The sequence below is a fragment of the Chionomys nivalis genome, chromosome 24 (assembly GCF_950005125.1).
Source record: "Chionomys nivalis chromosome 24, mChiNiv1.1, whole genome shotgun sequence".
Classification (NCBI taxonomy): Eukaryota; Metazoa; Chordata; class Mammalia; order Rodentia; family Cricetidae; genus Chionomys; species Chionomys nivalis.
Genome location: NC_080109.1, coordinates 19,609,362 through 19,731,257, shown reverse-complemented (window position 1 = coordinate 19,731,257; position 121,896 = coordinate 19,609,362). Strand labels below are relative to the sequence as shown.

At 40.7% G+C, this 121,896-nt stretch overlaps 3 protein-coding genes across 4 annotated transcripts; 1 reads left to right on the top strand and 2 right to left on the bottom strand.

The window, feature by feature from the left end:
* Positions 1-461: 461 nt before the first annotated feature.
* Ankub1 (ankyrin repeat and ubiquitin domain containing 1) lies at positions 462-23,203 on the bottom strand. The gene is made up of 6 exons (XM_057757228.1): positions 23,114-23,203; positions 21,309-21,452; positions 11,305-11,521; positions 5,934-6,048; positions 3,488-4,420; positions 462-1,411 (listed from the first exon to the last, which is right to left on the bottom strand). Exons 1-6 carry the CDS (start codon positions 23,201-23,203, stop codon positions 1,282-1,284), a joined length of 1,629 nt encoding a protein of 542 aa, XP_057613211.1. The 3' UTR covers positions 462-1,281.
* A 4,945-nt stretch (positions 23,204-28,148) lies between these two features.
* On the top strand, positions 28,149-108,784 carry Rnf13 (ring finger protein 13). Of its 2 annotated transcripts, XM_057757250.1 has the most exons (11): positions 28,149-28,294; positions 43,666-43,810; positions 54,632-54,757; positions 58,531-58,611; positions 65,168-65,293; positions 78,371-78,458; positions 83,470-83,560; positions 87,694-87,799; positions 97,283-97,376; positions 106,610-106,690; positions 107,153-108,784. In XM_057757250.1, exons 3-11 carry the CDS (start codon positions 54,644-54,646, stop codon positions 107,512-107,514), a joined length of 1,143 nt encoding a protein of 380 aa, XP_057613233.1. In that variant the 5' UTR covers positions 28,149-28,294; positions 43,666-43,810; positions 54,632-54,643; the 3' UTR covers positions 107,515-108,784. The 2 variants fall into 2 exon arrangements, with proteins under 2 accessions (XP_057613233.1, XP_057613234.1); XM_057757251.1 differs by lacking the exon at positions 43,666-43,810 and having other exon boundaries at positions 28,150-28,294.
* A 4,414-nt stretch (positions 108,785-113,198) lies between these two features.
* On the bottom strand, positions 113,199-119,554 carry Pfn2 (profilin 2). The gene is made up of 3 exons (XM_057757095.1): positions 118,834-119,554; positions 116,668-116,860; positions 113,199-114,818 (listed from the first exon to the last, which is right to left on the bottom strand). The coding sequence occupies exons 1-3, from the start codon at positions 118,963-118,965 to the stop codon at positions 114,721-114,723; spliced, it is 423 nt and encodes a 140-aa protein (XP_057613078.1). The 5' UTR covers positions 118,966-119,554; the 3' UTR covers positions 113,199-114,720.
* Between the last annotated feature and the right edge of the window lie 2,342 nt (positions 119,555-121,896).

The following is a 121,896-nucleotide window of genomic DNA, read 5'->3' as shown; positions in this document are numbered from 1 at the left end:
AAAAAATACAGTAAAGATTATAGCTCCATTCCTGTATCCTCCTTAGTTTCCCAGCCCCCCAGGCATCTTCTGGTGTCAGCTTTTGTTTGTTTGCTTTCCTGTGAGTTCTTTATGAGACTGGGCTGGGAGGGGGGTACTGAAAATTTGATATCAGAACAGTACCGCCCTTTAAAGCATTGTCCACTAAGGGTTTAAATGCCATTTGGACATCTGTATTCCTGATGGCTAACCTGGGGCATCCACTTGACGGGGTCCGGAACTGACAGCGAGATAAGACTACGAGATAACAGGTTGTGAGGAGTTATCTGGAAAAAGGCTAGCCCTTGCGAATGTAGGTGAGGGGTTATCTGGACAAAAACTAGCCCCTGAGAAAGAGGGTGAGGGGGTTATCTGGATAGAGGTGAACCCCTGATGTGTATGAGGGTTTTGTTTCGGTTATTCGAAAGTGGGTAGATCCACATCACATGGCATCTTCTAATAGCAGCTGTCTCAGTCTCTGCTCTATGGCTGTGAAGAGACACATGACCAAGGTGACTCTTATGAAAGAAAACATTTAATTGGGGCTGGCTTACAGTTTCAGAGGTTTAGTCTGTTATCATCATGGTGGGGAGCATGGTAGCCTGCAGACAGGTGCTGGAGTAGCAGCTGATCCACAGGCAGAGAGATGGGGCCTAGCATGGGCTTCTGAAACATCAAAACACATCTCCAGTGAACTACTTCCTCAAAAAAAACAAAAAACCAAAAACCTAAGGATTCAAATATATGAGCCTGTGGGGGGAGGCATTCTTATTCAAAACACCACAACAGTCACAAGTAAGGTGTCCCAGGGGAAAGCTTTGCTTCTTGCCTGCTTGCCCTTGTGCCTCAATTTCCCCTGTTGTTGTTGCTGCTGCCTTTCTTCCCTGACAGAAAAATCCATTTTATTCTGGCTGCTGATATGAAGACCAGGCATCCTTCCCGCCTTGGCACCAGGTTGGAACGGTGGAACTGTCCATCCTCCTGGATCAAGCAGGCACCAGTTTCATCAGTGTGAAGGGAGCTGCTGTTGGACCATCCAAACATCTGTGAGCCAACCTCATAAACCCTTCCAATACATAGTCATTTTGGGTTCTGCTCCTCTAGAGAACGTTGAATAGTACAGTGTCTAAGAAAGCTTGCTGTAAAGCATTCAACACCCGGCTGAAGCCATGTAGCACTAGAATTGTAGTTTGATATGTTGACGTTAGAAATGGAGACTCTATTTGACCATATCATGCTCCAATCCAGGGCTTATGTGACTTTTCAAAGCAAAATTTCTGGAAGGTTTTCACACTTTTCTGGACCTCCTTGGACAGTCAGGTTAGAAATGCTCTTTTTGGCCAGGACCTTTGCTATTTCTAATTGTTGGAGCCATCGCTTCTCCTTAAAGGCGCTACAAGAAAAACAAAGAACAAAAAATAAAAAGACACAATTCACAACCTCTTCCCTGCCCATTGCTGAATATTGAAGGTGATTTTATTATTTTATTTTTTTAATCTTTTTGTTTGTTTGTTTGTTTGTATTTTCAAGACAGGGTTTCTCTGTAGCTTTGGAGCCTGTCCTGGAACTAGCTCTTGTAGACCAGGCTGGCCTCGAACTCACAGAGATCCGCCTGCCTCTGCCTCCTGAGTGCTGGGATTAAAGGCATACACCACCGCTTGGCTGACGGTGATTTCATTGCTGCTTAGTTCGCTTGTCACATAGGCATGGGGGGAAATATAAACTATGGGTCTTTCTAAAGCCAAGGTCTTACAATGAGGCAGGAAGGATATTCTCTCTAAAAAGTGCTAGAACTTTACAAACTGCCACTAGAAACTGAAAACCACACAAGTTTGTGGGGAATTTTCTGGGTTATAACAACATTTTTTTGTGTGTGTGTTGGGCTTACTTCTTGCTTTATCTCAGTGGTTATGTCTTTCTGAACCCTCTAACTGGGTTAACCCATCGATACTGGCCATAGAATTAACTCTTAAACCTAGAAACAGTCACTCCGAGTTGTTAGTTTTTCTAACAGGGAGCCATGTGGTGGATGAGAGATCGAGATGGATAGGCAAGCCATTCAGAGTGAGGTTGGATATTTATTCAGGGAAGGGGAAAGGGGAGAGGGAAGGAGGAAGAGGAGAGAGAGAGAGAGAGAGAGAGAGAGAGAGAGAGAGAGAGAGAGAGAGAGAGAGAGAACAGAGAGGAGGAAAAGGGGGAAGTAGGGAAAAGGGAGAGAGCTGGAAGGGGAAGGGCTCAGACTGGAAGAGGAAGACCTGCTTGCCTCGGAGGTGGATGGAGGAGGGAGTGGGTGGGGCTTGTCTCTAAAAGGGACAGGATAGACCACTACAAATATGTTGAGCAAAACAACCAGGTGGAGGAAGTAAAGAACAGAATAACTCTTGAGTAAGAATAATGGTTGTCTCTGGAAGGACTTGCTGTCATTTTTTTCAAAACACTTCTACACAAGTGGAAACAGAATCTGCCTTGATGTTCACAAAATTGATCAACATAATGTCTTTCTGCTGAACTAGTGTCTCTACGTTAGAGCAGATGCAAAGAAAACATAGAAAGTGAAGTCTTTTAACTGGACTCTGTCAGAAAGAGGCTACGATCATAGACATGTGTGACCACATAAGATCTGCTGACTAGTTTTTTAATTCTTAATTTTTTAAAAATTCTCATAAAATTGGGTTCTAAATTTTGAATTTTACAGCCTAAATTACTCTCCCAACTAGGTGGCAGCAAGTTAGGAGGAAACCAAACCAAACCAGTATGGAAAGGAAAGCAAACCGACGAAGTCCTGTTTTAAATTGCCTTCTCATGATGCTGAGCAAGAAAGAAAAAAGAAAAAAGAAAAAAAAAAAAACCACAGTCATGTGTCTGCACTTCTCTAACCCAGGCACCCAGCTGAATCAGAAATGATTTAATGGGAAGGTTTTATTTTCAGTTATGGATGTGAATGTTCCTGAAAGCCCTCTTGATACACTTCTGTGTCCTCCAACTGTGATAGTCTATCCCCTTAAACGTCAATGCCAATGCTACCGTTCTACCTAGGACAGATCTCTCTCCTGTGAATCCTGTCCCATAAGCCTCCTTATTTGTTTTCAATTTATTCTTTTTTGTCCCTTCTACTTTAATGGCTATTCAGTCTTTGGGGCAGTTTTGATGACAGCCTCCCCTATTTCAGTTTCTTTGTCCCGTGTCCCTTCCTGGGAGCTCAAGGACTGGCTGATAGCACCAGTTGAGTTTTTCCACAGATTTGAGGATGAAATGAGATCCTTTTAGTCCCTGTCTCTCAAGTGCTGGGATTAGAGAGAGGCAAGTGTCACCAGACTCTGCGAGACAAAGTCCTTGATGCTAAGTAAATAAGTAAGCGTTAAAACAACTTGTGTTACTCAGAATGCTGCAGTAGGGCTTCGCGAACATTTCCCTGTCCCAGACCTGCCTTAGCAAACATGCCCTTGCTTGTTTAAAGAGTAAACATTACCTTGCCACAGCTAAGCAGTAGATGGCGTTCTCTCTCGGAGTCCTTCCACTGTGCTCTGAGAAAGATGCGCAGAAGGATCTTAGCAAACGCTTGGCACCGGGCGGAGCGCAGTGGAGCATTCGGTGGGGATAATCCACTCTGGAGACTGGGGGAAGCGGGATCTGGGGGAGATAGGCATTTCTTATGTACTTTTCTTTTCTCCCATTTGGGGCAGTTTTATTTTGCTGGCTTTCTTGTTGATGACGTTGTGGTTCTGAGGACGTATTTGTTTTTACTAAGGATGGGAGTGTGATTTGTTTTCCGGTGTCCCTTTGTGAACTTAGTAAAGAATCGACGGGTTTCCTGCTTGATTGTTGCTTGCAAAGTTGTAGTTTACTCCGAGTGCTTTGCCAGTTCTTGTCTCCAGCCTTGTGCCAGCTCTTGGAAGTCATTTTTGGCTTAGTAAACCCATCCACCACCACGGTGTCTCCAACTTTTGCCCCAGAGATTCTTGCTCTGCCAAGCTGGCTTTTCTGGCCCCTATGACTCTGAGCTCTGAGAATCCACTCTTTTATTTTAATATAAATCCTCATCGGAACTGAAAGTTTTAGAAAAGAAACTGTGGACCACATTTTATTCAGTAAATATAATACACAGGCTTCATGCTGGCGTTTCGCTGCAATGGCCAGGGGCGTTCGCCCGGCTGCATTTTTACATTCAAGGCACAGGACATCGCAGTTGACAAAGGCCTTCAGAATTAGCAGTTGGCCGGCTTCTGCAGCTGCGTGAATAGGGCAGTCAGAGACGTCCGCGTGAAGGGCTTCGTGGCACCAGGCTCGATAAGGGTGAACACCAACCGCCTCGTGTGGCTGCGCGCCCTGCTTCAGAGCCCATTCAGTGAGTTCAGTGTGTCCGTGAAAGGCAGCGATGTACAGGGCTACCCTTTTCTGGTACCTGAATGAGTGCAACAAGTTTGGCAGAAAGGGTTAGTAAGTCAGCAAACAGACAGCAATCAATATTCCTTACGATGCTCATTTATAATGATATTTTATTTATGTTTACTCATTTAACTGTGAGCATAGTTTAGAGGGGTTGGGATGTTGGGTACCGTGGGTAAAACTTCCTGGTGAACCCGTAACTCGGCGCTGTGAGGGCAGAGGTACAATTGCTAGGACTTGCTGCCCGCTGGCCTGCACCGGAGAGAGACCTTGTCTCAAAAGAACACGCTAGAAAGTGATAGAGCGAGACACCTGACATCTGCCTCTGACTTTCATGCATGAGCTCACACACGTGCGCATGCATGCCCAGAATGTACAACACCACACACACACACACATTCACACACACACACACACACACACACACACACAATCAGTTTAGGTCTTGTGAGACAGGGTCTCCCATAGACCACACTGGTCTTGGAGCCACTAGGTAGTTAAAGCTGGCCTTGAACTCCTGATTCTCCCTATCTTCTTGACAGTTGGTGCTGTGGGCATGTGCTACCATACATGAGCTATAGCCTTGTACCTTACCACCCCCGCCACTCCCAATATCTTGCCCAAACTTGAAAGATAAGTCAAACATACATCTTTGAAATCTCAGTTTCCTCACATGAAGCATGTCTACCATGAAATTATTGCACATATGAAGGATAAAACATAAACGCAGTACAGTGCTTGGTCACAGGCAGTATGCTCACTAACACAGTATGAAAAGTGACCCAGGTATTTCTTTGCATTTAGAATATGAAACAGGATCGCAACAGAAGCTGATGGGAAAGTTAAGACTATTTCACGGTTGGTTGCAAGAACTAATTCCTGGCTGTCATTTTATGGAGCCCTTAGAGCGCCTAGCGGTGTCTGCATTTGGTAAAACATGTTCAAATCACCCACAAGAGGGCACTGTTCTAAAACACCTGCCCACTAACAGTTAATTCAACTTTGGGAAGCTGCTGGCTGTAGTAACGCAGTAAAATAGCCACCAGCTTCTCCAAGCCAGCCTTGGTCAACAGTCCCAGACACACATCACCCTTCACGGAAAGCAAAAGAGGGAACTATTGATCCAGCGAGAGGACAGCTTTTTATTCTGATCTCACTAAACTCTTTCATTCATGCAGAATGAGATTCATGTCAGAGGCACGAGAGAGAGTGCAGCTTGGTACCCTGTGTGAGCTGTCCTGATGGTCACTGTATGTTAAGGGCTGACTAGAGACAGTGGCAGGTAACCAAATCAGTTCTTAATAAGGCTTCTAAAGGAAAAGCCTGACTCTTGTCATTTCTAAACTCTAATACAACCAGACTTTGAAATTGAATACCAGCTTATGATTTGAGGACAATATCTGTTGTTCAACCCTGGCATCCAATGAAGAAACCAGTTGCAGTCATATCTTAATGTCAGGGTCAAGGTTGAATGGAGGCTTAGAACAAAGGGACTTAAATCCATCTAACACCTGCTTTGGTTCTCGTACTTGAGTACTGGTCCTTCTTTTGATAAGAATCGCTGGACTTTAGGCTTTTGCCCGAGAAGACATCCCATGAGAAATTCCTTCCATCCATCCCAGACATCCAAACGAAGTGTTCTGCCTGTGGATTGAGAGAGATGATTTACGGTCCAGTCTGTCACTGTGGCTCAGCAATGGATTAAGCTTTAATGATTGCTTTCTCCAAACACAGCGAGAGCTTAGTGAAATGAAGCCTTGAAGTCGGGAGGCAGGGATGGATGCCATTTTCCTTCAGGCCTCTATTGACCGGGGAAAGCTCTTTAACACACTCGGTTTGGGTGAACAGGTTTATCAAATGTGTATACACACCAGGCATTTACTTATAATCCATCATAAAGGATTTATTTTGGGAGCCAACGAGATGACTCAGTGAGTAAAGGTGCTGGATGCCAAGCCTGCCTCCCTCAGTCTGATCCCGGGACCCACATGGTGGAAGGAAAGAACTGACTCCCCCAAGTTAGTCTCTGACCTCCACATGTATTTTGGCACTAAATAAATAAATAAATGTTTAAAAAATATCTGAGACTGGAAAGATGACTCAGTGGTAGAGTGCATATTGCTCTTGCAGGGGATCTGGGATATGAAGTGGCTCACAACCACTTGTAATTCTAGATCCAGGGGTTCTGACCCTTCCTTGTGCATCAGCACTCATGTGCATGTAACCATCCCCCTCCAAACAGACACACAGACAGACACGTGACACACAGACACACACAGAGTTTAAAATAAATGTTTAAAATATTTTAATTGAAAACATTCTTTGATATATATATATATAATTTTATCATTTATAAAAGACTAAAGAAAAATTGCACACTGGTGAGATGGATATACTTGTTTACTTTGACAGAAGATATTAAATCTTGGGGCTAGAGAGATGGCTCAGTGGTTAAGAACACTTTTGACCCTTACAAAGGACCTGAATTTGGTTCCCAGCACCTATATGGTGGCTCGTAATGGCCTGTAACTCCAGCTTCAAGGGATCTGATCAAGTACTGACAACCTCTTCTGACCTTTGTGGACACACACACACACACACATGTAAGTTATGTTTTGTTGTTGTTTGTTTCTCAAGACATGATTTCTCTGTGTAGTCCTGGCTGTCTTGGAACTTGCTCTGTAGACCAGGCTGCCCTTGAACGCAGAGATCTGCCTGCCTCTGCCTCCCAAGCACTGGGGTTAAAGGCATGCGCCACCATCACCCGACTGATAAATATTTTTTTTTAAAAGGAATTAACTCTTGGCTGAGATATAAAATATCTTCAATATTTTTCAGAACTAACTGATATTTTAACTTTCTAATTGTCACCGCCGAGAGTGTGGCTTCACATAACTATATAGCACAGATGCCGAAGGATGTTTAGTGCCATTTCAGAATGTTGGAAGTTCTGTCCTTAATCTCAAGCCAAAATTCCTTAAACAGTGTGCATGTGCAGGTGCATATGCGTGGAGCCTAGAAGTCATTGTTGAGGGTCTTTATTTATTATGTATGTTATTTTTAGAAATTTTATGTGCGTTGGTGTTTTGCCTGCATGATGTGGAATATTCCTTTACACTGTGGGACAATATTTCACTGTCATTGATTTAATAAAAAAACTAAATGGCCAATAGCTAGGTAGGACTTTGGGGACAGAGAGAATGCTGGGAAGAAGAAGGATGGAATCCCGAGGAGTTGCCAGCCAGACACAGAGGAAGCAGGAAAGCATCATGGGCAGAGTAAAGGTAATAAGGCCACATGGCAGAAAGTAAACTAATAGAAACGGGTTACTTTAAGTTAGAAGAGATAGTTAGAAACAAGCCTAAGCTATCGGTCAAGCTTTCATAATTAGTAAGAAGTCTCCATGTGGTTATGTGGGAGCTGGCAGGCAGACCAGAAAAAAATGCCTACACCTGCATGTCTGTTGAAGGTGTCAGATTTTGGAGTTAAAGACAGTTGTTAGCTGCCCTGGAGGTGCTAGGATTTGAACCTAGGTACTCTTAAATGTTGAGTCATATCTCCAGCCCCCCCCCCCCGCCCATACTAGGGTCTTTTAAAATTTACTTTCAACTTTTTTGTTCAGACAGGGCTTCTCTGAAGCTTTGGAGCCTGTCCTGGAACTAGCTCTTATAGACCAGGCTAGGCTAGTCTCGAGCTCACAGAGATCCACCTGCCTCTGACTCCCTAATGCTGGGATTAAAGGTGTGAGCCACCACCACCTGGCATCTACCTTATTTTTAGAGACAGGATCAGCAATTCAACCAGACAAACTGGCCAGCAAACTCCACACAGCTTCTGTCTGTGCCCACTAAAGCTGGGGCTATAGGCATGCTCCATTGCACCTTGGCTTCTCTGTGGGTAGTGGAGCTCAAACCTGGGTCCTCCAGTTTGCAAGGCAAGCACTTTGTCAACTGAGCCATGTCCCCGACTCCCCATTTAGTTTTTTTTTTCCACTTGGAGGTGGAGGCAGTCACTCTCTCTCTGTAGCTCTGGTCAGCTTGACACTTGCCACACAGACCAGCGTGACCTTGGATTTGTGGTGATCCTCCTGTCTTTGCTTCCTAAGTGCTAGAATTAATAAGCACGTACCACCATGGTTGGCTCATTTAGCTGAGCTTCCCCGTGTTGTCAGGGAAATCCTCTCGGTTTATAGTCTCTTATTTTCAGCCTCTCCTAGGGATTAGCATGTTCACAAACCTATAGCTTGATTATTTTCTCCTGGCCTGGAAGCCTAGAATGCCTTCCATTCCTCCTCTCAGACCATTTACAGTTCTGAATCTCACATGCTCCAGGCCACATTCTCCTGAACAACACCTTGTGATCCCATCAGCCTGTACTGCTCTGGTTTGTTGGATTATAATTGAGGATGCGGCCATGGCTCATTTTTTCTCCTTTACTGTAACTGCCCGGCGGGCAGAGGCAGCTTTCGGAGTAGGTATGTATGCTGACTCATTGAGGAACTTCAACCTTTGGTTTTTCTACCTGGACTTGATTGCATTTCCAAAATGTTATTGTCCACTCCTTTGGGAGAGTGATTCATAGTTCGCTTTCAGATAGCAGCAAGGGTGAGAATGCTGTTCAGCATTCCTCTAGGTAAAGCGAGGAGGGCGGCTTCCTAGGGAATGCTGGTGACCCCTTAGGAACGGTAAGAAGCAGATCAGAGTTACCCCAACCCCATACTTTCTTTTTGAGCCTTTCCTCCAATGCCCTGTGTTCTCCAGGTAGCCAGGAGATCTACCTAAACGGTTCCTGGGCTCTCGATTTTGTATCTGAAATCCTCTCTCTCACCCCCACCCCAATCTTATCCCTTCAAATATTTATTTTAAGGGGTTCTTTTCTACATACCATAAATGAACCATTCAGAAACTTTGCTTTTTTTTTTTTTTAATCTGTGAAAGGTGGGTTTGGATGAAGTAATTTTTAAATTCTTCCCAGCTTTAAAATGTCATAATCCAAGAAGTATGCAAGTGAATGAACGTTCTCCAGAAATCATTCGAGTTTTGTTTCCTCTTTTGATCTTTAATTAAAGCATGAGATTATCCAACATCTTCACTTTCTCTGATCAAAAATGGAGACAATAATTGGATATCAAAGTTTTCGATGCTCAGCTCCAAACGAAATGGAAACAGATTGCTAAGCGAAAGAAGAGCCTGGGGAAATATCAGTCAGTGTAGATTTAGCAGTGACAAAAAGCAAAACTATTTAGCTCATGCACGCATACAGAGCCCTGTGTGTTTGTTAAGGGAACTCAAAGTCTCGCAGCAAATATTTTAGCACACTCCCACTGGGGGCGGATGGGTCTTCAGTAAGTACCCAGTCACCTTTCTTTTTTTTTTTTTTTTTTTGGTTTTTCGAGACAGGGTTTCTCTGTGGTTTTGGAGCCTGTCCTGGAACTAGCTCTTGTAGACCAGGCTGGTCTCGAACTCACAGAGATCCGCCTGCCTCTGCCTCCCGAGTGCTGGGATTAAAGGCGTGCGCCACCACTGCCCGGCCCCAGTCACCTTTCGACAAGGTCTGAGTCACTTTCTAGTCTACGAAAGGTAGATCTAGTTCATTTTCTCGTTGATGTTTGGCCAAGAAGATGTGGCCTGACTCTATCGTATTGAAGGAGAGGCTGTGATCTTTCTGTCGGTGGATTCCAGTCCACTAGTGCAGCTTTTCATCTTGCGCAGCACTGCTCTTGAGAAGCTTGTTCTAACAAAACTGGCAACAGTTAAAGATGAGATCATGCAAAGCGAGTTCTGCCACGTGCAGTAAAGCAAAAGGAAACCTAAGCTCATCTGTGCTTGAAATACACTTAGAAGATGAAAATGTTATCACTTGAGTTTTGTCCTTCCACCCCGAGGATATTAGCAAAATACTGCTTTAAGAATTAGCAGAAGAAAGCTGGAGAGACGGCTCAGCAGCTAAGAGCATGATGCTGCTCTTTCAGAGGACCTGGAGTTCAGTTCCCAGCACTTACAGTAAGCGGCTCATAACCACATGCAAGTCCAGCTCCGGGGGACCTGACTCCTTCACTGGCCTCCAAAGGTACCTGTACACATGTACACATACATGTGTTTGCTGTGGAATGATCCGTCTGTACACTGTGAAGATGTGTTGCTCCCTTGCCGATGGCAAGGCAGGACCTTTGGGGGCAGAGAGAAACGCTGGCGAGAAGAGGGGCCGAGTGCCAGGGTCAGGAGGAGACACCGTGAAACGCCATGAGAGACAGAGCGAGCAGGATGGGAAGGGTGTAGACGGGGTAAAGAGTCTTGCGGCAGCACATGGATTAATAGAAATGGGTTAGTGTAAGGTATAAGAGCTAGCTAAGAACAAGCCTAAGCTGTCAGTGGAGCATTTATAATTAATACCAAGTCTCTGTGTGGTCATTTGGGAGCAGCTGGCGGTTCTAATGAAAAACCCATCTACACATATTCTACACACACACACACACACACACACACACATTTTTAAATTAAATATAGGAATAAGCAGAGCTCTGAGATCTTTGTTTCTTACTCTATAGACCCAGATGAAAGAACAAAGTATTGATAATTTACACCTGAGCAGTGTGCCTACTGAGGTTTCAATTTGCAACAGCTCCATTTGTTGTGATTTAATTCGTGATTTTAAATCTTGATAACAAGTATAAAAAGATTATAGGAATAACTCCTTGGCCTCCTGGCCCTAAAAGCACTCCATGTATGTCTTTTTATACTTCTTATTGTTAAACCACACAAGGCATTAACTATTTTAGGGTAACTAAAAGACAGTCTGCATATAAAAAGCTGCTTTCCATTTTCTCCTGAAAAACTGTAAAATCTGGTATCAGAGAACTTTGGTTGCAAAGTGGCTGACGTGAAACATGGTGGGCAGTACCGATATCAGTGCAGTAGTCCCTGAGGGCGTTGCAATCATACATCTCCAGTCCCTCTGGTGTCCGCAGACAGTAGACACTCACGGGGAAGCCACACCTCAAAGTTACCAGCCTTCTCAGGTCGGACACCTTTTTATCCAGAATAGACACACTCTCCATCATTGGCATCATCTCCTGGGTCACAGCATTAAACACATACAGGGTAGGCTTGTCTTCTTTCTGCGGGGAGAGGAGAGGGGACACTCACTGTCTGAAGCTTGTGTTAGGGACACTGGAGTCTGAGCACCTCTGCCTCTCATGACGTGTGTGTGTGTGTGTGTGTGTGTGTGTGTGTGCAAGTGTGTGTGTGCATACTACGCTGTGTTTAAGGCAGAGAGGCTGTGGACTAGCAATCTTTGTTTGTTTGTTCCTTTTATTTTAGAGACCAATAGGAAAGTAGAACTGAGACATCCAAAGAGAAAATGGAAAGTTTGGGGGAATGTTAGCCCTGAGCAAGCCGGGGAAGGGGCGGGGAAGACGAATACCTTCCTCCAGTCTAGAGAAGTGAAACTGGTTTTACTTCCTCTTCGGTGGCCGCAGGACTGTGACATTTTTCTGCAGTGGCTGCTGTTAGCTGGGCACATGCAAGTGCATGACACTGCCTCAGAATATCTCCATCGTGGAAACTTCCTTGAAGCGAATACCTGGCTTCCAGGTCTTTCCTGCACCCTTCAGGCAATCCAGCCACTTACCACATCTTGCATGTAGTCATAGGACTTTGGGAGGTAGAGGCAGGAAGATCAGGAGTTCAAGACCAGCCTCATCCACATGGAAAGTTTTCTATATAACTGTCTCAGAGGACAGAAACCAAGTCAAAGCTAAATTCTTTTCCGGTTCCTCCTGGAGCCTGTTCCTGCTACAAGCTTATAGGATGTTCACTCCCCCCCCCCTTCCCAGATAGCATTGCCATAAATATAATCAATAAACAGCATTGCCATAATATAATCATATAAACATTTCATAAAAATTCTTGGAGGAATGATGCTACTCATGAAACACGTGTTTCCAATGTTTTGATGGAGGACCCGTTTCAGAGACTTAAATTAGTAGAGCCAATTCAGTCTCTCTTCTGTTACACACGAAGCCAGGCCAACAAGCTGAGATGCCGCCTGTGGCCAGTGTGCTGGGTGTTCTGAGTGTAGGTTGTAAAAATCTCACTCCAGGATGCTTCTGCCACCCTTTGGCTCCTTCAGGTGGGTGTCTGCCAAACTTATCTCTGAAATATTTATAGACAGGCAGAAATTACTGTAAAAAGGTAATTGAAAGGCAGTGGAGAGGGACTGGAAAGATGGCTCAGTGGTTAAGAGCACTTACTGCTTTTCGAGAGGACCCAAGTTCAATTCCCAGCACCCACATCAGCACGCCAGGCAGGTCACAACTGCCTGTCAATCCAGTTCTGGGGCTTTGATGCCCTCCTTTGGTCTCTGTTGGCACCCACGTGTGTGTGTGTATCTGTGTGTGTATAGACACATATATACATACATTTTTGGAAGGTAGTAGAGAAAGGAAAATTATAATTTATACAACAGTGGTCTCTTATTTATTTAGAGCCTCCTGATTTCTCTTTAGCTCTCTCATTTATCTTTATCAATAAACACAAACAAACAACAAATGAAAAACAAATAAACAGATAACACACAAGCAGAATGTAGAGGCTTAAGTTGATCTTAACAATTAGCTAGGTTGAGCTCAACAGCAAACCACTACATATCATGTTAGATACGTGTGATTAAAAGCATGTCAGAATATATATTATCCTATAATTGTAAAGAAAAAGGTCTCTAGTCTGTACATACAACTAGGTAATTCTGGAGCAAGTCCTAATGAAGGTGAGCTGAAAAAAATAGCTGGCAGCTTTAGATGGAAATCAGAAGTGACAGGGAAAAAATGCTGTCTATGAAGCTGGATTCTTAGGTCTCCAGAAACATCTTAAAGTCTGCTTGTTTGTTTATAACTTCTTTATTGACTCTTTGGGAGTTTCACATCATGCACCTCCGATCCCCCCATATCCTCCTTACATCCCTACTACACACCCCTACATAAGGAAACAAAACAAAGTGAGCAAGCAATCGAACAAAAGCAAAAACAAAATCAAAACTAACAACAACAACAACAACAACAACAAAAAAAAAACCCTATTTTCCACCCAAAAGGCTGTGATCAAATGTGCTTGATAGCCTGGTGACCTTTGTGCTATCTGTGTGGCTGAGACCACACTGAATCTCCCCAGATCCTTACAAACTTGCCAATCTACAGAACCTATCTTTCTGGACGGTGTCACGTGGAGTCAATCTAGAGAACCCATCTTTATGGGAGATATCATTATGAATTTTACCAAGAGTTTTGATGTGGTATGTCTTCAGCTTTATTGTGCACATGGGATTGAGTTATTTACTACCAGAAAAATTTCACTAAATTGTGCTGTGCTTAAATACGCCTAAAATAAACTACCTAGGAACAGACTCTCAAAGTCTGAACACCTGCGACTTGAATGGAATTACCTACCCTCTTGCCTCCTGCAGTCAGAGTCCACAGGTGTCAATTAATGGCAACTCGCTAATGAAATGCTACACTAGAAAGCATCATAAAATAAGGCATCCCTCTGTAAGATAAGACATCTATGGACCAACAGGATGGCCATGTAGGGTAATAACACTTACCACCAATTTTGATGACCTAGTTCGATACCAGAGATGGGAGGAGAAAACAGCTCCCTCAAGCTGTCTTCTGACCTCCTCATGCACATTATAGCAAGTGCATATACAAAAATACATAAATAAGCAACTTTTTAAAAAGAGATAGGGTGCCCGTGAAAGAAGGCATCTCTCTGCATTCGTACGTGATATTACTCCCCAAACATTCTGAATTAAGACAGGTTGTTTAGTTATATCCAAGTACGTCAGATGCTGTTAGAGAAACAGCACCATAAATAACTCATAGTTGGGCACATGTAAGATTAAAATTTTCCCTTTGGAAATAAAAACACAAGCAAACAAATATACCATGTTAGAGGACAAACTCAAAATAGTCTACTCTTCAGTACAAATAAATGTAGCCTATTTCAAGAGCATAATTCTCTTTTTGTTTCAAAAAGTAGATGCAAATCCACTGAAAATAATGAGAAGGAAAAGTTTTTATTAAAAAGGACAGTGCAAATTGAGGTTGACGTAAATCTGAATTCTGCTAAAACTTTGCCTCAAAAATTTGCAGACACCAATTAACAGAAATATACCCTACCTGTTCCAGACTGAACAAAAGGGGAAGTAATATCTAGTTTTTTTAAATGGGGTGAATCCCACTTGAGAAATCAAATGAACTTCTCCTTTTGTACAGCAGCTGTCCAGGAAAAGGAGTGCATGGAAACGGAGCTAACTCAGTTCTGTAACTTTGTTATGGCCCCATGTCCATGACACAGAAAGGTATTCTATGGGCTACCAAAAGGGAAGAGTAAAAAAAACCACAAAACCTTTGATCTACAATCTGCTCTGCCTGCAAAATATGCTAGGTCATGGTGGCATAAACCCACAAACCTTGTGGGAGTAGCCAAGTGATGTCTGATTTGACTTAAGGTCCACTCTATGAGAAAGAACTTGACACTGCTTGGGTGGCCAAGAACCAGAGTCTAGATAGCTCAGAAATCTAGGATAAAGCCAAATACTGTTGTGCGACAATCTCTCTGTATACTGTGAAGAGTTGTCACTCAGATTGGTTTAATAAAAAGTTGAATGACCAATAGCCAGGCAGGATTTTCAGGGCAGAGAGGATGCTGGGAGGAAGAAGGGAAGAGATGCAGAGAGTAGCCCGTCAGAGATGGGGGATGCAGGAAAGCAACATGGACAGTACAGAGTAAAAGTAATAAAGCCATGAGGCAAAAGGTAAATTAATAGAAATGGGTTCATTTAAGTTGTAAGAGCTGGTTAGAAACAAGCCTAAGCTATTGGCCAGTTTTTATAATTAATAATAAGTCTCCATGTCATTATTGGAGAGCCAGCAGCATTACTGATGAAAGGTCTGACTACAAAATACTTCTGTCCTAAAAAGAAAAAAGTAACAATAAAATGATTCCTAATGATATTCTGCAATACTCATAGATCAGTGCCTTATTCAACCATCGTTAGAGATGCTTTCTCTTGCAGCAGATGGAAATAATTACAGAGATCTACAGGCAGACTTTATGCAAGCTAGGGAAGGGGAGACCTTGGAACACACATCTCTAAATGAGATGTCACCATCAAATCCCTCCCCTCAGAGCTCAGGGAGCCCTGCAGAAGGGATACAGAGGAGTGGGAGAGACAGAGATGACAGAGAACACAAGAATAACAAGGCCCTCTAAAACGTCTGCGTAAAGCTCATACCAACTCAGAGACTGACTCAGAATCACTGGGCCTGCATGGGTCTTCACCAGGTCCTTTGACTATAGCTTTCAGTTTGGTATTTTTATGGGACTCCTGAGTGGGTAAATGAAAGGGATCTCTGATTCTTGTGCCTTCTCTTTTAATTTACGATGGACTTGTTTTTGTCCAATTTTAACATGATGCGTTTTGTTTTATCTTATTGCATTTTGTTAAAAAAAGGAAACAGCAGACATTGGGATTGTCCTAGTGATAGCAATTCTGATGCATCCCTGTCCTGGTCACAAGGCTGCCAGCATACCTAGTGCCTAAGACCTAAGCAATGGCCGTACAGATACACTCAGCTGTTGAGAGCTTGCAGAGAACCTGAGATTGGTTCCCAACACCCACATGGCAGCTCTCAACCACCTAGAACTGTAGCAACAGGGGTCTGATGTCTTCTTTTCTTCAACCCCTCCCATATATGTGTGTGTGTATGAAAATATTCAAAAATAAAAAAAAAGTTTGAATCTAGGGTTGGCATCTCAGAACAAGCTCTCTGGTCCTGTTTAGATGCCATTTCTGGCTATGTGACTTCAGATCCTCACTTTCTATTCTTTCTCAAGAGATTGTCCTCTACCTGGTAGCATTGGATATGTCTTTTTCCATTTAAGTTATCTGTGGTCTTTTTCTACTGCTTTTATAAGTATGGTGTCGGAGAATGAGAAAAATCTAACATTGCCTCAAGGTTAGAGAGGGATGGGAATGCTATGCAGAGGGAGGGAATCGGGTCCTGAGAGCATCACAGAGCCCTGCACTGAAGCGTGGACAGTGATCGTATTATCTTTTATACTTGGCCCTTCAAGACTATGTCTACAGGAATAGTGGGAAATAGACTATTTTAAAATGTATTTAACAGTAGATCAGCTAAATATTTGCCTAAGATCTTATCACACAAGCAATTTTTCATAACCTACACAAAAATATAAGCACAATAAAAAGCAACTACATTGATTTTGTTTTATGACATATGTCTATGGGTACATGTTTAAAAAGAAGAATTGCTGACTTGATAAACTTTTGAACTCAGCTAGAGTTTCTGGCTTTTATCACATTCATAGCTTATGCTAAAGTAAGTTAAAGGCTTTAGCTCTCCTGGATTCTCAGAACTGACTTACACATAGCACTATAATTCAATGTTACAGAACAAGGACTTTACTTGAATTTGTATATATTTAGTTATGTAGTAAAGTAATAACATGTTTGGAAAGCAGTCTTTGGTTGCCTTAGATCAAATGTATGTTGGAATCTTTTTCAATGGAGATTTTTTTTATTATTGTAAGTACATTTTTGGCAGCTTTTATATCCATATAGTAAACACTGTGGATTTCAGGAATAGCCTATTTAATCATCTAACTGAAACAGGAACTGACATTTATGCAATTCTTTCTTCTTTAGATTAAAGACACACTATATTCCTTCTTAAAGTTTTGATAATGAACTGTAGGTGTAACTCCAATGGACAGAATGAAGAAGAAAATCAGTAAAATGCCCACAAAATGTGAGAATTTCTAATGAAACCCTGTATTGATCAGCATGCTAATCATAACCACGTTCTGTCTCAACTCTCTCCAATAAACTATTTGCCACCATTAGTCTATTCCTTGCATTGTAATTTTGAACCCATAAAAATATTAGAGTTCAGTGTAGAGCTTGCAGCATTTGCATGGGTGTTGATGTATTGGCAGTACTTGTGAAATGTTTTTGTCAGCATAACTGACAATATAGACTGCTCTTAGGGATGGAAGCTAGAGCCAGAGCTGGGAGACTTTACTATATATTTTCTTTTGTAGGTTTTTTGTTTGTTTGTTTGTTTTGTTTTGTTTTGTTTTTCGAGACAGGGTTTCTCTGTGGCTTTGGAGCCTGTCCTGGAACTAGCTCTTGTAGACCAGGTTGGTCTCGAACTCACAGAGTGTTGAAATAGGAGTGGCGGGCTAAGTTCCTGGCACCTGGCCACCTGCATGGCTAGCTTTATACCCGAAATAATTACACGGAAACTGTATTCTTCTAAACACTGCCTGGCCCATTAGTTTTAACTTTTTTTTAATATTTATTTATTTATTATGTATACAATATTATGTCTGTGTGTATGTCTGCAGGCCAGAAGAGGGCACCAGACCCCATTACAGATGGTTGTGAGCCACCATGTGGTTGCTGGGAATTGAACTCAGGACCTTTGGAAGAGCAGGCAATGCTCTTAACCTCTGAGCCATCTCTCCAGTCCTAGTTTTAACTTCTTATTGGCTAGCTCTTACATATTGATCTAACCTCTGTTGAAGGAGCTGCGGGCCACATTCCTGCCGCCCGGCTCCTGGCCACCAGCTAGCTTATGCCCCGAAATAATTACACGGAGACACGGAAACTGTATTCTTTTGAACACTGCTTGACCCATTAGTTTTAACCTCTTATTGGCTAGCTCTTACATATTGATCTAACCCATTTCTGATATTCTGTGTAGCCCCACAAGGTGGCTTACCAGGGAGATCTTAACCTGCGTCTGTGTCCGGTGGGAGAATCATGGCGACTCACTGAATCTGCTTCTTTCTCCCAGCATTCTGTTCTGTTTACTCCACCTACCTAAGGGTTGGCCTATCAAATGGGCCTAGGCAGTTTCTTTATTAATTAACCAATGAAAGCAACAGATTAGAAAGAAATCACTCCCACATCAACAGAGATTCACCTGCCTCTGCCTCCCAAGTGCTGGGATTAAAGGCATGTGCCACCACGGCCCGGCCCTTTTGTAGCTTTTGAATTGAGAACCATGGACATATATTCACTAGTTGAAAATAGATGAAATTTAAGTTCTTAATAATAAAGACCAAGGCAGTCCTTAGTTAAATAAAAACACTCTTAATACATTCTATATGTCCAGCTATTAAATCCCCCTTGCCAGTTCAAATGTTAGAATTGAACTGAGTCTAAGCTAGCAAACAGTTAAAAGAAAAGAAAAAAAAGCATAACAAAACAAAACAAAAAGCCCAAAACTTGGGGCTAGAGAGGGCTTGGTGGTTCAGAGCACTGGCTGGTCTTCCAGGGGACCCATGTTTGAATTTTGAGTTTCATTACCCAAACAGAAGTTCAAAACCATCTCTAAATCTAGTTCCATGGGCTCTGACAGCCTCTTCTGACCTCCAAAGGCACCTGGCACACATGTGATACACAGAAATACACTCTGGAAAAATGCCTACACACATGCAACAATAAATAAATAAAAATCTGGACTCTTATCATCACTAGGCAGCGCACGGAGATTGTAGGGAGGCGATCTGTGTAGCTGTGCAGTGCCTGAACATGGTATAGGAACCCACATGAAGTCATGAGGAGAAGAGGGCTCTAGCAGCACACGCTCGTAACCCTAACATCTTGACTCAAAAGTCTGAGGCCAGCCTGGGATACATAGCAAGACCCTGTCAGAGAAAGAAAAGAAAAGAAATATAATTTGGTTTGCTTTAAAAGTATTTTCTGGGTATTAGAGAGAGAAAATTGGAGACTTCACAGTCATCTTAATTTCATTTTTTGGTAGTTAAACACTCTTTAAAATATAAGGAATATGTAAATAATAAATGCTCAGGAAACATCAAAATTATATAAATGGAGTAATACAATCTTTAGCATTTTGTGACATGTCTTTAGTACTTAATAAAGAAGAATATCTTTTAAAACATCTTAGTTAATTGTGTAAGCATATTAAGAATTAATTTTGAGCCGGGCAGTGGTGGCACATGTCTTTAATCCCAGCACTCGGGAGACAGAGACAGGTGGATCTCTGTGAGTTCAAGGCCAGCCTGGTTTACAAGAGCTAGTTCCAGGACAGGCTCCAAAGCTACAGAGAAACCCTGTCTCAAAAAACCCCCCCAAAAAAAAAAGAAAAAAAAAAACCAAAAAAAAAAATTAATTTTGAGCATCATAAAAATTTTTACTGCTAAGTAGGAAAAGATAAGTGTCACATTTTAAGGGGATGAGAACTCATGCTTTCAGGGGTTGGAAATGAGTGTAAGATACTATTTCTACCCCGCATAAACAACAGCTCTTAATTGGGTCACTTGCCCCACTAAAAACTAATTTCAAATTAGAGATATTGAGCCCAGGAAATCCCAAAGTACATGGTTTTGTATATTTTAGAGCTAGGATTCTATAAAGTTCTTAATGAAAGCTGAGCCCAGGATCCCCAGTTATGTGCCATGAATTAAGGGCACCCTACAAATGGGAAATACATTTCTCCTGCACATACGCCTAGTTCTGAAGGCTGCTTTGTACTTGGATATAGACACTGTCCTAGGGTTTCTACTGTGATGAAACACAGTGGCCAAGAACAACTTGGGGTGGAAAGAGTTTGTTTCAGCTTATCCTTTCACATCTCAGTCCACCACTGAAGGACGTCAGGGCAGGAACTGAAGCAGGGCAGGAACCTGGAGGCAGGAGCTGATGCAGTGGCTATGGAAGAACACTGTTCAGCCCGTGTGTGGCACCACCCCCTGTGGGATGGATCCCTCATCAATCGTCAATCAAGAACATGTCCCACAGGCTTGCCCACAGCCTAGTCTGGTAGGGATGTTTCCTTAATTGAGGCTTCCTCTTTCCAGATAATTCTAGCTAATGTCAAGTTGTCATAAAACTAGCCAGCACATTCTTCCTGTTACTGAGAAATTTCTCTTTGTCATGCCGCTGTCCCCAATTCTTATGACCAGGGAAGTGACCTCATCTGTCTTACTGTACAGACATACTAGAGCCATCCATTAGACTCTGATTTACGATGAGTCCTGTATGGTGTGATGAGGCAGATGGCAAAGGGATGAGGTGAGAAAGAGAGACGGAACAGACGGGACAGAGGGAATGCTGTGTCCATATCTTACTACCCTTAGCAGGCATGAAGCATGCAGAAGACCATGAGTACCAATGGAAAAGAGGAGAATGTAAGACAAGAAGGGCTGGGGAGATGGGTCAGTGTTAAGAGTGAGTACCATTCCTGCAGAGAACTTAAGTTTGGTTCTCAGAACTCATGCCTGGCAGCTCACAACTGTCCATAACTCTATCTCTGGGGCAATCCAGTGGCTCTGGCCTCCCATGGCACCTGGCCTCATGTGATACATACACATACATAAAAGTAAATCTTGAGGAGCTGGAAAGATGGCACAGGGGTCAATAGAAGGTACTGCTCTTACAGATGGCCTGAGTTTGGTTCCCAGAACCCATATCCAGTGGCTTACAATCACCTGTAGCTCTAACATCAGGGTATCCAACAGCCTTTTCGGGCCTCCTCAAGCACCATCTGTGCACTCAAACACATAGGATAAAGTAAATAAATCTAAATTCTAAAAAAAAAAAACTTTAAAAAATGGGTAAAAAAGAAAGCAATATTTATTTTATTCTTTTTGGTAGGATCTTGTTATATAGCCCAAACTACCCTCAATGATGATCCTCCTGCCTCTGCCTCAGAAGCACTGGGAGTATAGGTATGCATCAGCCACACCAGCCTATGCAAAGCTTTTTCTACATTGTGAAACTACTTAGTTGAGCCATCCACAACTTATCTCAAAACGTGAGAGACATCTCGAGCAAACGTTATTCTATCATACCTTAACGAAGCATTTGAGAGTTGCGCAGAAAGATATCCCAACATCTGACAGCCTCCAGTTGTTCCTTAGGGCAGCTCCGGCGTACATCAGCTCTAAATACCACCTGCCTTGTTGGTCTTCAGAAAGAGGAATGTGGAAATAATCCTTAAAGGGCAACAACCGCTTATGAAAACAGCCCGTCTCTTTATTAGCAGACCAAGAATACAGTGCTCCCCTCCCCCCTTCCTTTCATCTTTCCCTCTTTCCCTCCCTCCCTCCTTCTCTCCCTTCTCCTTCCCTCCCTTCCCAATGGTGTTATGATTATTTTAGAAGAAATGGAAGGAAGATTGGATAGGGCTCTTGACTTGGACCCTATTGCTCCCCCAAAGCTTATAAATAAGATTTTAGTTGGGGGAAAAAAAAAACCTGAACCTTCATTTTAAATTTTTTATTTTATGTGTGTGAGTGCTTTGCTCGCATGTATATCTGTGTACCACATGTGTGCCTGGAGCCCAGAAATGCTAGAAGAGGGCACTGGAGCGCCTGGAACTGGAATTACAGATGATAGTGAGTTGCCATGTGAGTCCTGGGAATTGAACTCAGGTCCTCTGACAAAACCGCCATTGCTCTTCACCACTGAACCATCTCTCCAGTTGCTACTGCTTTGTTTTTGTTAACTCTAAGTGAATTTGAGATCCTAGCATCCAGAGTGCTAGGATTATAAGCACGCAGCACCATGCCTTCTGTGGTATCTTTTTATATTATGTGTTTTATGCATTTAACAACATTCTGAGAGGGAGTTAATCTGCTTTATCAAACTCCCAACAGATCCATGATGCATAGTGGATACTATCTCCTGTACTAGATCCAGACTGCAATAATCTCCCCACTATTAGCAATCATACTCAATATAGCTGGCTGTGGTGGCACACATCTTTATTCCCAGCACTCAGTAGGCAGAGGCAGGCACTCTGAGTTTGAGGTCAGCTTGGTCTACAGTCAGAGGTACACAGTGAGGCCCCATTTTGTAAAACAAAGCAAAGCACAAAAGAAATACTCCTTAGGGCTGGAGAGATGGCTCAGTGGTTAAGAGCATTGCCTGCTCTTCCAAAGGTCCTGAGTTCAATTCCCAGCAACCACATGGTGGCTCACAACCATCTGTAAAGAGGTCTGGCGCCCTCTTCTGGCCTTCAGGTATACAGACAGAATATTGTATACATAATAAATAAATATTTGAAAAAAAAAAAAAGAAATACTCCTTAATGAATGAGAATGACCACCTCTAAATTAAACTTTTCATGACTGTCTCTTATTCTGGCAGTGTTGCTGTGGGTAGAATGCCCTCTCTGCACCTCAGCTTCCTCTGAATACAAAAGAAAACAGAAGCCCATAAGTTCACTGTCTTCTCTATCTCCTGAATCCTTTGGTTTCTCATATCTGCTTGCTCCCCGAACAAGGTGTTTATTTGTCAGACAGCTGGCACTCTTCTTGCATGTATTAAAGCTAGTGTTGCACTTTCTACTTTTATGAACAATTGCAATAAACTATCTGGTCCAGGCACAACCCATGAACTTAGTAAAGTGAAGTGAAACTTGACAACTCCTCCAATCCCAGAGTTTACTGACTCAGTGTGTTTTCTTATCTAAGATCTCCAAATGTACCAGATTCTTATCAATATAGTATGCAAACAAATAGGGATATTTTCCTAAACCTCCTTGTTCCTTGTGCTAGAAATGGATCCGATAGGGTCTCTATCCTGCACATTTTAAACTGTAAGGCATAATGAAACTCCAACCCATTTTAGTGACCCCTGACTAAATACATACCTTTACCATCTGCTTGATGGCTTCCACAGATTCGTGTGCAGAAACATCAAACGCCTCAAAAGATCCTTCAAAAGCCACAAAAATCCTCATCATGCATTTAACTTCTCAAAAGTGGGACAAACGAAACAAAACAAAAATCTTGTTTTCAGAGATAGCTGGAAAAATTTCCAGTTCTCAGAAATTGATGGCCAGAGGCAGCTGTCACTGTCTGTTCTCCATGACGATGGAAAGAATGCAAAGAGACACACTCGCCATATCCCAGTACGGGACGACACAGACAGTGAGTGGCTCTGTAGGAGGAAATGTTTCTCTCAGAAGACGGTCCCAACTGCCACCTTGTTCTCAGATTACAGAAACCAGAACGCAGACAATGGCTGAGGCAAGTGTGAGCAAGCTTCTGACACGCAATGCAAAGATCCTACACACAAGTTGCACTTTGGTAATGGAGTTGCCATCCCCTGAGTCTTGAATTTACATTTACTCGAGGAGAGCTGGTGAAAGAACCCATAAGAATACAGCCTGCATTGGGGCGCACTGGCGTGCGGCTAAGCGGATGGAGTTGACCTTGCTGAATGAGATGGCCTTGAAAATCCTCTGCAAATGTGTGCTGCTTGGAGGCGTTCTAGTTTCCATAACAACTTTGTGTACTTGCTCTCGGGCAGTGTGTCTAATGCTGCCATGGGGTCCAGAACAATACCCACTCACACCAAGAAAACGAATGTGGCTTTCCCTTCCCATCACTGAAAGCAGGGGTTAGAGATGAGTTCCAAACATGTTTGTATTATGCTAAATAAACCTTGCTTATTACAGCCTGGGCCTCTCTGGTGGTCTCTCTCAGGGGGTCGTAATCTGGGCACAGCATGTGCTTTGAGGTCTCATATGCTTAAGCTATGCCCAGTCTTCTTTGCTGCCTGTGGATCAAGACGTAGACTTCTCAGCTCCTTCTCCAGCACCAAGTCTGCCTACATGCCACTGTGCTTCCCACCACAAAGATAATGGACTAAACCTGTGAACTGTAAGCCAACCTCAATACTTTATAAAAGTTGCCATGCTCATGGTGCCTCTTGCAGCAATAGAAACACGAAGATGTCAGACACAGATGACGCTAGGTTTCCAAGAAAGGCACACACCCTACCCATGATCTCTCCTTTGGTGCTCTGCTCAGTGTCTGCTTGTTGCACGGAGTCTCTGGACTACAGTGGCAGCCAATGAGTCACCCTTTAGGAACGTGCATCTAGAAGCTCTGGGCTACTTAGCTCCACAGAGTGGGTCATAAGGGACTCTGCGTGAATTCAATGTTCAAATCCTCTTGTGGCTCCATAGGCTGATATGGTTTCTGTTGGTGTAGGCCCAGGATGGGCAGTCAGAGAGTGATGGCACCCCTGAAGGGTCCTTGGAAGACTCCATATGTCCTAGGGATAAGAGGTGGGGGACGATGGGAATGGCTTCCTCCACCTGGAAGACTTGTACCCACTGTGACTCTGGTGCCTGGATGTGTCTGCTTTCCCATCTGTCCACTTCAGGCACTCTGTGTGATCTGCACTCTCTGAGCTTTTTGACACTCCACTGTTACACGTATCCTCTGTTTCATGTCCTATGTAAACCTCCGTGAACGGCAGGGATGCTGACTGTCCGGCACTCTATGTGTGCAAGATGCTGTGCCTTCACCCTGTTACAGCTAGGAGTCACAACAGCAAAATCCCCCCATGTGTGTGCTCCGCCAGCACAACTGCCCACTACTGGCTACTTATCCCCTTAACTATCCAACTCACCCTTTGGGAACCAAAGCCAAGTTCTCCCAATCTTCCCACACCAAACCCAAAACCTGTGACAGACCATTCCTCTCATCATCTGGCAAGATCTTCCCCAATTATTATTATTATTATTTTTTTTTTGATTTTTCGAGACAGGGTTTCTCTGTGGCTTTGGAGCCTGTCCTGGAACTACTCTGTAGACCAGGCTGGTCTCGAACTCACAGAGATCCGCCTGCCTCTGCCTCCCGAGTGCTGGGATTAAAGGCGTGCGCCACCATTGCCCGGCTCCCAATTATTCATGTTTCTCAAATATCTCAACTTCAAAACCTACCTAAACATCCCCCGAAAAGACTATTCTGATGTAATGGAAGCCTCTCAATTTGTATTCTCTCCGACACAACCAGACCCACCTTTCAGATAATAGTTGTTCTCTAGTTAGCCTTATATATCCAATTGAAATTCCCCTGGCTCCTCGCAAAACTCTCAAATGCCAGATCAGTACTCCTGACAAGCAACAGCCCAAGTCTTCCTGGCTACTGCCTATTTCCAAAGGTAAGATCTCGCCCCCTTTTCCTGGTCTTGGGACTCCTCTTTTCAACTACCAGGACCTAGAAATTTCAAATGTATATCTAAGATAAAAATTTTTCTTTATATTCAACTTTGCCCCTGTCTTTAGTCTATCTCTTTGAACAGATTTCAAATCAGCTGCAGATTGCTCTAGCTATGGTGGCAACAGCTCCAGCTGTTTCCTTGGAATCTACATCCTAGACAGTGCCAAAGCGTCCAGCCCCAGATAGTGCAGCCTCACAGACTGTTCCAACTCAGCCTACACTTCCATATGGTACAAGTGAAACGGCCTGCCCTTCCCAGCCTTGACCAGCAACCCAGCTTCCTTGGGTCCCCTAACAATGATGCCCCAATGTCAACAGGAAACAGCCAGAGAACGGTGCCCACTTATCAAACACCCAGCGACTGAATAATAAAACAAAAAGGTGAGCATGAATTGACTCTGGCAGGCCCAAGAATGGCAAACACGGCTCTGGCAGGCCTTTCCCTCTTCTCTTTTCTTTGCTAAAAACCAGTACATTACATCCCTAAAACTGGCCATCAAGCTCTATTCTCTTCTTTGGCTACTTCCTCCTCCGGACCTAACTAGTACTGAAGTGTCGCAATCAAAAGTCCCCTTTTGGTCATCCTAATTAAGATGCCCAATCAAAACAAACCAACTCATCCTAACGCAGGGGTTTCCCCTTTTATGTTTATAAACTGCCATTTGTGATCTAATGTACAAGGGAAGTAGAAAAAGACAAGATCTCCTGAGTAAATTGGGAGCGTGGGGACCATGGGAGAGGGCTGAAGAAGAGGGCAGAGGAAAGGAGGGGAACGGAGAAAAATATATAGCTCAATAAAAAAATAACTTAAAAAAACAAAATAAAACTGTCATTTGCCTATGGACCACCTCTGTTTCTCCTCTATCCCACAGGAGCAAATATCCCTTACCCCTATTCCTTTTCTTTTCCCCTTCTCCCTCACGTCTATCTCTTGTCCTTGTCTCTTATTCCCTGCCCTTTGTCCCTCTGGGGTAAATAAATCTTTGGGCTGGGAACTTGGTCTTGGGTTGTCTTGTGCCAAAGCAGGTCACTTCAGTGATCATATACCCTATTAAACTCTACATACTCGTGAAATCCACAATTAAAAATATCCTATTTCAATATGTCTTCTAATCTGCCTTCACTCAATCCAAGGGGAATATGTATTTATAAACTATACCATTAGTCTGCCCAAGTGCAACACAAACATACTGCCTTGTTTATTTCTGGGAGAACTTATACTTACCATAGTCTACAGAGGCTGATAATAGAAGCAAAATGTTCTTTCCTTAAGAGCCCTTATTTAAGGAATTAACAGCTGTTTTTTTTCTGTGCTTTAAAAAACTTGTATTATGCAAGAAATTGGGTTTAATATAGCAAACCATTTTTAGAGTATTTAATGAAAATACATATAAAGAATCGCAAATCTATTTATACTAATTACTTTAGCCCACATAACAATAGTCTCCTGATCTTTATGACTTTCGTCAGAGCAGAACTAGGCGGTATTGAACGTCTTCTCAATGAATGAAAATACATTCACTGTACAGGTGTGGACTACACAGGTGAAAATGTTTTTGGTGGTCTTTACTTTTCAAATTTGATTCTTTTGTGTTCCCTCTCTTTTCCGTAACCCAGATAGAGCCTTGTGCTTGCTAGGCCAATGCTCTGCCCCTGAACTAAATCTTCAACACTTCAAATTTGTGTTTTAAATTGCTCGTGTGGTATTTAGAGTAGGTTCTAATTAAAACGCCACAAAGAGATAGAGAACAGGAAATCTTTCTATTCCCGTTCCCCACCCACTGAGGCCTCCTGAAACAAACGAGGTTATAAACTACTGATATCTCTTGTTATACCCACCCCATTATTAAAGAATTTGTTGCTAGCATAGCCCTTATTAAAAATTCTTATTATTTCAAGCCACAGTAGGACCAGTAGGGCATGTCAGAATCCTGCAATCTTTACATCAAACTACAGTAAAAACAAACCGCAGTGGTTTAGGAGCTGTTAAAGCCGATGGCTCAATAGGTCTAAATCTAAGTAGCTGGTTTTAAGATTTAGACTCGGGGAGAAAACGTATGATAAGAGCCGAGGGAATGAGATTTTCGTTCCTCAGAATGTGATAAAGATTCTGGAAAGCTTTTGGAGGACTGGATCACGTGGTTTGGACTTTTGCTAGTCAAGCAGTGTGCTGACGAGCGCGGCTCCCTGCCAGGCCTCAGGGGTTCCTGCCCAGACCTCAGGCAGTTCGCTCCAACCCGAGCTGGATTCCAAAGCCAGGCGTCGCCCGGCGGTCCCCGCCCTCGTCGGCCTGCTAGCTGGAGGGCCGCGCGACACTTCGCGGCTCCTCGACCCGGGATGGGTGCAGGGAAGAGGCGCGGACTGCTCTGACTCCCAGCCTCTGCTTGGGCCTCACGCTCCGCACATCCGTCCTCTGTCAACCGGCCCGGAGCAGTCCAGGGTGGTTTCTCCACCGCACCCAAGGCTTCCGAAAGCCGGCCCTCCCTCATCTTCCCTTCCTCGACCGGGGCTGATAGATCACGCGGCTCCGAAAGACACTCAACAACTGGGCAGAGCTCCCAGGCCAGCCGGAGCAGGAGGTGCGACTCGGCGAGAGGGGCGGGGCCCTGACGGGCAACACTACAGTCCAATAGCGTCTCTGTACCTCCCAGTGTGGCCCAATGAGGCGCGAGAGGCGGGACTTCCGCTCGCCCCGCTGTTGTCGTCCCTGCTCGGACTCGCTTGGGTAGGGGCTCGGTGCGGATCCTCAGTCATGAAGTCCGGGTAGCGACTTCTCCCGAGTGCCCGCGAGCCTGGGTTCCGGGGCCGGACTTCAGGTAAGAGCTTGCGTGGCTCGGCCGCGGTGGGCGGGGGTTGTCCTCGGGCCTGGCCGGGAGAACACACCCCCTCCGGCCTGGGTGCGGTGGCCCGCGGCGGGGACTTGTAGGGCCCTTCGGTGTCAGTACACGCCCGTGCGGGACACCGGTTCTTAGCGCCCGGTCCTGCGGGCTTGTCGGTCTGAAGTTGTCGGGTCGTGGGTTTTGCTTCCCACGTTCCCTTCCAGAGGTGCCTGTGGCCTGGAAAGGTACTTGGAAGACTTCCCTTGACCCAGCACTTGACTCTTAAGTCTTCGGAGAAAATTCTCCCGGGTCAGTTTTATCTTTGAAAAAAAATAAGAAGAAGAAAAAATGCGATCGCTCGCTTCCTTTCTTTCTCACCGCCTCCCTCCCCCGCCCCCTTCCTTCCCTAAAAGCTCAGCTTTCTGGCTTAGACGTGACCTTGCTAGAGCTACACACCGCTCACTCCCCTCCCCCGCCCAATTTTTGAAGTTTGAACTTCGGCAAGGACGCTTATGAATTGATCTGTCCCCCCCAGAGGGAAACAACTTTGGTAGCCTCTGCTGCATGTTCTCTGCTGGCTTTTGGTAAATGGCTGTATTTTGTCCTAATCTGGCAGTAATTTCCGCAACTCCCGTTTTATCCTCACTTTCAGCACCGTGGGCAGCTGCTGTGGGCTGACGGCCGCCCCAAACCTGCCCCGGTGTTGTTCGCCCTGTGATGCAGCAGTTACAGTGGAATCTGCATTCCTTCAGGCAGTGACTAGAAGACAGCTGCGCTTTCTGACCCAACACAGTAAAGTTGGTCGCGCCTCCAAAGAGCCTGTAGAAACAGGCCATTTGCAGATTTCCGGAAGAGCGTTTGAGAGGTTTAATCTGTCATAGGGTCATGGTTTGTTTATTTGAGACAGGATCTCTGTGTAGCCCAGACGGACCACAAACTGGCTATGCTTCTGACTCAGCCTACCGAGTATTGGAATTACTGGGCCATCAAACCTTGTTTAAAGATAGTTTTTAATGGGTCAAAAAGATAACTCCGTTTTAGGGGAGCACAGCTGGACTTGAGTTGAGTGCAGGGTCACAGGGTTTCATGAATTGATTTTTCTTTTAATTTATAGAAAGTCAGTTTCAATTTTTTTTTAAAAAATGTGTGTCAAGAGGAAGTTGTAGAATGTATTATTGTAGATTTTGGGGAAAACAAATATTTCAAAAGACAGGTTGCAAACTGGGGAGTGAGACTAGACTTTACCCCTTGTGTTTTGGGACATCAATAAATATGGAAAGGGCTAGGGAAATGTTTCAGTGAGTAGGAGAGCTTGCTGTGCAAGCCCAGTGACCCGAATTAGATTTTCTAGAACCCTTGTAGACGTGGAAGGGGAGAACGGACTCGGCCAAGCTGCCCTCCGCCCTCCACATGAACCCTGTAGTGTGTGCCTTCCCTCCCAAGTCAAACACACACAATAAGCAAAAGTTAAAAAGTGAAAAAAGTGGGAAAGTTGTGAAGATGGAATGAAGTGAACCCGTCGTGTGATGTAGTTCAGCTTCATTGGATCGGTTGTGCAGAATCCACAGTTTTCTCTGTGTACGGAATGACAGTTATCCTAGCAGCGGGTGTGCTTCGCTCTGCCTGACCTGAAGTCAGCATGATGTCTTGATGGGCAGTGTAAATCATGTGTCCAAAAGCCATGGTTAGGGAAGTTGATTATGGAAGGGTTCGGGGATAATTTCTCATTTATCCTTGCTATTTCTTTAAGGGTTTTGGTGGACCCATGTGGCCGGCATGCAGCTTGCTTCCTTTGATGTTTCTACATCTGAGACGAACAGGTTTTATATCAGATTTCAGGCACTACTTCAGCAAAGAGAGGGTGGAGTAGGGGTTTGACTCTAGGGACAGGCGTGTAGTGGCGGGCAGACTCTTTATGCTTTGTAGTTTTATTACAAATAGGTTTTAGCTGGCTTGATAAAAATATTATGGTATACTTATGTTAGCATTAACTAAAAAAATTATGACTCTGGACATTTTAAAATTAGGAATTAATTATGTATAGCTGAAAGCAGATGAGTAAACCAAACAGTGATTTCTACTGTTTGAGTTGTTATCGCCTTGTGGTGCTGGTGTGGTGGTTTCCTGCAGCATGAGAAGAGGAAGGCACTTAATAAGCATTGTTAAGTTTCTCCAGGCAGGGTTTCTCTGTGTAGCTTTGGAGCCTCTCCTGGAGCTCACTCTGTAGACCAGGCTGGTCTTGAACTCACAAAGATCCACCTGCCTCTGCCTCCTGAGTGCTGGCATTAAAGGTGTGTGTCACCACCACCCAGCCAGAATTAAGCTTTTATAAAAATTTTGCAAATTTTTAATTAAATAATATTAAAAAATAAAAAAATAATAAAAAAAGATTTTGCACTGCACAAAGGTTGATTTGAGAAGAATGAAAGTATATGATTGCTAGTGTCAAAATTTATATGTCCTAGTATACAAATAACAAAGCATAATAGTTAGTATTAGGTATGGGTTCAGTAGATTTCTAATCACTTTGTATTATCACATACAACTCTCAAATTCATTAGTGTGGTAGATAGTACAATTATGACAAAATTGTTTTTTGTATGTGTGTACACATATACTCACAGTGCACATGTGGAGTCTGAGGACAACTTCTGGGAGATGCTTTTATCGTATGACTTAGGACCCAGAGGCCAAATTCATGTCTTCATGTTTGGCAGCAAGTATCTTTACCCTCTGAGTCATCTTGCTGGCCCAAATACACCTTTAACATTAAAAAATTATTATTATTATTTTAGGTGGTGGTGGGATTTCACTACGTACACTTGACTGGCCTAAAACTTGCTGTGTAGACTGGACTAGCCTTAAACTCACAGAACTCTTCTTACCTCTGCCTCCCTAGTTCAGGGATTAAAGGCATGTGCCATCTTGCTAAATTAGTTCAACATATACATATACATATATATATATATTATTTTGTCTATGTGTGTATGTGTGAGTGAATGACACATGTATATGGGTGACTGTGGAGGCCTGCAGGTGTTGGGTACCCTGAGGCTTGAGTTAAACTGGCTGTGAACCACCTGATGTAGGTGCTGGGAACCAAACTCAGGTCTTCTGGAGGAGCAGGAAGCACTGCTGAGCCTTCTCCTATTGGCCTAGTTATGTATACTGTTCTTACAGATGGGAATATGCACCGTTCTTACAGACGGGAATATGTACCGTTCTTACAGATGGGAATATGCACCGTTCTTACAGACGAGAATATGCACCGTTCTTACAGACGGGAATATGTACCGTTCTTACAGATGGGAATATGCACCGTTCTTACAGATGGGAATATGTACCGTTCTTACAGATGGGAATATGCACCGTTCTTACAGATGGGAATATGTACTGTTCTTACAGATGGGAATATGCACCGTTCTTACAGATGGGAATATGTACCGTTCTTACAGATGGGAATATGTAGCATTCTTACAGATGGGAATATGTACCGTTCTTACAGATGGGAATATGTACCGTTCTTACAGATGGGAATATGTACCGTTCTTACAGATGGGAATATGCACCGTTCTTACAGATGGGAATATGCACTGTTCTTACAGATGGGAATATGCACCGTTCTTACAGATGGGAATATGTACTGTTCTTACAGATGGGAATATGTACCGTTCTTACAGATGGGAATATGTAGCATTCTTACAGATGGGAATATGCACCGTTCTTACAGATGGGAATATGCACCGTTCTTACAGATGGGAATATGTATCGTTCTTACAGATGGGAATATGCACCGTTCTTACAGATGGGAATATGCACCGTTCTTACAGATGGGAATATGCACCGTTCTTACAGATGGGAATATGCACCGTTCTTACAGATGGGAATATGTACTGTTCTTACAGATGGGAATATGCACCGTTCTTACAGATGGGAATATGCACCGTTCTTACAGATGGGAATATGCACCGTTCTTACAGATGGGAATATGTAATGTTCTTACAGACAAGAAGCTAAGGCACCAGCATGAGTTCATGCCTGTATGAGAATAGATCGAATTGATACCCACTATATAAAGCCAGTCTCTGTGTGGCATTCCTTAAAAAACGCACAGCGTGAGAGTAAGAAGGTGGCTCAGTGGGTAAAGAGCATGTGCTACGTAAGCATGAAGACTTTGGTGTAGATCCTAGCACCCATGCGAAGAATCTGAGAGTGGCCCACACCTGTAACCCCAGCCTCGGGAGATGGTGGGAGACAGGAAGATGACTGGGGCTGGCTGGCCATCGGGCTAGCAAAAAACCAGAGTAAAAGACCCTTTCTAAGGAAATAAGGTGTAGAACTGTAGACTGATAAAGGATACCCAAATTCCCTTTCTGACCTCTTAAGTGTATGCACATGTGTACACATGTATATACTACACACACCATAATGCCCCGTAGACTACTATTGGATATTTGAGTTTTTCCTTGCTGGTGACTTTGGGTAGTTTGCTTAACTCTTTACTCACAATGCCTGGGCACTGGGACAGTTTGTAAATCCTTAGAGAGAATGAGGAGCCTCAAGGTTGTTCTTACATCGAGGAAGTGGTTGTTTGCTTAATTGACAGTAAATGGAGGAGCAGGGGAGACAACAGACCCCAGGAGGACATCATCAAGGCAGAGGTTTAGAGAAAGAGAACATTTGCTAACGTCGTATATTCAAGGAACAGCCTAATGAAGAGAAATGGTAGAGTGTGGAGACCCTCAAATGCCAGATTAAGGATTTTGCATTTGACTTTTTATTTATTTTATTGATATTTATTGAGCTCTGCATTTTTCTGCTCCCCTCTCTGCCCCTCCCCTCCCCCCTTCAATCCTCCCCTAAGGTCCTCATGCTCCCAATTTACTCAGGAGATCTTGTCTTTTTCTACTTTCTACTTCCCATGTAGATTAGATCTATGTAAGTCTCTCTTAGTGTCCGCATTGTTGTCTAAATTCTCTGGGATTGTAGTTTGTAGGCTGGCTTTCTTTGCTTTATGTTTAAAAACTACCTGTGAGTGAGTACATGTGATAATTGTCTTTCTGTGTCTGGGTTATCTCACTCAAAATAATGTTTTCTAGCTCCATTCATTTTCCTGCAAAATTCAAGATGTCATTATTTTTTTCTGCTGTGTAGTACTCCACTGTGTAAATGTACCACATTTTTCTTATCCATTCTTCAATCGAGGGGCATTTAGGTTGTTTCCAGGTTCTGGCTATGACAAACAAAACTGCTATGAACATAGTTGAGCACATGTCCTTGTGGCACGATTGAGCATCCTTTGGATATATACCCAAAAGTGGTATTACTGGGTCTTGAGGAAGGTTGTTTCCTAATTTTCTGAGAAATCTCCACACTGACATCCAAAAGGGCTGTACCAGCTTGCACTCCCACCAGCAGTGCAGAAGTGTTCCTTTTTCCCCACAACCTCTCCAGCATAAGTTGTCATCAGTGTTTTTGATCTTGGCCATTCTTACAGGTGTAAGATGGAATCTCAGAATTGTTTTGATTTGCATTTCTCTGATGACTAATGATGTTGAACATTTCCTTAAGTGTCTTTCAGCCATTTTAGATTCCTCTGTTGAGAATTCTCTGTTTAGGTCTGTACTCCATTTTTTTTTTTATTGGATTATGTGATCTTTTGGTGTCCAATTTCTTGAGTTCTTTGTATATTTTGGAGATCAGCCCTCTGTCTGATGTGGGGTTATGAAGTTGTTTTGTCTTGTTGACCATGTCCTTTGCTTTACAGAAGCTTTTCAGTTTCAGGAGGTCCCATTTATTAATTGTTTCTCTCAGTATCTGTGCTGCTGGGGTTCTATTTAGGAAGTGGTTCCCTGTGCCAATGCGTTCAAGTGTACTTCCCACTTTCTCTTCTATAAGGTTCAGTGTGGCTGGCTTTATGTTGAGGTCTTTGATCCATTTGGACTTGAGCATTTGACTTTTAGTTGTGACCAATCCCGCTTTTAATTTGGGAACAGAGGTCCAGTGGAGAAGTGGGAGCCTGAGGTGGGAGTTCCATAGAGTTGAGACAAAGTGTGGAGGTTGTAATGAAGGATAGGTTTGACATGTTTAGAATAACATCGGGAATGGACATGGCTTTGGGTGGATCTGGGGGAGTATTGATGTTAGTAGTGTAAATAAAGGATCTTACGATGAACACGTTTAGTGAATGGGTTCTAGGGAGAGATGGAATGATGGAGAAGATGCTGAGCAGTGCAAAGGTAAAATGGATACAGGAAGCTGTTCCACGAGCAGAGGAGTGAGGCTCACACCATGAGGAAGTGGCCCAAACTGCCGTTCCTACTTGGGGCGCTGGATATCCTCAGGACTGAGAGTTCCCCACTTAGTAGGAATGCGCTGTCCGTTTTCCTGTAGCATGTCTCATTAGTGTTCTGTGGCGGCAGGAAAAGTGTAAAAACACAAGGCTCCCATTTCTCAGAACAGTAAACTGGAGACCAGAGATTCTCACGTTAAGAATGTCGGAAGATGTTTTGAGTTTTGTATTCTGTAAGGCTCAGCAACATTTCCATGTTAGATCTAATTATTTCTTTGTCGATTAACTTGAATTGCTTATAGCAAAACCCTTATTCAGAGATGGGGTGAGACTTTGTGGGACAACAAAGGGGGTGCACAACTACAGAGTGTACTCTGTTTCTTCCCAAGTTCACACTGGAAGAACTGCAAAGGGAGAAAGGCTACCTGGGATGGCGGGCAGAGTAAAGATCTGTGAGCAAATCCCGTTGCCTTCCATCCTCTGGCTTCTGTTTTCCCCTTCTGTGAAATGACGATGATAACAGTTCTGAGTCGGAGTTGTTTGGAAAATTAGTCAATATGTGGAAAGTGGTAGAGAGTAATTGGGGTGTTTCTGCTGTAATGGGAGCTGTGGTAAGAAAGAAGGAGCAGTGTCTCAGAGCCCTCTTTACTTCGAAAGGGCTCAGGACTAAGTAATAGAAGGGCCTGTAGGGTTTTTTATTTTTCCCCTTAGCAAGCAGATTTTTTAGGCTTACATGCAATTTCTTGATTTTAAATTATGCTGTGAACTTTCTCCCTGAATTATTTTTAGTTCTCTGATGTCATGTTAGGCCTGAGAAAGTGGCCATCAAACAAAAGTGTGTTTGCTGGTGAGCATGGAGAGAGAGCAGGCCTGCACATATGTCATCTCAGTAGAAACAGTACTCGAACTCCGCTGCTTGCATGGCTTTCTTCTTTTACCCAGCATCCTTTCACCCAACAAGTATTTATTCATTCAGTCCCTTCTTTGTCATGTGCTAGGCACTCAGTCAGCATCACTTAACTGAAGGGACAGGAGCCCTGTCCTTCTGAAGCTGGCCTTTTTGTGGGAGAAATGGGTACCTTTTTAATTATGGTAATTAGATTTTTTTTCTACTGTATGTTCAAGCCATACTACTTAAGCAGATAAGAATAACGATACCAGATCCTGGTGGGTTGTGAGGAGCACTCTGAAGGAAGGGATCATGTCTTTCTTATGTTTCCTCCCCCTCTCTCTGCATCCCCCTTCCCACTACAATGTCTTACCTTTTGAACAGTGCCAAGGGTTATACATATGTTGAATGGTAAATTGTTGTGTCTTCAACTTTGCTTTTGTTATCTCCTTTGAGACAAACGGTTTAAAGTCAGAAAGCTCTTAATGCATGCAAATATAAGTGCACATTAAATGTTCATGATAGACAGGAAGAGGCTGTGCCCAGGCAGGGAGCAGGCTTTGAAGGAAATTTGTAGTGCAGTAAGTATTAAGGACTGTGCATTCGCTAGATGAACAAAGAGAGACCTGCTGTGAATTGTATTTCTGCTGATCTAGGAGACCAATAGAAATAAGGTTGTTGGAGACAAAAGCTTCAACATTAAGGGAACCTGGGTATTATTGTTCACTAACAATAATGATTTTTTTACCTTCCAATTAATTTTCCCATTGGTAAGGTAATTGGAATTTTTCAGCTTAAATAATCAGCTTTTGAGATGTCTTGCAAAAATGTTGCATTAATATTTTGCTTTACTAACATAGATAAAATAGAGCTGATTATAAAGTTCCTTTGCATACAAATGAAGCTAAATAACTGCTTTTGGTTAATGACATAGGTTTAAGAGTGGATTTTTACCAAATCCACATTCTGTTTTGGTGCTATTTGTTAATGACTGCTGTGTACATTTTAAAACAGGGTACAATGTAGTTACTATACAGTTGTCAGAGGAGAAGGAGCTGTAGTGCTTCCCATTGAGCTTCAGTGCTAGGCCATGGTGAGAGGTTCCTCACCTTTTCGTGTTTACCTTTGTACACTGGTTCCTAGTGTTATTTCCTGGCATGAGATGCGAGACATACAGAATCAGAGAATGTCAGTTCCTAATCTGTAGATGTTTAAAGAAAAAGGATCCCTAGCATGAGGGTAACACAAGAATGATGATCAGTTGGTTTGGTTACCTTGTGGTGGTACAGACAAAGCAGAAAGAGAGGCTGCTGCTGGACAGTGTTTTCAATGAAAAGAAGGGAGAATGGAGGATGGCAAGGAACTGAGATCAGAGAGAGCGAGTGTACGTAGATTTCCCTGGCAGATTCTCAAGCTGTCTTTGACATCCGTGTGATCTGCCAAGGAATTTTACACAGGTCGTAGCATGATCAGGCATTTCCTTTTTTACCCACCATATATTAATTATGACATTTTCATTCATGTTTATTAAATGTTTTGAGCATATTCATTTACTTTTATTCTCTCTTGTGCTCCTCCTCCTACTTGTTGAGACATTTTTGTGTGTAACTTTGCCTTCCTCTTACAAGAGGGTGAGGCTGGAAGAAGACAGTTATGCTATTTCAATCATGATCATAGATGTTGATGAAATTAGTGTTTGAAGAACAAAGTCTAAGAAACATTGTTACTATCATGGTTTTTTTAGGGTACTGATAATCATGAAACATATGTACATTAAGACATGTATATATTCATAGCCACATTTATATAATTGAAAGAGCAGTAGATTTGGGGATAATTCTGTTCACTAATGTATGAGAACTTCTGGTTGGGTAAAATAATTTGAGAATAATTTCTAAGGAAGTTAGAAATGTGTTAATGTTTTATTTCTTAAGTGTTGTCTAGTTCAAGTTCAGTTTTTAATGATTGAACTATCCACTTAAACTTTGCAGAGGGAGTGGATCTCAACAGAGGGAAAGAGCTCTAATGAGCTGATGAGAAGTGAGTGTTTCTGCGTGGAGCCCTGGGAGAGAAAGCAGTCATTGATCTTTAACTCTTCTTACAGAAAGCACCTGTCAATGTTGAATTTATCTGGTTACTTGTCTTACAGTTTCCGTTTTTGACCTTTCGAAAGAAAGTACTATATGCTCATGAATTATAAATACTAATTGATTTTTTTGGCAGGGTAAGAATTGATATTAACCTAACAAATTAACTGTTTAGGGATTGGGAAGGTGATGTAGTGGATAAGAGCACTTGCCCTGCCACATGAGGACCTGAGTTTGAACTTGTAGCGTCCGCATGAAAAACTGGGCAAGGCTGTGAATAAGGAGCTAACGCTGAGAGCTTGCTGGCTGGCCATTCTAGTGAGAGGCCCTGTCTGTGGCAGGAAGTCATAGAGTGATAGCGGAACACATATCCTCTGCCGGCATGTGTGCGCATGTTGCATACCAGCACACTCACGCGCATGCACCACACACTTACAATGCCCCCCTTACACCAAAAAGACCTAATCGTTTAAAAAGTAGCAATTCAGTGGCATTTTGTATATTTCAATGTTGTTTAGTTTTGAAATGTTTTTATCACTTCAAAATAAAAATCCTGTACCATTAGCAGCTACTTTTCTTTATTTCCTAATACCCTTAGCCATATCAACTAGTAATTATTTTTCTTTTTATGTGTTTACTTACTCTGGTAAGTATTTATTTATTTATTTTATTTTTTTTTGGTTTTTCGAGACAGGGTTTCTCTGTGGTTTTGGAGCCTGTCCTGGAACTGTCTTGTAGACCAGGCTGGTCTCGAACTCACAGAGATCCGCCTGCCTCTGCCTCCCAAGTGCTGGGATTAAAGGTGTGCGCCACCACCGCCCGACTCTGGTATTTTATAGGGAATAAAATGTTATATGATTGTGACTTAATTGCATTCACTTACTGACATACAGTAACATGTACTAGTACATTTAAACTTCTGTGTAATATTCCTCTACAGACACAATTTATTCAGTCATTGATGGATATTTGAATTGTTTTAACCCTTTGCCTTTTTGTGTTTAGTGTTTTTGTTAGCATTAATCAATGAGGATGTGTTTGGGTACCAGTTTTTATTTCTTTGTACCAAGACTGGAATTGCTTATGGTAAGCCTGTGTCTAGTTTTTTTAGGGAACCTGCGTAACTGTTTTCCATAGTGTCTAGAATAGCCGATATTTATGTTGACAGAGGGTGAGGGTACTTTCTCCGTGTCTTTGTAACAGTTCCTCTTTCTTTTTCTATTTTTAGGTTTGGTGTGTGTCTGTCTGGTTTATGCCCGTGCATGTGTGTGCATATGTTCGAGAGTGAGTGTGTGTGATGCTGGGTGTCTTCCTTAGTCTCTTTCTACATTAGATTTTGAGACAGTCTAATCTGTAGCTCACTGGTTCAGCAAGCCACGTTGGTCCTCCTGTTCCTGTCTCCTCAGCCCTGGGGTGACAGCTGTGCACACCATGACCAACTTTCCGAGTGCTGGGTATCTGAGCTCGATCTTTATATTTGTGTGGCAGCAAGGACTTTATCTACTGATTCTTCTCCAGCTTCCTATTTTCTATCTTAAAAATGATTATTGTTACTCTTGTGAGTGTTACCTACCTATGGTTTTTGTTTGTTTGTTTGAGGCATGGTCTCACTATACCTGGAGCTTGCTATGTAGATGAGGTTAGTCTCAAACTGTCAGAGCTCTGTCAGCTTCCCAAGTGCTTGAATTAAAGGTCTGTGCCACTATCTATGCCCAGCCCTACTCGTGATTTGATTTGTGCCACCCTGTCACCAGTGACCTTGAGCATCTTTTCATGCACTTATTTGCCATTTGCACATTTTCTTGAAGACTTGTTTATTTAAGTTCTTTGTCTCTTAAAAATTATCTTTTTGATACTGAATTTTTAAAAAGTGGTTTATATGACCAGGCAGTGGTGGAAAACATGTTTAACTCCAGCAATCAGGAGGCAGAGGTAGGCAGATCTCTGAGTTTTAGGCCAGCCTGGTCTGCAGAGTGAATTCCAGGATAGCTAGAGCTACGCAGACAACAAAAACAACAACAACAAAAGTATGGTTTGTATATGTTGAAATTTATTTTGTTTTTATTGTGTATCTGTGTGTATATGTGTGGGTCCCCTTGGAGGATAGAAGAGGGTGTTGGTGAGCTGTCTGAGGAGGATGCTGGGAACCTGGAACTGAATCCTGGTCCTCCGAGAGAGCAGTAAGCAGTCTTAACAGCTGAGCCCTTTCTCCAGCTCCTTTCTGTACTCCAGGTATTAGATCCTTATCAGATATACAGATGTACAGATTTTCTTTCCTTTTGTGTGTGGTTTCTATCTTAATAATGTTCTTTGATATATAAAAGTTTTCAATTTTGAGGAGCCCAATTTATATCTTTTTTACTCATGCTTTTGATGCCATTTCTAAGAATTCATTGCTAATATGGAAACTTACCTCTTTCTTTCTTTCTTTCTTTCTTTCTTTCTTTCTTTCTTTCTTTCTTTCTTTCTTTCTTTCTTTCTTTTTTTGAGACAGGGCCTTAGTATGTAGTACTAGCTGGCCTGGAACTTTCTGTTTCTGTGTAGACCAGGCCGGCCTTGAACTCATAGAGCTCACCTGCCTCTGCTTCCCAGCTTCTTAGACTATAGGTATCCCACTTTTCCTGGCTTTTTTTTCCTTTTGAAATAGTATTTCAGTATCTGGTGCTGGTGTTTGGAAGCTTTTGTATCCCTCAGTTATGACACCAGTGAGTGAAGCAGCAGGCAGGTGGGTGTAGTGGCAGGTGACATCGTCTGGTATTACAGCTCTCGTGCAGGCCTTGGTAGCAGGATCCTTAGCTCTCTATAAGGCCCTTAGGTCTTTATAGGCCTAGGAAGGGAATTCTTTAACCAGTTCTCACAAATACTCCACATTCCATCTGTGTTCTGCAGCAATTCCTTGTTGCTATCCGTACACCAGAATTTTCTTGCCTGTACCACAAACTCTGGCTGTGTCCTGCTTTTTTTTCCCCCCTGTATTGGATCAGCTCTATCTGGACAGCCTACTGAAATTATCTGTGCCTAGTTTTCTTTCACCATACTCAGTTGAGGACTGGATTCCAGCTATGGAAAAAGGATCCCTGTTTATCTTTTTGGGAGCCTCAGCCTTTTTTCCCTATCTATCTATCTATCTATCTATCTATCTATCTATCTATCTATCTATCTTTAATTTAGTTTTAAAAGAAAACAAACTATCTTTTTTCATTATACATACATACCAATCCAAGTTCCTACTACCTCCCCTCCTCCTATCCCCTCCACTTATTTCCCCCCCCCCCAAATCCTCAGAGAGGGTAAGAAACATTGCTTTGGGGAAGATCCAAGGCCCTCCCTACTATATCTAGGCTGAGCAAGGTATCCATCCAAAGAGAACGGGTTCCAAAAAATTCAGTACAAGCAGTAGGGATAAATCCTGGTGCCACTGCCAGTGGCCCCTCAGTCTGCCCCAGTCATGCAACTATCAACCATATTCAGAGGGACTAGTTTGGGCCTACGCTTGTTCCTTCCCAGTCCGACTGGAGTTGGTGAGCTCCCATTAGCTCAGGTAGACTGTTTCAGTGGGTGTATCCATCATGGTCTTGACCTCTGTGCTCGTATTCTCCTCCTCCCACTGGACTTTGGGAGCTCAGTCCAGTGCTCTGATGAGGGTCTCTGCCTCTGTTTCCATCAGTTGTTGGATAAGGTTCTATAGTGATATTTAAGATATTCATCAGTCTGATTACAGGGCAAGTCAAGGTTGGGTCTCTTCTCCCCTATTGCTTAGGGTCTTAGCTGGGGTCATCCTTGTGGATTCCTGGGAATTTCTCTAGAGCAAGGTTTCTTGCTAACCCCACAATGGCTCCCTCAATCAAGATATCTCTTTCCTTGCTCTCATCTCTGTCCTTCTTCCATCTCGACTATTTAATCTCGTATCATAGTTTATCTGTCTGTCTGTCTGTCTGTCTGTCTGTCTGTCTGTCTGTTTATATTTTGAGGCAGGATTTCACAGGTATCTCTGACTTGCCTGGAACTTGCTATTTAGATCAGAATGGCTTTGAACTCACAGAGATCTTCCTGCCTCTGCCTCCTGAGTGCTGGGATTAAGGACCATTTCTGGCCATCTTTTTCACAATATTAAAAACAGAGTTTTGACTAGTTGATTGAAAAAAACTTACAGATATTGAGTATAAATTCTGATAAACACTGACATTTCCGTAGCTATGAAACAACTACAATGAAGTTGACAAACATGTCCATTATTCTCAGCAGTTTCTCAAGCCTTATAGGCTTTCTACTCTCCTGCCTCTGTAATGTATATCTTTATACTTATATCATACCATAGTTTAGCATATTGTATGGTCCCTGTTTCCTGATATAGCTTCCTGTGGCTACAAAATTGGTATTCGTACCTGGAATAGTTCCAGGATGCTTAAAAAATTGAGGTTTGTTTGTTTGTTTTTGTTATTCAGTTTGGTTTACCTTTGGGTCCAAGGACAGTGCTGAGCCATTTGCCAGTTGGGACTGAATGCTTGCAATCCCAGCATCACAGTTAACTAAGCTATGGGCTGTAGCTGATTGAGATGTATTGTCTACTGATGCACATGCCTGCTGCTTTTTCACTTTACGGCAATCATACTCATTGTTAAAGCTGTTGCATGGGAGCAGAGCCAGGGTAGCGGCTCAGCCCTTGTGCAGTTGCAGAGGACCTAAGTTTAGTTCCTAGTACCCATAACTCACTCGTACGAGAGCTTATTGCTGTCAGTGTATTTGCTACTTTTCTATTGCGCTGATCAGACACCATGGTCAGAGCATCTTATAGAAGAAAGGGTTTATTTAGACTTAGGGATCCAGAGGAATAAGAATATGCATAGCTGCAAGTGACAGGCAGCAGGAACCGGAAGCTGAGAGCGCAGATCTTCAACTGCAAACATAAAGCAGATAGAAGTGGCATGAGCCGTTTAATCCCAAAGCCAAAGCCTGCCTCCAGTCACTAGCAAGGCTGCTCCGCCCAAACCTCCCCAAACAGTGCCACCAACTGGGTTAAAATGCCCATGGTTTTGGGGGGACATATCTTATTCAACCCTCTCATAGTCTGTAACTCTAGTTTCAGGACATCTCGTACCCACTTTGGGCCTTGTTGGGAAGCAACAGTATGTGTATATATGGGAGCACTTACATATACACATAAAAATAAGTAATCTTAAAAAAGGAAATATTTTATGTGCAATTGAGTACTTATATTGAAAAAAACCATTTAATTTTCTTCCCAAGATCTGCCCTTTTTTATTTTTAAAAGTATTAAAAATATTTTTATTTATTCATTGACCGTTTCATGCATGATCATATTCACCCCAAGCCATCCTCTGACCGTTTCATGCATGATCATATTCACCCCAAGCCATCCTCTTATTCCCCATAGAAATCCCCCAACAGGTCCTTCTTCTCCCTCATGTCCTTTCTGTTTGTAAATTCACTGATGATTCGTGCTGCCTGCTGGTGCATGGGTACAGGACCTCCATGGAGAATGTACAGCCTACCAGCAGCCACATACCTGAACTATCATCATCATTTTGATGGTTTTTGAGACAACATCTGTGATGTAGCCCTGGCTATCCTGTAACTTCCTATGTAGGCCAGAGTGGCCTGAAACTCACAGAGGTCAACTTGCCTCTGTCTCTCTCTTTTTTTTTTTAAATATTTTATTTATTTATTTATTATGTATACAGTGTTCTGTCTGTGTGTATGCCTGCAGGCCAGAAGAGGGCACCAGACCATTACGGATGGTTGTGAGCCACCATGTGGTTGCTGGGAATTGAACTCAGGACCTTTGGAAGAGCAGGCAATGCTCTTAACCACTGAGCCATCTCTCCAGCCCCTGCCTCTGTCTCTTAAATGCTGGGATTAAAGGCAGGTACCACCATAAATTAATAGATTCTAGAAAGTTTTTCTCTGAAGCATGTAAATAAGTGTGAAGAACAAACTGAAAATGATATAAAGACCCATCACCCAGAGTTAACATTCTAATCTATTAGATTATCTTATTGTTTCATAATAGTTAAAAATTATTTATTTTGTATGTATGTGTGTGTGACACAGTATAAAGATGCATACCACATATGTGCAGGTACCTTCAGAGGCCAGAAGAGGGAAACCGGAAGAGGTTTGTGAGCCACCTGACATGGATGCTGGCATCCAAACCTGGGTCCTCTGCAAGATCAACAACTGCTTTTAACTGCTGAGCCATCTTTCCAGCCTCCGTAGTATTCAATGTATGTATATTTATGTGTATTTCTAATGTATGCATAAGACATTTTTCACTTAGGAATCTTTTTGAGACAGCATCTCACTGTGCTGCCTATGTTAGTCTTGAATTTCACTGAGTAGCTGGGACTACTGTTGAAACCACCACACCCTGGTTTTAATGGAAACAGGATTTTTATTAATTTTTGGTGGTACTGGGGAGTCAGTGCCTCTTTGAGGCCCATGGTAGGCAGCTGCTCTGCTATTGAGCCTTAAGACAAGTTTAATGTTAAAGTCTTAGAACTTTTTAAAGAGAGGTAAACCGGTAGTCACATTTAGAGGTTTTGTTGAAGATAGTATAAAGAGAAGGGTTATGTAATTTGTTTTACAAATGCTAAGCATCCAGTTTTTGTCAAGCACTGTTTGCACATCTGTAAAGTAAATATTGACGTCCTTGAGAAGTACATATTCTTTCAGCAAATAAGACACTAAACAGTAAAAATTGAGAATTAAAAATTAAGACAGGAAGAAGTGAACATTTAAAAAAGCAGGAGATTAAAGGAGTAACTCATGGTAGATGTGTAAACTGACTGCAAACACTTGCCACGGGTGGGGCTGGCATCTAGAAAAGGAAGTCAAGAACACAGCTGGAGAAACACTGTAAAGCTGGTTACCGGGCCTGGCCATAGGCCGCACTCACATCCTGTGGCTTGTAACTCCCTGTAACTAGCTCCATGGGGATCTGATGTCTTTTGCCTCCTTGAGTGTGGGCTCCCGCGCTCAGGCCCACCTCTCCCCACATGCACATAACTAATGTAAATTTAAAGAAGCAGCGTGTGACAGTGGCGATGATGTAACACGGCCTGGTGTGTGCCAGTCCGCCACCGTGGCCACACCCACACTCCTTGTAGGTCGTCTAAGAGCTGTACAAAAATCAAAGAATGAGGGATGAAGGTAGGAACGATGAATAAGCAGATTTGTTCGCTTTTTAGTGTGTTAGTTCCTAGTTCTTATATATAGAAGTTCTGTCCCCTAAAAGAGTGACAGTACAAGTCACTTTCTCCTGTTGCGTTTTAAAGACTGTGTAGAAGCTTAGGGGGAGTAACATTCCCATCAGATCATTAACATAGAACTAGCATAGAGTCAAGTTTTCTCTCAGTGCTAGCTATGGTGATAACATTCACATTTGTGTGGAAACATCATAAAAATAAAACATTCTGGTTTAAGAGACATACTCTGAAACATGGTGCATGTTTTGATAACCACAAAACCCAGAATTTTCTGCTATGTTCCCTAGTGCTAAAGATTTCAAAACCCCTGAAAAAAGTTTCATTGTCAATTGTTCATTTCTTGTTTTCTGAGTGGTTCTTTGCTGGGGTTGACAGCCTCTGATATAGTTGACAATAGTGGCATTGAGAGAACTATGAAGTGTGTGTTTGTTAGCATCTCTCCCCCACTTTTTCTTCTTGTCTATTTTGACCTATTGGTTGTCCTTTGACTTGTAAGAAGTTTGTGAATCATTGCATGATATGTTTCTTCTCAGTCTTGATCAAGAAAGTGTTTTCCAAATAAGTTATATTACTGTTTAATGTAAAAATTAGCAAAAAAATGTGTTCAACATCTAAACATAGAAATAATCTATAAAGAAATCAGGGAAAAGGTTTGCATTGTTGGATTTCTTATGTATGACACCAAAAACAAAGGTAATAAAATGACAAATAGGGGAGCTGGCATTAAAAGTGTTTGTGTATTGAAGGGCTTGTTTACTTCTTACACAGTGAAAAATGATGCTCCTAATGGGAGAAAACATACTTCAGTCCTATACTAGGCAAGGCTTGATATTTGAAGTGTGTCAGTACCCCTATAACTCAACAACAGCAATAGAGTTTGATTAAAATGAGAAGAGTGCACAGAGAGATGTGCAAATGGGCATACAGTGCAAGAAGAGATGCTCAGTATTACTAATTCATAGAGAAATGCAAACCAGAACCACAACTTTGTGCACTCTAGGGTGGCTGTGTCAAAAATAGCAAACAGCAGGTGTTATAGCTATGAGAAGTCATAGGAACCCTTGTACATTACTGGTAAGTACACAGGCTTCAGCATCTGTGGAAAATGGTTTAATACTCAAAAAGTCAGCGTTCCTGCAGTTCTTCTTCTGGTATGTACCATATTAGATTTGGAGCCCAGAGGAAAGAGACAAGGCAGAAAGGAACAGAGTTAACCTCCACACATGATTGCATTTATTAGCGTGCATGGCAAAGGGGTCAGCTTAGAGGGGTCTGCAAAGGGCACCCTTTATAGGTGAGGGGCTTTGGAATGAGGAACTTGATGCAGCTCTGGGGGCCCTGTGCAGCTCTGTGGTCTTTCCTTTGTGAATTGTTTCCTTCAGGCAGGGCAGATGCTGTTTTAGCAAACATTCCTGTCTGGGCTGACCAGTGACTGTTGAACAAAGTCAGCTGTAATCTCAGAGGAATTCTGTTTTTACAACTAAGGCAATCTGTCATACTCAACTAAAAGAAGAAACACAATTAAATGTTTCTTAACAAGTCAAGACAAGGAAGCGATTTAATTGTTGTTAATGGGTGAGTAGGTAAACAAGATGTGGTGTGTAGAAGCCATGGGGCACTATCAGCCTGAGAAGGAAGCAGATTTTATACTTCTATAGGACATGCCAGTGTTTAAGACATGCAGTGAACTGAGTCAGTCACAGAAGACATGCTGGATGATTCTACTTATGTGCTGCTCCACATTGTCAAATTCTGACAGGAAGTGAATAAGTGTTGCTGAGTGCTGTGGGTTTCATTTTGTCAGGATAAGAAGGCTCTAGAGATATAATAAGATGGTGATCTAGTACATGACAGTAAAAATATAGTTACTAAGCTATTTTTGAAATGGTAAGTTTTATATATATCACACCAAAAATGAGACAGGTGAACTTCTCGGAAGACCTCTCTGTCACCTACAGGATAGTCCATATAGACGTTCTTCACTGAGATTCTTCTCAGGTGATTTAGGTTTTGTCAAGTAGGCAGTTAAAGCTGACCATCATAGCTACACTGTCCTTGTTGCCTCCAGGATGTCTTTATTGTTGGTTTGATGAAACTGTCATGTATTTAGTGTTTCTTATTATTTTAAAATATTTTATTCTCTTTATTTAAAATTAAAAAGAAGTTTTTTTGGGGGGACAGGTTCTTGATATAAATAGCCCTGGATGGGCTTGAATTAGCAGCAATCCTCCTGCTTTTGCCTCTCCAGTACTGGGATTACAGTCATAAGCATTTTTTAAAACTAAAATTTATATTTTGTTTTTATTTATTGTATGTGTTGGTGTGTGCATGCTCTAGGATGTGTGTGTAGGTGAGTCATTCCTCTCTCTCCATCGCTGTGGGCCCTGTGGATGGAGCTCAGATGGTCAAGCTTGGCAGCAACTGCCTTTATCTGCCAAATCATTTCTGTGGCCCTGACCAGGACTCTTCTTACACTAATGTTTTAGGTTAGAATAAAAAGCAGTAGGTTTTGTCACGGTGTCATCATGCATTTGTGTCACTGTACATTGCTCCCATTCTTTTTCTCCCCAGTTGTTTTATCCCTGCCCCCGTAGCTGATCCTTCCCTCAATTAGTTCCCCCTTTGGCTTCCCATTATCTGTATTTTGTTACCCTCCCTGTTTCCCACTGATCTCATCCTTCTTCACGTTTTGTGATTTACATCTGTGCATGCATGCACTTGTACACACATGCTCACATGTGTTTACACACATGTAATTTTAAGTTTCTGCATAAGAGAGAAAACATGTTATTTGCTTTTCTGAGACTGACTTAATTCATTTAAGATTTCCAATTATATCAGTTTTCTTGAATATGTCAGTATTTCATTTTTCCTCATGACCCCATAAAGTTCCATTTTGTACATCTGTTGATGGAAGTCTAGTCTGTTGACATTTTTGATTTTGACAGTACAGACATAAACGTGACTGCACACAGCATTTCAGCATTGTTGACTTAGAATCATTCAGATGTCTATCCAGTAATGGTTTAACTGGGTCATATGGTTATTCAGTTTTCAGTTTTCTTTAATTACTGTATCTCTGTGTGTGTGTTTAAGTGTGCTCATGCACGGGTACTTGTGAACTTGTTATTACACACAGGGAGGTCCAAGGAGTTGGTTCTCTCCTTCTACCTTGTATGTCCTGGTGATTGAACACAGGTTGTCAGCCTTACCAGCAGATGCATTCGCCTGGTCATCCGTCTCAGTGGCTCTATTCTCATGTTTTTGAGGAAGATCCATGGCAAATAGCCGGGCAGTGGTGGCACATGCCTTTAATTCTAGCACTCGGGAGGCAGAGGCAGGTGGATCTCTGTGAGTTCGAGGCCAGCCTGGTTTACAAGAGCTAGTTCCAGGACAGACACCAAAGCTACAGAGAAACCTTATCTCAAAAAAAACAAAAAACAAAACAAAACAAAATCCCAACAAATTGGTTGTACAAATTTACATTCCTGTCAGCAGTGAGTAGGAGCTCTTTGTTTCCCACCCCCTTGCCAGCATTTGTTATTTGTTTCCTTGATTTTATCATTTTGAGTTTGATGAGAAAGGATCCTTAAATTTTAATTAGCATGTTTTCATTGACTAAGAATGTTAAACACACACTTACAGGTACCTGTTGGCCATTTGCATTTTTCTTCTTTTGAGAATTGTTCATTAAGTTCATTGATTCATGTATTGACTGGATCATTTGATTTTATTGGTGTTTTCATTTTTCAGCTTTTTATCATATTTATCAATCCCTTGTCTGGTGTATAGTTGGCAGGGATGTTTTCCCCATTCTCTAGTCTGTTTCTTGAGTCCAATGATTATTTCCTCCGCTATTGGACTCCTGTTCAGAAGTCCTGTCTCATGCTTATATGTTGATGAAAAGTTTTTCATGTCTTCAGCGTTTCATCCATTTTGAATTGAGTTTTCGGAGAGAGAGAGAGAGAGAGAGAGAGAGAGAGAGAGAACAGGTCTGACTTTGTTTCTCTACACGTGGAAATACAGTTTCCCAGCACCGTTCATTGAAGAGGTGGTCATGTCATTTCTCCGATTTATGTTTTTGACAGCTGTAGCTGTGTGGGCTTATTTTTGGATCCTCTATTCTGTTCCAATAATTGCATGTCAATTTTTGTGCCAGTACCATCCTGGTTATGCTATGATGGCTTAGTATAATTTAAAGATTATTTGATTTTGGCCTTTTAACCTTTCCCCCCCTTTCTATTATGAATGGAATTTCTCCCTTGTTTCATTCTTGCCAAGTTTGCTATTGGTATATAGAAAAGCTACTGGTTTTTTTTTTTTTTTTTTTTTTTTTTTTTGGTGTGTGTGTGTGTGTGTGTTCTGTTACTTTGCGGAAAATGTTCTTTAGGTTTAAGCGTTTTCTGGTGGGTTCTTTAAGGTTTTTAAGTATAGGATCATGTTGCCTACAAGTAAGCATCGTTTCCCTTTTTCATTTCCTATCTGTATCTTCTTTTTAAAATCTTGTATTGCTCTAGTCACGACTTCTAGCCGTGTAGTGACTAAATGAAGCGAGTGGGCACCTTTGTCATTCTAGATTTCAGAAGAAATGTTCTGTTTTCCCCATTTAGAATGTCACAGGCTATGGGTATGTCATGCATAACTTACTATATTGCGTTTTTTTCTTTTTGTTCCTCATTTCTTCTGGGATTTTGTCATGAAGAATGCCGGACTTATGGGAAGCCTCATCTGTAGTGATTGAGATGATAATGTAGTTTTTTTGCTTTTAGTCTTTTTATGTGCTGAATTATACCTACTGATTCACATATGATGAAGTGAACTTTATGGCAAATGTCATCTTAATGTGTTCTTGAATTTGATCCATTAGATTTTTTTGTGTCTGTATGCATGTATTCCTTGTGTGGTGTGTTGTTTGTGAGTTTACGTGTGGAGTCTAGCAGTTGATATCTCTGTCTACATCTGTTGTTCTCTGCCTTCTTTATTTACTGTTTTTGAGTCAGGATCTCACACTGACCATGGAGCTTATTAATTGGCTAGACAGGTGAGACAAGTGAGCCCTGTAATCTTCTGCCTGCCCCCCTCCCCCTCTGTTGGATTTCAGATGTGTGCTGCCACACAGACATTGTGTGGGTGGCGTTATACTCTCTCTGTAGGAGTATACAAACTGAAAGCACAGTATGCTAATATAAAGTACATGGTCATGGAGAAGTCTTCTGTTATTCAGGTAAAGCTTTCATACTCAGCATCGATGAAACTGAATTAGAATCATGAGATCAGGTTGTGGAAGATCTTGGTATTTGAAAGGAACAGCTTCCTTTAACAGCCATTTAGTAGCCTCCAGGTTCCCTTGAAGATCATGTTCAGTTTTTAGAAATGGTACAAGTAAACCCTTTTTTTTAAAAAAAAAAAAAAATGTCATTATCTTTTCTTCTTCCTCCTGTAAGACTGGGATAGGGACTCTGGGGTAAGGGTGGATGCTGAGGGGTGAGAACCTCACTATGTTGTTGTTCAGGCTGGTCTCTGTTGTAGTCCAGCCTCAGTGGGGTTCACACATTCCAGGGTAGGGGGTGTGTGGATTAGAAAAATTAGGTAGGAGGAGCAGAGATGAAAGAAACACAGAGACATAGGATAGAAGTGGGAGGGCGATCTGGTACATACTGAACAGGCCCGTGTTTATTTTCCATTGCTTATATACCCCAATCCAAAAGGGGGGGTGGAGAAGGCAAAAGGCTGCCTTAATATGACACAAGGTAAAAAGAAAACAGTGATTTGTTTCTATACTTGATACATCAAGCCACTATTTCCTGAAGTAAGCATTCAGGTGTTTTAGGCAGGACATGCAGTGACTACACCTTAGACCAAGTATCCTGTGGGCAGCCACTCCCTGGGTCAAACCTCCTGTCTTTTCCTTGAAGGAATAGAAATAGGCTTGAATTCTCTGACTTTTGATTAGGGTGGGGTGGACCCACCTCTGTGGGCCATCTTAGTGTCCAGAACATTAAGTGACCACACCCTAGGTCAGGGCGTCTTGTTTGTAGCCACTCCCTAAGTCAGACTTCCTGTCAGTAACTTTCTAAATGGAGGAAGCGTCAGCTCTCTGACCTTCAGTCAAGGTGGAGCAATCCACTTCTCTGGGCTCTCACAGGTCTTCAGTCCCTAGCTCGAGGGGTCATCTCGCAGCAGCTTCCTAAGTAGCCGGGGCTACAGGTTTATGTCCATGTACCTTTCTTGGAAAAGGATTTATAGCAAACTTAAGAGTCATTTCCTTTTAAATGCTTTTCTCTAGTGAAGAATCATATACAGCTGAATGTTGTCTAGTAACATTATGTATTTCTCTTCGCACAGTAGGCTAAGTGCTAGGAGGAGTCTTTAAAGAATTAAAACTTTTCCCTTTAGAAGGCTTCTTGATGAAGCAAAGTCACTTTAAACTAAAATGTAGAAACTTTCATGCTTTCTTGAGAATGTATTGATCACAGAAGTCTTAGTGTTACTAATGTTGAGATGAAAACCATGACCACAAACAACTTGGAGGAAAGGGCTTATTTGGCTTACACTTCCATATCACTATTCATCATTGGAGGAAGTCAGGACAGGAACTCAAGCTAGGCAGAAACATGGAGGCAGGAACCGATGCAGAAGCCACAGAGGGGTGCTGCTTACTGGCTTGCTTCCCATGACTTGTTCATGTCATAACTGCCTCGTTGAATATTATAATAGATGGAGATACAGAAGAAATAAAGAGACATTGGATAGTACCAGGAAGGCAACTCAGTGAATACTGAATCTGTTTGCGTCTATTTTCCATACACTTACATACCCCAGTACAGAAAGAGGGAAAGAAGGCAAAAGACTGCTTTAACGTGACACAACCAGAGTAGTTACTTGCTTCAATACTTGAGACATTAAGCCAGTATTTCCTGAGTCAAGCATTTTGATGTTTTGGGCAAGATGTGCAGCAAATACACTTTAGACCAACTGTCCTGTAGGCAGCCACTCTCTGTGTCTAATCTTTTATTTTAAAATGAAGGAGCTGGAGTAGGCTTGAATTCTCTGACCCGCAGTCAGGGTGGAGCAGATCCACCTCTCTGGGCCATCTTAATGTCCAAGAAACCAAGTAACCACACCCTAGGTCAGGGTTTCTTGTTTGTAGCCACACCTGTTGTCAACAACTTTGAAAGAGTAAAAATAAGCTCAAACTCTCTGACCTGTAGTCAAGGTGGAACAGACTCATATCTGTGGGCCTCCACATGTTCAGCCTGTGGATCCCACAATGGGCTGGACTATATCACATCAATTACTAATTTGAAAAATGCCTTAGAGGCTTATGCATAGCTCAATCTTATGCTCATAGAGGGGTATTGTCTCAGTTGGGATTCCCTTCTCTCAGATGACTTTAGCTTGTGTCAAGTTGGTAAACTAGTCAGCACAACGAGCTTTCTTCATAGAAACTGTATATATTCACACACACACACAAACAATATTTGCTTCAGATTTGTAGTTTTCCTTCAAATTCTTCTTTTTTTTTTAACAAAAGCCTCACAGCATTTATTGTCACCTGTTAATAAATAACACAAGGGTCATCAAAATGAAGTGAAGGTAAATAAATGTTTTAGAAGCACCATCTCATCTCCGTTCAGATTGTTTTCTTGACTTCGTTTTATGAATCTGTGCCACGTTGTCTAATGTGATGGTCATATGCTCATCAAGGCCAGTAGTCTGTTGGCACACTCACTTGCTCTCACAGCCACATCTTCGTCTGAGATAGACTGCCCGGACCATCACTGTCTGCACCCTTGACCCCAGCCATTGCACACCGTGGCATCCATATTGACCATATGAATCTGTGTGCTGCCTAGTGTCTGAATAACACACCAGTAAAGCTACTTTATCTTAAGAAGTAATTTCAACAAAGTTATACACTTACATTTTTTATTGTAGCCCAATTCTCAATATAAAATTTACTTCAGATATACAGTGCAGTGATTTTAATATATTTATAAAATTGTGAAACAAACACCAAAATCTAGTTTAGAACATTTTTCTAATCTTCCTCCCGGTCCCTGTGAGCAGTCACTCTCTGCTTCCACCTGCCCCCTTGTCTTCACCAAACCTTCTTGTCATAGGCTCTGTCAACACCCAGTCAACTCTAACACATTTTCATCACCAATGTTAATGGATTTGTAAAATGGTGTTTCAGGTGTACAGGTGTTTTGCTTCAGTGTGTGAGTCAGATTCAGACTTTGAATCTGTCTCATTCCCACCAAGAACACTCACTCAGTATCATCAATATTGATTCTCTGTAACTTGTTGGTATTTATTGAAGCAATTCACTATAAAGTCTATTGCCTTTGTTAATCATGTTCTCATTTTTTTCCATGAAAAGTATACTATACAACTGGTTGAGACTGACCAATAAAAATATTATCCACTGTTGAATCTTCAGCCCTATCCTGGAATTTTGATTTGTTATAAGAAAGATTGAAGAGTAATTTAGAGAACTGAATGATCTGGGAGAAGCAAACACCAATTGCCTTTTATTATTTTTATTTTTAATAGCAAAGGAGATAGTTTATGAAGGGAAAGGTACTGGGGTTCTGGAGGTAAGCCATGATGTCACTGTGGCCTGGTTCTAAGAGTGCAAGGGAGAGAAGAGGTCATTTTTGGTTATAGATAGGGAAAATAAAATGATAGGTTATTAGGAAATCAATGCAAAAAAAATTGAATGCCCCTTACCAAAAATCCTTGATATGGGAAGTATTTCATTGTATTTCTGCAAGTTATACCAGTTGGATGTTTCTAATTTAAAAAATCATAAATGTGAAATTTTACAAAATCTGGAATTTTTAAATTTCTAGATCAGAGAGAGTCAACTAGTTTTTCCCCCTTTAATGTCAATACAATATAAGGTATCTTCCACTTTCAATCCCAGCACTTGGGAGGCAGAGGTATGTGGATCGCTGTGTATTCAAGGCCAACTTGAACTACATACTAAGTTGTAAGTCAACTGTTGTTATTGTGAGAACTTGTCTCAAAAAGAAAAAAAAATAGGGAGGGAAAAGGTAAAAGAAAGTACATATGTGGTCATGGTGGCGTACATCTTTAGTTGTAGGTGGTCCCTGTGAGTTCAAGGTCAGCCTGGTCACCTGGTCTTAGTAGGGATTTCTAAGCCATCCAGGGCCATCCAGTGAAGCCTATCTCAAATTTCAAGTTTATTTTTAGTGAAAGTATATGAATTTTTGTATTGAACAAAAGATACAGTTTCTAGAAATGTAGAAAAACTTCAGATTTTAAAGAAAGTTGTCTGTTTTCTTTTTATCGTATTTTGATTGAAATCTCGTTTCTCCAAAAACTGGGTTGGTGAACAAAGCTCTGTGGGGGAAACATTTGTTTTGTGCTTAAAATGCAGAGCATAGAATGTCTGGGAGTGTGCTACTATTTAAAACTAATCCCCTTCCCCAGTACTGTGGGATTGAACACACCCTTGTGCTTGCTAGGCAAATGTTCACCACTGAAGTGCTTCTCTCTCTCTCTCTCTCTCTCTGTGTGTGTGTGTGTGTGTGTGTGTGTGTGTAACCTTTGCTCATTATGTAGACCTAGCTGACCTCGAAGTCATAGGTATCAGCTTGCCTCAGCCAACTTAGTGCTGGAAGTAAAGGTGTGCACTATTATGCCTGGCTTCAAAATATTTCTTAGTTTTATTAGCACATTTATAATTAATATTAGCACATTTGTAATTAAAGGGATATGTTTAGATGTTAGGTATCAATGTGGGAAATGATTTCTTCTAGGGGTGAAAGCACCAGCATTTCCAGTTATATATATTCTTTCTTTATCTCCTAGGTGATTTACGAGATGCTGCTCTCCATAGGGATGCTCATGCTGTCTGCCACACAAGTCTACACCATCTTGACGGTGCAGCTCTTTGCATTCCTGAACCTGCTGCCTGTAGAAGCAGACATTTTAGCAGTAAGTGTAATACAATTTATTTATGTCTAAAAATATCACTTAATGCTTTAAAAAAGCCATGAATGGTGGATCTTATAATGTATTTATAAACATGCTGAACTACATAGTTACTTGAAAATTGAGTGAGTCTTATTTTCTTTTGTTTGCTTAATATCCAGCACAAATTTCTTGTACATTTAAGTGCCTTATAAATGATGTGTTTGTTCCTGAGACTATGTGCCCATACCAACATCCTTGTGTTTTATGTAGAACCTTTTGTTTTGTTTTTGAGACAGGGTTTCTCTGTGTAGCTTTGGAGCCTGTCCTGGAACTTTCTCTGTAGACCAGGCTGGCCTTGAACTCACAGAATAAAGCCATCACCAACCAGCTCTTATGTAGAATCTTATTGGTTTCTTTACTACCTGGTATCTTTTATTTCCTTTTTTTTTCTGAGGCAGTTCTTGCTATCATAATCCTGGCTATCCTGAAACCCCGCTGTGTAGACTAGGTCGACCTAGAGATCCACCTGCCTCTGCCTCCTGAGTGCTAGGATTACTGGAGTGTACCACCTCACCTGGTCTCTTTCTTTCTTTCCCTCTTTTCCTTTCTCTCTCCCTTCCACACACCCTTTCCACCTTCTCCCTTACCTCCTCCCTTCCCCCTCCCCTCCTTTCCTTCTTTTTTTTTCTTAGCAAACACCATGCTGTTGTGACTGTAGCAACATTAAACATGGATGTGCCAATGCATGTTATTTTGTTAATTACAGTTGAATGACATCATTTTAGTTGATCCCAATTTGCCTTTGATTTCATTGTTTGTATTTGTCAGAGAGGATTGGTTACCTGATGGTCAGCAGGGTGAGTGTCAGAATCACATAGTAAGAAGTGGCAGGGATGGATAGATTATATGTAATGGTAGTCTAGAGCTTTGGTAACAGCGTTACAAGGTGAGTTAAATTCTTGTGCATGTGGTAAGATGACCTTGAGCAAATTACTTAACTGCTCAGTCCACAGTTACCTGACAGTGAAAGTGGAAGTATAGTTGTACCTTGTGATTTAAGAGCCAGGGCTCTGACTCCTGCTCCTTCCAATGGTGTAAATGGTGTAAGCTGTTTTAGTAGTCTGTGTTCATCATGTAGAATGCGGGTGATGTAATAGTTTATGTTATATGGTTGTAAATGAATGAATACCTGTCTTCCAAGCCCTGATGGATGTTACAAGTACTGTTCAAGAGAGAGGTTTTAGTTCTAAAAATTTAGTCATAAAAGCAATCCAAGAACACTTATTTGTGGCTTCTTCCATTTCCTCATTTTTAAAGCATACGTTTTAAAGTGCTATCTTTACACACTTGTATTTTCCCTTGCTCTTTCTGCACTATTCTAAATCAATTTCTTCATTTTACATTGGTGTCTTTGGGAAGGGTTAAATGACCTCCTAAGATTCAATGCTGAGTTGGTAACTAAAATAACGATACTTTAGGAGATTAAATGTGAATTGTCTTAGTTGATTTGAAAACACTTTGTGTGGAAAGTATTTTATAAATTGTTCTGAAAGTGTGAACTACTGTTGCGATAGGAAGTCAGTGTAGAGCAGTTACCATGTGTATTTGGTGGCTCACAAGTACGATTTTGGGCTGGGTACCCAAGTCAACAGAATGAATGATTGTCTAGTGAGAAGAAACGGGAAAGCTGGGTATATGCAGAGACATTCAGGCACTGGGTCACCCCAGTCCTGTGCTCCCTGCTGTGTTAGCCTGAGCTCTTTTTTTTTTTCCTTTTTTAGCTTTTCGAGACAGGGTTTCTCTATGGCTTTGGAGCCTGTCCTGGAACTAGCTCTGTAGACCAGGCTGGTCTCGAACTCACAGAGATCCGCCTGCCTCTGCCTCCCGAGTGCTGGGATTAAAGGTGTGCGCCACCATCGGCAAGCTAGCCTGAGCTCTTGTTTGCTGCCTGCATCAGCTTTCACTGTGACAGGAGCTGAGGGTGAGGCCAAGAGACTCGGCAGCTGGCAGCTGTCCTGATTGAATGGTGCTTATTCTGTAGGGGAGAGAGACAGGTCTGTGCCTTGGCATAGCTATGAGAATAATGTTGCTGCAGTGCTTCTTATCTCATGCCTCTGGCAGATGATGCTGGAAGAGCAGGATTGTCCAGTAGGTGATGGATTCAGGGTAGCACACCTGTCCCCATGGATATGTGACCTCTATGATTTGTGAATCCCAAGGCTTACTTGATGTTTACATCTTTTTAAAAGGGTCTTATTTATTTTTATTTTATGTGTATTTGTGAATGCCTGCATGTATGTATGTGTTACATAGTACGCATGGAGGCCAGAAGGAGGTGTCAGTCTTCTTAAACTAGAGTTAGAGGTGATTTTAAGCTACTACGTGGGTGTTGCTAGGATTGGAACCTGGGTTCTCTGAAAGTGCTCTTAGCCTCTGAAGACTTTTCTGCCTTGTGATTACTATCAAGTAACTCCTTTACTTTGTAAATATGTTTTCTATTTATGACTTACAGCTTATGAACAACTATCTTAAATTCTGCTATAGCATAGATTTCATCTGCGTTACAAAAGTTACTTGTTATTCTTTGCTTTTTTCTATTATTCTTTTTTTCTCTTGTTTTCCATATAGTAGATTAATTTTAAACAATACAGCAGACTTATTTCACAGTTAGGTCAGTACTGCTATCATCTGTGAGCTTTTTTGTGGTGTTGGAAATGGAACTCAGGGCTTCATGCCTGCTAGGCAAGGCCCTACCACTGAGCTATGTCCCCAGTCTTCTTGTTATCTCCTAAAGCACACTCTCGTTTATTATAGTAGAAGACTCAATACTGTAGCACAAGAACCAATATCTGTATGGAAACTGGAAATTGTTTGAATAACTTGGGCTATTGAGATGGGTAAAGTGCTTACTTCACAAGTCTGAGACCTGAATTCAATCCCTCAAACCCACATCAAAGTGGACGTGAAGAACCATCTCGACAAAATTATCTTCTGACCTCTGTATGTCTTTATGGCATGTGTGTACCATTCTCAACAATAATAAATGAAATCAAAATACTTAAATAGCTTTAGCTTTCCCTATTATGTGCTCCGCTGAATTTGGTCCTTAAGTCACTGGTTCTCAACTGGTTGTGACCCATTGTGGGGCAAATGACCCTTCCATAGGAGTTGCCGAAGACCATCAGAAACACAGATATTTATATTGCGTTCATAACAGCATCAAAATTACAGTTATAAAGTAGCAACAAAAATGACTTTATGGTTGGGGGGGTCACCACAACACGAGAAACCGTTTTAAGGTGTCATAGCGTCAGGAAGGTGGAGAACCCTTGTCTTAAGTGTTCTTTTATGTAAAAATTGACAGTACATCAGAGTTTGAGTTGATGTTACTGGGAAGAAATGTCATTTTTCATAGCTTTCACCAGAAATCCTGTAAATTTCTTCTATTAAATCAGACCCTTAAAAAATAGAGAAAATAAAAGGGAACTCGTCTGCTGGAATTATATATCAAGAAAATTTGTTGCCAGGGAATTATCTTTACCCAGAAAACAGTAGATGTGTAATGTTACCGAATTTTTGTTCGTGTTTGATAGTACATGAAGTCAGAATCAAATTTAAGTGGTTTATGTAAATTATTTTTATTTTTGCTATCTTAATTGATGCTCTGTTTCTATTTTGTGATATGTTTCACTAGTAAAGCAGAATTACAGAAATGATAATTTATGTGATTTAATAAACTTTAAACTGTAATATATAAATTGATTTTAACTTGATTCTTTTAATTTTATATTTAGTATAATTTTGAAAATGCATCTCAGACATTTGAGGATCTTCCAGCAAGATTTGGCTATAGGCTACCAGCTGAAGGCTTAAAGGTGAGAAAATACTAACATAGAAGATTTATAACATAGATTTAATAAGGTGTTTTTAATGGTCATTTACTGAGTGAAAACATTTCTTAGTATTTATTATCATAAAAACTGAAGTACTCATTTGGGAAGATGAAGTTATTCAAGTCATTGTGTGCTATGCATGCATTCTTATGCAGGTATGTATACATGTTTATGTAAATACTAGTATATACAATAAAGCTGTATTTAACACTAATAGAAACTTGCTGCTTGAACCCTGCCCCCATAATTTTTTTCTCTATCAAGTTTTCTTGCTGATAGGGAAAGATCTTCGTTATTACTTTCAATGATTTCTTGGTTTTGCATTATCATGAAATGCTATGGATATTGAACATTTTAACGTTTTGAATTGTATATTTAGATCTTTTAGCCTATTACTAACATTTGCTTCCGTGATTTTTTTTTTCTTTTTCTTTTATTGTTTTTGTTCTTTTTGAGAGGGAATCTCACTATGTAGCCTTGGCTGACCTAAAGCTTGCTGTATAGAATAGGCTGGTCTCGAACTCACAGAGATTCTCCTGCCTCTGCCTCCTGAGTGTTGGGGTTAAAGACATGCATTACTGGTCCTTGCTTAATCAATGTTTTCATCCTGCTGAATATATCTCTATAGGGTATGTCTTGAAGTGTAAAATTGCTTTCTTTGTGACATAGCATGTTTTAAATTTTGTTATAGATTTCAGGTTGCTCTATAGAAAGTTAAGGGCAGTTTAAAATTCTATCATTTTATTTGAGACCATCCTTTTTCCTATGCTATCTTCAGTATTAGATATAAAATATTCACTAATTTGTCAGAAGTATCTAATAAGATTAAATATCTTAGATTTTCTGCTTGTATAACTCACACATGCATATATATGCATGCATACACAGACACATTAAGAGAGTTAGTTGACTATAAATACTCTATGCCCACTTAAAAACTAGTGCATTTCTTTTTTGCCAGAGTTTATTACATATTGGAAGTATCAGTTGTTTTTTACATATACTTCAGGATATTTTTTTCTTGAGTTTAAGTAATTTCTCTTGAATTTAAGTAATTGTTTCAGTGATTTTATTATGTGGTTAAAAATTAGTATATTTTCCCATTTTCTCTGGCATAATAATTAGAAATTCCTTCCTCATTCCAAGATAGTGTGAGATTTTTTGTTGTATAATCTAGAATACATATATTCTCCAATCAGCATGGTGTGCAACTCTGCAGTGGGCATATCTGTTTTTTAGTTTTCTTTAAGAATTTAAAGGGGGCTGGAGAGATGGCTCAGTGGTTAAGAGCATTGCCTGCTCTTCCAAAGGTCCTGAGTTCAATTCCCGGCAACCACATGGTGGCTCACAACCATCTGTAATGAGGTCTAGTGCCCTCTTCTGGCCTGCAGACATACACACAGACAAAATATTGTATGCATAATAAATAAATAAATAATAAAAAAAGAATTTAAATTATTTTTAAAAATGCTGTGAATATCATGTGATTATTTACCACTGGAATGAATATTTAAACAGAACAGGGAACATATAAGAACAGGAGAAGCTTTCCTTTGTTTCTTCTTTAGCCATACCTGCCTACCAGTCATACTCTGTCTCCAGAGTTAAGTATTACCAGGGACTTACTTTGGGCCCTTTTCTGAATATTCAGTTTTTAGTTCTTTAAAAAACTTGTTACATTTATTTATTTTGTGTGTTTGTGTGTATGTGTGCATACGTGTGTGTGTACCATGGTGTGCCCGTGGAGACCCGAGGACAACTTTCAGGAGTTAACTTTCTCTTCTACCATGTGGGTCCCAGCAGTTGGGCTCAGGTTGTCACCCTTGGCAGCAAGCACCATCCACTGAGCCATCTCACTTGCCCCTTGTTATTTCTTCTGTTCATAAATTTATGAAGTTATAAATTTCAGGAATGCATTAATTGTATTTATGAAATGTTTCTTCTGTGGTTTTACATGAAAAGATGATGACACTGCTTCATGGATAAAACTCAGGACCACTGTGCAGGCTTCAAAGACGATTGGTGTTCTAATCCCCTTTATGCTGTGACAAACACCAAGAAAAAGGCAACTTAGGGAAGAGAGGGCGCATTACTGGTTATAGTCCTAATAGTGAATATATAGTATATGTGGCCATGACATAATTGTGGTCAAAGCAAAAGTGCCTGATCCACGATGCCTTAGTCACTGTTCTACTGCTGTGAAGAGACACCATGGCCAAAGCAACTTATTATATATATAATGACCACATATAATATAGGTCATATAATATGCGCATATAATAAATAAATACAAATGTAATAACAACTGAAAAACTACTGTGAATTGTTGTTAAAGTTTACATCTGTATTGACCATATACAGACAGCATTTTCTTTTTGTAGTTACCCAAACAATATAGTGACACTAACAGCTATTTATATGGTATTTATATCATGTTAGGTATCATGAGTAAATCTAGACTATGCTAGGTTCCGCACACCAACTAAGCTATTTAAGGGATTTAAGCATTTATAGATTTGCTGTCTACTTCTGAGGTAGGTCTCCTGGCACAGGATGGAAGTGTCTCAAGGGTATAATCTTTATCTCCCAGTCCTTAGACTGTGTCTGGCAGTGCTTGCCTTATGGTAGGAGTTCAGTAAATTTTTATGTAAGTGCAAGAAAATTGCAATTTGTGCTTCTGTTTTATTTACTTCGAGTAAGTTAAAGAGTACTAAATGATCACTCTGTGTGTGTATGAATGTGTATGTTTGTGTGTGGTTGTGTGTGTGTATATATAGAAAGTTGAGAATAATGTTCCCAAGATTCTGAGTGTACTAAATATAAGGAAGTAGGTTGATGTTGACCCTGGCTTTTGTGTCTGCTTTGATGCCTTGCTCAGTTTATTTCTGTTTCTAGTATTGAATAGATCACATAGACTAGAAATGCAGGGCTACCCAGAGGCATTTGACATCACAGGAACTATAACTGGAATCACAACTGTTCATGAATTGAAATAATACATTTGCAAAATTGAATGAAATCATATATTTAGAAAACATATATTTCTTGTGATTTCTGGCATACCATAGATAATAAGAGAATTTACTTTGTAAGGGAATCTGAAAGTTATCCTTGCATTAAAACAAGGAATCTTTTGAAAAATTGATGTTTTAATTTTTGATGATTTCATACACATACCCAATGTAGTTTTGAATATTAACTGCTATTACCTTTTAATATCCTCTCTGTAGATCCCTCATACTTCTCAGCTAGTCCCTCTGCTACTTTTATATCTCTCTGTGTGTAATCTTATTCCTGGAACTAAAGGTGTTGTGTATTCATGATTACATCAGTCACATCATATCTAGAAGACAGTGTTTCCTAGCACTCTTCCATCCTCCATCCTCCAGCTCTTGCTGTCTTTCTGCCCCATCTTCTGTGACGTTCCATGGGTCTTGGCGATGATACAGATGTCCTGTTTAGGGCTGAGCACTCAGCAGTCACTCACTGTCAGTGCTTCGACCAGTTATGAGTCTCTATTAACTGGCAACCAGTACAAAAAGAAACGTCTCTGCTCAGGACTGAGAATGACATTAGTCTTGGAGTGGATGCATAAATATGTAGAAGGGAATTTGGCTACTTGTCCCTTTAGTTTAACATCAATTGTTGTCCACATAGGCTTGTGACCTCCCTTACTGTAGCTTATTGCCCAGGTTTATAGTATCAGGTATGTATTCCTTCCCATGGAGTTGGCCTCAAATCCAACCAGAAAGCAGCTGTTCACTCTTAAAACAGTCATCCCACTGTTCCTGGCAAGTCACTATTGTCATATGCAGGATCCATGGTGGGTACAACCATTTCTGTCTTTTCCTACCTTCTGGCCTGCATAGCAGTCTCTGGCACTGCAGATGCTAGCCAGTTGGGAGAACATTTCCATCTCAGTTCCAGTTGGATTTGTCTGTTTGGGTATCCATGGTTGTGAAGTCTTCAACAGTAGGACCTTATTGTCTAGTTCTGGTCGGCGAGTGTCTTGGTTACTTTCCTAGTGCTGCGGAGTGACACTCTGACCAAGGCAACTTAAAAAGAAAGCATTTGATTTAAGGCTTGCTTATAGCTTCAGAAGGTGAATCTATGACCATCATGGAGAGGAGTATGAAGCAGGCAGGCAGGCAGGCATGACTGGAACAGTAGCTACTGAAACTATTGCCAAGGCAACTTATAATATGGAGGGCTGTATTATACAGGCCCATATTTTTACATTGTATGGCAGCCAGAATTTCAACTCAGCTGATCCTCCTCTCCTTTAAATAGTAGACTATAGTCTTTAGGAGCATGATTATTCATAAAACATTATGATCTCTCCTGACTAAAAAGTATGACTCCAAGACACAGAACCCAAAGGTATTTTTCTCTCCCTTAATCTCTTTTTTTCACTGAGGTCAGCAGTCACAGATGGGTTTGAAGCTTCTTCTCCCCAGATGCCTAAGACAGGAGCTTGCATAAAATGGAATGCCTGTTCCAAGTATAGGTAAATTTGGGTAAATGAAGGAGTCTTTGCCTAAGACAGATGTGATTATCTGTCCTGTTGCAGAAGCATAGGTTTTATTAAAGCTAATAAAAGGGAGTGGGATTGTAGGACCATATTATACAGGTCCATATTTCTACATTGTATGGCAGCCAGAATTTCAGGCCAGTTTGCAGCTGCCACACAGGAGGTGATTACCTAGCCTGATGCCACCCTAAACAAAGAGTCAAGATATGCTAATGTCACTCTCCCCTTTCTTTATAATTATGGAGATCACCTGAAAATAGATGTTAATTCAGTCTACTGACAGAGCAGCCATAGGTGTGGATGTTACCATAGTCATTCACCTGGCTACCTAGGAAACAGAATGCTAATAAATTTCCCTCTCACTTTACATTTTGGTATAAAAGCTGTTTGGAGAATAGGTGTGGGTGCATTTTGAAGATGTAAACTAACTCATGATTTCATGAGGGATCACTGAAAAAAATCCCTCCTGATAAAATGATGTGAGTTGTGTATTTATTCTCCCACTGGTCTGAGAAATAATTTGTGGATTTGTGGTTCAGGCTGGCATCGGACCCTGACAATAATATATATATATATATTTTGTGTGTGTATGTGTGTGTATGTATTTGTATGGGGTATGTGATGTGCATGCAGTGTTCTTGGAGGCCAGAGGAGGGTTTAGGAACGTTGGGTCTTCTCTCTGCAAGAGCAGTGTGTGCTCTTAACTACTGTGCTCCGGGAGACCAGAGGTGTTGAATCTCCCTGGAGCTGGAGTTGCAGGTGGTTGTGAGCCACTTGGTTTAGGGTTTAGGAATTGAACTTGGGTCCTCTGCAAGAGCAGTGTGTGCACTTAGCCACTGAGATATCCCTCTACCCTCTTCTATATTTTTTTCTCTGTGTAGCCCTGGCAGTCCTGAAACTCTCTTGGTAGGCAAGGCCAGTCTGGAACTCAGAGATCTACCTGCCTCTGCCTCCTAAGTGTGGAGATTAAAGGTATGTACCACCATGCCCAGCTCCTTCTATAATTTTTTTAAAAATGATTTCTTGTGCTTTTAGCATAGAATTCTTGTGTGCCCATAATATATAGATTTTTGTGGTGTCCTAATGATTTTACATGTTCTGTTCATGTGCCTTTAAAATGTTATCATATTTTTTCCTGAATATTCAACTCCTTTATCTTGTCTTCAGGCCCCAATGTTGTGTCATTCACACGTTTCTATTGGTGAGGCTTTCCACTCATCTCAGCTTTTTATTTGACTTACTGAGTTTGTCATTTCTAGCTTCATTTCATTGTGTTTTCTTAAGTTTTTCTGTCTTCTTATTGAAATCTGTTTCTGTGTCCTGAGTTGACATCTTGATTTCATTAATCTGGTTATGACTTGGATTCATCCAGCAGTTTACTCTTATGCATTTAAAGTTCATCCTGAATGTTTCTCATGGCCTCTTTGAATTTCTCAAGCACAGTACTCAGGAGGCAGAGGCAGGCTGATCTCTGAGTTTGAGGCCATCCTGGTCTACAGAGTGAGTTCCAGGACAGGCAGGGCTACACAGAGAAACTCTGTCTTGAAAAACAAAAACAAAAACAACAACAAAAAAGAAATTAATGTATTTGTACATATGTCTATATATACTCAGGAGAATACTAATATAGAAAACTATTTTATTTATGATGTAATGTGTACCTTTTTCTTGTTTGTTAATGTAAAAAGTAAAAACTAACCTAAAAAATTTCTTGGTTTAGAAATGTCATTGTTGGGAAATAGTACCAACATGTTAGGAGTGGCTATCTTTGGTGTGATTGGCTTATGTGCGATCCTAAGTATGTTCACATTCTGAAAGGCTGGGCCTGTTTAAATGGTTATGAACACAGATTCTACTTTAAGAGTTCTGGGATTGTGAACAACTGTAGCTTCCAGAAGTACATGCAGAATAGCGTAAAGCACAGGAGACTAATGGACGCCGTCTGTGGGATAAGCTAATTGACCTCTTGAGTGAAACAGAAATAACTTACTACTGATTCTTTTTCAGGGCTTTTTGATTAACTCGAAACCAGAGAATGCTTGTGAACCTATAGTGCCTCCACCACTAAAAGACAATTCATCCAGCACTTTTATCGTTTTGATTAGAAGACTTGATTGTAATTTTGATATAAAGGTAATATTTTCCTTTTGATATTATTATTATCTTTTGTTAACTATTTAAATTCTTTCTCTTTCAGGAAAGATTTAAGTCAGTGTATGAAATTATTCAGAGTAAAATAAAAATGGAGCCAGCTAAAGGAAATTAAAATTAAAAAAACTTTGCAGAGAAGATTAGGAAGAAATGTTACTGAAGTCTCATTTGTTACAAAATGAACTATAAACATTTAGTGGCCAACGGGGAAAGGAAAAAGTAAAAAGGAGGTTTTGTTTTAGCCTTAACTTTTACAGTGCAGACAAAATGTTTACCTTTTATCTCGATCAACACTTACATTGTGATGTTTGTAGTAATAGTCTGTCCCTGACATTGGGCTTTGTCTCCCTGCAGTTGGGCAAATCTGACATTTCAGGTAGTAAAGCAGAGCTCCCCATAGAACTTTTCTCACTTTTGTATTTATAATAATAATAAATAGTAATAACGTTTTTCCCCTTAGATCTCACCATATAGACAGTCTCAATGGATAAAATTTTAGTTGGTTGTACATGTGCACATGTTTTTTTTTATTTTATGAGTTTTTCTTCAAAGATATGCTTAATGGCTCTTGGTGATTTCCTGATATTATCTTCTTTGTAGTTGTGTTAAATACAGGGGTGTCACTTTAGGGGAAGAAGTGTTTATAATCAACACCTGAGAATAGATTACATCCATTTGAATCCCAAATCCCTGCCAGTGCCTTGAATGTCAGATGCAGGCAATAGGTGTCTGCAGTTGGTGTTGCATGGTTTTTCCCATTTTAGGTAAATATAATAATCATAAAGACAGCAAAAATGAGAGTTTTAAAGAAATTTAGTTATTGGCAAAGGATATTGATTTAGTGACTTGATATCAGTTATAAAATTTGCTATTGGTTTCAAAAGGCAGTTTAGTTACATTAGAATGTAGTGTAGAAAATACAGTCTATTACTAATAGTAATAATTACAGACCACCTATCACAGTAATTTAAGGAAGGGTAAAGTCATCTTAGTTACTGGAGAAGCAAGTGTAATTTCACCTTGAGGAGAATTTCTGATGATTAGGTATCAGCCTTTGATTAAAAATCGCTGTACTTCTCTGAGCTTCCAGATTGATTATTATATACAGCTTTATGTTACATTCAGCATCTCATGATTTACAATGTAGATACAGAACCTTTTTCTGAATTTTACATAAATATATTTCAAGTAGTCAATAGCAGTCCATTTATTTGTAATTTTGTATGAATGCGTTAGCTTAAGCAAATGTTAGGAAACTAGCTTATTTTCACGTTCTTCAAACACAGGATACTCAGATTACTGTGATGTGCCATAATGAATGCTGTTTAGGCAAGAAGAAAACGTAACCTAAGAGAAAGAAAGATGACTTATGTCACCTAACTATCAATGAGAGTCAAACATCCTGTTAAAGCTGTTTACAGGGATGGGTCCAGTATTCCTTAGGGGACAACTTGTAGGAGTTAGTTCTCTCCAGCACCATGTGGGTTCTAAAGGTTTAGCTCCTTGTCAGACCTGGCAGCAAGCACCACTCTTTAAGATGAGGTCTTACTGTACAGCCATGCTGGCCTGACATTGGCTGTGCATTCCAGACTGCTCTTGGTCCCTCAGTGACCTACCACCTGCTTTCACCTTTATCTTGTCTTGAAATGTGTTGTGAAAAGAAACATTGTTTTTCAGGTTGGGGAAAACCACAACAAGGCATTGTCTGTTTCTTTTTTGAGACAGCATCTCATTATATAGCTTTGGCCAGCTTGGACCTCACAGAGATCTGCTTGCCTCTGCCTTTTGAGAGCTGGAATTAATGGCATGTGCCACCATAGCTGGTCCTTTTGTACTTCTTTTTGTGGATAAAGAATATTTTTTTGTTCAATAGTAATATTTCCCACCTTCTTGATTGATGCTATCCTAAAAGCCTATGTTTTTTTTTTCTTTCTAAATTTGACTTCTTAGCATTAGAGCTTATATTTTATGTAGTTTTGGGTATTAAGCCTTAAATATAGGGCTAGGACATCAGAACAGTGAGAAGCCCAAAAGGACATGTATGCTCGAGATTTATTACTGGGTGGCACTAAGAACCAACATTCTAATTGTAATTGTTCTATCCAAATTTTTTGTTCTTTATCAAGGATAAGATGAATCCTTGTCATCTGAGATGGTCCTAGTGGGCAGATAGCAAATACAGATAGATATCTTTCGGTTGTGATAACGTACTTCTGGAAACCATGTGTTCAGTGATGAGCATGTTGGAATGCTACCTCTGCTGTGTTAGGTTGAGAAATATTAAGATTGGTTGGAATACAAATCCTTTCAGCACATGAAAAGTGATATAAAATATCAGCTCAGAATAGAGATTTCATTTTCGTGTGCATTTTAATATGCACCGTATCCTAAGGGATGCCATTTTTAGACTTGCAGTCCTAACTTGAATGTTGAGGCAGCTTTCTCACTAGAGTCACTAATTTGAGCTGCTGAAAAACTGCTGAATTCTAAATGTCAGGTTGTGAAAAAGCTTTGTGTAGTGTGTATGTTGTATGTTTGTGTGGTATGGTGTATATGGTGTGTATGTATGTGTGTTGTGTGTATGTGTGGTGTGGTGTATATGGTGTGTAGTGTGTGTGTTGTGTGTATGTGTGGTGTGGTGTATATGGTGTGTGGTGGTAAAGAAACATTGATTAGGCTAACTTTTTGTTCACATCAATGAAATAGACCTGAGCAGTTGCAAATTCAAAAATGTTTTTAATCTTTAATTTAGTATCAATTATTATCTCCCAATATTTAAAGCTTTTTGGCCTATGAGCTACATTCTGACTTTAAAGTATGGTATTGGGACATAGCATACGATTTTCACTTTTTAAAGTTGAAAGTACCCCAGTGTCTCTTTTCTGGCTTTTTCAAAATGAATAAATAGGTTTTAGTACAGCAAAGAAGTTTCACCAGTCTTACTGAAAACATGCTCTAGAGAAATAAATTCAGTGTATCTCTGACCCTTAAAACCATGCGTAGTGGGGACGTCACTTAGCAGCAGACTGAGTCCCACCCAAATCATGACCGCAAGTAAGGGACTATGCGTCAGATAGCCTTTCTTGGGGCTTTCACACACTTTTAGTTTTAGTTTTTTGTTTTTTCCATACAGGGTTTCCCTGTGTAGCCCTGACTGTCCTAGAACTCACTCTGTAGACCAGGCTGGCCTCAAACTCAGAGGTCCACCTGCCCCTGCCAAGTGCTGGGATTAAAGGCGTAGACACCGCCTGCCAATTTTTTTTCTTTTTCTTTTCTTTCTAGAAGAGTAGTTCTTAAGTTTAGTTCTTCCTTTCTCTTCTGCAGAAGAGAGTGTGCGGGTGGAAGGAGTCATGATGACTTAGCAATCTGCCCGCAGTGAGGGCTGAGGCAAGCAGGCTGACATTCAACACTTACTGAAGAGGGCAGGCCTGCTTGTTCACCACGACCCATGACTAACTGCAGAAGTTCAGGGCATGTTTGGTGCCCTTTACTTGACAAAGCTTGGAAACATCGATATACGTGAGGAATATTTCTGTCTACAATGACTGAAAAAAACTTGCTCTGGGCGGAGCAAAATCACATATCCAAGGGAATTTTATTTTCCTGACTTGTATCCTGTAGAATAAGCACTGGATAAATAGTTATCTTAGCTGCAGTTTAAGCAACTGTGTGGTGGATATTCTCCTAGAATTAAAATATGTACAAATAATCAGGATTATTCCTTCCTCATGAAACTTAAAGTCTCATCATATTCACGGTCCTGCAGGCCAGGTGCAGCTCTGCACCTGTAGTTTCCAGCTTCTCCGGAGGACTTGTTAAGGTTAGGAGTGTGACATCAAATAGGACAACATAGTGGCCTCTCATCTTACACAAAAACAGAAATCCCCAGGAAAGCATCAATAGCAGGGTAATAATAGTTTTGTAGAAAGAACGTGGCAGCATTTTTTTCGGTTCCTGTCTTGTGGAATAATCGAGAAGTACTGGCGTTCTTTGAGGTCTGGTAGAATCTTTGCATTTGGTCCCCTGGTTTTGGTTGGGAGATTTTAATTACTACTTGTTTTTCACTAGAGGTTGAGAACCTGTTTACATTTCTTATTTCATCTTGATTTAACTTAGGCAGGTTGTATATATCAAGAAATCCATCTATGTCTTTTAGGTTTTCCAGTTTGGGGGAATATAGATTTTTAAAACTATGTCCTTATAATTTTGTGAGTTTCCTTGATGTCTGTTGTGGTGTCTCTGTTCCCATATATAATTTTAATTGGGATCCTCTCTTTCTTTTTCTTGGTTAATTTGGCTAAAGGTTTATCAGTCTTGTTGATATTTCTTAAAGAACCAGCTCTTTTTTTCATTGAATCTTTTTTAAAAATTTGTTTCTATTTTATTAGTTTCTGCCCTGAATTTGATTATTTCTTCCAGTTTATTCTTTGAGTGTTATTGCTTCCCGTTTTTCTGGAGCTTTCAAATGTATCATTAAGTTCCTAGTATGAGATGTCTCCAGTTTCTCGATGTTGGCACTTCGTGTTCAGAGCTTGCCCCTTAGATCTGCCTTTCCTGTGGCTCATAGGTTTGGGTATGTTGTTTCCATTTGCATTCAATTCTAAAAGTTTTAAATTTTCTTCCTGATTTCTTTCTTGACCCAGTCTTTGTTCAGTAGTGAGTTATTTAGCTTTCATGAACTTTTACACTTTCTGCTGTTCCTAGTGTTGATATCCGACTTTAAGCTGTTGTGGTCAGATAAGATGCAGGGTGTTATTTCAATTTTTCTTTTATCTGTTAACACTGCTTTGTATCCTAATATGTGATCAATTTTAAAGCGCCTTCTGCCTGTTAGGTTCATTTGATTTATGATGCTATTTAATTCTTGCATTACTCCACTTAGTTTGGATGACTTACTTGTTGATGAGAGTGAAATATTAAAATTATCCACTGTCACTGTGTTAGGATCAATATGTAATTTTAACTGTAGTAGTGTTTCTCTTATGAAATCATGTACCCTTGTATTTGGTGCATAAATGTTTAGAATTATAATATTCTCTTGGTGGATTTTTTTCTTTAATGAGATATAGTGCCCTTTATTATCTCTTATGATTACTTTTTGTGTCAGTCTACCATGTCAGCTATGAAAATGGCTTGCTTCTTGGTTCCATTTGCTTAGAATGCCTTTTCCAATCCCTTTACCCAAACTGATGTGTGTCCTTGATGGGAAGATGTGTTTCTTGGAAGGAGCAGAAAGATGGATCCTGCTTTCTAATCCAGTCTCTCTGTTTTTTATGGGGCATATGAGATCATTAATATTGAGTTATTAGCCGTGTTTATTAGTTCCTGTTACTTTGCTGTTGTTTTATTCATCTCTCCCTTTTTAATTTTAAGATTTAGTTTGCTTATTGATTTAAGAATACATCAATTTTAATGTCCTTTAATTCTTCCCGAAAGGTGTAACAACTCAGCGCAGCACACTTATCTCTTTTCCGTATAATTTCCCATAGATATTAATTTTCTTCCTTTTATTGAAAATACATTATTTTCTTACATAATATATCCTGGTAACAGTTTCCCCTCTGTCTGCTTCCCTCAGTTGCTCCCCACCTCCTCTCTCACCTGGATCCACTTCCTTCTCATCTCTCATTATGTTTCTTAGAGATAATAATAAAATATAACAAAATTAAATATAATAAGGCAAAACAAAAACTGCCACATTGAAGTTGGACAAGACAAATCAACAGAAGGAAAAGAGCACAAGAGAAGGCACATGAATCAGAGACCAACTCGCTTGCACACTCAGGAATCCCATGAAAACCCTAAACTGTAAGCCTTATGTAGGCAGAGGTACAGACCCATGCAGGCCCTGCCTGCTGCCTTAGTCTCTGAGTTCATATGGCTTTGCTCATGTTGATTTAGAGGGCCCGTTTTCTAGGTTTCTCCCATCCCCACGGACTCATACTCTTTCTGCCTCCTCTTCTGCTCCTTTATTTTTTTTAAATTTTATTTATTTATTATTTTTGTTTATTTGTTTTCTGAGGCATGTCTTCTCTGTGTAGCCCTAGCTGTCCTGGTATTCACTCTGTAGACCAGGCTGACCTCGAACTCACAGAGATCAGCCTGTCTCTGCTCCTGAGTGCTGGGATTAAAGGCATGCGCCACCACACTTATCTTGAGCCTTATTTCAATTTGCCTTTTCTTTAGCAATTCTATTTCTATATTAAATTCTACTTACATATCTTGCATTGTTTTCTTTATTTCATTTTGCTCTGTTTTCATGGTTTTTACTTACATCCTCTTTAAGGGTCTTGAACATACTCATAATTACTATTCTGAAGTCTTTGTCTTGTGCTGGAGCTAAATTGCTTTGCTTGGTATCTATTGCAATAGGGTTGCTGGCTTCTGGAAAATGCATATTGACTTGCTTGTTCATATTTGTGGGTTTTTTTTTTTGCTAGGATTTAGACATCTGGAGTTATGACATTTTGGTGTTTATTGGTGTAGATCTTGTTTCTTGGTCTCACCTTTGTTGGGTGGGGTGTGTAGTTCTTTGTTTGCTGTTGCTGCAATATAGACACCTGTGGATCAGAAAGATGACTTTTTTTCGGTTTTGGGATTACTCTGGGTTCCCTTATAAAATATGTTGAAGTCATAACCTAAACTTAAGAGTTGTGTTAATATTATAGTTAGAAGAGAGTACATTTAGAACAATGAGTTCTTTGTCAGACATCTTTTTGCCAGTTGTCTGAAGCCCATTGGTCTCAGAGTACTGAGCATGTTCTGGAGGTGCATGGATAATGTTCATGGAGTATCACCTGTCAGTCTGAGGTATTCTCCTGCTTTTGATTTTTTTCTCCCTCACTTGTTACCGTATGAGAAATTGTTATCTATGCAACATATTTCAGACAGCAGTTTTTAAATTTGAAATGTCGACTTGCATTCGAGTAAAAAGGATTCTAAGTTTGTTCAGTCTGACCCAGTAATTGTGCTCTTTTTAAGAGATTCTTTTCTATCTACCCCTGTTATGCTTTTATGATTTTTGCAGGTTTATAATATAGATGTGTATACATGCTTGCTTATTTTTGTCTCTTGATAGAGTAACAAAAATTATATTTAGCTCTATGTATAGCTATTCGAGGAGATTGGGAATGATAGGAAAGATAAAAATGTGGATTATGTTTTTTGACGTTCATTTTGAAAATTATAGTGAGTTTTATTCAAAACACTGAGTTAATAAATGAATTTATTTACTGAAAATCTTTGAATATTTGCCTCTAGTTTGACTGATGTAATCTTTCACCTAGTAAACCTTGGTGCCTCTCAAATTCAACATGTTCAAAGCCAGTTCTAGTTCCCTTTATCAAGTCAGGCTTAGTTTTTGTGACTTTTGGTCAAAGACATCTTCCAGGTTCCCAAGGACAAAAATATAGTTATGAAAAAAAATTATATCATTGCCACCATCCTACTTTGTTAAATCCAGCCACAGCTGATTGCTCTGAAATTCCATTGACACTCCATTATCCTTTTTCAAGTGTCAGCTTGGCATTCACAAGAGGAAACTCCAAGTTTGCTATTCTCAATGGCCTTCAAGGGCTCCATAACCTGCTTTTCCTTTTCTTATTTCTTCTCACCACTGAGTCTATATCAGTAATAATCAAATGAATTGCCATGCATTAATCATAACAAGAACACATTTCCTGTGTGCCGGAAGCTGTTTGGGTACTGGCTTAAGAGCTTTGTGTATATTAACTTGTTAACTCCTGAGAACAACCTTCTCAGTTAAGTGTATTATATTAATTGGTATAGAAATTACTTATCTAAATTAATACATTTTGTAATAATAAGAGAAGCTTTCAAAGCTAGGTTATGTAGTTATGAGATTCTGTTCTTGGGTCCCCTGCTTTCCAGAGGCACCTTTCTTTTCAAGTAGCTCTTTCTGTTTCTAATTTTGTTTTTAGCATGCTATTGGCTTGTTATTGCTGTCTTCTCTGCAAGAAAAATCTCTTTCTACCATGAAATCAAATTTTCACTTTTATAGAGATTCAAGTTCCATAAAATCAGCCATAGGTATTTCATGCCATAGTATTTTCTTCTCTTGGGTTTCTATTTACTTTACCTCAGTATTTTAACACAGTTTTTCTTGGTACACAGTATTTATTTATTTATTTATTTATTTATTTATTTATTTATTTATTTATTTATTTATTTATTTTGGTTTTTCGAGACGGTTTCTCTGTGGCTTTGGAGCCTGTCCTGGAACTAGCTCTGTAGACCAGGCTGGTCTCGAACTCACAGAGATCCGCCTGCCTCTGCCTCCCAAGTGCTGGGATTAAAGGCGTGCGCCACCATCGCCCGGCCAGTGTTTATTTAATAAGTTTGGCTTTTCCTGTAGGATTCTAATATTAGTGTATCCAAGTCTTTCTCACTTCTGTTTCCCTTTTCAGCCTTGGTGAGATGCTAAGTGCTGGTCAGCAAATCCCATTGTGCTGTTTAGCTTTCCTTTACTGTTGCTTTAAGGTGCCTATCTGAGATAGGCAGTCTGTGAAGAGAAAATGCATTTTCAGCCATAGTTTCCAAGGATTCTGCCCATGATTTCTTGACTCTGTTACTTCTGGCAGGGAGCATGTGTCAGAACAATCTGCTTACTTGACAGTGGAGACAGAGCCCGAGGAACAGACTGGTACCTACAGTCCTCCCAAAGGCAGTCTCCCTCCCCACCTAAAACACCCCATTAAGTTTCCACCATCTTCTAATAGCGCCAAACTAAGGACTTAGCCTTCAACATGTCTTTGGGATACTATAGATCCAAATTATAGCCCCAAGCTGCTCTCTAACCTAACACAATGTTCTTCCATCTCAGCTCTGCCCCAATGTGACTGACTGTAGGGTCTATCTTACCTCACTTCTAAGATGTAGAAAAGAATATCTATATTTAGGACCATGCTGAGCATTGGAGATAATGACACAAATGTCTAGCAAGTCCTTTTGTTCTTACATGTCATGTTCTAAGTCTTGTTAATGGCTTCCTGACTTCTAATGCCTATGAGTCCTTCATTCATGGTCATCTTGAGAGCACAATCTCTTCTTTCTTCTTATAAGGTTATGATCAATTTGTTCAGACTGAAAAAAGATGAACTATTGTTTCATTTCCAGGATTTCTTTTACACCCTGTTTCATTGGTGCCACTATCATTAGCAGTGTGTTATCTTTTGACATGCTGCCTATTTATAATAGCAAACCAGCAGTGCCTTGTTCCCTCGCAACTCTTTGTTAGATGCCACCTGGTCTACATAATGCAGTTTCATCTAGTTTGTTGACTAGATAGATGAGAAGCGTTCAGTGTATACACTGCAATTTAAACTAATAGCTCTGACCAGTCCCTTAAAAGGTAGATTGGTAATACAGTTCAGTAGGTTTTTTCTTGCAATTGTAGGTTTGATGGCTGTTTTTCATTTAGGTTTTTGTTTACCATGTGTGCTTTTTATTCATGAATCTTTTCATCCTTTGCTTCCATCTGACACCATGTGTTTGAGGTTGCATTTTATGAATGTAAAACCATGAACATAATTACTAAATGATTTAGGTTTTATTTCTGTCTCATGTGTTCTTAAAAATACCAGCTGCTTAGTTGAAATGTAATTTAATTTGACTGACACTTGAGATTTATAGTTTCTAAACATGAATATATTTTCCTTGTTTGTTTTCATAAGCATTTTGGTTCATATGTTAATGTGTCTCTTGATTTCACTTTTCTTCTTCATCAATAAAACAACAAAAGGAAACCTGGAGGGGAATTGTTAAAATTTTGAAAACATTTTTTTAGAGTTCACACTTAAGCTCACAGAATTCTTTCTCATTTTGGTAGTTTTACATGTTCTATTTTAGGAGCTTTCATTTTGTTCACAGCTTTTGATAGTAATATAATGTTGCATTTTATTTGTGGAAACAGTTGCATGCTAGATATGTGAAGTAAATATTTCTCCTCAATTGCTTAATAAAGTCTTAAAAACTTAATGGCTGCTTTATTTCTGTGTACACCTAGCATGCTGTTGTTAATGCATTCATTCATGTTGGTGTGTCATAGTAACTTCAGGGTGAGGGTTTGGAGAGATGGCTGACGCAGCAGGTAACCTGCGAGCCTGGCACCCTGAGTTCCATCCCCTGATCCCATGGAAAGGTGGGAGAGAACTACTCCTGAGAGTTGTCCTCTGACCTCACAGGTGTACTATGGCACGTTGTGCACCCACATTCACATGCACCACCAGTATCATCACCACTACCACCAACATCACTACCAACAACAACAAGTAAATCTCAAAATAATTTTGGAATGAGAAAGCATCTTACGAAACTGATGATACTTTGGCTCTTCTCACCAGAAAACTTCTTAGGTAGATAGCGTCTAAGTGTTTAAACAGCCTTTGATAGCCTGTTTTGGAATTGGGATGATACATGTGGCTTGGTTTAAGATGAATAGAACATTAGTACTTAAGAAGTAAATAGATAGGTTAAGTACTCTGACCTGAGAACAACTGGTGAGGGTGGAGATGGTGCATAGATGGGACTTGAGGAACAGGGCACTTGGTAGTTAGTGTGGATTTTAGGACGTTCAAAGACAGAGTCTACTGGAGACATGGTAAACAGCAGGACTGAGGCCTCCATAGGGGAACAGTGCTTCTGATCTTTCTTTATTGCTATTGTGCATGGCATTCAGTGTCTCATTTGCTCTTTATTGTGGCTTCCGTGGTGGCTTTGTCAGCCCTAATATGCTATCAGAGAAGTAAAGTTAGCTTTAAAAAATTTAAACCTTGTATTTTAGATCAGCAGGAAATGGCTTTTGATATTGATTTAATCTTTTGTTTCTTAAGTGTGTCTGTGGTAAAAGGTGCTTCTTGATGTAAAAAGAAACACTTCTTGGTTACTTGGCTAGCTTTTAGGGGAAGAATTAAAATGGCCTCTGAAGTGTCAGAAAAACTAACAGGAACATCACCTATGCATGCTTTTATTAAATAAAACTGTAGAAGTCTGTATTATCATGGCAATATAATGAATGAGTGATAACATGGAGCGAGAGGCAGAAACTGCGGTGCTCCTCCAGAAGGTTCCAGACAGGAGCTTCTGTGAGGAAGAGGCCCACGTGTTTTCTTAGGAACTATTAGTTAGACAGTGAAATTGGGTGGGAATAAAAATCCACCTGAAAATAAGATACTGCACTTGTGTGTAAAAATGATAACTTTTGTTTCTTTTTTGTTTTGTTTTGAGACAGGGTTTCTCTGTGTAGCAACCCTGACTGACTGGCCTTGAACTCACAGAGATCCACCTACCTCTGCCACCCTGAGTGCCGGGATTAAAGGTGTGTGCTCCACCACCACCCAGCAAGCTATTTCTTTTAATTAGTTATTCAGAAAATCTTTCTGTCCAATTTTACTATTTATGTAAACTTTTAATCCAAATGAATGCTTTATTTACTTAACTCATTCAGTGACATTTATTTAATGATGTTCTACTTTGTATTGGGCTATTTTATAGATAATGGGGCCATAAATACGAACAGAGTATTACTGGCTGAAGACACTCATATCTCTCACATACTCAATTTTTAAAAAATGAGATGACAAAATTATTCAGACTTACCCACACATTGGGTAGTTTTAGAGAAGTCCATGGGTAGCTCGAGGAGACTTTGCTGGGCAAAGCTGACCTCCATGCACACATAGCCTCATTCTGTTTAGCTCATTTGTCAGAGTCAGAGAATCAGTAATGAAACATTGCTTTGACTCCTGAGAACTCAACCCGAGGTTTTCCTTGACGCTTTGGAACTTGATATAGGTTTTATTTCCATTAATTACAGCAGTTTTCAGTATTTTTAGTTCCGCTAACCAAATAAAACTAATATTAGACCTGGAAATTAAAAGAAATTATTTAGCCTGTATATAGAAAGCATTAATTATAAGGTGATGTATTTCAAGAGATTCTTGCCATATTAAATATTTAATATATAAAATTTTTGTAGTTTTTAAATGTAATTTATGTGTTTAAACATTCAAAATATTGAAAATATATGTAAACATATAGCATTATTATCATGCATATATTTTTCTACCTAATAGATGGGGACACTTTTCAAATCTTTCATGTTACAGACTTTTGCCACACAGCTAGCTGAATCCTCGTGGTCAGCAGTTGCTATTTTAGAGGCTTTAGAAAATATTAAGTAGCTCTCTAGTTTTGGAGGTTATCTGGCTGGAGGTTATTTTTAATTTTTTTTGAGAGAAATTTTATGTAACGTTGTTGAGCAAGTTGATCTAAGTTACTTTCATATGCCATGTTTCTATGTGTAAAGCATGGTTTTAAGCATTTAAAAATAAATTTAGGAAACCGAGAATTAAAAAAGAAAGTTAACTGGGTAGATAGATGACTTAAAAGATACATCCCTGTCCCCCCTCACTGTGAAGACTGATCTCAAGCACCATGCAAATTAAATATTGGGTAGGTGTGGCAGCCAAGGAGGAGACAGAGAATACCCAGGGCAAGCTGACTACCTAGACTAATTAGATCTGTGAGCTGTGGGTTTAAAAAGAGACCTTGCTTCCGAAAGTAAATAGTGATCAAGGAAGACAGCAATGTTGACCTTTGGTCTCCAGCGGTAGTCACATACAGTTATACTGTGTACATGTATGTACATGTATGTGAACATGCATACTGTATCCACCCCCTCAGATACAGAGAAAGTACTCAGCCTGAGTTTATACCACTAGTAGGTATCGTGATGGGATTTGAGTGCCTGGGGCCTAGTGATTACTCAGCCTGCTCACAGCAAGGTTCTGTTTTGGAAATAGACTCCTTATAGCTTTGCATCTTCTTAATACTTGTGCCATATCTCCAACCTTTATTTGCTGTGGATTCTCCTAACGCCCTGAATGAATTAGGAAAGTATCTAAAAAAACTCTTCAGTGGTCCCTTATAGACATCCATGTGTTTCAAGAACATCTGTGCTTTATTCCCACAAAGGCACAAGATAGGTTTCTTGACTTGTATCCATTTTTCCTCATCTTATGACTGTTTTCTCATCTGCAGGTTTTAAATGCACAGAGAGCAGGATACAAAGCAGCCATAGTTCACAATGTAGACTCTGATGACCTGATTAGCATGGGATCCAACGACAGTAAGTACAGGTATCACTTTTCTTGTCTCCTGATTGACAGATCATTTGAAATTAAAGTTAACAGAATTTGTTCTTTCATTTTCTGTTCAAACAGTAAAGTTTCTTTTTATTATCAGATAATTCCCAGTTGTTGGCCTTCATGGGATTGCTGTGGGGTATTCACCAGAGAAGACTGCTCAGGCATGGGTTTAAGCCAATAGAATGTCTTTATTAGCCAGCTGGCAACTACACTGCATGTTCAGATCCCAGTGTAGCCCCGGGGTCTTCCTCAGGATGAGCTTTTAAGTACGTAACCCATGTTCTGGGCTGACATATTTCATTTAACGAGAACAGTTAGCCAGAAGCAGAACTACAGTTAGAGACTTTCCCAGAACCATGGACTTTGATGGATTAGGTGTTTGTTTTAGTTTTGGCAGGGAATGCTGTCTATGTGCTTAGTTTTACACCCTGAATGACACTTCCATCTTGGAGTCATTTGTGCTAAAGTTTCTAGGCTTACTAAAGTCTGGGGCCCTTTAGAGCATAATTTTAATTCCCAAGTGAAGTAGAATTGACTTCTCCTTTTTCTGAACAGGGAATGGTTTTGTTTTGTTTTGCTTTGCTTCTTTATTTATTGATTTGTAGATATTTTCTTTAAAAAAGAATTCAAAGGCCATAAACAGTGATTTCATTACTTGTTAAGAATGCCATGGAAGGCCTGTGAGAGCGCTTAGTGAACAAAGACATTGTTGTCAGGACTGACGAGCTAAGTTCAGTCTTCTCAAACCACATAAGGAAGAGAATCCATTCCTGAAAGTTGTCCTGTTAACTCCACATGCATGCTATGGGACACACACACACACACACACACACACACACACACACACTAAATGTAATAAAAATTAAGGAATGCTATAGAAGCATTTTTTTGTAATTAGATATACACAGCATTACGTTTTAAGATGTATAGAGTACTATATTCTGGTAAAATTTCAAAGCTTTGTACATTATTCTTTCTTTCATATGTTTTGGGCATGTACATGCTTTGGTGTGTGTGTGTGTGTGTGTGTGTGTGTGTGTGTTAGTCCAGCAGTCCAAAATCAGGTGTCTTTTCCTATTGCTCCTCACTGTATTTTACCCTATAGATACGGTGTTTTGTTGCCCGTGTATCTGTGTACCACGTGTGTACTCTGTCCAGAGAGGCCTAAAAGAGGGCATTGGATCCCCAAGAACTGGAGTGTAAACAGTTTTGAGCTGTCATGTGGGTGCTAGGAATAGAATATGGGTCCTGTGGAAGAGCAGGCAAGTAGTCTTGACTGCTGGGCCATCTCTCCAGCCCTTTCACCTTATTTCTTTGAGATTTTCCTCTGAACCCAGAACCTAGAACCTAGATTGCTGCCCAGCAAGCCCCAGGGATCCTCCTGTTCCTGTCTTCTACTACAGAAACTACAGTACTGAATTAGACTTTTTATATAGGTGTTGGATACCCAAACTCAATTTAGATCTCCCTAAATAAAGCAAACCCTTTATCCATTTTACCAGTCCCTGTGTGGATGGATGGCTGCATGGCTGCATGGATTCATGCCTGCCTGCCTGCCTGCCTTCTTCCCTCTGTCCCTTCCTTCTTTCCTCCCCTCTTCCTCCTCCTCTTTTTATTTTTTGAGACAGGGTCTCTCTGTATGTCTTCCTGGCTATTCTGGAACTCACTATATAGACCAGGCTGGCCTAGAGCTCCCAGAAATCTTTCTGCATCTGCCTCCCAGGTACTGGGATTAAAGGTGTGTGCCACTATGCCCAGCCTCCAATATACTTTCTTGTATCAGTTGGTCTTTTACATCATGTGGATGCATTCATAATTTATTTGAAATGAGAATATTTTCTTATTCTGAATATTAGTTCACAGGAAAAATGAGCCAACTTTAAGGAGCTAAAAAGACCTTTTCAATGATTTTGTTTTTTTTTTTTTTGAGATATGGTACTATGTAGCCATAGTGAACTCTTATGGATCTACACCTACCTGTCTCTGCCTTCAAGGTGCTATGATTAGAGGTGTGTAACACCATGCTCGTCTACCCAGGGAGTTCTTTAAAAGCTGTATCCTTCACTCAATGTGTGACTGCTAAAGCTCTGGAGGGAACCATATCCTCCTGCTTGTTGGGAAGTCAGACTGTACCTGAAGCTGGGGTGCAGTGGGGTATAGCAATCCTGCTCCCCCCCAGAGAGAGCCGTTACAGCTGAGCTCTGTCCAGTTCCCCTGCGGGAACATCGTAGCAGAGCTCTCTGTTCCTTCTTCTGCTCCCACCCAAGATGCTACTTCTGTTTTACTCGGCTCAAGGGAAAACCCCTGTAGAAATGTAGCCCTCTCCTCCTGCTCCAGCAATAGGGGAATGCCTCAGCAAAGGTTCTTCTGCTTCAAGCTGATGAAAAACTCTTTTAAGAAAGATTTGTTTGTGAAGGGGGAGTCCAGGAGAGTGGCTGCCCTTGCCAGGGTGGGAACGGACACTTTGTAGGGGCACAGTTTTCCCAGGGAGAAGATTTTTCTGCTCAGGGATTGGCTGGTTTAGTTGGTAAGGGGCAGTGTTGGCTCTGGTTTCAGGGCCAAACTGTGTTTCTTTCACTGTCCTTTTTAGCCTTTTGGCTCTAATTGCAGGACTAGAGCATGTTTCTTTCATAGACTTTGGTTCTAGGACGAAGTATGTTCCTTTGGCTCTGGTTTCAGGGCCAGGGTGGGTTTCGTTCGCTAGCTTAGGTTTCAGGGGCAGGGTGGTGTGTTTTGGCTGGCCCTTTGCCCCTACACAATGTAGTTTCCACAATTCAGGACTATCATATATATTTTTTTATTAAAAAATTTTAAGAACTTCATATATGAATTCTGTTTACATCATTTCTATCCCTCCCTCTCTTCTCTCCAATGTCTCTTATGTTCCCCTCTCCCTAATTATTTTCTCTCCTCTAATTGTTATTGTTTTACACACACACAACCTGCTGATCTATATAGTGTTGTTTTTATGTACATGTATTTAGGGCTGACCACTTGGGAATTAAATACCTATTGACCTCATGCTGGAGAAAACGTATTTCTCTCTCTCTCTCTCTCTCTCTCTCTCTCTCTCTCTCTCTCTCTCTCTCTCTCTCTCTCTCTCTCTCACTCTTGGCAGCCATTGATTTCTTACAGCCCCTCATGTAGACGTGGAACCTTGTGATCTTTTCTGATCAATGCTGACACGTCAGCTGGGGTTGTCTTTGTGCAGGTCTTGCTTGAACAACCATATTTCTTGGGTACAGTTTTCCTGTCTTGTCTAGAAGATATTATCTTGCATCAGGCATCCCGGTCCCCTGTCTTTTAGAATCTTTCTGCCCTTCCTTACTCAATTTTCTTGAACCTTAGGCATAGAGTTGTATTGTAGATGTATCAGTTGAGATTTGGCATTCCAGTCGCTTGTGCTCTGTGTTTTGACCAGTTGTGGATCTCTGCAGTGGTCTCTGTCTGCTGCAAAGAGAAGCTTCTTTGCCAGGGTGAGAGCTTCACTGACCTGTGGGTGTAGGGATAAGTATTTAGAATGCAGTTAGGATTATGCTGCTTTAGGAAAGTGGCCGTAGTAGGTTCTCCACCAGAGTCCATCACCTCACCAGCCACGGATGGTGCTGGGTTTGCAGTACTGGGCCCGAAGTTTGTCCTATTGAGCAGAAGTCCAGTTAGAGAGCTCTCGTTATCCTGACGCATGTGCCATTGCTGTGCCACTGCTGTGCAAAAGACTGGAGATTTGACTTTTCTTTTCTCTCTTTAAAATTCCCTCCTTTAAGTTTTAAAATCTCAGTTGATACATCCTAACTCAGGTAACATATGTGATTTGTGTACATTATTGACAAAATAAAAGAAGGCTTCCTTTGACCAGAATTCTAATTCAAACTCAAGCCTTTTAATGTGAGGACTGTTCTGATTCTTTCTTGAATCAGTAGATGTCAGTCATTACTAACAATTATAAGTCAATAGCTTCAAGTCTCTCTCACACTTTATCACAGTATCTTCATGAAAGAATAAAATCTCTTACAAAGGGAATGTAATTCTAAGCTTTGTCAAAAAAAATTTAGGGCTGGTGATTGGGCTCATTGGGTAAAGTACTTTGTCAGCCAAACAATCTGAGCTCCACCATCAGAGAAGTTCTTGCAGGAGATGGGACAAATACAGAGACCCACAGTCAGACATTATGCAAAGATTGAGAGATCCTTGGAATATTCAGCCCTAAATGGGCTATCTTCATCAAATCTCCCCCTGAAGAAGATTGTTTTTATTTGTGTTTCCGATTATTTTATTTCCAAACCTGAGTAGTAGATAATTTTAAAAACAAAAATCTTTTTTTTTTCTTTTTGTGTGACATTTCATTTTGGCTTTAAATACAGAGGTCAGAATCAAGTTTCTGGGAAAAGCAGTCAGAAGCTAGCTCTGCTGTAACCTCTAGGAGGAAGTCGGAACTCCCTTAGCTCTTTGCCTCATGCCAGTTTGTCCCTGTCACCATTTCCCGCTTGAGAGCCAGGGTCATGGTGCTGTCTCTTAGACTCCTTTAAAATGGTTTTACATCGGTGGCTTAACTCTGTCTTGGAATTGGGTATGTAAAGTAAAATTTTTCCTCTTTACTTAGGAGTTAGATAATTTGTGGGAAGGAAGGCTGAAATATTGCCATCTTCTTTGTTCTTTGATAGTTAAAGTTTTATGTATTTAGGAGAGTAAGTAAAATGGAAATATTAAAGATAAAAACTTATGTTTCTGTTCTGTAAGACGTTGAGAGAACTGAGTGAGTGTGTGTTTGTGTGTGTGTGTGTGTGTGTGTGTGAGAGAGAGAGAGAGCAGCATTGCCCTTGTCTCGTCATGCGGTGCTTCTGAACACTGGTGTGAGTATAAATCTGCAATCTGGCGGGTCAGATAGTAGGCCATGGACTCTGAATGTGATTGCTTCCAATTGCATTTGCTGCTGTTAGACAGAACCTTAAATGCTAGCTTTTTACAAATAAACTTAACTGTTCTTTTACACAGTTGAAACATTAAAGAAAATTGACATTCCATCTGTCTTCATTGGTGAGTCATCAGCTAATTCCCTGAAAGATGAATTCACATATGAAAAAGGGTAAGTAATGAATATCAAAAATATCATGTAACTTCACATTGTTCCTTATATTAGACTAGAATTATATAATTTTAGTTACATTGATAATAATTTATTTAGAGATAAGATCTTACTATATAGCCCTGGCTGGCCTGGAAAAGATTATTTTATTATGTGCTCATAGATTGCACTAAATTATCTCTTCTTAATATAAATCACTGTATTGTAAGTAATTGTTTCTTTTGTATTTGATTATGTATTAAAAATATGTTCATGCTATAGAGATTTGCTTATGTGGCTAAACATAAGTTTTCCATTTATGGCTTCTTTTCAAGTTTCTGATAAGTATTTTATTGGTTACAATTATTGATAGACTTTACTCTGTCATTACATTTTCTAAGGAGAGTTTAATTTGCATAAATGAAAGCTTATTTTATATGGTGATGTTAATCTGTGATTGCCAAAATTATTTTATGGTTGATAATAATTTTTCTATTACACATGTGAACGGCTTCGCCTTTCCTTTCTAATTTTTCTTGAGTTGCTTTCTGTCATCTAAATGCACTGACAGTACCTTTAACACATGGTAATCAGTAGAGATAGTGGGTATCTTTACCTTGTACATTAGTGAGATAGTTTGTTTCAAAATAGGAATCTAACTTTTAATCATATTAAGAATAAATTTCACTTTATTTTTTTAAACACTGTCTAATTAATTTAATCACTGTGAAAAATAATAGCATGTAGGGGCACTGAAGAGATGTCTCAGAAATTAAGGGGGTATACTGCTCTTGTGGAGAACCTGAGTTCAGTTTCCAGCATGTGCATCTGTATCCAACATTTGAGCTCATCACAGGTTGTTTCTTTGATAATTGGATGGATCAAAGACTCTGGTGTGTGGTTCTGAAAGCTCTGTACTTTATTGGCTGGTGCCAGAAAGAGATGAGGCAAGGCTGTGTGTGTCAGTGGGGAGCCTAGGAAATTAGCAATTTGTTTTCACATGTAGGCCTTGACATCACGTTTGAAATTAACCTGAAAATACAAACACAGAATAAACCTTATTTCCTCCATTGCACATTTCTGTGCTTCAAAGATCAATATTAACTGCATGGCCATAGAATGTGATGTGGTAAGAAATTACTAGAATTGCTTAAGTACCTCTTTGTTGTTCTTGTTCCCCAAATTGAGATTAATCTGGGGTGAATCTGTAGGTTACCACCAACAATGGTCTGAGCCCTCCCGCATCCATCACTAGTTAAGAAAATGTCCCACAGGCTTGCCTATGACCAATCTTAGAGATTTTCTGGATTGTGGCTCTCTCTTCTCAGATAACTAACTTTTATGAAGTTGACAATGAACTAGCCAGGACAACCTGTAATTCAAGATGCGTAAAATACTTAATCAATTTCAGACTATACTTATCGTAGAATGTCTTGACCATAGCTAAAGTGATTTGAAAGGTGGCAGGCTAGCATGAATAGGACATGTAGAACTTTAGGTTTAGAATCCAGACCACTGAATCCCAGCAGTGCCTCTGGGAATGTCTGTAGTGAATTCCAGACCATGTTTATTCTAACGTGTGTTAATTTTACTTTATTGGAACTTCCTGATGTGCTTTTTTATAACTTGTTTCTTCTTGCCTAGCAAGTTATTTCTAAGCAAGTCATCATGCTAAATCACAGAACCATGTTTGTTTTGTCATATGGGGGAAATATTTCTATGTAAGTCATAAACACGAAGAAAAGAGAAATTGGAGTACAGGAAGTATAAGCGAACTGCTGAAAGATGAAGAAGCTGTCATCGATTAGTCAGTAGAGCAGTCGCACTGTTAATTGTCGCATGTCGGTGGGGATGTGGCAGTGACGTGCCAGAAGACGGATGGCTCACACAAGTGGCACCACTGGTGTAGTGCAGAGGGTTTGTGCCCAGATGAAATTATTTTCTGAAATGGCCTTTTGCTGGAAGACATGATGAGGCAGGTCCCAAGCCTGCTGCCGGTTTCTTCTTTCTGCACCAATGCTGGTATCACCTAGGTATTTTAAGCAAAGCTACAAAAATTCATGTGAAATAATTTATTATCTTCTATTCTGCTGAAAGTTACACTGTATTCTTGCAATCCTTGCGAGTTTTTGGAGGGTATTTGCATTATTTGGGAGAAATCCCTGGCATTGTTTATACTTGTTGCAGTTTAATTGAATTCCTTAGGTGCAAATTTGACAAATGATAGTAGTAAAAACAGTTTGGAAGTCAAAATAGTTTATTTTTTTCATAAGTACTGTGAATCCTAAAGACCTCTGTTAGTGGGGAAAGAAGCAACTTGGTTCTTTGTTTTTGTCGTTGTTGTATACTGACTGTCATTACTTTACCTGAACTGAGCATGTGGCATCATCACCTCAACAAAATCACCTAGCAGTGAGGAGTAGGGTAAGATGGCTGCCTCTGCTGTGGTCTAGTACCGCAGTCCTTCCAAAGGAGAGAACATCCACACTGCTGAGTGCTGTAGGCCCCTCCTTAGCCTAGGGGACTTGTAAAGCGATGCTTCCATGCTGTGTAAAGTGTGGCCACACATGACATGCACGTCAGTGAACTCAACTCTGACCGTTGTTTGCACCTAGTAGGGTTCCAGCTGTTTAGTAATAGTGAAGTCACAGCTCCAACAGCATGGTTGTAACAAAGAGGAGTGAGAGATGGAATACCTGCTGGTTTCCATTCCCACAACATACATATTTCTGCAGCCAAACTGTGGAGAACATGGAAGTGTACAAGAAATCACTCCTAGAAATTTCTTGAGATGTTTTCATGGCATATCTCACAGATGAATGCAGGGGCACAGGGACTGTGTGTATTGTCCTAGGTACAAAGGGTGAAGTATATAAGGAGGAGGGGCTATAATTTGTATCAGTAATTTCTCTAGAGCAGTGGTTCTCAACCTGTGGGTTGTGACCCCTTTGGGTTCAAATATCAGATATCTTGCATATCAGATATTTACATTATGATTCATAACAGTAGCAAAATTATAGTTATAAAGTATCAATGAAATAACTTTTTGACTAGGGGTCACCACAACATAAGGAGCTGTATTAAGGGGTCACACATTAGGAAGGTTGAGGATTACTGCTGTAGAGTGTCTGTAAAAAAAGGTGTATTTATTTTTATTTTATACTCATGAGTGTTTGTCAACATATATGTATGTGCACACGTGCATGTCTGATGCCTCCAAAGGCCATAAGAGGGCATGTGATCTTTTAGCTGGAGTTAGACGTGGTTATGAGTCACCCAGTATAGAAAGTAGAAGTTGAAGCCAGTCCCTCTGCAAGAGCAACAAGTGCTCTTAAGCACTGAGCTGTCATCTCTCCGGCCCGAGTCCATAGAGTTTTTATGTTGGTAGGAACAGTGAATGAGGTAGAGGTTCTTATTATGCATTACTCAGGTGCTACTTTTTTTTTTTAAAGGTTTATTATTTTGTTTCTGTTTTTTTTCTTTGAATGTGTGTATGCTCACCATGTGTGTATCTAGTGTCCATGGAGGTCATAAGAAGGTGTTGGGTCCCCTATAGCTGGAGTTATGAATGGTTGTGGACCATCACGTGGATGCCGGGACTCAAAACCAGGTCCTCGCCAACAGCACCAAGTACTCTTAACCACTGAACCATCTCTCTAGCCCTACAGTTTCTGTTATGCTGATGTTACATATAAAATACAACTCTCACATAGTTCACTGCATTCAGTAAATAATATTCCCTCAGGGGTTATTCTGAAAAATATGCAAAATAGACTTTAAAAATATAAAAAGTATCCCTTAAACCAGTGTTTTTTTAAACCTTCCTAATGCTGTGACCCTTTAATACAGTCCCTCATGTTGTGGTGTCTCTCAACCATAGAATTGTTTTTGTTGCTACTTCATAATTGTAATTTTGCTTCTGTAATGAATTGTAATGTAAACATCTGTGTTTTCTGATGGTCTTAGATGACCTTGTGAGAGGGCTGTCTGACCCCCAGGTTGAGAACATCTGTCTTAAATTATGTAAGTCATATCTTAGAAAATGAGATGTGCAAAGTAGATTTGAATTTAGTGGCTATGTCATTTATCTTTTTAAAATAGCATAACTTGATAATTGTTACTAACTCTCAATTATTAATTTTTCTTTCTTCTAGGGGCCATGTAATCTTAGTTCCAGAACTGAGTCTTCCTTTGGAGTACTATCTGATTCCTTTCCTCATCATAGTGGGCATCTGCCTCATCCTGATAGTCATTTTTATGGTAGGTCAGTTAACTCCTAGTAATTATGAAAAATACTATGGGTAGATCAAAAAACTATTGACAAATTAAGTAAGAGAAACCTTATAAGTACATGTGGAATATGTCTATTTATGTAAAGTTCTAGAGAAGGCAAATATAGTGTGAATGAATGAGAGAAAGAAAGAACGAACAGTAATTGTGTATGAGGCCCTGGGGATGGGTAAAGGATTACTGGAAGGGTAGGAGGGAACTTTCTCCCGGGTGAGAACCATGTTCTGTATCTAGATAGAAATTTGCTGTACACAAATGCATAGCATTTGTTTGAATCTATTAAATTGTATATGCGTGCATATTGTATGTGTATACACACATTATTTGGGGGGCATATACTGACATCTATAGCTTAGGTTGAAATGGATTATAAAAACTAAGGAGGACTGGAGAGATGCTCAGTGAGAAAGAGCACTTGTTCTTTACAGAAGACTGTGTTCAGTTCCCATCACCTACGTGGTTCACAACCATCTGTAACTCCAGTTCCAGGGGATCTGATACCCTCTTCTGACTTTCTTGGGCACCAGGCATGCATGTAGTGCACACATACATACAGACAAAACACTCATACACTTAAAAAATGAAATAATGAAAAAAACTATGGAGAAAAAAAGTAAGACATATGAATTCGCATACAGAAATGAAGTATCATTTGTAGAGTCTAGGTAGTGGTATATTGATATCAGCAAATTCTCCAAGTTCATCTAGAAGTGAATTTGAGAAAATTCATATTAAAATGTGAAGAAAAAACATTAGGAGGGCTTAAACTAAAGGGATAATGCATGATTTCTTTTTCTTTTTTTTGAATTTTCGAGACAGGGTTTCGCTGTAGTTTTTGGTTCCTGTCCTGGAACTAGCTCTTGTAGATCAGGCTGGCCTCGAACTCACAGAGATCCGCCTACCTCTGCCTCCCGAGTGCTGGTATTAAAGGCATGCGCCACCACCGCCCGGTGGATGCATGGTTTCTTTAAGACCATCATAAAGAGTATGGTTGCAGAACTCTAGAGGTCCAAGTTATTTTCAAAATGATACTAAAATAATATTGGCCTGTGTCATGCTTAATTCTTCTTCTTCTTTTTTTTTTTTAAGAAAAGATAGTGTTTCACTGTGTATCCCTGGCTGACCTGGAACTCACTATGTAGACTCAGAGATCTGTGCACCTTTGCCTCCCTGGTGCTGGGATTACAGGTGTGTGACACCACACCTGGCTAAGTCCTAATTCTTTTGGGATTATGTTGAAGACATTTCTAGAGGCTCTATGATATGTGATATAAAAGTTTTTGAAGAGAAAATAGACATACAATTATTCTATATTCTTTATTCAAATATTAAGAGAAAAATTCAAATAATATAAAAACCTTTCTTGTTCTTTTAGTCTGTTAGCAGCAGTGGTTACCTGTACAAGACTGGGTCTGTCAGCATTCCATCATGGAGTGTGGTGGTCTCGTCTTGTTGAGGGTTTGTAGGCAGTTAGCAGGTAGGGGCGAGGTCTCATTAGGTGTCACCCTCCCTGAGGTTTGCATGCAGTTAAAAGAGGAAGAAATGTTTCTTCTCAGTGCTATAGCCACTGGTAAGTTGCCCATGCTGCTCGAAATAACCTGTACCCACAACATGAGGAACTGTGTTAAAGAGTTGAAGGGTCACGACATTAGGAAGGTTGGGAACAACTGGTATTAAAGGGTCAGAGCGTTAGGAAGGTGGAGAACCACTGGGCTAAACTTATCTCCCCAGCCGTTTTCCTCGTAAGAGTTTCAGAATTTCAAGTTTTACCTTAAAGTCTTTGATTCAATTAGAGTTGATTTTTGTGCAGAATGAAATCAGAGATGCGGTTTCATTCTTCTACATATGGATGGCCTGGATTCCTTGCACTGTTTGTCGAAAAGGCATCTTTTTTTTCAGTATTGTTTTTAGAACATATGTCAAAAATCATGCAGTTGGTGTTGTGTGGGTTTGTATTTGGTCCTCTGTTCCATTGATGTGTTTGACAGTACCATGCTGTCTTTGCTGCTATAGTGTTGTAGTATAACTTAAAATCAGGGATGGTGATGCCTCCAGCATTATTTATTTTGCTCAGGATTTCTTTGGATTTTTATTTTATGTTTTCATATGAATTTTAAGTCTATTTTTTCTCTTTCTGTGAACATTGAGAATGGCATTAGAATGTTGGTAGGCTCACATTGAGTCTGTAGCTTGCTTTTGGTGGAGTGACCATTTTTCACAATATTGTTTCTCAGTTTCTCTAAGTCCTTTATCTTCACTTTCTTGTGGTATGCACAAACATTTCCTGTGCCTTAGTTCTTATCTTAGCCCCTTCCATCCTGTGGACTTTAGGCTGGCCTCTTGAACACTGTCATGCTAATTTATTTTTTCTCGTGACGTTTGAATGTACTGATTGCTCACCTGCATCCTCATCCTTTACATTCTTTCTTCTGGTTGCTCAAGTATCTTATTGGTGCTTTCCACTGTGTTTTCTTTCTTTCTTAAAAATTTCAACTGTTTCTATTTAGTTTCTGAAATCTAGATTTTTTTCTGATCTTGTTTATCATATTATGACTTTTCATTCATATTGTTAACTTTCTGATCTTTCCTCTCTTGCTGATTATCCTTCCCAGATTCTGGATTGAGTTAATCTGCACACTTGTGTAGTATTCCAGGTCACTGATCATCTTCACTGCTGAACTTCTGACATTTTCAGTCAGCAGTTTAAGTATCTTTCAGTTCAGTGGCTGATGATATAGGATATTGTAATGGAGTCATGCTGCCTTGATATTTCTTGTACGTATGTTATACATTTGTTTGTGTAGATTTCTAGTTTTATTTGGGGATTTTTTTTTTCTTGAAGGCTCAAACCTCAGTACCACTCAAGAGAAAACAAACAGCATCAAACCATGTAAGATGCAGACACACACTAAAATAGGTCAAACCCTGCCCACTTGATCACCAATGATCATGAAACAGTGAATGGGAAAACTAGTTCTGAATGTACCAGGAAAATTTGTTTTAGGTAATTATAAAAAAATTATAGGTGAATGAAATGAAGAAGACAGGAAAAGGGGGGAAATGGAGGAGGAGCAAGATTAATTAAAAGGGAAAAAAGACAGAAAATAATGGTTCTAGAAGGGAAGAGGAAAGAGCATGAGATTACAAACAACCCAAAAGCATCAAGATTTTACAATAATGGCAAAATTAGATAAAAGAAGTAAAATGTAAAAACTTGGGTGGGCAAGATGACTTAGAGAGTAAGGGTGCATGTTGTAATACCTGACAGTCTGCGTTTGATCCCTGGGACCCATATGCTGGAAGGAGAGAACCAATGTTGTGTACACACACACACCCCACTTAAATGACAGATACATGTGAGTTCTTACAACAAGAGAAAATGGTATTAAAAGTATAGTAGAGAAGGGGAAAGGTGGAAACATGGTAGAAGGGACAAGATAGGGAAAGGAAAAGATTATTCAACAATGGAAAAAGCACAAACAAAACTTAGAAGAATGTACAATGGGGAATTTAAAAAGAATCAACTTTCACTGCTAAAACTGATGTGAAAAGTAAAGAACTAAAAATAAAAACAGGGGCTGGGGAGATGGCTTGGCCAGCAGAGTGCCCAAGGTCCAAGCATAAGGACCAGTGTCATCTTCAGCATCCAGAAGCTCTTGCCTGCTGTCCCAGTGTGTCCTGAGGCCCATCCGTCTTCACCTCATGTGTGAGCTCCAGTTTCAGTGTGAGACCCTGACTCAGAAAAGTAGGGTAGATATTGAGGAAGACACCTTTCTAGCTCTGACCTACACACATTCATACATGTGCACCAGGACACACATATGCATACATATGAACATGTACATACAGACAAAAAGCAAAGAAAACTCAGAAGCATGGTGGGGGAGGGATGAAGTGCTGGAGTTCTAAACCTTGCAGACTACCAGTTAAGTGCATGAGATGTGCGGGTGGGTGGGGAGGCATGTGCAGAGGGCCAGGTGAACTTGCCTCTTGTCAGTCATGTGATTTCTGCTGGTGTTAGTCTGTTGTCTCCACTAATAGAGCTTTCTTTATTTCTTTACCAGGGGCCTCTGCCGGTCACAGTTAGCTTAGCAGTCTGTGGGCTAGCAAGTCTTCTCACTCTCTTGAGTTTCCCTAGATTATATCCAAGGGAGTAGCTAATGTTCTAGCAGGGGTCATCTCTCAAATATATTAAATGCATAAGAATCAGCCACAGCTTTGAGATGTGTACAGAGGAAGGACCTGTGTTCTTATGTTCATGATCTAAGTGTTAGTCCCCATGCTGGAGGACTTCCGAGTCTTTGGGTTCTGTAGTTATGGATAGTAGACAGGCAACTAAAGAGTCAGATCCCATGCCCAGAGCTATCAGACAGTATGGTTATTTCCATCACTGCACCTGTTTTGGCCAGCAAAAGTGGGCTTATTCAGTGCTCTGAGCCAACCCTCCTGTAGGTTACAATTTCAGCTCATCAGCATCTGGCTTTCCTGCTTTTTATAAGTGTCTTCCTGCTTTTTATAAGTCTCTTGCCCAAGGGCTATGCCATGTTAAATTATAACTCCCTGGCTTGTGGTTGTTCTCTATTCCCAGGCCCCTAATCTTGCTCAGTTTTAAACATAGATTCCCTGTCAAAAGCTCACCCTCTAGTTGTAGTGATAAAATGGGGTTCCTCTCTACTACACTGGCTGCCAGGGAGATCATTCTTACCTAAACCAGAAATCGCACTGCAGGCTGGTGAGGGCTATAGGTTTGTCCCTAGGACAAGTCTCTTTTCACCATGGTCATCCAGCTTATTTTTAAGAGATGAGGTGGTCATGTCTTCTCTCCTCACCAGTAAGCCATGATTGGGATTATGGTTGGCGGAACTGTGTGTCTGTGTGTGTGTCCCCATCCGCTTCTCTACGTTGTCCCGGGTGCTGTTGCTGCCATTCTGAGTTTCTGAAGCTGACTTCCACTTTCTTCCTCTCTACCTGCTTTCTTGGAAGCAGCTCCACTCTTTTTCATCCCGATGTCTCTCCTTAACAGTCACAGGGAGGCAGCGTAAAGGCCTCCATTTCTCCTGGAAGGCCTCGGCTTCTTACTGCATTATATTTTTTAGGAAGCTATCCAGTGTAGTGTGACAAAGTGATTTCAGTTCTTCATATACTTCACTAACAGCTTTAAGACAATTTCGGTCACATGTGGAATGAGTTTTGTCTATTCTTAACCATCTGTTGTTGTTAGACGTTTATGTGATTTAATTGTCTTTCAAAGAAGTAGAGTTTCATTCCACATTTATGATAAACCAGGTCCACACTGCTCTGGAATTTATATATTTATCAGTGAACAAAATACATAAAAATATTTTTTCTTATTCTTTCATTCATTCATTTTTTTGAGATAGGGTTTCTCTGTGTAGCCCTAACTGTTCTGGAACTCTCTATGTAGAACAGGCTAGTCTTGAACTTACTGAGATTTACCTGCTTCTGCCTCCCCAGGTACTGGGATTAAAGGTGTGTGTACTACCATACCTGGCTAAAAGTTCCTCCCTCCCTCCCTCCCTCCCTCCCTCCCTCCCTCCCTCCCTCCCTCCCTCCCTCCCTCCCTCCCTCCCTCTCTTTCTCCTTTTTTTCTTTTGTTCCTAGAGTCATTTTTTTTTCACTGCCCTTATTTACACTGTTGTCCCTTAGGGGATTTAGATGAAGTAAAGTCTTTTTTATTTTTTTTTTTAAAAAATTGCATTTTATTTTTGAGATTATAATTTGGTTACATTTCTCCCTTTCCTTTCCCCCCTCAAACCCTCCCATATACTCCTCCCTGCTTTCCTTCAAATTCATGACCTATTTTCTTAAAGCTAATTGTTATTGCATACATATAAGTATGGATGTAAGTAAGATATATATACACTCCTAAATATAACCTGTTAAGTTCATATAATGCTCCTAATACGAATGTTTTGGGGGCTGTTTGGTATTGGACAGCCAGTCGGTGTGCTCTTCCTTAGGGAGGACCACTTCTCCTATTCCCAGCTTTCCTCATGGCTAGCATTCTCCATCCAGTTTGGTATGTTCATTGTTGTCATCTTTGTTCAGCTCACATTTGGGCAGTGTCTTGGTGAGACTTCATGGGTGTATCTTCTGGTGTTACTAGGGAGCAAACTCCCTAATCCTTGGGCTCTTAAAATCTTTCTGTTCTCTTTTCTGCAGAGAGGGAGTGTTTGTTGATAGATCCACTGGGACTGGGCTGCACAACTTATTTAAGGTTTCATCCCTGTGTAAGACATTTCTAATTATTTTAGTTTTTCTTTCTATGTGAAGGGAACTCAATTCCATCTTTTCTCTGTTCTTTTGCTCCTTCTGTCTTAGGAGAGAAGAAAATTACCCCTGTGGTACATTTGGAGGATTAAGTAGGCGTACTTGGCTATACTCCAACCTACTATCACCTGTGGCTGTTGTTCAGCTCCTCAGGGTTGGTTCCACAGTAGCCACACCATCTCAAAGCTGCCGTCAGATATTTGAGTGGTTAAGGGTGTCTAATTGTATGGCTCAGTGAACAGCTCTCTTCCTCCAGTGAGTTAGTGTTTCACCTTCCTCCATAATTCATGGTCTTTTCTGGGCTGCTGAGATTCTAGGTGGTAAAGAGGCTTCACCAGAAACCTGTTACCCATTGTGAGTTGCTTTGTGATTCACAGATTACTTAAGTTTTAAGCTTCAGACATGTTTTTTTTTCCCCAGTGTCTTTTCCTATACATTTCTAATGTAGTTGTATTAAGGTCAGAAAACATGTTATGAGCTCTTTTTTTTTTTTTTTTTTTTTTTGTTTTGTTTTGTTTTTCGAGACAGGGTTTCTCTGTGGTTTTGGAGCCTGTCCTGGAACTAGCTCTTGTAGACCAGGCTGGACTCGAACTCACAGAGATCCGCCTGCCTCTGCCTCCCGAGTGCTGGGATTAAAGGCGTGCGCCACCACCGCCCGGCCATGTTATGAGCTCTTATGTAATTTTCAAACACCCACCCTGTGGCATCCTTTTGTAGTCAAATTTTATAAATGTTATTCACAGATGTGGAGAACACCAGGTTACATGTCCTTTCATTTAAGTCTGTGGGTTTGTCTAACTTAAAAACAAATCTCTGTAACATAAAATCGACATATTTAAAATGCACAATTTAATGATTTCAGTATATTCACAAATTGTGCAACTTTGACTATAGTTATCTGCAGTTTTACATTAGGTTTTCTAACACAATGCTAAGCAATAGAACACTATTATTTTTAATCTTCTGGTAGCCAAATTCAACAAAGTAAGAAGAAACAGATGAGATTAATTTGAATACTTTAAGTTTAAAATGTTTTGAGCCCTCAGCTCACATACAAAAATGTGGTTTTCATCTCAGTGCTGCATCTTGTGGGCTGCTGTGTGTCTATTCTCAGAGCACACCCTCATTTGGAAGGGTGGCGCTTTACGGGCTTTTTGTGACATGCAGTGACTAGTGTAGGTCTCTATTGGATGTGACATGCAGTGAGAGCTAGTGCAGCCCTGCTATTTAAATGTGTTTGATTTAGATACAGATCCCTGAGGTTTTGAATTTTCATATTGCTCCCATAGTTTTCAGCATATTCTTGATGAAATATTCTTTTTACTATTTAGTTTTTTTTTAACTCTAAAGTGCTTACTGCATAGGTGTATTCATCCACCCCTTTAAATGTTAAGGCATCATTCAGTTTTAATAGTATCTTGTAAATAGTATAAAATTGAATTTTTTTCTTATCATATACTCTCTTAAGATTGATGAACTTTATTGTTTACATCTATTGTATTTATACATAGTTGGATCAATGTCTGCATATTATTCAGCTTTTTAATGTAAATTTGGATTATATAATGTTTTCTTTATCTTTTTACTACTTGTTTAAAGCTTATAGCATATTGCTGGAGTTTTGTCTTCTTAGAAAAAGAGCCTTGTATAAACTAATCAACCATTCTACTGCTGAGTTATATTCCTAACCTCATACCTCATACTGTTATTTTTAATATTTTAAAACATTTATTATTTAAAAAATTTAAAATATTTATTAAAGTATGGTTTACATAAAATAACCCACACATATTTAAGTTGTACATCTTAGTAAATTTTAGCACATGTGTGTGTGTGCTTGTACTCAAACATACAGGCATAAAAATACCACCATTATAGTCAAGATAATGAGATGTCTATCACCTTAAAAAATGTCCTTATATTTCTTGGTAATCTTGATGTCTCTTGACTCTGAGGCCTAGATATCTACAAACTGATTTCAGTCACTGCAGTTTGTTTTCAGTAGCTTTAAATGGAATTATGAACTAGGTTGTCTTTTGTGTCATTTTTGGCATCATTTTTGAGATTCATGTAAATTATTGAATATGTTGATTATTCATTCTTTCATTTCTGAGTTATATTCCATACCAACTTACTTGGTGCTCATGGAAACAGAAGAGGTGTTGATTGCTCTGGAACTGGAGGTACCGGTGGTTGTAAACCATGTGGGTGCTGGGAACTGAAACCGACCCTCTGCAAGGGCTGCACGTGCTCTTACCTGCCGAACCTCTCTGTAGCCTCGATTTCCCTTTGTTTTTGACCAGTTAGAGTTTTCATAATCTGTAGCCTACTATTTGTATTTTTGCAAACACTAGTTATAGACTATTTATGATGTCACTAAGTTTGGGATGGCAAAATGGCCCAGAGAGTAAGGCTTGTTGCGGAGCCTAATGACCTGAGTTCGATTCCTGGAACCCAGTGGTAGAAGGAGAGAACCCATTCTTGCAGGGTGTCCTCTGACATCCACATGCTCCTGTGTATGCCACACCATACAGAACAGATACTTAAGTAAATAAATGTAATAATTTTAAGATAAACTTCATTAATAAGAAATTCAAAGAATAATATGTAAATTAACTAATCACTTTTAACTTAATGTTTTAATTAATAATATTGTCATTAGAATTGAATTGAATAAATGAATTGTTTTTACATCAGCTACCCAGAAATGTAAGTTTTTTTCCTCCAAAACTGTCACTTTTGGGCTTTTCTGTTAGGATCTATCTATCTATCTATCTATCTATCTATCTATCTATCTATCTATCTATCTATCTTTATTCTTTGTGGCTTTCACATCATGCCTCCCAATCTCACCTTCACCCCCAGAAAAATAAACAAAACAAAATAAAATTTAAGAGAAAAGGGGCGGGGGAGAAAGGGAAAACCTCATCATGGAAGCTGCAGTGGAGAGATGGCCCAGAGGAGGAGCACTGACAGCTCTTCCAGAGGTCCTGAGTTCAGTTCCCAGCAACCCCATGGTGGCTCACAACCGTCTGTAATGGGGTCTGGTGCCCTCTTCTGTCACAAAGGTGTACCTGCAGATAGAGCACTCGTATATGTAAAACTTTTTTTTATTTCAGTGCCTATTTGTATATGACCTGTCCTTTTTTTCCCTATCTTTAGATCACAAAATTTGTCCAGGACAGACATAGAAACAGAAGAAACAGACTTCGTAAAGATCAACTTAAAAAACTCCCTGTACATAAGTTCAAGAAGGGTAAGTGAATATTGTTATTTTCCAAATAATAACATTTAGTATGTGTCAGAATACATGAGGGCCATACTTATACTACATTCTGAGTCTCGGCTATATACCATGCCCAACACCAACATTAATAATGAAAGTTTATGAGAGATATTTTTATCCTCTGGTAGCCTGGTAAAGGCAGGAACAAGGTATGGAGTTGACAGAAAACGTAAAAGTAATAGTAAAAATGGAAAAAATATATTGCCACTGCCATGTGCAGTAGTAGACAATGTCAGAGAAAAAGGTAGTCTACCCTCTACGCTCTCATTTGCTGTGTTATATACTACATTGTGCTGGTAAAACCATAGGTAGCTGTTAGGTGTTTGCATTTTGCATGCCACTTAATTGTTATGCTAATATGAAATGGATGCTATCGTTATCCTTCCATAATACACAAGGAAATGGGGCTTCACTGAGGCTTGAACTGTATTGGCAGAGCTGGAGAGGAGTCCAGGTTTTGTGTTACAGCCAGCATAGTTTCCTTCTCTGTGTTTAGAGAGCTCCTAATGTAGGTGTGTGTGTATATATATATATGTATGTATATATATATATATATATATATATATATATATATATATATATATGTATATACCTGTTAATCCTTTTGACTAGTACTTCCCAGACTTCATTTTTTATACCAATATAATGTTCTATTTAAAGAGGGTAAGGAACATAAGGTGAAAACAGAAAAGGCATCCAAACATAGTTCTAGGGATGGAGAGATGGCTTAGTGGATGGAGAGCACTGGCTTCTCTCCCAAAGAACTGGGATTCAATTCCTAGGACCCACATGGTGGCTCAAAACCATCTGTGACTCCAGTCCCAGGGCACTCTAGCACCCTCTGTGGCTTTCACCAGGCATTAGACATATGCACAGACAAAATTTGCCCATATACATTAAATAATTGAATGATTAATAAATAAAAACAGAGTTTCATTTTCCACATAACTAAATGTTTTATTGTCATTTACAATTTTATCTTGCTAAAAATATAACAATAAGAAAGATGTAAGACATTGCATTTCAATTTTAAAAGGGACAGGGAAGCTGAAAACTGCTAACATATAAGGTGAGTTATCTAAAAGTTCTTTACAGATCAGACCCAGTATGAAAGACTAGCTTTAGGAATCTCTTTTTAAAGCTCCATTTTATATGCTTAGTTTTGTATTTCTTAATCCCTAGTTTAAAGACATTTTTTTCTTGAATAATGTGAGATAATCTAGGTCCTCCCAGAGCCTCCTCACCTCCCCACTGACCCAGCTCCATGCCCTTTCTTTCTTCAAACAAAACCCAAACCAAAAACCCCCAAGAAACACACACACTGAAAACCCCCACAAAACACACATGAAACAGGAAACCAAAATATACAAGCAGAAAACCAATGAGACAAAAAAATATCCAAAGAAAGCAATATGAGTCAAAAAGTCTACGAAAATACCGTTGAGTTTGCTTTGTGTCACAAACTACTCCTGGGCACGAGGCCTGCCCTTAAGTATGGTTAATATCCAGTGAGATTCCATTGGAGAAGACTTTCCCCTTTCAGTGTTCGGACCTACTTTAAATTTTTTACCCCTAAAACAAAATATTTTTAGAACATGACGTTGAGGGCCGGCAAGATAGTTCAGCTGGTAAAGGTGCTTGCTGTTAAGTCTACTCACCTGAATTTGATCCCAAGTATCTATGTGGCGGAGAGGGAGCGTTAACTAAAAATATGCATGTTTTACATGCATGCAATAACGAAGAAGGAAGAAGAGGGAAATGAAGACAAGGATATTGAGACTACTTCGGGTTAAAATGGTTTAGAAAAGATTTGCAAAGTTGGCTTTTCCTCTCAGATGAGTAGCCATGTGGAATTTTGAGCAGAAGTAGCACCTTTTTTCCCTTTTTTCTTTTAGCATTCCTATAATCTTAGCAGTTGGGAAGCAGAGAGAGGCAGGTGGATCTAGATGAGTTCAAGGCCAGTCTGGTCTCTACAGTGAGTTCCAGGTCCAGGGTACCTAGCAAGACCCTGTCTCAAAAAACACAAAACAAAAAAATTCTTTTTCTTTTTTCCGGCTGAATTAAGAATAGCGGTGCAGGGTCAAGGATATAAAGAACTAGCAGAGAGTAAGTTACTGCATTGATTATAGATGTGCTCGGGCCACCATTAGGGAGGGAAAGTCTTCTAATTTTGGATACGTCTGGAAGATGGGATGCAGTCGGTTTATTGATGGACTAGAAGTAGGGAAAGGACGGAGGCTGCTTTTTTGTTGTTGTTTCAGAAAAAGGACAAACAGACCTTTTATTTGAGAAAGATCCTTACTAGACATAGGCTTGATAATCTATGGCAGGTTGGGTGTGGGAGAATACCCCGCCACTTCCTGGGCAACAAGAGCTTTTATATATTCTCTGATCTCCAGTTTGTTGTTGTTTGTTTGCTTTAGTAAGTAATGAGAAATAAAATTTAGTTTGCAAATGAGAGGGAAAAAAGAGAGCCCCTTCTGGATTTGTTAGACAGTTCAGCCCTACACTGGTTTTACATGTTTTATCTATCATTTGTTAGCTTGTAACTTCTATTTTCATAAGACTGTATTCTTGATTTTATTGTATAATCCTGAATTTCTTGTTTAAAAACCAAAGCCCAATTTAAAACTCCCCCCATCTTGATATTTCATATAAATACTTTTTGTATTTGATCTGAAGTGGGCTCCAATTTCATTTTTGGAATATGGAAATCCAATTGCTCAGTATCATTTATTGAAAATAATAGTCTTACTGAATGAATAGTCTTTTAAAGAGAGGAATATTTTGTTTCTTTGAGAATTTTATATAGATAAACAATTATCTTGACCGTATGCACCCCACTACTCCCTCTCACATCTCCTAGGTACCCCAACATGTGCATCTGTCCATCATGTTCCCCTCTCCCCTTTTAAAGCCCATGCTGTTTAGGGACCTCTGGGCCCCCCTGACCAGTGGCTCAGAGAAAGGTATCCCACTTCTGGCAAGGAATTTTCATTTAACAATCGATGTCTTCTCAGGGAAGCATTGTCCACCCATGCAGGGTATCTGTATTTTAACTCTTCCTCTTCTTCCCTCCCTTCCTTCCTTTTGTTACTTTCTAAATTTAGTTTAAAAGCACTAGGTTTCTATAAGAGTTTCTCATACATCTTAGCTCGATTGGCTCACCCCACTCTCCCCTGTCTCCTCCTCCCCATCAATGATTATTTCTTCATTTCCTCAGCCATGTTTTGTTGTTGTTTGTTTGTTTATAAAACCAATCATGGATTCTGACCTGTGGAGTAGTTTTTAAATCTAATTTTAAAAAGCAGTCGGTTGTACCCATAACAGTCACGCCGCTGTTGCACCTGTATGCTCAGTGTGCCTGCTGTGCTGTTAGTGCAGTGCACAGCATCCATATCCGAGCAGAACTATCAGCAACAATTCTTCCCTAGGGATGTGCATAGTCTGCTACTGTAGCGAAAACGGAGGGGACTTTCAGCTTCATCTCTGCCTCATTTCTCTATGTCCTACAGCCAAAGTGTGTGCCATCTTTAGAAATAGGGTCTTACCATCTAGCGCTGGTGTGCAGCCAACGGCAGTGAGAATAACTTTATGGTTTGTGGAGTATCAGGGGATTCCTCTGCCAGTAAGCCATAGGAAGACAACCTACTCCTGGGACTTAAGGTTTTTACCTAGCAACCTTATGGCTCCTGGGAATATTTCTTCCTACCTATGCACAGTGACTTCATTCAAACACTTGAATAGGGACAGTTTTACCGTCCTTCCAGGTACCTTTCCAAATCTGTAAGACACACAAGGGTTAGCATTTACAGAAGGTAGGCAGTCTTTGAAGGCCTGCTGCTGTCCTGGGCTGCTATTAAAAAGGTGTTCACAAGATCCAATACTGCATGGAAAGATCCTATCACTTGTATCAACGGTGTTGTCAAAGAGCAGTGTTCTGTGCAGCAGCATGAATGAGGACACTAATCCATCTAACTCTCGATAACCCACAGTCATTTTCCATGAGTCACTTGATCTCATCTTAGTGTGCTGCTGCATCTGCCATGGAGTCTCTGTGCATCCTTCTAAATACCCAGCAGTCTCAGTGATGCCGGTTTGTGCTGCCTAGTCTGGATCAGGCCCAAGGGGAAGCGAGAACAACAGTCTCCTGTGCCTGCCACAGGAGTCGGCTCCCCAGTTCTGATAAGCTCAGGCTGGCACTGTGTCCCTCTCATTTTCATTGGCACAACTGGCTACTGAAAGCCCCAGTCTGGGCGATAAATCTCCAACTCCAGTGTACTTTTCTTTTAAATAGGGGAAGAAATGTATACAGATCACTATGGTGTGTGTATGTGTGTGCTCTCGCGTGCACACACACACGTTTATGGGTAAATACTGTACACCCCCCAGGGAAAGCTTAATCCTTTTCATTATACTATTTTTATCATTTATATTTTCTCTGAACCATTGCTCAGGCAACAGTTTCCTGCCTTCCAGAAACTAACATGGTTGTCTTTCTGTTAATGTTTTGTTCAGGAATTCCAGGACAGGTCTGACCACACTGATCTTCTGAATGGCCCAGATAGACCCTTCTGATTGTTTTGCCCTTCTCAGCTCCTCTTTATTGCTTCAGGAATTTAAATTCAATTTACATGCTAGACTGCAATTAAGATCTACCAGAGCTCCTTCTACCTTACAAAGACTACATCTGCCATGGAACTTGGCAAGTCCACTAAAGCCCTATCTGCTCCCAAGGTCTTTACTGAAAAGAGGAAAAACTTTTTTTTTTCTTTTTACATTTATTTTGTGTTTATTTGTAGGGGGGGTGCAGGTGTCACAGGGCACATATGTGAACATCTAAGTTGATTCTCTCCTTCCACATGTGAGCTTGAGTATCAAACTCAGGTCAAGTGTTTGGTGGCAAATGCCTTTAGCTGCCTTTATGTCAAACCTGACTGGTATCTTCCATCACTTTTACTATACTCTATTTAGTTTTTGGACCCCCAAGAATAGCTCTTCAGCAGAGAACTAATTTTTACTCTTTTCCTTGCATCCTGCCAACTCTAGGAGATAAAAGGCCAACACCTCCATCTTGTTTTCTCCTTTTTCTACCTTTCCTGCCAAAGCAGCGGTTAATACAAGGATAATCCATGACTTTCCCACTGTAATTCTGCTTGTAATCTCACAGTGTCCTTCTGGAAGATAGCTGAGCCTTAGTTGCATGTCTTAACCATGCAACTTTTGTCACAAACTGCTTTTGAGTTCATCTCACCTGTGCTTTTAGGGATTGCGACACATTCTTTAGCCTGTCAGCTCTTTGGGGAGAGAGGTGGGCCCATATTCATCAAGGAGGCATGACACTCCATTCCACACAGAAGATTGTCAGTCTAAGTGGCCCACTTTCAGGTGGCTTGGCGTTGGTTTTATATCTTGTCTCTCATTGTTTGGAATTGCCAGTTCAGCACAGCAAGGATACTCTCCATCCATATCACACAAGAAAAATGGCTCTATCAGGATTACCCCCACATATGCTATACCCTCAGACAGATCTACCTAAGTTACATTTTATTGTCATACCATGGGCCACACAACTTCTCTCCAAGTCATCTTTGGTCATATCAGTCCCTATTCAGGTGCCAATTGTGTTGTGCTTTTCTTGGGAGGCCATGAATAAATTTTTTTTTCCCCTACATAGGGCACTGATGACAGACCCAACAAATAACTCCACCTTAGTCTGGCTTAGTAAACCAATGGAGTTATTGAGGTTACTTAAAGGAGTACGGGCAACTCTAGGGAGTCACGTGCACCCCTGCATGGGTGATGACTCAGAAGAGCTGCATCCCTGACGTGTCACACACAACTAGCAGAGTTCCACTAAGGTCTCATCTCTCCCACAGTAGTTTGTGGAGTATTTAGAATCTTTGAGAAAAGTCATATGAGTCTGTTAAGTCTTATGAGCTTCTGGAATAGTATGAGTCTCAGTCTCCATGCAGGGATGTTACAGTTCAGAGGAAATAGCTACAGAGCACCATGTTTTCAAAACCCCACACAAATAAAGAAATAAACTGACATGGACCTATAGGTATCTTAGTTATTTGCTGTTTCTTTGATAGAATACTATGACCAAAGCAGCTCAAAGAAGAGTCTATTGTGGCTTGTGGTTCTAGAGGGAAGAGTCTGTGATGGCAGGGACGTGACAGCAGGCAGCTGGCCCAGTGGCAGCGACAGGACAAAGCCCTGCTTTGGACAAACCATCTATGAAAAATTATTTTCAGGACAGTTGATGAAATTTGAATTTACTTTGAATGATATTAATTCAGATATTAAGAAACTGTCATTCTTATTAGGCATGATAATAGTGTGATTATGCTTTTAAAATTCTTGATATATAGTAATTTTTAATAAAATGATATGACTGTATTGTCTTAATCTTTTCAAGACAAGGCCAGTATCTCTCGGTCAGGCCCATCCACCTCTTCAAGTGTCTACCACCTCCCGGCAGTGCCATGTTGGGGAACAAATCTTTAAAACATAGGCCTTTAGGGGCACTCACTACTCAGAGAGAGCATGCCCTCTGCTAGAATGTTTCTACTGGGGTGTTAGCGTTCTCTTCTTAATTTCTACCAGTGCACTTTTTTAAAAAAATATTTATTTATTTTGTGTGTATGCTGACACACCAGAAGAGGGCACCAGACCCCATTACAGATGGTTGTGAGCCACCATGTGGTTGCTGGGAATTGAACTCAGGACCTTTGGAAGAGCAGGCAATGCTCTTAACCTCTGAGCCATCTCTCCAGCCCCAGTGCACTTTCTAGAAGGAAATTTAAGTTTGAATTTTTTATAGTTACTTTACCTGAGATTAAACTAAACACACAGATAATCTATCCAATAAGTACAAATCATTTAGAAGCACTATTGCTTTATCCAAGAGTAATATAGGCCTTTTTCATCATATGTACTGAAGTGGGGCAGGCTTTTAACTTTATATTCTTATGAGCCACCAAGTGGTGCTGGGATTTGAACCCTGGTCACCTATCTAGCCCAGGATTTGTATAAATTTAGGTGTCTTGAAGTCAGCTCTAGAAGGGATTTTAACCCTAATTTCCTAGATGACTGCTTACGAATACTTCAGAGCTAAGGAGGTGACTCGATGGGTAAAGCACCTGCCAAGCACGTGTGAGAGCTGTGTTTGGAATCCATAGCCCCTCTCCACCCCCAGGCCAGCATTGAGTCTTGTAATCCTGGAACTTCTCTGGCAAGATAGGAGGTAGAGAGTGAAGAATCCTCAGAAGCTCTTAGGTCAGCAAGAGACCCTGTCTCCGATAAGGTGGATAGCAAATACCAACACTCAAGGTTGTTCTCTGACCTCCATACACATGTACAAACAAAAATATACTACAAAAAAATCCAGGTACTATGAGTCTAAGGGGAATATTTAAATGTGACTAGAAATCTAGGTACATATGTTAGGATACAATAAAACATAATGGCTAAGACAATGCAAAGACTTTGAAGTATACAACATTCTGGAATTCTGGATTTCTCCATATATTATGTTTGTGATCTTGTACAGTTCCTTAACCTCACCATTATACGTTTAATGTGTAAATGTGACCAAGAGTACCTACTTGGGGGTGGGGGGCAGGATTTCCTCTTATTTTAAGTTACCAGGCACCTAACTACTGTAGCTTTAAAATTTTATTTTCCAAGGTAACACATAAATAAATAAACTTACAAGATGGGATGAGGCAGTGGTTTTGTCACTTCATAACTAGTCCAGGACTACAAGGGCTTTCTACAAAGCGTATAGAACACTCGGCTCTACTCTGGTCTATGCCACAAACTACATCCTTGAATCTTATGTGCAAAGTAAGTATTGTAGCAAGAAGTACAGGTCACTATGAAGTCATCACTTAGAACTGTTCACAGGACATGAAAACTAAATGACTCTAAAATATCAACTATATACATTTACTGATAACCCAGTAATCTTGGGTTACAAATGACAAGCACAGCATCTTAGAGCACTACAAATATATTATCTGTTGTTCTATATAAGCACTCTTGTGACCCATACTGAATTCCTGTGAAAACGCCAAGCTATTCTTCCTACCTAGCTTGACCCCTGCTAACTACAGCTGTTTCTAAGAGACCTATTACAGGGTGATGAGACTAACTGTTTGACATGTATGATAACATCAGTCATGATTTAACTGCTTAATGTGTTCAAACCCTATCTTCAAAATCCATGTCAGTGATTCATCTGTATAATTATGTTATCATAAATATGTTGGAGCTCTTTAATATTTCTAGTTAAGACCCATCTAATTCATCTGACTAAACTCCACAGGAGAGTCTAACATGTATGCACATGAATTTGTTAGAGTATATTTGGTAACAATAAAACCAAGGTACTAGCAAAACTAGCAAAAAATACTAATTTTTCTTAAAGCTTTCTATTTCGGATTCTTCGTCCTGTGTTTAAATGACCAGAGGACACTGAATGACTAGCCTGAAAAGTCATTTTCCCTTTGATGTCTGGTGCTCACCCAGACTGTCTTCCCAGGTAGCAGCTTATTTCTGTTACTTTCCAAAGTCATTATACCCGCGTAGCTCAGGCAGTGAAACCCTCTTTGTTTCCTAAGGTTATTTTTTAAAGTAATTGGAAAATACTGAACTAACGTAGTCAGTGGTAACAAAGTATTTTTAAATATACCCTCAAAAGCATCAGTATTTAAGAGTACTGTTTTGCTTCCTTTCAAAATGTAGCCTTTGACTCCCAGAAGAGCTAGGAATTAAGGAAACTAGGTATTGTAAGGCCATGAACAAGAGTAAGACAGACTAGCAGTACTATCGAGCAGCCATTTTGGTGAATGCCATCTACCTGGCTGCTAGCCTTCACACCGCCGAGCTGGTACATATAGGTTATCTGAAACTAAAAGTATCTTCCCTTCCAATCTGTTTTTAATGCACACATTAAAAGGATTTGAATGTTTTGATGTGTTTTTGTGAGGGGAGTAGGATGGGGTAGGGATGTAGGTCAGTGGTAAAGTTCTTGTTGTGTGCCTGAATTCAATCCTACCATCTGCCACAAAAATGGCTCAGAATTTGAGAAGTTTGAAATTTTGTTTTTTAGTATAGAATATTTATTTCAGAACTGACATTCTAATGTTTAAGTAATGCTTAAGTCTACATTTTTTGTTTACAATTTTCTGTTACAGGAGATGAATATGATGTATGTGCCATTTGTTTGGAAGAATATGAAGATGGAGATAAACTAAGAATCCTTCCCTGTTCCCATGGTATGAGCAAACCACATGCTGCCTTGAGTTTGTATAGAATTTGGTTTTGAGTTCTGTCTGTATCAAGGGAGAAGACACAGAAACACAAAACTAATGGGTAGATGTGATCTATAAAAATGTACTAACTTTTTATGTGTGTACACAATTTGTACAAATCATCACACTAAATGAACATAGCAAGAAATTAAATATAACAGTCTCTCAATACTACAGTGCTAGGCATGATTGGCTCAAAAGCAGTGTCTATGGACCTTAATTCCTATATTTTGGTATCATCCTTTTGTGTTGTGATAAAAAGAAAATATTGCATAAAATACCAAATTTCAGCAACTGTTAACTGTGATCCTATCTTTATAAAGAATATCTTATGCTCTGTGGAACCAAATCAAGTATTGAATTTGAAAATGAGTGCTTTTGTTTAACAGAACTGTTGTACTGAAGATGTATATTTTGCTTCAACAGCTTATCACTGCAAGTGTGTAGATCCCTGGCTAACTAAAACCAAAAAAACCTGTCCAGTCTGCAAACAAAAAGTTGTTCCTTCCCAAGGTGATTCGGACTCTGACACCGACAGCAGTCAGGAGGAAAATGAAGTGTCAGAGCACACCCCTTTACTTCCGCCTTCCGCGTCGGTCAGGGCCCCGTCATTTGGGTCTTTGTCGGCATCCCACTCACATCAGAACATGACCGAGTCTTCCGACTACGAGGAGGATGACAACGAGACCGACAGCAGTGATGCCGACAACGAGGTCACTGAGCACAGTGTTGTGGTCCAGCTGCAGCCTGATGGTGAACCGGACTACAACACAGCAAACACCGTGTGACGTCCAAGTGGCTGGTTCATTTCCCTTTCACATGTTCATTTAGACATATGAGTTGATTCTTCTGCTCCCTTTAGAGGTTTCTGTAGAAATAACTTATTTTTTAGTTTTCTAGTGTAATCACGTTCCTGAAATAGACTGTTTGATCTATGATACTTATCTCCAATAGTATACATCCATCTCACTAACAAGTAACAGACTGGTGCTGTAACTCAGGCAGCAAACCAGCTCTCTGGGGATGATGAAATGTAGCCAGGACACTTTTAAAATCCTCAGTACAGCTTGAAGTGCAGACCTCGATCACAGTATGCAAATGTCTTACACATGAAGTTGGCTATGGTCATCTAGCATGAGCTAAAACCACTCTCACTTCCATAAAGTTGCCTACAATTGTTGGGTTGGCACATGTCTGTTCTGATATTTCCCATCATGATTAGTGAGTGGCAATGGGCAATTTAGGATATTTCTTCTTAGAACCACGGAGAAACTAAAAGATATCATTTTCCTCCCTATTCCCAAATAGTTTTCCCTCATAGGAATGGTCTAGTATAAACTTCAAATATTTTATGTTAAGGTTTTTAAAAACACTATAGTGTTATGAGTTTGATTCCACAGGAACGTCTCTGGATCTTACTTTCCATACTTCAGTATCCTTTTGTGTTGCAATAAAAAATGCTGCATAAAAATACCAAATTTCAGCAACTGTAATATTGAGATCGTATACCTCTTCATAAAGAACATCTTATGCTAGTTAGCCCTGCTGAACCATGTGCAGAGGAAATTGTTCAAGTATTGGGTTTGAAAATAAGTGCTTTTGCTTAACAGAACTAATGTATTGAGGCAATGTATTATGAAAAGCTAAATTATATAACTGTAACTATGTAGAAAATATACTTAAGTATAATCAGAATGCTAAGAATTTTTATATGGCCTTGTATGATGGGAGCTTCAATGTTAATAAATGTTTTCCACTTGAAAAGCCACAAGTATTTGTTCTGATGAACTCTTACCACATTAGCCTTATATGCAGGGTGCTATAAAGGAAAATGATGGCGATCATAATCACCTTAGGGTTTTATACAAGGTTACTTACTAGCTACTCACAGGCTTTTAGGCATACCCACCAAAGTTAACACTGTAGCCAAAATTATCCCCTAAATAGTGTAAATTAGGGAACTCTGTTGTAAATTGTGGCACATGCTTTACAGTAGATGTATGTAGTGACATGGGAAACTGAATAAAATTATGTTATAGAATAAATATATCAGGTGTATGAGCCATTTATTATTGTTTAAAAATGCTGTATTTTAAGAGAAATGTAACAATAGGAAAAGACACTTTTAATTTTTGAATTCTCTTTAAAAATTTTATATCTTTTTTGTTGTTGTTGTTGTTTTGTTTGTTTTGAAACAGGTTTTTCTCTGTGGAGCCCTGACTGTCTTGGAATTCACTCTGTGAGCCAGGCTGTCCTCAAACTGTCTTTGCTTCTGCAGTGCTGGGATTAAAGGTGTACCACCTCCACCCTTTAAAAAAATAATTACTTACTATAGTAATAAAAGCACATGATACTGACACAAAAATATACATAGATGAACAGAGTAGAACAGAGGATCCAGGTATAAGGCTCCAAAATTACAGCCACCTGATTTTGAAAAAGATGCTACAAATACACAGAGAAAGGACAGCATCTTCAGCAAATGGGCTGAGAGAACGGAACTTGGTATCCACATACAGAAGAATGGAACTAGAATCTTATCACTCACCCTGCACAAGATCAGTTCTAAATATAGTGAAGCCTGGAGTGTTAGGCCTGCAATTCTGAACCACTAGAGGATGAAGCTGGGAGTAGACTAAATATGGGAGTAAGTAATGACCGTGGAGACTCCAGTGTCTCAGAAAATGAGGCCAAGAGAGGAAACCGTTAGTCAAGTGAAGAGGCAGTCTAAGGGATGGAAGAAACTCTTTGCCAGAGATCTGAGAGAAGATTGCTGTATACAGAATATTTAAAGAGCTTAAAAAGCTAAAAATCAAAAATGGAAACAACCAGATTAAAACAGTGATCTAGAGAACTAAACAGAGTTACCGACCAACACAAATAGTAAGTACTTTAAGTGTTCAAACATCTTACTCGAAGTCAAGATCGCTATTACCAAGGCCAAATGCTGCCAAACGCTGGCAGTGTTGTGGGGAAGGATGCAGCGGGAGTGTAAACTGGTGCAGCCACAATGAGGATCAGTGTCAGTGTCTCAAAACCTCAGAGAGAATTGTGCTCTATGCCCAGTTGGACACATACCCTCCAGCAGAGATACTGGCAGTTCCATCTTCATTGCTGTTCTGCTCACAATATAGAGGAAATGGAACCAGCTTAAACATCAATGGGTAATGAAAGTGTAAAATACACAATGGAATTTTATTCAATGGGAAAGAATAAAATTATTAAACTTTCAGAAAAAAAATGGATGCATCAGAAATATTATAGAGTGAGGTAACCCAGAAAGACGAATACTGCATGTTATCCCATATATGATGATACTAGCTAGAAATTTTAGAACAGCGTGTTGAGTCTTGGTAAAGGCCAGAGAAAGAGGTGCATGTGCATGTGTGTATTAGTTAAGAAGGATCTAACACAATGGGCATGAAATTTAAGTGGTCAGGTTACTAGGGACAGAAAGTTTGAACAGGGAGTGGGGATGGGAGCACAGGCCAAGAGGAGGGTGGCTCAGAGAAAGATAACCAAAAAATATATAGAAAACCCATATGAGTACTACTTTACAAGGTCTTTTAAAAAAATAAAAACTTTGGTCATAGGTATCCTCTATGGATGGGTAATATTCCTCCAAAAGTAATATGTTATTAAATAAAAATCTCAGTGCCAGATAGGGATATGAGTTGTTGATTGGGACCAGGGGCTTAAACATTTCAAGGTCACTGATATTGATTCTGGTTGCCCACCTGAACCTGATTACTACTATTGCTGGAGATATGGCATACTCTGGTCGTAGACAGACAAAACCAGGCTGGAGCTGAGCTGAAGATTCCTCCCTTCTGACTAGCCTTCATAGTGCACGAATGTGCTATGCAGGCTGCTGGGGAAGAAGTCATTAATGGTGTTACTCGGCTATGAACCCCGAGAGCTGTCATAATGACCTCCCAGGCAAGATGTGCTCACCTATGAACTAGTGCCCGACTGCTATGGGCATACCGGCTGCTGTACAAGAGGGGAATTGTTCTGTGAAGCTGGCCAAGAGCCCATGGCGGGGGTGTCAGGAGCCCTGTGAAAACCCTACTACTATTGTTTAACTACATGGCTATGTTGACAAACTGGTTTATAAATACTCAGGTTCATACCTATCTTAGTGCTGCTCCCAGCCTTCAGAGGCGCTCAGAGCAGAGGTCAGAGGTTAATGTAGACACTCTTAGCGTAAATGCCACAATGCTGAGGATAAGTGCTAGTGGTGTGCTCAGTCCTAAATGGAACAGCCAACGTCACCTCCTTCAAGGGTCAGGGAACACCGTGGAAGAGGGTAGAAAGACCGCTCTAAACCAGAGGACGGAGGGTAGAAAGACCGCTCTAAACCAGAGGACGGAGGGTAGAAAGACCGCTCTAAACCAGAGGACGGATAGAGTCCAAGCAAGAAGATGGCTTGGGAACGTGACACTCAGGAAGTCGCTGCGACTCTGGCTTATCTGCACATGACATTCTCCTCTGGATCAGGGAGGGGACCCATTGAAGCCCCATCTCTCCCCGAGGGACTATTGGCAACCAGCAGTGTTGGAGGAGGTGTAATTTTCTCCAGTGGTGTGTAGACACTAATAAGTTGCTCTCGCTCTAGTAAGCAACCTCCCACTTATACCTGAGCAAGAACTAAACTAAACTCAGAAGGGAGAGGGGCATGGAAGTAGGACGGATCTTATTAAGAAGAGTTCCAGTGGAGAAGGAGGGGAAGGTTAGGGAGAACAACTAAGATCCATTATATATATATGTATGAAACTTTCAGGCAGGCAGTGGTGGTGCATTCTTTTAATCCCAGCACTCGAGAGGCAGAAGTAGGCAGATCTCTGAGTTCAAGACCAGCTCTACAAGAGCTAGCTCCAGGCCAGCTAGGGCTGTTACACAGAGAAACCCTGTCTTGAAAAACCAAAATAACAACAACAATAATGATGATGATGATATATGAAACTGTCAAAAAAAAAAAAACCTTAAAAAAATACAGAAAGCTAGCCGGGCATGGCATATACCTTTAATCCCAGCGGGGGTGGGGGGGTAGAGGCAGGTTGCCAGACAGGACTACATATGAGACTCTCTCAAGGAAAGTTTTACCATGAAAAATTAGATTTAGTTTCAAGTTTTGAGATCTCTATTATAAGAAAAATTGTACTCAATGTACACATTTATATACAAATATACTGGCATTTGGAAAATTGATTCACAAAATTCAAGCCATCAGTCTAAAATAAATAAATGGGATAGAAAACTTACATGAAGGCTACTTGGTTTCAAGGCTGAAGCACTCAGAGGTCTTAATCCTGTTAAGTGTGTGTATCTTAGACAAAAAAAAGACAGGATGTGTTGACTTTTAGATGGAGAATTTGAAGTATCCAGAACTCCATGTACACAGCAGCTGTACATGGACAGACATTACTAACAGTGACACCCTAAGGCTGAGCACCTAGAATTTTCTAGTACCTCTGTGAATTACTGCCGGGCAGTAGCTATACCAGAGCTTTGGTCTCCCTGCGGGGGACTGTACCCATAATACAATTCATCTGCCTTTGCTAACTGACAGCACAAAGTGTCACAGCTAATCTAGCAGACATATTTTGAAGAACAACTTAAATACTCAACCCCTTAGAATTTTAAATTAGGTTTTATAGTGGTTCTTCTATTGATACTTTTATTGAAAATATTTTAATTATGGAAATGCTATTCAAATTAAATTCCTATACTTAACGTGATTTTTTTCAAAATAAATTTCTCAATTTAAATTATTTTGTCATAAAATAGTATACTCTGACCTTAGAAGTTTTAGAAAATGTAAGAAGAACACAAGAACCTAAAGCCATAATATTAAGAAACTAGCATTAAAATACTTAGCTGTGGTCAACATGTTACTTTGAAAACCAGAAAATGTAAAAGTTTCCAAATCTCTTTAAATGCTACCCAAGGAATGGCATCTGCTCTTTTATGAGAGTCACTGGTGACATCACACTGCCTATCTAAAGTCACTGACAGTTCAAATCCAAGAACCCTCAATAACGGATATCACAAAAACTCTTCCTGCTACTGGGGCCTCCAAGTACTTATGAGATTGAATTCACATCAAGAGATCAACCTAAGTTATTTATTTCCTTGGAGGCTGGTTTTCTTCATGTAAGTTGAAGATGATCATGGAATGAATGACCAAAGCCATGTTTAGTACACCAAAGCTTAATGAGAAGAAATCTGTAGGTACTTCTATGTGCTTGCAGATGAGTCTGGCCCATCCCTTATACTCCCTTGTGTCAGCTAGAGATGGGTGTGTGCCACATGCCACCACTATGAAGGCTCAGGCAGGAAGTATTCTGAGCTTAAGATCAACAAGGGCTATACATGGAGCCTCCCACCCCATCCCACCCTCAAATCAACAACAACAGCAAAGCCAACAACTTATAATTTTAAATAACAACAGGAGTCTATAAAGTATTTGGTTGGAATAAATTTATTTCATCTGTCTGTAAACAAGGTGTTTAATAGTTATGGCATTTTTTTAAATGCATATTAAATCAGATGAGTTAGACTGTATCCCAGATGTAACAAAGTGCAGGGAAAGAAATGGACAAATCAGCAACAAGATTTGTTTTTAAATCTGTACATTATCCACAATGCCCAAACAAGAGAAGCAAATACTAGAATGTCCCTAAAGTAGTGCCATTCGAAAGAAAACCCATCTCACAATAGCAACAGTTCATTTTAACAATAGTATGGCACAGAATACATATGAAAAAAAATACATCACAAGACAGCCAAGTCCACAATAATGCAACTTCATATAAAAACCTAAGCTGCAAATAAAAATTGGTCCTATGAAAAATAAACTGGACACACTCCAGATGGTTATGTTGGGAACCTAATATCCATAATGGCAGCCTTTTATAATTTTACTCAAGAAGAGAGCTGGTGTGCAAAGAAAAGACAAGAAGTCTGAGCTACTGCAATGATAGAATGTCCCTGGGAATCTGATCGGCGTGGTTATTGTAAGGTCATGGGAGGAAGTGCCTTTGCTCTTGATAGTTGCACTCTTCATATCCTATAGACACTACAAAGAGTCTGTCTCAAGTGCAATCATAGTATTAAAAGCAAATCACCGCAGCTCTCGACAGCTCGTCAACAAAGGAGGTATTAATTAAGTTAAATAAACCAGGCACTACACAAGAGAATGGAAGCAAACCAAATACCTCATGTTTGAAGGGAGGGGATGAGAAGAGAGTAAAGATGCATGCACTTTTTCCTCCCAACCATGCGCTACAAAAGGAAGACTAAATGAGCCAAGTAAATGCTCAAAGTGCTGAAAAGACATTGATCAAATTAGAGATTGTACAACCGGCACCTTGCTTAATATTAACTTATTTTAGTAATCAGTATCCCATTAATTAATTGCTAAGACAAAGTGATGCCCAACTTGGCATGCCCCCTTCCCCCAATTTCAAGATATCATGCAAATCATTATTGTGCTGCAATTATGATGCCAGATAAAGGTTGGTTACACACAGTGGTTAACATACAAATGACCCTTTGGGAATCATGACATTAGAAAATAGATAAACTAGCTACCATCTACAATCTGGCAGCACTGTGACCGTAATTGGGGTGGTAGTGAAGACAGTTGGTAGGTAGATGGGAGAGGCTGCTTACACATCAGACCTCCTCAGGTATAAAGCGAGTTCATACGCTTTCTTGTTAAGTGTGCCTCCGTGGACACCTTCCTTTCCCATGACTATAACCAATGCTGGAGTACACAAGGAAACAAAACAGAAGTGAACACAATTATTTCAGGGGAAGGGGCAGAAAGAAAGACACCTTTCCCCACCAACAGAGGGATACAAAGGAGACATGTGTTCATATCCCATCACCCTGCATTGCTAATAAAATTTCCAGAATTAAGACTTAAGCTTACAGCTAGGAAAATTTAAGAGCAATTTTCCCCTAATACTTAACAGTCTGCCTAGCAGCTAGAACCCAGAGTCTCTCAAGTATTTTGCCATTGAGTATGCCTTCTTATTCAATCCGCCTCCATGGACCCCTTCTTTTCCCATTACAAAGACCAAGACTGAAAGAAAAAGGAAAAAAGTGTTTCAAAAGAAGTGTTAATCCAGAGAATCACATAAGTTTAAGCAGACAGACCCCCAATTAATAAGTTAACATTAAGTTAGTTTTCCATGAACTGTCAAGCACTGAACTCCATTAGGTCTCCAGAATGGAGCTTTCAGGCCAGTGATACTGAAATCAGAGCGCACTATTGGCTGCACCTGGGATCTCTGAGAGCTAGGAGAAAAGTGATCCTTTACCTTGCAGCCTAGGAAAAATATCCTGATTGATATCAGTATTTGTTTCCCAAAATATACTTTAAAAACTTCAGTATTTTCCATTGACAAATTCTCCCCAAATCTAACATGCTTGATGAATACAAGCTATTGTCTTTAGAGTATGACTATAAATATGAGTAAATTCCACTGCTGGTCAGGAAATGCTACATTAGCAGTATCTGTCTCATCCAGATGCTTCCCTTTGCTAGGCGTTTTCTGATATAAAAGTCATAAGCCTTGTTTGCTATTTCTGGTACCTAATTCTGCACTGAAGTTCAGAGGTCTATCCTCAAATACATGGACAGGGTGTGTGTCAAGTGTTGCGCTGACTGCCACTAGATGTCAGCAGTGTTCTGTGGTATAGAAATCTAATTTGCTTCCTATGTGCTGATTTTTTGTAATGCATATGGGTGGTTTTTTGATATGCAGATCTATAAACTGTACTTGTCTGGTGTTCTTGGAGGTCAGAAGAGGGCATCACAGCCGCTGAGACAGTAGTTACAGACAATTGCAAGCTGCTGTGTAGGCATGGGGAATAGAACCCCAGTCCTATAGAAGCAGGTCATTGCTATTAACAACGGAGTCATCTCTCTAGCCCTTCAGCTGATGTATTAAACAAACAAACAAAACCTCAACCATATGCATCATATATATCTGGAAGCAGCTAAAACGTAAGATTTATGTGTTTTAAAGTCATCTTGTTTTCCAGAAACCCATAAGCAAACCACACTTGAATCAGATCCCCACAGGGAGTTGGTAAAACCATAGCAAGAAATGATAACTCACTGTAGGCTCATGTAGCTGTAGAGATGCTCTGTGTGCCAACTCTGCCAAATGAGGCAGTTATACAAGTCAATAAATTTAAATGCAGTTACGTGTCAGTGAGAGGTCAAAGTAAACTTCAATTTCCATAGTTCTCTTTGAAATATCAGATTTCCTTATGCAAGGTTGAAACCAGAATTTTTATATCAAGTCTGGAGATTGGCATCAGGGCTGTTGGACAAGTGTGGGGACTATATGTAGTTTGCCACTGTTCAAGTTGGAATCTTTGGAGGTAGTTCAGTAAATGGAGAATGTGCTCCGAAACCCTCATTTAACTATTCCTCTCTTCTTCAGAAATGCTCCTGGCAGAAGAATCAACCACAGTGATTTTTTTTTTTTAATGATGAGCAGTGAATTGATCTCAAATCTAAGCAAACCTGAAGGGGAAGCTCCACAAGTGAAGACTCTCTAGAGATAAAACAGCCAGCTGACTTGGACAGTCCAGCTGCCATATGAACCACAGGATTATGACATACTGGAGTGTTGAAGAGGCGACTTTTCATTTTGAAGTTTACTAAAGCTTACAATGCGGAGCTGGCATTAATAATTTAGAGTAAGTCAGGGTGAAAGAAGCGAGGCTGAGTGTGCAACCATTGTAGCGTGGACAAACGAAAAGCAGGACCTCCCTTCAGTGCTGAGCAGTTCACAAAAACCACCTTCACAGACATTATGAACTAATGTTTAATTTAAACCACTAAAGAAAGGCAAGCTGTAATATGGCATGCAACTTTAGGCACACACACACACGAACAAAAATATCTGCTCGCTTACCTCTACCAGCTCTGCCCACAGCAACATTGTATGTTGGCTCCCCACCTTGACTCTTCGTCCGGATATCCATTGTGCAGTCACCATCAACGTATAGGCTATCTCTGATCACTGAACACTTCTTTGCACCAAGAGTCAAACCGTTGGTAAAGAAACCTTCCCGGTCTTTTCCTACAATCATATCTATTTCTACTGGCTGGCCACCCAAAACAAAGAAAAGAAAAAACTGCAGTTAATTCTTTTCAGAGTTTGATACAACAAACTGTGCTGATGTAAAATCAAGACAGCATTTTCTGTTACTGCCTGTTCTTACATGATTGCATGCTTTACATTAATTAGTTTGCTTTTGCAATTATCAGTGAGGTCTGCTAAGTAAAAGCTAGTATACACCAACCATGCAAAGAGCCTCCCTAAATAGTTGGCAGTTGACACTAGGTACAAACGAGTTATTTATAAGCCATATCACGTCAGGTGGTGCTTGAAGGTGCTTATGTAATTGCAAAGAGTCGGCTATAAGCTCTTCCAACAGCTTGTCTATTATATTCAGCCACATTAGTCATGCTGCAACAAATTTAAAGTTGGGTAAAAAGTCTCCCCAGACAAGCTTGCTCTTGTCTCTCCTTAGAGCAGCTTGAATTATCTCTGGTAGTATGAACCTCAATCATCAGACTGCCGGACACTTCCAAATTCGTAATTCCCTCCTTTTTTTAGCCACTACTCTTCTCTCCAGCCTGCTTTGCCCTTTCATTCAGTAATCAGCTTTCTTTGTGGACAAATGCAGAGTGGATTCTGTCTACAGCACTGCCGTGGGCGACAGTAAAATTATACAGAAAAATGGAGGGGCATTGGTAAAGAAAAGAGAGGTAGCCACCAGAACCGGAAAAGAGAAAACGTGCTTAGATTCTAACATTCCATGAATAAGAAGGAAGGCGTCGCCCCCATCAGAACTGCAGAGTCATAGCAGGCCCCAGCCATTTCCAAGCACACTCCCGCAATCTTCTTAGCCAGACAGCGGGAACTCACACACAAAGACAAGACTGCAGAAAAGAAAGTTGATCACCAAACGTCAATTCGCTACAGGAATTGCATTCTTCCACATCGGGACAGGAGACCCTAAAGCACTCCTACCAGGGGCTGAATCAACACTAAAGTGGGAAACCATGTGAAGTAGTAAAATGCTGAGCACCTGGGATGTGAGACTTGAATTCTGCCGTGTGATGGGGAGGGCGTGGGAGTGTAGGGCTAAGGGAATGCTCTAGAGCTTGATACCGGCGTCAACATTTTAAGGAGACTTGCGTAGAAAAGGCCATAACAATAAGCAGTGCTGGGGGCTGATTGACGAATATTCCCCAAATGTATGGCAAGAAAGTCAAAAGCCATCAAGACACATGAATATGAGGCAACGTGAAGCATAAATCGGTATTAGTTCTTTCACTACCATCACTAAAGAGGGAGTGACTTGGAGAAGTGTCACCCCCCTCCCGCGACTTCCCAGATAAGATTTTTTTTTCTCTCTTTTAATCACCCTAAAACCATCCTCTTCTTAGAGCTATGTTGCGTAACTGGGGATAACGGTATATCGATGAATCTCTATAGGTGGAGAAATCAATGGCAGTTCGCCATCTTGGAGGAAAAAAAAAAACTATAGAGCCACAGATGAAGTAAATTCACGATTCCACCTACGTGGTCCGCGTCCCCTTCTCGCCAGCCCAGGAGGCCTGGGCACCGGCAAGCCTACGCCAATTCACTCCATTAATTCCCGGGGCCCGGCCACCGCCGCCTCCCATAGCCCGCGCTCACCGCCGAGCCAGGGCCAGCCGGCCGCCCAGGACCCCCGCCCGGACCCGGGGACCCGCACTGCAGCCCACGGGGCTCCCCGAACGCCGAGGGGGCCTCTCGGGGAGACGTCCCCTCCTCCACCCCGCGGCAGCCACAAGCCGGGGCTCTGCCGGGGCTAAGAGTCCGGCCGCCCCGCCCCCGCGCGGCCTCGGGCAGCATCCCCCAGTCTCAGCGGCCCACATCCAGGGCCCCGGCCGCCTCCATCCCCTCCCGCAGCCGGCGGCACCCCTTTCCTCGCGCCCCGGCCGCATCCATTCCCTTGCTCGCGGGCGGCGTCCCTTCCTCGGAGGCCCGCCGCACACCTGCCGGCTCGGCGCCCCCGGGCCTCACCGTGATGCTCTGGAAGACGCCCCCGGCCGTGGCTGCCCAGACGTATTTGGCGTCGCAGTAGCCGACAATGGCGGCCTCCTGGCAGCAGCCATCGCACATCAGGTTATCCACGTAGCTCTGCCAACCGGCCATCTTCGAGCCCTTCGCACTGCAGCGGGGACGGCAGGAGCAGAGGCGCAGCGGCGGCGGCGGAGGCGGGGCGGGGGCGGGGAGGAGGCGGCTCTGCGCAGGCACCGACCGCCCCTCTCCGGGGAGCTGCGGCGAGCGGGCGAGCGGGCGGGGACTGGACCCGCAGCGGGGCGCGCCGGGGCGGCCGCGGCCGCGGGGCTCGGAAGCCGGCGGCGGCGGAGCGACGCGGGCAGCGGGGCTGGCGACGGCCGATTCTCACTGCGGCTCCCTCGCTTCTCCGCGGCCAGCGGGACGTGAGCGCGCGTGCGTGCGATCCTTCCGCAGCGCGGCCGGCGAGGGTCCCGGGAAGGGCGGGGGAGCCGAGGCGGGGGCGCGGAGGGATACCGCCGGGGACAATCACGGCGACACGTGCGGGAGGCGAGCGAACGAGAGAGCGGGCGAGCGGCTGGGGCTGGCTGGGGCGCGGCGCTGGAGCCTCAGGCCAGGCGAGGCAGCTCGAGTGGGTGCCGTGGGGTGCCGCTGGCGCTCCGCACGCGGGGCCACCGTGCGCCCTCCTCCAGCGCCGGCTCTGGACGCGGTATTGACAGCCTCGGTGTCGGGTGGCAGGGTTGCCCTGGTGACGGATGCGGAGGGTTTACTCTTTGTGGTGGGAGCGGCCAGTGCGGATTGCTCACGCTTGGAGAGGAATCTCGGAGAGGAACCTCGGCCAGCTGCGACAACACGCTCCCGAAATCAGAGCCGCGGCAGGGGAGCGCGCACCGTGCTCTTTGTTGCCTCCTTTGGGTACCAGGGACGCTGGGGTTCTGTGGAACCTTTTCCCTGAATCCAGTGCTGCTGATCATGCCTGGGGCTCGTTTGATCGTCCAGAAATTCTAAACGAAACAGGCTTGCGTGCACTTGATAACTGGGAAAGTTGCCGTGCCAGACATCACTGAGAATACAGAGTAACTGAGCTAGGAAAAGGTTCTAGAGCAGTGTGGTTCTCAGCCTTCCTGCTGCTGGACCCTTTAATACAGTTCTTCATGTTGTGCTGACCCCTAAACCATACAATTTTGCGGCTACTTTGTAACTGTAACTTTACTACTGTTATGAATCATAATGTGAATATCTGGTATGCAATCCTAAAGGGGTCATGACCCACAAGTTGAGAACCACTGTTCTAGACAGCGAAAACATTTAAGAACCCGAATCTGAGAAAGACTTGTACTTAACAGGGTGGAAGATGGTTAAGAGTCTCTGAACTCACTTCTACATCTTTACTAACTTTAGGTGCTGGGTCTAAACCCAGAATCCAATGTTCCCCAACAATGACCAATTTTAGACGGCAATCCTGACCTGCCTATTAGGGAAAGAAAGCTCCAATACTTGCCAACTTTTGTCAATTTTAAAGTTGTCCAGTACATTGAGAATTTTATAACATTGCCAAACTTTTTTAAAAATTTTTTTAATATAAAAGTAATGTCTTAGTCAGCATTCTGTTGCTGTGAAGAGACACCATGACCACAGCACTTCATAAAAGAAAGCATTTAATTGGGAGTTACTTACATTTTCAGAGGTTTAGTCCATTGTCATGGCAGGGAGCGTAGGAGGCTGACATGGTGATGGAAAATTAGCTGAGAATTCTGCATCTGGATCCAAAATGCAGCAGGAATAGAGGAACTTCAAAGCCCACCCAGTGACACACTTTGTCCAACAAGGCCACACCTCCTAAACCTTCTCAAGTAGTGCCACTCTGATGACTACCCATTCTCATACATGAGCCTATGGGGGTCATCCTCACTCAAACCGCAAGCAGGATGAGGACTGTGGAAATTAGGACGAACTATAGATTAGACAGCTGTCATGTTGAGGCTGTTTCCTCGTGTTGGGAAGACAGAGAATCCTGTTCCTTATAAAGAAGTCCTTCCACTTCTGCAATGGGTCCTCACCGGCTTTAGCTGCTCCTTTCTATTTATCCCTCTGTGAGCACAAGAACCTCAGCGACTTCCACTCGCTGGCATTTTTTAAGACCTTATTTCTGGACTTTATTGTCTCATTTACATTTATTTGCTGTTGACTTTAAAAACTGGGAGGATTAGAAAGACTGAGTATTTTGGAAATCCTAATCTACAGATTCTAAAAATGTATGTCGCAAAAGACATAAAGTTTAATTGTCTCTCAGTTATTTTGTTGTTTATGTTTGCCTAAAATCATGTGTAGAAAAACCTAAGGGTTTAGAGTCTGTCATGTTCTCATATTTTCCAAACTTTAACAATACATTTTAATTAGTTTTAAATTAATTTTCAACGCATTATTTCTATAAGAATGCCTACAGTAAATTTTAAACAGCTATGAAAATTATATTCTGTTAGCTACAGTTTAAATTGTAGCTTGTATACTAAGAGTCCATTTGTGGCTGTGTTTTTCGTACTATGAGGAAGTTGCCCTCTGCTTGTCTTCTTTAATGTCAGCTTCCCTGGCATGTTGCCAATAGGCTGGATACAATGGTTTGTTCCTAGGTCAGCTACTATGTGCTTATCACACATTTCAAAAAGTACCAGTAGAGGTAGACTGTTGGGGCTTAGGAACAACAGTATAGGTCAGGGGAGCATCAGTACGAGAGGAAGAGTCACTGACATGTGCCTTCCACTCCTTCAGAGTACCAGTGTCTGAGAAGTCTATAGAGTTGATTCTGCTGCCGATGCAGACACTCAGAATAGTGTGTGGCTAACAGATAGTAACATGTTTAAGTTTGGTGCGCTTGGCTGTGTTCATTCTTTCCAAAATGCTTTCATGTAGAACAACTGTAATGGAGAAGTGACTAATAATGTAAACTATGCAAGTTCATAAATTAATAATTAGGCCAACAAAATTGTTATTATATTTCAGATATAACAACTTGATAGTAGAGTAAAAACTAAAGACATGGATTCTAATTACCCAGTTACAAAATTC

What these genes read in the sequence shown, in the direction of transcription:
- Ankub1 (XM_057757228.1), bottom strand. Translation starts at nt 23,203, where the DNA reads ATGAGGATTTTTGTGGCTTTTGAAGGATCTTTTGAGGCGTTTGATGTT. An exon ending in GGACTACTGCACTGATATCG is followed by an intron (nt 6,049 to 11,304) that starts GTACTGCCCACC and finishes CTCAATCCACAG; the next exon opens with GCAGAACACTTCGTTTGGAT. An exon ending in TACTGCTTAGCTGTGGCAAG is followed by an intron (nt 1,412 to 3,487) that starts GTAATGTTTACT and finishes TTTTTCTTGTAG; the next exon opens with CGCCTTTAAGGAGAAGCGAT.
- Rnf13 (XM_057757250.1), top strand. Translation starts at nt 54,644, where the DNA reads ATGCTGCTCTCCATAGGGATGCTCATGCTGTCTGCCACACAAGTCTAC. An exon ending in TCCTGATAGTCATTTTTATG is followed by an intron (nt 87,800 to 97,282) that starts GTAGGTCAGTTA and finishes CCCTATCTTTAG; the next exon opens with ATCACAAAATTTGTCCAGGA. An exon ending in AATCCTTCCCTGTTCCCATG is followed by an intron (nt 106,691 to 107,152) that starts GTATGAGCAAAC and finishes TTGCTTCAACAG; the next exon opens with CTTATCACTGCAAGTGTGTA.
- Pfn2 (XM_057757095.1), bottom strand. Translation starts at nt 118,965, where the DNA reads ATGGCCGGTTGGCAGAGCTACGTGGATAACCTGATGTGCGATGGCTGC. An exon ending in GCGTCTTCCAGAGCATCACG is followed by an intron (nt 116,861 to 118,833) that starts GTGAGGCCCGGG and finishes TTGGGTGGCCAG; the next exon opens with CCAGTAGAAATAGATATGAT. An exon ending in TGTGGGCAGAGCTGGTAGAG is followed by an intron (nt 114,819 to 116,667) that starts GTAAGCGAGCAG and finishes TTTTTCTTTCAG; the next exon opens with TCTTGGTCTTTGTAATGGGA.